The following is a 125,391-nucleotide window of genomic DNA, read 5'->3' as shown; positions in this document are numbered from 1 at the left end:
CAATACTCACTGAGACAGGTATTCATGAGGGGCAGCTGGGTGGCTCAGTCCATTAAGCATCTGACTCTTGAACTTGGCTCAGGTCATGATCCCAGGGTCATTGGATCAAGCCCTGCATCGGGCTCCCTGCTGAGCATGGAGCCCGATTAAGATTCTCTCTCTCTCTCTCTCTCTCTCTCTCTCTCTCTCTGCCCCTCTCCCCCACCCCACGTGCTCCCACCCTCGCTCTCTCTCTCTAAAATAAAAACAAAACAAAACAAAAAAACAGGCACTCATGCATTATTTGTGAGGTTATAAATTAATACTAATTTTAGGAAAGCAAACTGAAAATCATCTCAAAAATATTCATAGTCCTTAAATGAGTAATCCTACTTCTAAAGAAATAATCAGAGATAGGTTCACAGATATATGCATATGCAAAGATGTTTACTGCAATGTTATTTATAACAGTGAGAATTAGCAATAATCAAAATGTCCAACTTTAGGTAAATAAGAGAATAAGTTATGATTTATAATTCATGAACTTGATAGAATATTATGCAGCCATTATAATGTTGCTTCCAAAGCATATTTAAAGACTTGGAGGGGCACCTGGGTGGCCTAGTCATTTAAGCGTCTGACTTCAGCTCAGGTCAAGATCTATCAGTTCATGAGTTTGAGCCACGCGTGGGCTCTGTGCTGACAGCTCGGAGCCTGAAGCCTACTTCGGATTCTGTGCATTCCTCTCTCTCTGCCCCTCTCCCACTCATGCTCTGTCTGTCTCTCTCTCAAAAACAACTAAACATTTAAAAAAAAAAAAAGATTTGGAAATTTTTCATTATTTAACATTATTTCATTATTCATTATAACATTATTTCATTATTTCATAATTAGTTAAATAAAAACTCAGGACTCAAGTTTATATTTGTAGTTGTTAAACATTACAAATGGAAATCAACAAAAAAATTAGCATACAGAGTGTGATCCCACTTTATAAAATTCTTTCATTTCCTTCTTTCCTTTCTTCTACCCTCCCTACCTTCCTTCCACCCAAACTTTCTCCTTCCTTCTCTCCTTCTTCCCTCCTGCAATATATATGCCTAGAAGGATATCTGGAATGATGTTGCCTAATATTATTCCTGCATATCTGGGGTACTTGAATATATGTGATCCCCCCTCCCATTTTGGCAGTATTTTGCTGTATAGTGTGGATTCTTTACAAAGCATTTCGTATTTTTATAAGACAATAAAATCACTTTACAAAAAAATTAATCATACCTACTTCTGTAGGGTTCTCATGAGCATTGACTAAGATAACCAGGCAAGCACGCGGCACAGTGTGGGAAGCAGCTTTCTGAGACCGCCCCAAGATTCCTGCCTTGTGCTGGACATGCCCTGTACACGCAGCTCCTACCTAGAAGGTCCCCTTCCCTTCGGTAACTTTCTACTCATCCTTCAAAACCTACTCCAATGTGAAACAGGTCCTGACACCTATGCCCCATTAATCAGACTCCTTCTCCAGACACACAGACTCTGAGCAGGGACAGCTCAGACAGCAGAAAAGGTTAGAGTGCCTTCAAAAAGCAGCAGTGTCCAGGAGTGACTGCTCAGAAGTTTGGGGCACCTAAACCACCTGGGACAGCCCCGCTCCTGCTTTACCGACCCTTGTCTTCAAGCACCCCTCATTCCACTATCTCGCTGGTATCCTTCCAACAACTGTTTTTATGCAAATTAGTAAATTGAGCTTCTGCAGTCTACAACTCAAGCCGCCAACTGTTGCCGTTTTCCCGGCACCGAGTTCAAAGCTACTAAATGTTTCTGGAATGAATCTATCTCAGTCACACACAGAGTTGTTACAAGAGGCTATCCCTGCCCCAGGCCAACTTTCTAAAGGATGGGAAACGGGACTGACACCTGTGCAGCCTCTTTCTGAGCCATCTTGGGCTGGAGGGCAGGGCGAGCACAGACAGTTCTTGCTCGCTAAGGAGCTATGCCTACCTTAAGGAGAGGAAACGGATTCAGCGCGTCTAAGCGATGTGCTCAAACCACTGGGGCAAAGCAGAGAGCCAGGTCTTCTAAAACACGCCCAGTTTGGTCTTGAGTGCTCCTGGAGGATGCTGGGCCGGAGAGCATCCTGCGTCCACACTCACTCAGCACATAGATGGCTTTTCACACGTGCTCACTGGCTCCCGAATCCTCCAAGTAGCCTCAGGAGAGCGGAATTTTCAACAGCTTCCTGGTGCAGATGGAGAGACGGAGACTCAGAGAGGGGAGGTGCCCCAAGTTCATCCAGTTGTGACATGGGAGGCCCTGGACGCGACGCCAAGTCCGCCAAACTCAGAACCGTCCCTCAGTCCGCGAGGCCACCGCGATGACGTAAACCCTGGGAGACCCTTTCGGGGTCACCTGGGACCAATTCCCCCAGAGCGGACCACCGGTAAGTGAGGAGTTGGCAGGTGCACGGGCGTGCGGGGGAGCTTCGTAGGCGACTGAAGAAGGGAACGAGGTGTGCCCGGTGGAGCCGAGCTGTGCGCGACACAACCCAAGGTGGGCCTGGCCCGACCCAGCAGACTGCCGCGTTACTAGCCACGGCGAAGGTGAGAAATTAAGTGATTCCACTGGCTCGGAGGCTAAGCACGTGTGAGCCGAGCGAAGCCTCGAGCAGGGCCGAAAGGGGCCGAATGGGGGCCGAGCGGAGCCGAGAGAGGCCGAGTGGAGCCGACTGGTGCCCGGAGCGAGTCGGGTGGAGCCGAGTGGTGCCAGGAGGAGGCGAGCGTCAGCGCAGAGAGTCACGTGGAGCCGAGCGGGTGACAGGAACGAAGCCGAGTGGGTCGCGGCTAGCGGAGACAATGGGAGCGTGCAGAGGTGAGGCTGCCCCGGAAATCCTGTAGCACGTCGTCTCTGGACCCCTCCTTTCCAGGACCAATGGGAAAGCCGTGCGCTCCGGTTTCCCGAGCCTGAGAAGTAGCTTCAGAGAGACTCTCTTCTTTGGTGGCCTCAGTTTCCCCCCTTGTACAATTAGGGTAATGGAGGGAGGCAGAAGACGCAGCCTTTCTTAAGCCCTCCCCCTCAGGGGATGATGCGGAGTTTTTATATTTTCTAGGGGGATTGAATGTTCCCTCTCTCGTTGGGGTTCGTCCTGGGGAATGTCACTTGAAAGACCGTTTTTCTGGAACCATAATTAAGCCTCATTTTCCGGTCGTGCGGTAGATGCCATAACCTGGAGGTCCAGAGGGTACATGTGTGACACCGCTGACACACGGTTAAGCCTTGCCTGGTCCCAAAGTCCAACATATTTACATGAAACAGGAGCTCTCTGGGGCCTGAGCAGTGAAGGAGTCACAGATGGGGAGAGGGTCTTTGCTCTTAGCAGGGCAACCTCGCTCAGCCTCCTTGTTTTCACCTGTAAGGTTAGGAGACTGATGGCCTGCTGGTCAGGCTTGTGAGATGCCTTATTCTCACAAAGGTGCTTGGGGGCATGGATGGGGTAGAGGATCTGCACTTTGACAGTATTATCATGGCGTCTTTCTATTGTGAAATGTGCCCCTTTCATTTTTTAAGAAGAACTCTTAAGGTTCTAGGCAGTGTGGATAGAGATGTGAGCAAGCCAGCCGATAATCCCTGCTCGTGTTCCGGTAGAAGGCAGCTATTCCTATGATCTGGCCCAAGAATTCCAATAGTAAGCATAGGCTTGGACATGCTGACCCCATAAGCACCTGATGCCTTCTTGAAGCCCATGCCTATATGCCTGCACCTGAAGTGTTCTAAAACACACATCTGATCACCTCACTGAGGTGCTAACAGCCCTTCAGTGCCTGCGAAACACAGGCTTCCTTCAGGAGCTGGCCCCAGCCTGTTTCTCCATTGGCATGTCCCTTCCGTCCCTAAATTTTCAGGAACACCTGGCTACTCACCCCTCCCAGAGTCTATCAACTCCCTCATTCCTCTGCTGTATGTTTTTTTTTTTTCTTTTTCTTGTTTAGAAATGCTGATCTCGATACTGACACAAGATGGCGCCGAAACTATATTCAAAGCTTTCTCCAGTAGCCCCTGAGTACTGGCTACCTGTAAACTGGCTTGGTTGTTGGAACTTTTAGAAAGACCGTAGACAACTTGTTTTATAAACTTAGGTTAGGTGTTTCTAGTACACCTCTCGATGAATTTTATGTATCTCATTAATGTTCCAGATAGAAACAAGGACGCTTACCTACCCAGTGTTTTGGTACCGTCATCTATCTTTGGACAACAAGCACCATAGTGGACTCAGAAGCTAGTTCAAGGTCCGAATTCACTCATAGCTTCTTCGTACAGCCTTTGGTGCCTGGATGCTTCAGGGACCTTGGCCAAGGTTGGGAACATGCCCTTCCCTTCGTCAGGCTGTTTTTTCATAAACCAGGAAAAAGAATTCCATCAGAAGGATTTTTTTCCCCGCAAAGTCCCATTTATCTTCCACCCAAGTAATATTAGGTAAAAATCAGATAGTGTTACTTGCCTTGGTTTCTTGGTGAAATATCTAACATTTCAGATGTGTGAAATTGTAGGCCCCTCCCCATCGTAGGAGGGGCCACAAAATGGATTTTTGCTTGATGTCATGAAGCAGTCACGACCTGGTCTCTGCTGCCAGATAGTGAGGGGATAGTCCATCCTTTTATAGATGAGTTTCCACCAAAGACAGTCTAATAGAATGAAAGGAAATATTAGAATTATTAAAAGAGCTATTATTTTGCCTTGTTCAGATTTCTATTTCTGGTCATGTTGCACATTGTGTATAATGAACTTTAGTTGTATTCGTCAAGCCTGTGTTTTGCACAGGGAAAATGGCCAACAGTCTCACTAATTTGTCCCAAGATCTTTTTTTTTAATTTTTTTAAATTTTTATTTATTTTTTTTTTTTGAGAGAGAGAGAGAGAGAGAGGAAGCCTGCAAGTGGGGGAGGGGCAGAGAGAGAGAGAGGGAGAGACAGAATTGGAAGCAGGCTCCAGGCTCTGAGCTGTCAGCACAGAGCCTGACGAGGGGCTCAAACCCACAAACTGTAAGATCATGACCTGAGCCAAACTCGGACGCTCAACCACCTGAGCCACCCAGGCACCCCATTTCCCAAGATCTTTTGACCTGAGTAGACTCCCTGGAATTGAGTAGTGCCTCTTTGGAGAGTTTTGTCCTTCTCCACCTCTCAGCCTCATTTCTTCATCTGTGAAATCGTGCTCATAATCCCTATTCCACGAAGTTGTGAGAATTCATTCAGTGAGATCCGACAAGTGACCAGGCTTTGAAAGCTGTGGTGTTGGGGGCAGGATAATGAAGGCTGCTGTCAGACTCCACAGCATATTTGGGAAGTGAGAAAAAGCCATCCCTTTCTCCGGGTAGACTCAAACCAGTGCCAGGGTGCATTGCTTGGTGGATTGAGTTGATTGGATTTCAGCCCCATTTGCCCTTGTGGCCAGACACCCAAGGATGCAATCTACACAGTGGTGGTGGCAGCCCTGTGGATCAAGTCCAAATTCACACAGGGGTGCCTGCCCAGAGTGCCTCTCCCATGCACACACCCTGAGTTTATAACAGAGTGAGGCCATCGGTGTCTTGATAGTAAAGGATCATTTCACGTCTTATGCTTTGCACATGTGGGTCCTGCCGCCTTGCATGCTCCTTCCCTTACTCTTGCTGTCTCATTGAGCTTGTGCTCAGCCATGAAGACCCACCTTAGGCGCGTCTTCTTTAGGTGCTCCTGATTTGATCACTTCTACTTTTGTGGCCTTTCTCCTTGATCTGAGCACACATTCTGTCCTCGCCCTGATGCAATTATCCTTTCTGTTCTGCCTCCCTGCTGGCTTTGGACACTGATGAAGAGACAGACCCAGAGAGTCGGCTCCCTTGTGTCCCAGACAGGTCCCATCTTCAGCATGTGAGCTTGTAATACAGCACAGTTCTTTGCACAGAGTGGCCACTCTGATGGGAAAGCTGCCCAGGGCCAGGGAACATGACTCATTTACCTCCTCCTGTCCAGTTTGTGACAGTCCAGGGCCCAAGGGATTGGTGCTGGTGTCCGTTGACTGATTTGTTGACTGTATCTCATCCTTTCCTGCCCTAGCCCTGAGCCAAGGCATGGAGCCCAGGGCACCATGGAGCTGAGTAAGGGAAAGGCAGTTCGGGAATAGAGTTTTCCAGGAGCAAGAGGAGGGGAATTCAGGGATTGTCTTTTTAAATTTTTATTTTTTTTTAATTTTTAGAGAGAGACAGAACATGCAAGTGGGGGGGAGGGGCTAAGAGACGGGGGAGGGGAGAGAAAGAGAGAGAGAGAGAGGAAGAGAGAATCCTAAGCAGGCTCTACACTCAGCATAGAGCCCAACACGGGGCTCAATCCCACAACCCTGGGGTCATGACCTGAGCCAAAATCAAGAGCGAGATGCTCAACCAACTGAGCCACTCAGGTGCCCCCAGGGATTGTCTTTTAAATTTGTTATCAACACCTAAAATGTATACATTCATTATCCTTGTGAAAATAAAAACATTGTAGATTAGGCTGAGGTTCACCTTGTCTGATGCACCCAGTTCAAGCGCCGTCCCAGAGGTAGCTACTGGTCCACGTGGATCAGTCTCTACGTGTGCTTTTTATACGTGTCCGTCCATTAGGGTACATGCCGGCGGCAGTGCCCAGAAAGCTCCCAAATGTCAGTTGCTTAACATAAAAAAGTTTATTCCTCACACTGCATGGTGTGATGTGCTCGGGAGGCAACTCTGGGCAGCAACCCCGGAAGGTGGTTTGGGGTCTGGGCTGGAACAGCTTGTCGCTCTGCCAACTCCTCGACCCCTGCTTCCGGCCTGCGAGAGGAAGACTGAGGGGGACATTTGAAGCTGGGGGCAGCATATGCTACCTGTTTCCTTCTTCCAGCAGCATGAACCCAGTCATGTGGTCTGAAGTAAGTTCAGGGAGACTGGGAAGTGAGGATTTGTGAGCACCTGGCACATCTTGCCACAATAGACATGGGTATCAGTAGAATGTATATTGTGTCATGGCATGTGACTAGATGATAGACTAAAAGCGCTTGGATTTGGGGTAGACGGTAAAACCTTGGATTGCGAGTAACTTGTTCTGGGAGTGTTCTGTAAGACGAGCAAGCATTTCTAATAAATTTTATTTTTTTATCTTTATTTATTTTTATTTTTTAAATGTTTTTATTTATTTTGGAGACAGAGAGAGACAGAGCATGAGCAGGGGAGGGGCAGAGAGAGAGGGAGACACAGAATCCAAAGTAGGCTCCAGGCTCTGAGCTGTCAGTACAGAGCCCGACACGGGGCTCAAACTCACAGACTGTGAGATCATGACCTGAGCCGAAGTCGGACGCTCAACCGACTGAGCCACCCAGGCACCCCAAATTTTTAAATTGATAAACGAGCAATGTCTTGTAATGTGAGTAGTACGTGATGCTGAATGTCATGTGATCACAACCGAGCCAGTGGTTCTTCTCTCTCTCTCTCTCTCTCTCTCTCTCTCTCTCTCCCTCTCCCTGCAGGATTGTGGGTGATCATCTCCCATGCTCAGATGCTCAGTCTCACACCATGATGTTTGGTAGAAATCGTGATTTTTCAGAACATTGGAAGGTGCCCACAACTGGCACTCCTGTATTTTTGGTCACTTCAAAGCACCTATGGACAGTCCTTTGCTTTTCCATACAAGAGTAAGCTTAGGAATGCTTTGCTTCATTCTAGGTCAGGCTGCCTGCAGACATAGACCCTTTCCTCTGCTGCCTTGTTGCCAGTTACATTAAATACAGCATCTGACAGGAGTTTATTAATACTGTGCTGTAGTCAACATTCATGCAAGCGTATACAATGGCCCCCATGCAGAAAAAAAGATTCCATTGAGTCAATAGATTGCAGTGACTCCATTAGTGATAATGAAAGTTGTCCTACACAATAACCCTCCTCTCTCTTGTCTCCCTCACACCACTCATGAAGTTTTTCAAAGGTAAGTGCAGGTTAATTTATTTTTCTTTATATTTTATAGTTTCTTTATTATTTTGTATTATATTACAGTATTATCATCATTTAAAAAATTTTAAGTTTATTTTGAGAGAGAGCAAGCATGAGTAGGGGAAGGGCAGAGAGAGAGGGAGAGAGAGAGAATCCCAAGCAGGCTCCGTACCGTCAGCGCAGTGCTCACCACAGGGCTCGATCTCACAAACCACAAGATCATGACCTGAGCCGAAACAAAGAGTTGGATGCTCAACCAACTCAGCCACCTAGGCGCCCCTGTAGTCATTTTTATATGAATATTTTTGGGTTGTGGGACAAGTCATCTGAGTTTCCATTATTTCTTATAGGGAAATTCACTTTGATATACAAGTGCTTTGGATTACAAGCCCGTTTCAGAACAAATTATGCTCGCAAACCAATGTTTTACCGTATATTATTTTGGCTCTAAAGAAGGCAGGGTTTGCTGATGGATAGGTATGACAGATACAGGAGAAAATCATCTAAAGATGATTCCTGAGCTTTTGGCTTAGATAACTGTAGAGAGCAAGATTGTGGAGAGCAAGCAGGTCCCTTGCTGATAATTGTAGAGAGCAAGCAGGTCCCTGAGTCAAGCAATGACACAAGCAGCCAAGCGTACCGCAGCTACCAGATATCCCTGAGACCAGCGCCAGCTGATGACACCCCAGAACTGAGAGCAGGCAGAAGCAGCGGAGGTCTGCAGGGGCCCAACGCTGATGAAATCCCTTTAAAGGGGGAGGATTTTGGCAGCAAGCTGTCGGACTCCTCAGACACTGACCCCTGCCTGACCACTTCAGAAAGGTAGCTGATGCCGAAGGCTCCGCCTGACTGATCTCCAAACAGAACTGGGATCCCTCGCTGCTTGAACATAATAAGCAGTAAGTGCCGAGAGCTGACCCGGACCGGACTGAGGCCTCATCTTGGCTGTGAGCCCACACACTGACTTCGCGTTTGGTTCCTTAGCTTCCTACCCCCCGTGTGTTAGCTCGTTTGTTGTGTGACTTGTCTAGTGTTCTCCTTTGTGTGCCATGTAAGGAGCCAAGTGAAGCACGTGGTGCAATGTCACTGGGTTGGGAATCCTGAACCTGCTTTAGAATTATGTTAACCCTGCTTGATGACTGACTTAAACTGGCCTCGTGGAAAGACACGACTTGTGTGTCTTCTGAGCGTACGCCTTCATAGCATGCTCGTGACAACAACACAGAAGGCTCATGTCACCTGCTCCTGGACAAAGAGGAAAAGAGACTTGGGGCAGGAAAAACAGAGACAGTTTTTTTCCCCAGGGCAGGAGGACTTCCATGTTTGCATTGTTAGCGTGAGATACTCTTAGATATCCATGGGGAGAGCCCTCCAGGTAGGAAGAAGACAGGAGGTCATGGGAGTTGGATAATATTTAATGCCATGAGACTGCAGGTGCAGACAGAAGCATAGAGACCTCACCCTGAGTCCTGGGCACACCGACTTTAGAGAGATAGGGAAGTGCGTGAAGGAGACAGAAAGGGCATTCAGTCTGGCAGATGGCAAACCAGGTAAATGTAATGACAGGGATTTCAGAGAAGAGGTGATTTCAAGAAGGATGACACCACCTTGTGCTCAAAATGAGACACTGTTCACTGAGGCAGTGAACAGAGACACCAAGGGGGACGATGAGATTTGGGAGAATGGGAGTGAAGGAATTAGAGGCAACAATCAGGGGTGTCTGGGTGGCTCAGGTGGTTAAGCGTCCCACTTTGTCTCAGGTCATGATGTCATGGCTCATGGGTTTGAGCCCTGTGTCAGGTTCTGTGCTGACAGCTCAAGCCTGGAGCTTCTTTTGGATTCTGTGTCTCCCTCCCTCTCCTTTTGCCCCTCCCAGCCTCAAACATTAATAAACATTATTTAAAAAGTTTAGAGGCAGGGGCGCCTGGGTGGCTCAGTTGGTTAAGCGTCCGACTTTAGCTCAGGTCGCGATCTCGCGGTCCGTGAGTTCGAGCCCCGCGTCGGGCTCTGGGCTGATGGCTCAGAGCCTGGAGCCTGCTTCCGATTCTGTGTCTCCCTCTCTCTCTGCCCCTCCCCCATTCGTGCTCTGTCTCTCTCTGTCTCAAAAATAAATAAACGTTAAAAAAAATTTTTTTTAAGTTTAGAGGCAGCAACTATAGGTAGTATTTCTCTAAGGAAAACAGGATAAAAGGATACCTGCCCAGGATGTTAACATTGCTAATATTGGGGCCGTGGGATTCGGCTGAATTTGTAAAGTCCATAATATTTTTTTCTCATTGTGGCCACTGAAATACTGGCTATTTGACCACATCGGTCAGCTGGTAATTGGTTGGAGAGAGATTTTCTTAAAAGCATGGAGCTAATATGTCTCAGAGTTGACTGAGCGGCACTGTATGTGTTGGGGCATTGGCTTCAACACTGCAAGTCACTTTATAATCCTGTCTTAGTCTTTGCTTCCTGCTTGCACAAAGCATCATGACCGGCCACAGGCGAGAGAACTCGGCCTCATCATGCCTTTCCTGGCATACCTGTAGCCCTGAGTGTGAACAATACCCTGTATGTGCTCGTGATTTTTAGATTCCCCTGGAATTCGGAGCCCCCCATTGACCCTTGTTCTCCAGATTTTCTCCAGATTTTACTTTTTAGAAGGTTTTGGTTAGCTTGATTTTTACCTCCTCCTGTTATCACCACCTCACGTAGCTGAACTGCTGCTGATTGTTTTTGACCCAGGGCCCTGTTACAAAGGCTTCTCACTGTGGGTAATCCTGAGGAAGATAAAATAAAGAGAAAGCTTTCAAGTGGGGTTATCTCAGGAACTTCCAGACAGATGAAATAAAGATAATTCTCTTGGAATGGGGCTTTGAATGTGTTCCATCCGGTTCTTTCCCCTCCATTGGCTGCTGGGCTGTGGATTTTCACCATGACTGCTGGCTCTTGACTTTCAAAAATACCCACAGACAAGGAGAAGAGGGTCTGAATAGAGCAATTTAAATGCCCCAGAGTGTGCTGTGCTTAACCCACATCCAGCCGCCTTTCTTGAATAAATGCTCTCTTATTACAAGCTTTTGGTTAATTTCAAGAGCCTGAAAGGGTTGATTTGGACTATTTTTTGCTGATGTCCTCGTTGCTTTTATGAAGCAGGGATTGGAGGTACTTAACTCTGCCATTCTCCCTGACATCTCTCTAAGCTCCTTAGTTTCTAGGAGCTCTCCAGTTTTCTGCTAACTTCTTGTGTGTGCTTTATGGGTTTGCTGCATCATAGAAGATCATATCTGAAATAATTCAAATGTTCTCTTCCCCGCTTTGTCCATTTTTGTACCAATTGGCTTAGGATGGGTACTTTTTCAGACAGGGAAGAGACTGTTTGCACTTGAGAGTTTTAGTACTGGAAAAGTAGATCTGAAACCAGAGTATCAAACAGACAACAGGGCTCTTCTGACCAAGCATATGCCGAGGTAGATTACAAGAGTATTCACAAAGAAGAGTTATTTGTACCATTTATGGAAAAGGAGATTTCAAGCCAGTTGTATTCATTTTCAAGAAAGCACTGGACTGCGCAGGAAGGACATGAATATGGTCAAAGTGGAAACCCAATTGCATCTGAGCTCAGAGCTTATTCCTCTAAGAAAAATATCCCATGATTGTTTGAGGGCATTTCAAACGTAGTTTAGGCGAAGATGAGAGAAACTGCTGGCATGAGTGAATTCTTACGGACACAGCGAATGTGGGAAATTATTCTGTGCTATTGCACAAGCCATGCAGGAGTAAAACTTCTAAAATGTAATCAGTATGGGAAAACCTTCAGTCATAACAAACCTCATAAGATCTCAAGGGATTAATAAAGTGGAGAGATTCCCGTAAGTATGATAAAAGTAGGAAGGCCTTCACTAGGGAAAAGAGCAAACAAGTCATACTATAAAGAATCCCTCTGATTTTAATGAAAGTGAGAAGCTATAGATCCAGTAGTTAAAACTCCTTAGCCACCGAAGTTCTGCAGAGATGATAATCCTTATAAAAGCAATGAATGTGGTAAAGCATTCTTCAAGAAGTCACACTCTATTCCACATCAGAAGAAAACCCCTGGTAGATTTCTAGAGTTGCTCTAACAAGACCACAAACAGAGTGACTTAAATAGTTGAAAATATATATTTTCAATATCTATATAAGTCTGGCTTCTGTTGATTGTGTTTATCCCTTCCAATTGGTCACATTTTCCTGTTTGTATATTGAGTCCTTTTGAATTATATTTAGACACTGTGAGTATTATGCTGTGTTCTCAGGCCTGGTATATGCCTTTTGAGATGTTGTTTTGCTGAAGAAGGCAATCAACCTGGTTTGGGTCCATCAACCTATATGTCTAGTTCAGATTCTGTGTACTAGATCACATTGCTCTGTTATTCTGTATGTGTGCCATACGTGGTCAGGGGTTTGGCTGGGACACTGCCGGGCCTACACGGAACTAGGACCCCTTTTCTGGTTCTCTCCTCTGGAGTTCCCTCCCACACTCTCTGGTCCTCGAAGGTCCTTTTTCTGTATCCATGGGCCAGATGGATGTGGTTTCTGTTACTACTGCCGGGCCAATTCAGGAGAAAAAAAATGCATGGGAGCCAAGAAATGGGAAACTTGCTCCCCTGCATAAAATCTGGTTCATTTTTAGAGTATTTTGGATCTTTGTTCATGTTTTAAGTCTTATATTTATGTCTTTAATATTTTCATACTTATATTACATATGTGGTTATTACAATATCTGGACTGTTGGTTATCACAGTATCTGGACACTTAATTTCACCAGAAATTAGGTTTCTGAATGTTCTGAAAATTTAGATTTTTCACTCATATATAGCTTATCTTATTCTTGGGACTATTTTATGAATGACTTATTATTTGCTTCCTTCTTGTTCTTGAGAAGTAACTAGAGAATGTATAGATTCCGAATCACTCACATTCGTAGAATTTGAAGTCCAAACTCATACGAAGGAAAACTTTCATTACATCATATCCATATGAAAATTATAAAAATAATGTGGAAGAAATTTAAATTGAAATTTGATGGAAGAGTTCCAATTCTGCTATTGAAACCTGCTGTTTTTGCTAACGACAGCTAAATCTTTGGGGGAACCGTAAGAGGCAACTGTCCGAGGCCTCTGAAAAGTCAACAAAAGCAGGCCAATTGTGGCGCGAGCCAAAACCAGAAGATGCATCCTACATGAGGATGAGTTTCCCATTTCTTTTCTCTCGTGAATAGTAGAAACCATGTTGTTCTGGCCAGAAGAAACAGAGGAAGGGGACTTCTGAGGGTCAGAAGGAAACTGACACAGGCTACGATATGGATGAACCTTGAGGACGTTATGCCCAGTGAAACGAGCCTATCACAAAAGGACGAATCCTGAACGATTCCACTTACATGAGGTCCCTAGAGTGAAATTCAGAGATGGAAAATAGGATGGTGGCCACCAGGGGCTGGGGGAGGAGCAACGGCAAGTTGTGTTCCATGGGGACAGAGTTCAACTATGCAAGATGAGAAAAGTTCTAGAGGTGGACAGTGGTGATGGCTGCATAGCAGTGTGCGTGGGCTTAGTGCCTCCTAAACACGGTTAAGATGTTAAATTTTATGTTTTATGTATTTTATCCCACTTTTGAAGAGGTAAAAAATTGCTTTGCCTTTATGTCTGTTTCACCTGATATTAGAATAACCGCCCGGGACTTCCTCTCCTTACTCTTTACATGGTATGTCTCTCACTTCCTGTTTTAAAGTATTCCTATTTTGGAATACATATAATATGGACTTGTTTGTCTTTTTTCTTTTCTGAATATAATTTATTGTCACGGACTTCTTTTTCTTAAATCACTCTCCATCTTTGCCTTTGGATTGTTTATGTTAGTAACATTTCATGTAATTATGGATACAGTCGGATTGAGAGCTGTCATTTTCTTATGTATTGTCTGTTTGTCTCTCCTGTTTTTTACTCTTCTCTTCTCCTGCTGTCTTTTGAATCAGTTTAATAATATCACTATTCTAACTTATCACACGGCATTTTGGCAATATGTCTTCGAACATTTTTATTTCTTGCTGCCCTGAGAATTATAATATACGTATCTGACTTTTTAGAATCTACTTAGAATTAATAAAGTACCACTTTATGTAAATTCTCAGAACTGGGACGCCGTGTGGGTTCATTATGACCCCACTTCTGTCTTATGTGGTACACATACGCGGAGTGAAACAGCCACTAACCTGTGTTATAAATTTTGCTTTAAACAGCGCTTGTATATTTTAATGAAAATCTAGGAAGAAATAAGAGGTCGTATTTTCTACTTACCCTGCTATTTACCATTTCTGGGCTTTACTTTAATTTCTGAAGTACTCACTTTCCCTCTGGATCATTTCCCTTCAGGATGAACTACGTTAGCCTTTCTCATTGAGCAGATTGGCCGGCACATACTTCTTTGAGTTTTACTTCAATTGAGAATTAATTCATTTTACTCTTATTCCTGAAGGAAAATTTTTTCTGGATATAGAACAGGTTTGGGAGGGGTTTTTTTTGGGGGGGGTTGGCACCACTTAAAGATATTTTTCCACTGTTTTTTGACATTTGTTATTTCTGATGAGAAATCCATGGTCATCCAAATCATTGTTTCCCAATATGGAATGTATCTTTCATCTCTTACTGTTTTCAAGAGACGTTCTTACTGGGGCGTCTGATAGGCTCAGTCACTAGCGCATGTTCCGTTGACCTGTATGTCTGTTTTTGTGCCAGTACCATACTGTCTTGATGATTAGAGCTTTGTAATATAGCTTGAAGTCCAGGATTGTGATGCCTCCTGTTTCGGTTTTCTTTTTCAGGATTGCTTTGGGTATTTGGTGTCTTTTCTGGTTCCATACACATTTTAGGGTTGTTTGTTCTAGCTCTGTGAAGAGTGCTGGTGTTATTTTGTTAGGGATTGCATTGAACACGTAGATTGCCTTGGGTAGTATTGACATGTTAACAGTATTCTTCCAATCCATGAGCATGGAATATTTTTCCTTTGTTTGTGTGTGTCTTCTTCAATTTCTTTCATAAGTTTTCCATAGTTTTCAATGTATAGATATTTCACCTCTTTGGTTCGGTTTATTCCTAGGTATTTTATGGGGTTTGGTGCGATTGTAAATGGGATCGATTCCTTGATTTCTCTTTCTGTTGCTTCATTATTAGTGTATGGAAATGCAACCAATTTCTGTGCATTGATTTTATAGCCTGTGACTCTGCTGAATTTATGGATCAGTTCTAGCAGTTTTTTGGTGCAATCTTTTGGGTTTTCCATATAGAGAATCATGTTGTCTGTGAAGAGTGAAAGTTTGACTTCCTCCTTGCCAGTTTGGATGACTTTTATTCCTTTGTATTGTCTGATGGCTGAGGCTAAGACTTCTAATACTGTGTTGAGTAACAGTGGTGAGAGTGGACATCCCTGTTCTGTTCCTGACATTGGGGGGAAAGCTCTCAGGTTTTCCCCATTGAGGATGATATTAAAGTTGGGTCTTTCGCATATGGCTTTTACGATCTGGAGGCATGATCCTTCTATCCCTACTTTATTGAGGGTTTTTATCAATACAGGGCACTGTATTTTGTCAAATGCTTTCTCTGCATCTATGGAAAGGATTGTGTGGTTCTTATTCTTTCTTTTATTAATGTGATGTATCACATTGATTGATTTGCAGATATTGAACCGGTCCTGCATCCCAGATATAAATCCCACTTGATCGTGGTGAATAATTCTTTTAATGTATTGTTGGATCTGGTTGGCTAGTACCTTATTGAGAATTTTTGCATCCATGTTCATTACGGAAATTGGTCTGTAGTTCTCCTCTTTAGTGGGGTCTTTGTCTGGTTTTGGAATCAAGACAATGCTGGCCTCATAGAATGAGTTTGGAAGTTTTCCTTCTGTTTCTATTTTTTGGAACAGCTTCAGAAGAATAGGTGTTAACTCTTCGTTAAATGTCTGATAGAATTCCCCTGGAAAGCCATCCGTCCCTGGACTCTTGTTTGTTGGGAGATTTTTAATAACTGAATCAATTTCTTTTCTCATTATGAGTCTATTCAGATTTTCTATTTCTTCCTGTTTCAGTTTTGGTAGTTTATATGGTTCTAGGAATCTGTCCATTTCTTCCAGATTGCCCAATTTATTGGCTTATAATTGTTCATAATATTCTCTTATTATTGTTTGTATTTCTGCAGTGGTGGTTGTAATCTCTCCTCTTTCATTCTTGATTTTATTTATTTGGGTCCTTTCCTTTTTCTTTTTGATCAGACTTGCTAGGGGTTTATCCATTTCGTTAATTCTTTCCAAGAACCAGCTCTTAGATTCATTGATCTGTTTTACTGGGTTTTGGGGGGTTTTTTGGGGGGGGATTCTATATTGTTTATTTCTGCTCTAATTTTTATTATTTCTCTTCTTCTGCTGGCTTTGGGGTTTCTTTGCTGCTCTGTTTCTAGTTCCTTTAGGTGTGAGGTTAGATCCTGTATTTGGTATTTTTCTTGCTTCTTGAGAGATTCCTGGATTACAATGTGTTTTCCTCTTAGGACTGCCTTTGCTGCATCCCAAATGGTTTGGACTGTCATGTTTTCGTTTTCATTTACTTCCATATATTTTAAAATTTCCTGGTTGACCCATTAATTCTTCAGTAGGATGTTAATTTCCATGTATTTGCAGGCTTTCCAAATTTTTTCTTGTGGTTGATTTCAAGTTTCATGGGGTTGTGATCTGAAAATATACATGGTATGATCTCAGTCCTTTTATATTTGTTGAAGGCTGTTTTGTGACCCAGTATGTGATCTGTTTTGAATAATATTCCATGTGCATTTGAGAAGAACGTGTATTCTGCTTTTGGATGAAAAGACCTGAATATACCTGTTAAGTCCATCTGATCCAATGTGTCATTCAGAGCCATTATTTCCTTACTGATTTTCTGACGAGATGATCTATCCATTGTTGTAAGTGGAGCGTTAAAGTCTCCTACAATTACAGTATTGTTATGTATAGATTTACTTATGTTTGTGATTAATTGATTCATATATTTGTGTTCCTTCATGTTAGGAGCATAAACATTTACAATTGTTATCTCTTCTTGATGGATAGACACTTTAATTATGATATAATGCCCTTTTTCATCTCTTGTTACAGTCTTTGTTTTAAAATCTAGTTTGTCTGATATAAGTATGGCTATTCCAGCTTTCTTTTGACTTCCAGTAGCATGATAGATGGCTCTCTATCCCTTCACTTTCAATCTGCAGGTGTCCTCAGGTCTAAAATTAGTCTTTTGTAGGCAACATATAGATTGCTTTTGATTGGGGCATTTAGTCCATTCACGTTCAGAGTGATTATTGAAAGATACAGATTTAGTGTCATTGTGTTATCTGTAGGTTTCATGCTTGTGGTGATGTCTCTGGTCCTTTGTAGTCTTTGCTGCTTTCCACTCCCAGAATCCCCCTTGGGATCTCCCACAGGGCTCGTTCAGTAGTCATGCATTCCTTTAGGTTTTTTTTTGTCTGGGAAACTTTTAATCTGTCCTTCTATTTTGAATGACAGCCTTGCTGAATAAAAGGATTCTTGGCTGCATATTTTTCCTATTCAGCGCATTGAATATTTCCTGCCACTCTCTTCTGGCCTGCCAAGTTTCAGTGGACAGGTCTGCTACTACCCTTATGTGTTTAACTTTGTAGGTTATGGCCTGTTTGTCCCTAACTGCTTTCAGAATTCTCTCTTTATCTTTGTATTTCAACCTCCAACTCTTGATTTTGGCATCATCGTGAGCTACTTGTCAGGCACAGTGCTGAGTGTGGAGCCTGCTTGGGATTCTTTCTCTCCCTCTTTCTCTGCCCCTCCCCCACTCATGTACACTCTCTCTCTCAAAAATAAATAAATAGACTTTTAAAAAAGAAAATATAGAATTTTATAAATAGGTAACATTATAAAAGTGATCAAGTAGCAAGTTTCAATCATATGCATTAGGGTGAAGGACTCCCATTATTTTCAGTGTTGTTAAGGGGACTACAGTCCTACAAATAGAAATGATTAAGGAAGGAAAGGCAGGAGTGTGTAGTTGCCATGAACTTGCACTAATATTCAAGAAACCATGGTTGAGGTGGTCATTGCTTTAAAACCACTGGATCCTTGGGGCGCCTGGGTGGCTCAGTTGGTTAAGCATCCGACTTCAGCTCAGGTCATGATCTCGCGGTCCATGAGTTCAAGCCCTGCGTCGGGCTCTGGGCTGATGGCCCAGAGCCTGGAGCCTGCTTCCGATTCTGTGTCTCCCTCTCTCTCTGCCCCTCCCCCATTCATGCTCTGTCTCTCTCTGTCTCAAAAAAAAAAATAAATAAACGTTAAAAAAATAAATAAATAAATAAAACCACTGGATCCTGGGGGCACCTGGGTGACTCGGTTAAATGGCCAACTCTTGATCTCCGCTTAGGTCATGATCACAATCGTGAGATCAAGCCCCAACTCGGAGCTCTATGTGCAGCATGGAGCCTGCTCGAGATTCTCTCTCTCCCTCTCCCTCTGCTCCTCCTCCACTCATGTGTGTGCTCTCTCGCTCTCTCTCAAAAAAAAAAAAAAAAAGAAAAGAAGAAGAAGAATCATGAGAAGAGCAATTATTTCTCCAAATTAAAGAAACATTAAAATCCCAGAGGCACTACATCACAAATACAGAGTTGTCAGGCCTCAGGAACTCAAATGGTCCTACATGAGAATTGGTTTCCCTGATCAACCAAACAGTGGTGAAATAAGAGCAGTATGTCTTTTTTGCTAAACTGATTTCACTTTTATTTATCACCAAAATCTTTGTATTTCAGTAACAAGAAAGGAGATCAGTTCACGTTTACCTCTTCATAATAAATGCATAAGATAAAGTTTGAAAAAATAACTTAAAACCCAAACATAGCGATCAGAGTCATAAATTTTCTTCCTAATGAAATGTGTTCTGGCATATCCATAAATGGAAGGGGTAGAGGAATTTGTTAAATGAATATGAACTAATTTGTAGAGAAAAGATAAATGGACCCAAATAGTCTTTCTCCTCACAAATTTTTGGGAGATAGTGTTCTTAAACAAGCAGAAGAGACATCTATCATCATCACTTTGTTTTCTTTATTTTTAATTAGTTGCAACCTTACTTCCAGTGTCCTGTGATTTGAAATTTCCTAACTGTTAGGGCACAAGCTTAAGTGCTGATGCCATTAATTTGAAATCTGTGAAATTAAAACTGGGGCAAGAAAGGTTTCGTGAGAAAATACTGGTGGATATCGTATAGTACTATGAGGCTAAACTTGCTTTGTAAAACAATTTTTTTGAACAAAGAACCTTATTTCCCAATAAAGAATCTGAGTTTTCTTAATTACACAAATTATAGAAGACACTTATTAAATAATAGTTCTAGTTGACTCATGGAGAGACGTCAACTGAGTAATTAAGAACCAGACCTGATGCCCAACCTCCTCCTGTAGGTTGAAACCCAGGCGGTGCCCAGATGCCTGCTTACCACTCTTCTCTCGTGGACCCTGACACCAAACTCATTGGAAACATGGTACTGTTGCCTATCAGAAGTCAGTTCAAAGGACCTGCCCCTGGAGAGACAAAAGATACAGATACTGTAGATGAAACCATTTATTACTTCAAGGCCAATGTCTTCTTCCAAAACTATGAGATTAAGAATGAAGCTGATAGAACCTTGATATATATAACTGTCTGCATTTCTGAGTGTCTAAAGAAACTCCAAAAGTGCAATTCCAAAATCCAAAGTGAGAAAGAAATATATAGGCTGGGATTCACTAATTTTCCCACTCCTGGAGAGCCAGGTTTTCCACTTAATGCAATTTATGCCAAACCTGCAAACAAACAGGATGATGAGGTGATGAGGGCCTGTTTCGGCAGCTGAAACAAGAGACTTGACTGAGACTTTGTGAGAAAGTATTGGACCCTCGGCACGTGGTGGATTTGCTTGTGAAGAGACAGTTCATGAACGAGAGTCTTTCAGGACCTGGACAATAAAAGGAGCCTGGGCAGACACTTTTCCACAGCCATGGGCAGCATTTTACAGCAAGATGAATACATTTCTTTGCCTTTATTTGATAAACTTTTTTACAGAAGAGAGTGTGTCTTCGCTTGAAGAGCTCTTTATCAAGAATTTGGGTGGGGGAGGGAAGAATGGATTGTCGAAGGGTAATTGGAAATTTTCTGCAGTATTGAATTGGTGCTTAATAAGAACAAGTAATAATAAAGAAATTTCTGACATTCCAAAAAAATAAATAAATAAAAGACCAGACCTGAAATGTGCCCTTTCAAGATGCGTGTGAATATGAATTAGTAAGGTTTTAGTTTAAAGTGAGTCGATAATATAATAATATGTACCTTCTGAATTGATATAGGAAATAAATGAAAGCCATTTTATTCCGAGAAATGAATGGTCGCAGTGCACAGCAGAGAAAATAGTCCTCTGAGCTGTGGGAGATGGTTAGAGCTGGATGGCTCATCAGAGGCTACCAGAAGCTTCCCTATTACACCCAATTTGCCCGCTTCCACCACCTGCCTAGGACCCTACCCGGGCACTGATTCTAAGTCTGGGGAAGTTTTTCACACTTATCTGGGTGGACACATAGGGTGACCTGTGCACACCGGAAGAATCTGCACAGTTTAAATATTTTTGTAATATTTTTTTACTGTTTATTTATTTTAGAGACAGAGAGACAGAGCACAAGCGGGGTCAGGGCAGAGAGAGAGGGAGACAGAATCTGAAACAAGCTCCAGCCTCTGAGCTGTCAGCGCAGAGCCCAATGTGGGGCTCGAACTCACAATCCGTGAGATCATGACTTGAGCCAAAGTTGGACACTCAACTGACTGAGCCACCCAGGCGCCCCAAGAGTCTGCACAGTTTAAAGGCAAGGATGTCATTAGCTCATCTTTCTACAGGCCTGTCATCTCAGTGTCTATAGAAAGGTGACAGGGACAGGATGGGGGAGGGCAGAACCATGGGGTCCCCAGTGGAAACATTTTCCCTGTCTCTTAACTCTACTTGATTCTCTCCTGGGAAGGGCTGAGCTCAAAACTTTCCCAATCACTTCCCTTGCCACATCTGCGTGGAGAGATCAGAAGGGAACACAATCATGGTAGAACTTACTAAGTTTTCTCATTTCAATCTTACAATCAAGTTAGTACAGTCTCACGTCAGACTTTGTAATACCACTACTTTGGTAAGAGATTCCTTGCACCTCCCGTGAGTTCAGAGTGGCTGTGAGCATCCTGTCTCTACAGTGTGATGGACACCCTCGTCCCTAGGTCTATTCTCAGATGAAACTCATGGTTTCTAGGTAGCATTGCTCACGCATCCCATGATTTCCATGCTTCATACAAGTCCTCAACTTAAATGAGGTATAAAAATATCCCTCATGGCAACAGGTGAAGGCAGCAAAACCCATTTGGAGCCGATTTGTTTTCATCTTCCAGGAATCCCTGCAGTGGCCCCACATTGGGTTATAAACATGCATCCCCTGCATATTGGTGACCCCAGATTTTTGGGGAGATGGAACAGGTGCCTGCAAAGAGCTGGGAACCTTCTGCATTCTGTGACTGAGGTACTGAGAAATCCAGGTTCTGATCCGTCTGAGACCACCGGTGAGAAACACATCATGATGGAACAGTGTGGTGCTGACCAGAGGGTTTTCTGGCAGTAAAGCCATTGCAGACTTCCATAAGGACATCCCTGTAAAAGCAGAATCCTTCCACGATATGATCTTGAGTGATTCTCACATTTTTTCCCCAATTAAATTCATTAGAAAGGGAATCAGAAAGAAGACAAAAGTTTCTGTACATTCAAAGAAGTTTAAAGAGAGGAAAATAAGATGCTCTGGGCTGGGGGCGGGGGGGGGGGGGATACATTCCTACCCAGACTAAATGTAGACCATTGCTATTTAGTAAATCAAGGTTTCATTTAAAAAGTGCCCTAAACGTTAACAGGTCTTTCATGGATGTGGACTAATCCAGACCATGTAGGATCCATCCTCAGGTCTGCATTTGCTGCCCTGATCAGAAATATGGAAACTTGGGGCGCCTAGGTGGCTGTCAGTTGAATGGCCAACTCTTGATGTCAGTTCAGATCATGATCCCAGGTTCGTGGGATTGAGCCCCACAGCAGGCTATGCACTGAGTGTAGAGCCTGCTTAAGATTTTTTTCCCTCTCTCTCTCTCCCTCTACCCCTCTCCCCATCTCATGCACTCTCTCGCTCGCTCTCTCTCTCAAAAAAAAATTTGTTAATGAAATAGGGAAGTGTTCTCTGTGACTGCTAAGCAGACATTCCAAGCAAGAGTGGAAAGCTGTGGTGGGGTGGTGATCACAGATGCCAACGGCCGAGGTCTCTCCTCCAGTAGTGTCAGGTGAGCATCAGCTAGCAAATACATCTGCCAACTAAGTTTGGCTTTTTTGTGGACATGCTTTCAATTTTCTCGGATAAATCCGCACGTAGAATTGCTGAGTAAAAGGGTGTTCGTTTGACTCAGCAAGAAACTGCAAAAACTTTCCAAGTGTCACTCATTGCACCATTTTGTGTTCTTCCCAGAAATATGTGAGACTTCTAGTTGATTAATATCCTTGCCACATTTTTGTTGTTTGGTTCTTAACTTTAAATATCCCAGCGAATGTGTAGTGGAATATCACTGGAGTACTTCCTGCAGTCTCTAAAGACGAAGTGAGCAATTCTTCCCGTGTTTATTTTGTGTTGTCTAGTGTTTATTGTCCAGACATCTTGCTTTGTGAAATGTCTGCTTATGTCTTTTGCCAATGTTAATGGTTTGTTTATCTTTTTGTTATCGAGTTGTAGTTGTTAAAGAATCTGGATACAAGTATTTGGCTGATAAATATTGTTCACTTATTTTCTTTCAGTATATGGCTTTCCTGTTAATATTTGAAATTTTGACTTATGATAAATAAGAGTAGTCTTTGCAAAGTCTAGTTATCATTTTTTCTGTTATGGTAATTGCTTTCTGTGTCCTGAGAAATCTTTGCCTACACAACATTGCAAATATGGTCTGATGTTTTCTCCAAAAGACTTTTTAGTTCAGCTGATTTAGTTTTGAAGACTGTGACTATCCTGAGTTAATTTTCATCTGTAGTGTAAGGTTCTGGTCAACGTTCATTTTTCTTTTTTTCAAAAAAAAATTTTGTTTAATGTTTATTTACTTTTGAGAGAGAGAGAGAGTGAGAGAACACAAGTGGGGGAGGAGCAGAGAGAGAGGGAGACACAGAATCCGAAGCAGGCTCCAGGCTCTGAGCTGTCAGCCCAGAGCCCAATGTGGGGCTCAAACCCACGAACCGTGAGATCATGACTTGAGCCGAAGTCGGACGCTTAACCGACTGAGCCACCCAGGTGCCCCTCCATGTAGATTTTAGATGAAGCTTATTAATGTATGTGGAAAAGACTGCTAAGATTATGATTGCATCGAATCTCTAAACTAATTTGAGAACAAATATTTAGGCAACTTTGTGTCTTCTGATATATGACTATCGTGTATCTCACCATTTATTTTGGTCTTTTAAAATATCTCTAAACAAGTTTTATAGATTTCAGTGTATAGATTTTCCAGGTTTCGTTAAAATAATTCCTAAGTATGTCATCTTTCTTTAATGGCACTTTCAAAGGTTATGATTTTTTATATGTATTGCTGGATTCTGTGTTCTAAATTATTTTTATGACTTTTGCCTATAGTCATGAGGAATTTTGTTTCTGTTTGTTTGTTTGTTTGTTTGGAATGTTCTTGGTTTTGTATCAAGGTAATGCTTGCCTTAAATAAAACAAGTTGAGAATGTGCCCTACTCTTCTATTTTCTGGAAGATATTTTATTACATTTGCATTATTTCTTCCTTAAATAGTTGGTATGGTTAACCACTAACTGCATCTTAGAGGAATTTTCCTTCGTGGGAATGTTTTCATTGTTAATTCAATTCCTTTGATAGCCATGGGCTAGTCAACTTATACATTTCTTCTCGAGTGACCTGTGGTAATTTGTGTCTTTAAAAACATTTGTCCATTTGTTTTAAAGTTGTCAAATCTGTCACAATAAAATTTTTCCAGCTAGTCTCTAAATTAGTTTTTTAAAACAAGTTTATTGGGGGCACCTGGCTGGCTCAGTCAGAAGAGCACACAACTCTTGATCTCAGGGTCTTGAGTTCAAGCCCCATGTTAGGTGCAGAGATTACTAAAAAAAAATAAAGAACATTTTAAAGGAAGTTTATTGATTTTCATAGTGGCTGAATCAATTTACATCCCCACTAAGAGTGTACAAAGGTTCCCTTTTCTACACATCCTGACAACATTTACTTCTCATCTTCTTGATGATAGCCATTCTAACAGGTGCGAGGGGATATTTTATTGTGGTTTTGATTGGCATTTCTCTGATGATGAGTGATGTTGAGTGTCCCAGGGGAAGGAATCTCATTTAGCACCTAGTTTAAGGCTGACTGGGAGCCAGACTCTCAGACAGCAGCTTTTAAAGTATGCAAATATACATAATCCTGTGAAGTCAACTATATACAGTCCTGTGTTATCTTCTTGTTGAGTATTAAGGATTCTTGTATGTTTCGGTTCCAAGTCCCTTTTTATGTTATTTGAAAATGGTGTGGCTTATTTTTCATTCACTTAACAGTATCATTCAGAGATCATAAGTGTTTAAGTTTGGTAAAGTCTAACTTAATTTTTTTTTTCTTTTATGGATTACACTTTTGGTGTTGAATCTGAAACCTCATCACCAAACCCAAGGTCATCACATTTTCCCCTGTGTTGTATTCCCAAAGCTCTGTATTTTTTACTTATATATTTAGGTCTGTGATCCATTTTCAGTTAACTTTTGTGAAGGTGTAAGGTCTGTGTCTAAATTAATTGTTGGCATATGAATGTCCACTTGTTCCTGTATCAAATTTTGAAAACACTGTTCTTTCTTCATTGGATTGCCTTGTTCCTTTGTCAAAAAAATCAGTCGGCTGTATTTTTGTTGGTCTCGTTCTGGGCTCCCAATTCTTTCCCATGAAACTATTTGTCAATTCTTTCACCATGCCATCATGATTATTTAGATTTATAGTAAGACTTGAAATTGGATAGTGTCAGCCTTAGTTCCTCTACAGTATTTTTATGTTTATTCTGGATCTTTTAAAAATTTCCATATAGGCTTTAGAATCAATTTGTCAATATCCACTAAGTACGTAGCTGGGATTTTGACTGGGTTTATTTTGAGTGGAAACATCAAGTTGGGAACAATTGGCATCTTGGCGATATTGAGTCTTCGTATCCATCCACCTGGACTCTTCATTTATTGAGATCTTCTCTGATTTATTTTTATCAGTGTATTGTAGAATTTCTCAAATAGATCCTGTACATATATTTTCTAGATTTATACTTAAGTATTTCTTTCTTGTGTGCCAAGGTAATGTGGCTTTAATTTCAAATTTCATTGTTCATTGGTGATATATAGGGAAGCCATTGACTTTTGTCTGTTAACCCTGTATTCTGCAATCATGCTTGAATCGGTTGTTAGTTATGGGAGGTTTTTTTGTTGATTCTGTGGCACGTTCTACTCAAACAATTCTGTCATCTGCAAAGACAATTTAGTTTCTTCCTTCCCAATCTGTATACCTTTTATTGCCTTTCCATGTATTTGTTATTTCGTGTTATTGCATTAGTTAGGATTTCTAGCATGATGCTGAATAGAAGTTGTGAAAGGAACATCTTACCTTATTCCTGATTGTACAGGGAAGACATCTAATTTCTCACCATTACTATGATGGTAACTGTATGTGTTTTGTAGCTGCTGTTTATCAGAAGGAAGAAGTATCCCTCTATTGCTACTTTGTTGAGAGCTTTTATCATGAATGGGTGTTGGAATTTGTCAAATGCTTTTCCTGCATCCATTGATACAATTACATGTTGTTTTCCTCTGGCCTGGTGATATGATGGTTTGTGTTTATTGATTTTCTTTTCTTTTAAAAATTTTTTTTAAATTCAAGTTAGTTAACATATAGTGTATTAATGGTTTCAGGAGTAGAATTTAGTGACTCATCACTTACGTATGACACCCAGCGCTCATCCCAACAAGTGCCATCCTTAGTGCCTGTCACCCATTTAGCCCATCCCCCCTGTTTCTTTATTTTCAAATGTGAACCAACTTTGCACACCTGGAATGAATCCCATTTGGTCATGGTGTATAAATCGTTTTACACATTGTTGGATTTGATTTGCTCATCTTTTCTTGAAGATTTTCGCATCTATATTTATAAGACGTATTGTTCTGTAGCTTCCTTTCTTATAATATCTTTATCTGGCTTTGGTATTAGGGTAATTCTGTCTCATAGAATGAGTTAGAAACTCTTCCCTCTGCTTTTATTTTCTGGAAGATATTGTGAAGAATTGGTATATACTGGTATAATTTCTTCCTTAAGTGTTTGGTAAAATTCACCAGTGAAATGATCCAGACCTGTCGCTTTCTTCTTTGTGGAGCATTTTAGTTATTGATTCAATTTGTTTAATAGATGGGGACCCATTCAGATTATGTTTCTCTTCGTGTGGGTTTTGGTGGTTCCTGTCTTTGAAGGAATTAGTCCATTTCATTTCGGTTATCAAATTTACAAGTTTAGAGTTGTTCATAATATTCTTTTATATACCTAGATCAGTAGCGATGACTTCTCTTTCATTTATGGTAAGAGATTTATCAATTTTATCGATCATTTCAAAGAACCAGATTTTGGTTACATTGATTTTCTGTATTGATTTTTCTATTTCAATTTCATTTGATTTATGCTCTAACTTATTATTCCTGTACTTCTGCTTGCTTTGAGTTTAATTGGCTCATTATTTTCAAATTCCTTAAGATGGAACCTTAGGTTATTGGTTTTTACATCTTTCTTCTTTTCCAATATATGCCTTCAGTGTTTTGAATTCCCCTGTTGGCACTTACTTCACTGCATACCACAAATTTTGATGAGTTGTATTTTCATTTTTATTTAGTCCTATTTAACTTTTTGAGATTTCTATTTTGAACCATGTGTTATTTACAAGTAGTTGTTTAATCTCCAAATAATTGGGAGTTTCCCACTATCTTTCTGCTATTGGCTTCTAGTTTAATTACATCAGAGCTCTGGAGCATGTATTGTATGACATCTCTTGTTAAAATTGATTAAGATGTGTTTAATGGGCCAGAATGTGGTCTGTCTTTGTGAATGTTCCATGTGAACTTGAGAGAATGTATACTCTGCCCTTGTTGAATAAAGTAGTCTATAGACATCAATTATGTGTAGTTGATTGTTGATGTTGCTGAGTTTAACTGTGTCCTTTCTTATTTTCTGCTTGCTGGATTTGCCCATTTCTGATTGAAGGGCATCAAAGTCTCCAGTTATAATAATGGATTCATCTGTTTCTCTTCTCAGTTCTACCAATTATGGATCATATACATTGATGCCCTGTTGTTAGCCACACATACATTAAGGATCATTATGTCTTCTTGGAGTATTTTATAAAAATCAGTCAAGTCAAGGTGACTAATGTGTCATTCAAAACTTTGCTTTTCTTACTATTTTTTTTGGTCTTAAATAATTCTATGAATAACTGGAAAGTTAAAAAATCTGTAATTGTGGATTTGTCAACATCTTCCTTTTGTGTTGTCATTATTTCTTTATGTATTTTAGAGTTCTGTTAATAGTTGTACACATAGTATTACTGTGTCCTCTTGAATTGTTTTAACCCTTTTATCATTATGAAATACCCCATTTTATCTGCAAACGGAATAACATCTCAGACATAACATGCTTGCTATTTGTAAGGTGTCTCTTTCCCATGTAGCAGCCAGTTGTTTTTGTTTTTTTTTTTTTTTTTTAGTTTTTTTAATGTTTATTTTTGAGAGGGGGAGAGAGAGAGAGAGAGAGAGAGAGCGAGGGAGCAGCAGAGAGGGAGACATAGAATCCGAAACAAGCTCCAGGCTCTGAGGTGTCAGCACAGAGCCCGACCCGAGAATCCATCACCAGAGCGGTGAGATCGTGACCTGAGCCAAACCACCACTGTGAGTTTTGATGCAGTTTCAAAAACAATGTACACGGAAAAGGCTATAAGAATACTCCTCCATTTCCCATGACATATCTATATAACAAATTTTCTCCTTATACTTTAGCCATGGTACTATTCTGTAAAAAATTGCAGAGAGTAATATACAAAGGAATCCAGCTCTTTTCTCTTAAGTCAGACATTAAGGAGATTGGTAAATATGTAAAATAAGGCCATCTTCTCAGTAGATTTGTTTCTGTTTAGAAAAATATATCTATTAAAATACCTTCTAATTAACATAATATTTTCTAAAATCTTTTATTGTTTAGTGAATTAATGTAAAATATTTTTAGAATCACTCAGTTTAATTTCTAAAAAATTAAGTTTTTAACATAACCTATGCGAACAAAAGCTCTTTGGTATCATTAGTAAGTTATAAGTGTGGAAAGAGTTCTTATGACCAAAAAGTTCAGAAACTACCACTCTAGGGATTATAATATGTATCCTTAACCTATCCCATATTCTAAGTTAATATTTAATGTAAGTGTATGTGTATATGTATATATATAAAAATGTAAAACTTTTGCATTACACTTCCTTTTATCCCATTTATGTCCTTTGTCCTATATTTTAGTTGTACAAATGTTATAAATCCCACAATGTATTACTGTATTATTATTTTTAGTTACTTAAGAAATTAAGAAAGGAGAAAAAACATAATTTTTGTTTTTTTCACATATCTACCATTTTTTATTATTCATTTCTTCCTGTAGATCCATATTTCAATCACTTATTCTGTGAATAATCTTTTATTATATATTTTATTTATTTCTACTGGTGATTAATGCTCTCAGTTTTACTATAGCTGGAAAAATATCACTAATGTTATCATCATTAACCATTATTTTCAGTGGGTATAGAAATCTGTAGAAAAAATTTCTTTAGCTTTTCAGATATTGGTTATTGTCTTCGGGTTGCATTATTTCTGATAGTAAATTGTCTTTCATTCTTACAATTTTTTTGTCTATTGTAATGTGTCTACTTTCTGGCCGCTTTTAAGATTTTTTATTTGTTTTTAAGCAGTTTCACTGTAATGTGCTGAGGTCTCATTTTCATTTCTTTTTATTTGTTTGTTTGCTTGTTTGTTAATTTTTTTTTAACATTTATTCATTTTTGAGAGACAGAGCACGAGTGGGTGAGGGACAGAGAGATGGGGAGACAGAGGATCCAAAGCAGGCACCATGCTGTCAGCGCAGAGCCTGAAGCAGGGCTCAAACCCACGGACTGTGAGATCATGACTTGAGCTAAAGACAGACACTTAACCGACTGAGCTACCCAGGCACCCCTGAGGTCTCATTTTCTTTGTGTTTTTCTTAGAGTTTGTTCAGATTCTTGGTCTACATGTTTTATCAAGTTTGGGAAAACTTTGGCCATTGTTTTCTTCTAATATTTTCCCCCTCTTATTCTGAGACTTTAATGACACATATTTTAGAATACTTCTTTCCCTACTTATGCTTGTTTCATTTTTTAAAACTTTTTTCCCCTCTTTGCATGAATTTGGATGTCTGTTAATTTGTTTTGAAGTTCCTTGAAGCTTTTTTTCTGCAGTATCCAATCCTCTATCAGACTTGTGCATCTGAAATTTTAGATTGTAGGTATCATATATTTTAGTTCTTGTATTTCTATTTAGTTCCTTTCAGGTTTCCATTTCTCTCTAGTAACAATTTGTCTTTTCATCCATTATATCTGTTTTAACCCTTAAAATATTGATAATATTTATTTTAAAGTATATCTCCTAATTCCAATACCAAAACATCCATGGGTCTGCTTCTAGTGATTATATTTTCTTTCAATTATAAGTCACAAGGTCCCATTTAGTCACGAGTCGTACAATTTTTTATATAATTTTGTGTAAACTGCATTTGATACTGAAGCATTATATTATCTTGTTTATTTCAGAGAAAGCACAAGATTTTTCCTACTTCCATTAGTTAGAATGAAGGTTGGATTATTCAGATTCCTCAGACAGTTTAATTGAGATGGGCTATGCTTCAGCTTTAATTACGTTCAGTATACCTGTGATTACCTCAGTTCTAAGCCTCCAACTCTGCCTCTATTTTTCTCTTTTGTATTTTCTTTTTAAAAATTAATTTATTAAATTGACTCATAGCTTGAAAACTGAAACTATGGTTTTGGAAATCATGAAGTACATGACCACTAATACTCAGAAGCTACATGCGCCATCTCAGAACTGACCTAGGCGTGAGGATGCCCATCACACCCTGCAGGAAGAGGACACTCAGAGCCACTGTGAACTCCTAGCAGGTGGCAGGAATCCCTCACCCCAGTGAGTGGCATTACAAGGAATGAAATGGGATCGTACTAATTTGATCTTAGGATCAAAATGAAAGAACTGGTATTATCTACTATGATTGTGACTCTTCCGATCTTTCCACACAGATATGGCAAGGAACTTTATAGAAAAGTTTTGAGCACAGATCTTCCCAGATCATTATTTTCCAGGAGAGAATAAAGTATGATTAAGAGACAGGTAAAATGTTCTACTAGGGACTCCACGGTTCTGTCCTCCCCAGCCAGATCTTTTCACCTTTATACAGACACTAAAATTATGGGCCTACAGAGAGATGAAGTAAGGATATTCTTTCCTTTTGACCATGCAGGTTCTTCTCACATACAAAGATCATCCCACATGTCCATCCGGATAAGTGCCTCTTTATTCCACAGACTTGGAATCAGTACATGGGCAGGATCCCAGGCAGGCTGGGGAAAGAGGCAAATCGGGTCTCTCCAGTAAGATTTTTGGTAGCCTCTAATTAGCCATCCAGCTCTAATCATCTCCCACAGCTTAGAAGATTATGTTCTGTATACTAGAATAGGGACATGTTATTGTAAGTATATTTAGTCCTTTAATTTAGTGACTCCTAAAAACAGTCAACCTTTCCATTTGAAATACTGAATTAATTTCAGTTATGCATATATTTTTCTGAATAGAGTTACTTTTATTTCTTGCCATTTCAGTTCTCAAGGAAGATATTACATTTTGTCATTTTATTTTATTTTATTCATTTTTAATTGAGAGAGAGAGCGTATGTGCACACAAGTGAACAAGGGCAGAGAGAGAGAGAAGCAGGGCTCACCCAAAGCAGGGCTGGAGCTCATGAACTGCGAGATCATGACCTGAGCCGAAGTCAGACACTCAACTGACTGAGCCACCCAGGTGCCCCATTTTCTCATTTTAGAGCAGAACATTAGTAATGCGTATTTGTATTCCTCATAAAGGGATACATTTTAACTCTGAGTTTTCATTAAAAATACAGTTTTGCTTCTCTCATCTTCATAAATCAATCAACTGTTCTTTAATAAGTGCCCTCTAATTTGGATTATTAAAAAATAATGTAAGTCTTCAGAAGAAAATGAGGTTCTTTGTTTAAAACATCATTTTATCAAGAGAGTTTGACCTTGGGGCGCCTGGGTGGCGCAGTCGGTTAAGCGTCCGACTTCAGCCAGGTCACGATCTCGCGGTCTGTGAGTTCGAGCCCCGCGTCGGGCTCTGGGCTGATGGCTCGGAGCCTGGAGCCTGCTTCCGATTCTGTGTCTCCCTCTCTCTCTGCCCCTCCCTGGTTCATGCTCTGTCTCTCTCTGTCCCAAAAATAAATAAACGTTGAAAAAAAAAATTTTTAAAAAAAGAGAGTTTGACCTTACATTCCTACAAAATATTTACCAGTATTTTCTCATGAAGATCTTTCTTGTCCCAGTTTCAATTTCACAAATTTCAAATTAATGTTGACAGTACTTAACCATGTGCTCTAGCAGTTAGGAGACTTCACATCAGAGGACAGTGAAAATGAGGCTGCAATTAGACAAAAAATAAAGAAAACACAGTGATGATGATAGAAACATCCCCTGCCTATCTGCAGAAGACCTAAGCATATAATCTTACAATATTTGGTGAGGAGAAAGACTGTTTTGTCTATTTATCTCTTCTCCGTGTATTGTTCATTTTGAAAATACCCCCTTACTTTTCGTTGAGCATGTGCCAGAACCCATTTCATTAAGAGGAAAATTTGGAACAGAATATTTTCATCTGCCCTGATCTCTATGCTTGGGTTTTAGATTCTTTCTCCAAACTATATCTTATCATGAGTTTATTATGAGATAAATGAGAACTAGTCCCCTTTTTTATTACTAAAATCCAAAAGAAGATGATGTTAAATTAAAGGGAAAACTGTTCAGCAAGAAAGACTACTCTTATGTCATTAATGAGCGGATCGTGGAAACCAATTCTCAAGTAGGACTGTTTGGGTTTCCCAGTAATGACTGCTTCGTATTCGTGATAAAGCACCTCTGGGGTTTTCCTGTTTCTTTACTTTGGAATAATAATTACTCTTCTCTTGATTTTTCTCAAAATAGATGTAAAAATATTGATACTATAAATACCCATGTGTAAGAGACCACCCTGAGCTGAACCTCACAATCCTTGAAATTTACGAAAGCAGTGAGTAATTCTCACCCATGTTTTTTTTGGAAATTGCTGCTATTCATGTATTCAAATGTTCCTCGGGTTTCCTGTTTTCATTCCCTTACAGTTAGTGTATTTCACCAACGCTCTGTACACTGACATCCGGGTGGTGGTGGTTTTGCCTTCCCTGACTGTGCCAGCTGTTGCCCACAGTTCCCTCCCTGGTCCCTGTGCCGCAGAGTAGAGCATTGTGTCCAGTAAATCCACATGGGTAGTATATTGTTAGTCTAGCGTCCCAGATCGTTTTTGTTCATTTTCATTTCAATTTCTGGAAGAGGATTATAATGATGACAATGAAGGTGAAATTGACCCAGATGATGATATGCTCTTTGCTGTATGTAAGTGCTGAAGATAAATCATATTATTTAGACATTATCTCCGTCCTAAGAAATGTCTGCGTTTTTATGCTCATGTTGTACAGTGAAAGCAGATGTGCTCTCCCGTTCTTCCTTCCCCCCTGTAATCTGTCCCACTCACAAGGTCATACTGCCCAAATTTGCACTGGGGTCTGGCGAAGAGTTTCCTCCTTCACCACATTCTCCACTTCTCTGACCACCGACTCCAGTGCAGTGAGCTTAGCATTCTTCACTACTTTGCAGCCGATTGGAAGACACTGTGTCACATGATTATTCGTGATTCAGGTAATTGCAGAATGACACAGTGTCTAAAGTGACTGCTTCCCTGATCAAGTTTTTAAAGGGTTGTGTTCCCTTTCTCCTGAAGAAACCTCAGCCTTCATGATCAGTTCTAATGGCTCTTGGTGGTAATTTTCCCATATGAATGTTCATTTTTCGCCTTGACATTTCTTACTCCCACTGTATTTTGTTTTGTTTTGTTTTGCCTCCTTCTCTCTTTTGTTTTGATTTGCTCACTGAGCCCTTCTTTTCCTCTTTCACAGTGTGGCTCTTAGAGTATGATCTGTTTCATATTTTTCTTTCATATTATTTTTCCTGTGATTTATGTCATTTTGATCAGAACCTCAAGTCACCTTGAGGACATCTGTTTTTCTCCAATTTGTAAAATGAGATTTTTGTCCTTGATACGTTAGGCAAGGCAGGCACTATCTGGGCATCACCCACTCCTAAGAGCCTTATTTGAGGAGGGTCTCCTAGATCAGCCTGCTGATCGCTCAATTGATATTCTGCTCCCTGCTCACCTAAACAGTGATGTGGGAGTCAGGTGGTGAGCGTGATCAAGGGTAGTTGTAAGAGGACACACAAAGAGAATTTCTTTTTAGCTTGTTTTTATGAAATGTTCATATTCTCCAGAATATTTTCTAATAAAGCACAGAAGTAAGTATATACTTTTCTTTATAATTATAATCGACATACAAATAAAGAACATAGATATTTGGAGTGTGTGTTTCACTAGTACAGTTGTGTATGACCCAAGAAGTTTGGATACACTTGGATGATTAGAATTTTATTTCTTGTTTTCTGGCACTTCGTGTGAGCTAATGTAAGTGGGCGTTTGTGAATGCATTCAATTGTATCACTTTTCCTGATCAATACTCTGGAGAAAAGAGATCCACTTTTTTTCTCCTGTGAAAAAGAATATTAGGTCACCTGGGTGGCTCAGTCAGTTAAGTGTCTGACTTTGGCTCGGGTCATGATCTCATGGTTTGTGAGTTCAAGCCCCACTTTGGGCTCTGTGCCGACAACTCAGAGCCTGGAGTGAGCTTCAGATTCTGTGTGTGTCTCTCTCTGTGCCCCTCTCCCACTTATGCTTTGTGTCTCTCTCTCAAAAATAAACATTAAAAAATTTAAAAAAAAAGAAACAATATTTACCAGTGGGTTTTTAAAAAAATTAAAAAAAAAAAAGAAACAATATTTACCAGTGGTTTTAGGTAATGACCCACATATACCATGATATCCTAAATGTTGAGGTAAATTCATGGCATATGCACGCACACTCCTGCCTTTCCTTAAACATTTATTGATTTTTCTTGTTTTTTTTTTATTTAAATTGCAGTTAGTTAAATACAATGTAATATTAGTTTCAGATATAGAGTTTAGTGATTCATGACATACAACACCCAGTGCTCATCACAACTGCCCTCCTTAATCCCCATCACCCATTTAACCAATCCCTCCACCCACCTCCCTTCCAGCAACCCTCAGTGTGTTCTCTACAGTTAAGAGTCTGTTTTATGGTCTGCCTCTCTTTTTTCCCCCTACGTTCATGTGTTTCCTTTCTTAAATTCCACATGGGAATGAAATCATATGGTATTTGTCTTTCTCTGACAGAATTTCACTTAGCATAATACTCTCTAGCTCCAACAATGTTGTTGCAATTGGCAAGATTTCATTCTTTCTGATGGCTGAGTAATATTCCATTGTATAATTATGTCACATCTTCTTTACCCATTCATCAGTCAATGGACATTTGGGCTCTTTCCATAATTTGGCTATTGTTGCCCCCTAAATAATGCTGAAAAAGTAATATAGTCCTATATCCTCAATTTATAGACCATTAGGACATGCTCCTTGGCCAGCTTTACAAATTGTAAGGCTCAATTTTTAAAAACCGAATTAAAGCAAAGCCTGTGTTTCACAGAAATACATAAGAAAAGACAAGTTTAGAACGTTTTAGTTTATTTCTTTTTTTTTTTAAGTTTTATTTCTTTATTTTGAGAGAGAAAGAGAGAGAGAGAGAGAGAGAACAAGCAGGGGAGGGGAGGGGCAAAGAGAGAGGATCCAAAGCAGGCTCCACCCTGTCTGCAACGTGGGGCCTGAACTCACGAACTGTGAGATCGTGACCTGAGCCGAAATCAACAGGTAGACACTTAACCAACTGAGCCACCCAGGTGCCCCTTATTTCATTCTCTTAAATATATATTTTAAACGCTATATATTTATTTAGTGTTACTATTTAAAACATGATCAGTGTATTTGTTATATACTTTAAAAAATTTGTTTTTACATACTTCCATGAAATAGATGTACAGGAAATATGTGTATGTCACTCATAAGTACATGAAAAACAGAGGAGACCATTTAGGGTCATGTGCTTAATGATAGTGTGTGACCAATAAAACTCAGAGACAGCTGCACAAATAGATTAATATTTTTGTTTTTTCTTCTTGACATATAATAGAAGCAAACTTTAATTTGCTGAATTTATGAACAGAGAAAATTGTATCACTTTACTAGTTCAATATTTAGGGAAAAGGTTAAGTTTTTCTATTTCTTACTATGGAATTCTGTAGTTTTCCAAAGGTTTTAGACCATATACCCACCCAGGCTCTGAAGTTTTACATCCCATGTTCATGACTCATAACCATTTTAGTTATGCCTTAGTAACTTATATAGGACAACTACCCTGAGTAGCTGTGAAAAAAATTTAGCCTTACACTCTTGATTTTCAGATAACAAATCCGAGAGTATGTGTCTGGACCTATTTTACAATATTATGTATCTCACATTATATTTAGCCTTATAAAGAGCTGAATTAAAGAAAATGTCTGCATTGCACAATAAAAATCTCCACGTGTAGGTAATCACCAAATTACCTAGTATAAGTTTTATAATTGGGCTCCTTAACTCTGGAGAAATGTCTTTGCTTACTTGAGGAAGTTTTCAAGTGAAAACTTGAGCGCCTACATCCCATCAGGATGGGAGTGGAGAACCAACCTCTATGTAAATCTTTAGAAAGGAATTAACACACAATCTATTTATTTTTGTTTTCAAGTGTTACCACTCTGATTCCACATGCTTAATGAAAGGAGAGAGAAGAAATTGGAAATGTGGCCCTGCCAATAATTGATACCTGGACTCCGCTCACTTGGACAAGGTTTTCTTGGCATTCATTTCTACAATACAGAAGATGTATAGTTGTTTTGGTGGATTCAGAGAAAAGACTATATATTCCATCAGTGTCCTATGAATAGAGATTATTGAGAGTTATTATTTTGGTACTCATTTCCTTTTGCTCTTTTAAGCAAGGAGAGAGCTAAAAAAAAAAAGTATTAAAATAACTCAATACTCTCAAGTCAAATGTATAAAGGACGGCATAATAAAAATAATAGCTGACATCTATAGAGATCATTATGTTCCAGATGCTCTCCCATTTTTGATGCATTTACCCACATAATACCTCTAGGAAGTACTAATGTGATTATATGTGTCTTACAGATGAGATAATGAGCTCAGATGTGCTCTGACTTTGGCTCAGGTCATGATCTCACAGTTCATGAGTTCGAGCCCTGTGTCGGCCTCTGTGCTGACAGCTCAGAGCCGGGAGCCTGCTTCACAGTCTCTCTCTCTCTCTCTCTCTCTCTCTCTCTCTCTCATCTCTCTCAAAAATAAACATTAAAAAAAATTTTTTTAAAGAAGATTCTCTCTCTCCCTTGCTAATGTCTGCATGTACCCTCTCTCTTAATAATAATAATAATGATAATAATAATTAATATTTTATCTTCCAAAGAAGTTTTCACTTCTCCTTCCTCCCAAATTTCAAATGATGATCTCATTGAGAACTTTCTTCCTCAAATATTTGCCAAGCAGAATTTTAATCCAGTCATTGAATTATCACAGATTTCAAATTTGGATTGTATATGTAAATTAAGTCAAGCATATTCTCCAGTAATTGATTTCGAAGGAGAAGAAAATGATAATGGAGGCTCTTCCCTTCCTGAGTCCCAAATATCTAACAATGTAATCTTGGGAAACATGGGAGGAGACTCGAAGACTCGAGACTCGAGACTCGAAGAAGGCTCCTACTCTTGAGAAGAAAAGCGACTCTCAGGGCATGAGTGAATACAGTGTAAGACACAGCTTAGGTAAAGAATATCAGAACGTCCTGTGTCATTCAAATTGCAGCCAAGTAACTGAGAAGACTCCCAGTTGTTCTTAAACTTCATGTTGGAGTATCCTCTCCCTCACTGGTGATGTGTGTGCCAGCTGTGGTTCTGAAGAGTGTGATGGGTTGAATTCGACTGGTCCTGTTACCGATGCCTGGGATATAGATTTTAAATACTTGGTTTTCCTAGAAATTGACTGCTTTATTCACCTGTTATGAGACCCTTCTGCTATCTGCTGAGATACAAAAGAATTGGCAGGTTGTATGAAAGTCCCACTTCGTTCTTTGCTACAAAGACACCTCCAGACTTGATGTTTCGGCTTCCAGCTAAACTTAGCACTGCGCAGCTCCTCCTGTTTTCCCATCTCCTCATTCTGCAGCACCATTTTCTGTCTTGCTACTTCTTCACAGAACACATAGCAATGCCTTGGGGCAGTAAATTCCAGTAGCAAGGAAGACTATTCGCTCCACCTTTCATCAGGGTCAGCTTCCTTTATTCATCCCAAAGGTGTCTCTTGCTCTTTTTTCATATAAAGATCTATTCCATAGAGTTGGACAGTCAAAGAAGAGCATCACACTTCCTAAAGACCTAAGTGTTCCTCTTCTAGGCACACGGCATTTGTATATTCCACAGACGGGATATCCGGCCTCCCTTCACTGTGCCGGTTGTTTCTCTGTATTTCTCTCAATGGTTTTGGCATTGACTTCATGAGCATTATGTCAAGGGCATGGACTCCCAGTGCCTCTGGCTTCCATTAGAAATGCATATCGATAGGGGCGCCTGGTCAGTCGGTTGAGCGTCCGAATTTGGCTCAGGTCATGATCTCACAGTTTGTGAGTTCGAGACCTGCATCAGGCTCTCTGCGGTCAGCATGGAGCCCAGTTCGGATCCTCTGTCCCCCTCTTTCTCTGCCGCTCACCCGCTTATGCTCTCTCTCTCAAAAATTAATAAACATTAAAAAAAGTGTATATTGATAAAATTATATGGCTATGGTAGATCTTTAGAATCATTTATTCTACCATTCTTACTATTCACATGGAGATTCTGAGGGGAAATATGACTACATGTATAACATACATATTATATATAATGTACATATACACACATACATACATTATATGTACATATATAAACTCTCTCAAGCCAAAGTTAGGTAGTGATAAATAATAAATCAATAGTTAACAGTTCTATAGTGCTTCATGTATGTCACACATTTTCTAAATGCTTTTCATTTGGGGGCACCTGGGTGACTCAGTCGGTTAAGCATCCAACTTCAGCTCAGGTCGTGATCTCACAGCTCATGAGTTCGATCCCTGCGTCCAGCTCTGTGCTAACAGCTCAGAGCCTGGAGCCTGCTTTGGATTCTGTGTCTTCCTTTCTCTCTGCCCCTCCCCTGCTCATGCTCTCTCTCTCTCTCTGTCTCTCTCAAAAGTATAAATAAACTTTTAAAAAAATTTTTTTTAAGATTTTAAATGCTTTTTATATATTGACTTATACATTCCTCCAACAGTGCTATGATGAAAGAACTAGTATTATCCCCCTTTTAACTTGTGATGTTAACTGAGACAAAAGAAGTTAAGTGAGCAGATAATGTTCACCCAGCTAGTCAGGGGTGGAATCTGGGTTTAAACAAAGGCCATGTGGATCTAGGGTACAACCGACTAAATCCTTTATGATTCTCCATTTCTATAAATAAACAGGGAGACTGGTCCTGTTGGGATTGCTTACTCGGAAGATTCTTACTTTCTCTTGTCCAAAATTTACATCAATAAGCTTTAGTGAACAATTTATATAAGCATCAGTGTTCCAGATGCTGTGGATCCAAAGAGAGCATCTCTGCCCTTGGGGAATTTGCAGGAGAGAGAGGAAAGTAAACGAAAGGTCCCCATTAAATAGGGTAATAATGTGTGCCGTAAAGGAGAGGCTAGGTACTGGGGGCTCACAGAGAAGGGTGTGATGTTAGTGCCACCGTGAGGCGAAAGGGAGGTACACGGAAATGATTGCATGGGAGGAATCTGTTTGAGGTGACACTCCGATGCTGATTAAGAGCAAGTCATATTTATGTAGAATTATTTGGGTTAAAATGATGATTCTACAGATTGAAAATGTGTGATGTGATGAGTCAGAGAATGTCAATGAAAGCACTACTGTTGCAAAATCTCTTGTTTTTCTTTCCAGAAATAATATTATTTGCTTTAACATTCACATGACGATGAACAAACGTTGTAGTTATGTTGCCATAAAAAAAGTGCCTTTTATCCTCAAGCTGGCACAGGGGTCTCAGGAAACACCTTACTTCTTTTCCTCCACATTTGAGTTTTCCTTGTGGGACCCAAGCCCAAGTTCACTGACCTGACCATTACCTACTTAGCTATAATATATATAATGGTACTCCTCACCATAGGGTTCTTTGTGTCTACAGACATTTTGGGGACACGGGATATCCAGAGTGACTTCAAATGTAAAGTGATTGTCTTCCTTTACAAGGTGCTGAGGGGACTCCCCATTTGGGCCACCTGCCTTTTGAGTGTGCTTCAGTCCATCACCAACATCCCCAGCAGCTCCTGCTTCGCTAAATTCACACTTAAATCTCCAAATCCCATCCTGTGTTTCTTTCTCTTCTTAGGGATCCTGAACAATGTAGCAACCTGTTCCTCCATGCTGTAGACATGCCCAGTGAGACCCAGGCTAGTCTTCTGTTCCTCACTGTGCGCTGGTCCTTTTGGCCCATGAGCCGCCTCCACAGGGGATGTTTTTCATGCTGATGGCATTCAGAGAGACCTTCTTCATGGGTCTTATGGTCCCATCAAGTCGATACATGATCATTCTCTTATTCAGACATAAGCAGCAGTCACAATGTCTTCACAGCAAGGGTTTCTCTCCAAGAAGCTCTCCAGAAAAAAAGGGCTACTCAGATGATTCTGCTGCTAGTGAGTTGTTTTGTGATCATATACTGTGTGGACTTCATCATTTCATTTTCCATGGTCATGACATGGACAAATGACCCAATCTTGGTGTGTATCCAGATGCTCGCGGCCAATGGCTATGGCACAGTCCTTCGGTGTTAATCATTCTGCTGAAACAAACAAAGATTATGCATACCATATGGGGGAGGAAGGGTCAGTGTTTAACAAAACAGCAATAGAAATATCTTAAGAAAAAATGTTTCCACTCTCATTAGAACAAGCTTATATTTCACAGAATTTTCTCGCTGAAAAAAATGATTAAATATGGAATTATAAATTTTCTGTCATAGCATGGAAATCCTAATATATGTAAATATATGGCTATAAAGCACATGGTAGATAATTTTGGCACTTTTTTGAGAATTATGTTGTCTTCATGAAAATTCTTTTTAGGAAAGATTGTTTCTTTTTCTTTTTAGGAAAATTCCCTCCACTCTTGGTAGTCTTAATTTCTTGTATTAATATTCTATATTTTCACTAAAATGTACCTACATTCCTTTTCTACATTCTTTTTTTTTTTTTTTTAATTTTTTTTTCAATGTTTATTTATTTTTGGGACAGAGAGAGACAGAGCATGAACGGGGGAAGGGCAGAGAGAGAGGGAGACACAGAATCAGAAACAGGCTCCAGGCTCTGAGCCATCAGCCCAGAGCCCGACGCGGGGCTCGAACTCACGGACCGCGAGATCGTGACCTGGCTGAAGTCCGACGCTCAACCGACTGCGCCACCCAGGCGCCCCTCCTTTTCTACATTCTATTGTGTCTTAATATGCTATTGCTGTATGTGTCATATTAAGCCTCAATCCATGTATGTGATTATCCTATCTGGGAAATTCTATGTCTTTATTGCTTCAAATACTTGTCCTTTTCCCTACTCGTGATTTGTGAAGTTCCAATTCAGTGTGTGTTAAGCCTTATTGTTTTATTTCCTATATCCCCTAAGGTTTTTCATATTTTCCATCTCCACATTCTATGAACTACACCCTGAACAATCTCTTCAGTCCAATATTCTAGCCCACTAATTCTCTCTTCAGCTGTGTTTAAACTGCTGTTTCACACATCCATTGACAGTGTATTATATTTAGTTTATTTATTTTTTGTTCCTAAGAGTTTTGTTTTTTTAATCTGCCTTATAGTAGTTTATAATTACATATTTTGTTCATATTTTATTAATTTTTGTATGTCCTTAAGCATTTAAAGAATGTTTGACTCTACCTAATAAACAATATCTGATATCCACACAAATACAATTCTACTTTAGTTCTTGAGGGCTATTCTTAGCATTTAAAAATTTTAAGTTTAGTTTCATATTTGGCAACTTTTTAATCTTTTTTTTTAACATTTATTCATTTTTGAGAGTGAGACAGCAAAGCATGAGTAGGGGAGGGGCAGAGAGAGAGGGAGACACAGAATCCGAAGCAGGCTACAGGCTCCGAGCTGTCAGCACAGAGCCCAACGCGGGGCTCGAACTCACGGACCGTGAGATCACAACCTGAGCCAAAGTCGGACACTTAACCGACTGAGCCACCCAGGCGCCCTCATATTTGGCAACTTTTAATTCAGAGGGAAACTGAATATCCTAGTTGAGATGTACTTATCCAGAGGGCATTTAAATTTTCGTCCTCCAATATATGCAGAAGTCTGGGGAATTTTCAGATTCATCGATTGTTTAGATTTTTCTGGACTCTACACATCGGGATGAACTTGAACCCCAAGCCAATGTGAATGCAAGATTCTGTTCCCAAAAAGAAGCCAACAAAGTGGCAGAGTAATATCATTGTTAAATTCCTTTATCGGATTCTCCTAACTCAAATATTTGCTGAAGACATCAATCCTTCTGAAGACAGGCTTTATGTAGGAGTCCTTCTTCCTCCTTTCTACTTTGTATGGATTAATGATACTGTCTCTTGTCTCTGCCTAACTGTTGAAATGAGAACCTCATTTCCAGGTTCAGTAGATGACACAAGAGGAATCCCACCTTCTCAGTTTCAGATCCCTCTTCATTTTAGCCCCCTGAGGATTTCCCATACTATTTTGTAAACTGTTCTGCATTTTTAAAAAGGTTCCTTTATACATGGCTTATAAAATATTAGTAGTGGAAAGTTCTTCTGTATTTCTAATCTGTTAAATTACCAGAAAAACCACTACTTGTATATGAAAGAAAAACTTTTTTAACTATATAATACTTTGTTAGACCATAGTATCTCATGAGAAATACCAATTTTGTGATGTCCTTACAAATGTTCCCAAATAAATTCCAAGGGATCTCTGTTTCCATTTTTACCTCTTAATTTGGGAATCAGTATGTTAAAGAATAATTATCATATTAAATAGAATTAACCCTATTAAAACCACCTCTCAGCTTATAAAAAAAAAAAATGGGAGTCTATTTATATATTTGAAGCCCCTGTGTATCTTTTTCTAAATGCATGCAACCAAAAAACAAAAACCAAAAAACCAAAAAGCGTCTCCCAAATGGATTGCTATCTTATCATTATTTCCTTGCTTTTCATTTTAAACTTATTGCCATATACGTATATATGAATATATCAAGATATTTAGTTCCCTTCACAGCATATATATGTAGATAATTCTTGATGAAGTCCCAATAGTTATTTTTGCTTCATTTTCACTTACTGATTTTTTTTAAAAACTGTCTCTTTCCCATGTAGATATTTAAGATTTTTTTTCTTTATCCTTGATTTACCAGTAGCTTCTCTACGTGTGTGCAAAACCTACCTGAGGACAAAGTCTTTCTGCTTTTCTGGGCAATTCTTAGTAACTGTCTCTGGTTATTTCTCTCAATTATTTTTATTCTCATTTAGATCTATGTTAGACTTATTTTGGAATTGTGCAATTTATTTTCAATATTTAATAGTTGTTCTTAAAAAATCTCTGTATATAACTGTGCTCTATTCTGGTAAAGAAGCTTTCCAAGCCCCGTAATTTGTGGGATTTTGCAAAGGTTCCATTATGTGGCCATGATTGAGTAAATCACCGGCTACTGGTGATGAAACTAGTTTAAACTTGATCTCAGCTTTTGAAGAATTTTTCCTTTCGATGATCTTTTATATTTCTAAGTTTTCCATTTTTTTTTATATCTGCATGTATTTATTGTTTTTTTTTTTTTAAGTTTTAATTTAAATTCCTTTTAGTTAACACACAGTGTAATATCAGTTTCAGGTGTATAATATAGTGATTCAACAATTTTATACATTACTCCGTGCTCATCATGATAAGTGTATTCATAACCCCTTCCCCTGTTTCACCCCGCCTCCACCCACCTCCCTTCTGGTAACTATCAGTGTGTTCTCCATAGTTAAGAGTAATATGCTCATTCTATAGTTAACTTTAAAAAAAAAAATTTTTTTTTAACATTTATTTTTGAGAGACAGATAGCACATGAGGAGAGGAAGGGCAGAGAGAGGGAGACACAGAATCCGAAGCAGGCTCCAGGCTCTGAGGTGTCAGCACAGAGCCCTACGAGGGCCTGGAAGTCACCAACCGTGAGATCATGACCCGAGCTGAAGTCAGGTCCATGATCAACAGACTGAGCCACCCAGGTGCCCCTATGTTTAACTTTTTGAGGAAACTCCAAGGTTCCCATGTTTCCATATGCCTACTTCTTTTTCTTTTTAAATCATAGCCATCCTAATGGGTGTGAGGTGATACCTCATAGTGGTTTTGATTTGCATTTCCTTAATGACCAGTGCTGTTAACACCTTTCATGTTGGCCATTTGCATATCTTCTTTAGAGAAATCTCTATAGGGCCATTTATGTGGGACAGCAATCCTTTGGCTATGACTTGAGGTAACGAGACGTGCTTAAACATTCTTGCTTAGCATATGCTTTTTCATTTTTTATTATGCGATATTTCAAACATATGAAATTAGAGTGATTCAATTAATAGCCTATAGAAACTCCTAGAAATGGAAGCCCTGACAATGTTTGTTTTTTCTAAGGTTAAGTGCCTGGTTGGAGTTTTCATTGCCTAGGGAGCCACTTTAAAGATGGCGATCTCAAATAAACACATTGCCAGCCACACCACACCGTAAAGAGCCAGGTTGTCCTCCCTTCTGTCCCAGGCTCCTTAGTTTTAGGGATCCTAGTTGGTTTCTATAACTGACCACTTTGGCCATTTGCTTTTTTTCTTCCCGAGCTTTAAATTCCAACTTTTGTGTTTTAAATTCACCAGTAAAACGTGAGCCCATGAAACCCTAGGCCCTGCCCTCCTCAACCCCAATAAAAGCATAACCCCAGGCCTGCTCACTCACTGTCTGTCTTCTCCTCCAGCTTCCCCTCAACTTCGCTATGTGGTACATGTAATTTCCAGGTGCTGTAACAAAACTTTTATTTATTTATTTTTTTTTTTCAAAGTTTCCTGATGGTTACTGCCATAGGGCATCTTGCAACCATAGTAAGACCCACAAGGGCTGGTCCAGCCACAACACTGGTTATTGACAAGCTGTGCCCAGCACCAAACAACCCTACTCTGTCTTAATGCCCAATTTTGATGAACTGTGTGCTCTTTATTTACCCCCTTTGGTTGATTAGAGGAAAAGGTCTATCTATTTATATCACACTAACATTCTGGGCCTACAGCAGATCTTGAAAGTTATGTGTAAAATTATCTAATGCATGTGACTTTTCTTTGGTTCGTCCAGGTGAATGAGAAGCCTTTTACTTATGTAAGAGCTACTTTCTAGTAGTTTGGGCTACTAAAATGTTATTATTCTGTTAAAGTCAATACCATCACAGAACTTACTGAGAACAAAAACAGTAGGGGCAGAACAATGTTCTGCTCGAAGGCTGGCTAATACACTGCACAGGCCTGCATCACAAAGTTAACAAAGCACAGACAGAAAACACTGTGTGTGTAGGTAGCTGGCACAAATCACTGTGATCATAAGTTGCGCCTTCTATCTTGCTTGCTCTGATGGAAGCCACGTGCCATGTTATGAGCTGACCTAAGCAGAGGCCCATGTGACCGGGAACTGAGGGAGGACTCTGGCCAACAGGCAGTGAGGAACTGAGGCCCTCAGCCCAACAACCCACAAAGAACTGAATTCCGCCCAAAACCACCTGAGTGATCCTGGAAGGCCTGTCAAGCCCTGAGATGGTCACAGCCCTGGCTGACCCCTCGATCACAGCCTCGTCAGACTCTGAGCCCCAGACCCCAGGTAAGCTGTGCCCAGACCCCTGACCAACAGAAACTGTGAGTTACTAAATGTGTTTCAAGCTGCTGAGTTTTAAGGTAACCTTTTCCATGGCAATAGATGAGTAATACACCTGGGCCAATCAAGGCATTACTACATCACGGCCTGAAATTTGTCCTACAGTTGTCTTGGACGAGTTACTTAACCTGTGAGGGCTGCAGCTCCCTACCTTCAACAAGAGAACAACCTTCCCTACCTCACAAGTTAACTGCAGTGTCTGTGTGAAGGATCTGCTCACTGATAAACAACCGGCTTGCTATGAATTCAACACCGAAAATTTTAATGGACTCAAACTGGCTTACCAGTATCTTCAAGGAGGAATTTCAGTGAACTTTTCATATTTATATTTCCTTATAGCAAAAACATTTTTAGTTAGTAAAAACAAAGGACACATTCAACACCAGGTAAAAGTCTTATTTTCCTTTTAAGTGACTAAATACACGCCGTTTCTTCTCTTGGCTGCTACTTTGGTAACAATTAGGTCCCCACCTCTCAAGAACATTGCATTGAACAGGCTGACACAGAGCCAGCATGAACAGAGGCCCCAAACCAGGGCTTGTGGAAGAACAACAACAGCAAAACCAGCCTTTCTCTTCACTTAGAAAGGGACTGTGAATCAGAGTGTCCACAGTTCCAATTTCTAAACACGGAAAACCTGGAGCTCAAAGTGAAAATGGAAACCAAAATGCATCAGAAATGAACTATAGTACCTCCTCACATACTCAAGATCAAGACGGTTCATGAGAAATACGTATCTGATCATCTGGCCTTGTACTGGGAATGGCCCCACTCCAGCATTTTTAAAGGAAGATGGTTTGTTTCTATTTCATTTCCCACAGGGGTATAAAATCTACAAGAGCATATAATCAATCAGAATAAATCAGCTCACTCACAAGATACTCCCAGATAATGATTTCTAGTTGCTGAGCATAGTCAGCACATTATTTCAAAGAGGCAAAATTCAGGATAATCTGAGAATTTGAAAGTGACAGCTACATTTGCCGATAGGTTTATGGGAGACACACATACATTTTTTCCAGTGTATATGTCAAAGGACCAAGACCCCCGATCATCAAAATAAGTTATTTTGTACATTATAGTGCACAGAACAACAGAGGGAAAGACACGTTCTCGGAGAATGACCAAAAGGCATCTTACAAAAGGTTCATATCACTCTGAAGAAGAAGGACTGGAGCCCAGTGCCTTATGGCCTTCATTAGCTTGACCCCTCCTCTTCTTTGGTTGCAGTGGCCTCAGTGGAAGCTGTCTCTTCTAAACGTTCTGCTGGCTTCTTCTTCTCCTCCTCCTCCTCCTCCTCGTCCTCCTGAGGATAGAGGTCGGGGTATTTCTGCATGCATTCCTGCATGGCCCGGAACTGGTCTACACAGTCTGACCCCTTGACATCCTCTGTGCTATAGTGGAAGCAGGAAAAGGCCGACTTGAACTGTTCCCCACAGGGGCCACTGGCCATTCCCCCAAGGCACGGGCAGTTCCAGTTAATGTCTCCATTTGGCAGGATCAATCCTACAACGGGAAGATGGGCAAGGAAAATGTGAGACAGGCTCTCTACGGTTTCTGAAAAAGCAAAACCAAGTGCAGTCTTTGAAAGCTACTCAGGAGGTGCTGGACACTGTCCAGCTAGGAACTGTCGCCTCGTAGGCCCTTATCTTTGGATTTGGATTGGGTTCAAATGCAGCATTCCTTGGCTCAGCTGGAGAGAGGCCACCATGGCAGCTTTGTCCATGCACGACACTGATCTATATTCTAGGCCGCCTCCCAGTGCGATGCCTGTGGCTGTGCCCCGAGAGCTACAAACTGGAAACTGTTTAATCCAAAGAAGCAGCCATCGTTGGGTTGCTTAGCGAGAAGCTTTTTCAAAGCCCCGACACCTTAAGAAGCTGAGGTATTGATCTCTTTCTTTCGATCTCTGCTCCCCTCCCATTCAAATGGGTAAGATTAGTCCCCTCCCCCAAAACAGGCACTTAGCTCCCTCCGGCCCCTCTGGCTCTGCCACTGCCCACAGAAGCTCAGCTCAGTGTGAGGCCCGGTGAGAGGAGGCTGATCCTTCTGCACAGGCAGGAAGATGTCCAAGACATGGTGTACAAGGGAAAAAGCTAGTGGCATACCAGATGGTGTGGTTCCGGTCTTGTAACAGGGAAAAACCTCCAGGAATGTTAACCATACTAACCAAACTGCTCAGCTGCACGCGTGTGTCAGAGAGGGGTGCAACTACAGACTGATTTTCAGTTGCTCGCTTACCATTTGTAAGTGCTACTGGAGTAGCACTTTTCATTTCCTTTAAGAGCTTCTCCTCTGCATTCACAACTTGGCTATTTGGTTTACGAGGCCTAGTTTTTAGCCTATCGTGGCTCTTGAGATGCCTTCCTCGCTAACTCAATCATTTCTATTTCTGATGTGACATGAGAGACCGCACAACTAGAGGCCACTGTCGGATTATTAACCGGCCTGTTTTCAATACTGTCATGTCCGGGAATGGGGAGACCCAAGGAGAGAGAGAGACAGAGATGAGGAAGAGCCAGTTGGTGGAACAGTCAGAACACACACAACATTTCTCGATAAAATCCCCTTTCTTACATGGACATGGTTCATGGCACCCCAGAAAAATTACAATAGTAACATCAAAGATCAGTGATCACAGAATCACCCTAACAAATACAATAATGAAGAAGTTTGAACTGTTGCAAAAATTACCGAAATGTGACACAGAGACACGAAGTGAGCAAACGCTGTTGAAGAAATGGCGCCAAAAGACTTGCTTCTTGAAGCAGGGTCACCACAAACCTTCAATTTGTGAAAAATGCAGCATCTGCAAAGCGCGATAAAATGAGGGGGCCCATATGCAAACGCTCCCTCCGAAGGCTCAAAACTAGGAAACCTGCACAATCAGTTTCCAAGCGAGACGTTATGATAAGAACATTTTTAAAAAAGAGCCCAGCTCTGCAGGAGTCTTCGTTTGATTCTTTCTCAGGGGAAGGCATGCTAGACTGAGGTAGCTCCTCACAGAGGGCACTGAGGGTGCCAATCTGCATTTCAAGGACAACATGTAGAAACACACAGACGTCAACATGTTAAATCAAGCCCAGATGCAGCAGGTTCCAAACATGCAACCAAAGGCCAGCCAGTAACTTCCCTGGCCAGTCCCTACCTCCTCCTCCCGTTTCCCCTCCAGACCAGGGGATCTTTAAGACCCTCCTCCAGTCTTCCTGAGTCTATGAAAATGACTTCTGCCATCTTGGTCATGACACTCTTAGCCATTCCAAGTGCTGTCTCAGTCATGGAACTGGGTGCCTCGATACAGGCAGCTGGCATAAACTGGGGGCCTGCCTACTCTGCTGAGTCATTTTGCAATTGAGAGCTCAGAACCTGGGTCCCAGGGCTCGCTGCTGAATGTGCTTCTTGGTACAATCATTCACTGGAAGGGGCTGCAAAGGCAAATGCCTTCACGGTCCACGCAGATCTATCATAAATGACAGAAGTGGGTAGGAGAGAAAACAAGAGGAGCGATGAGGCCTGGCAGGAACTGGAGGGGACGCACAGTCTCAGCACAGACACATTCAGTGTTGAAAAACACCACGAGGCAAAACAAGGCCTGATTTGTCCTGTAGGCCCTGCAGAATGTGCTTAACTAATATGCACCTAAAGAGAGGCAGAGTATTGGAACTGACACGTGGCTTATTTTTCTTTGTAAGGGTGCTGGTTTAAGATTACTCCCATGGCTGCCATTCTCGGAATGCGAACACCGGAGAACATCTGTACCTCCCAGCGTCCCTGGCAGGGTGCTAGACACCTCAGCTCTACTCTGCTCTAACCCCCAGAGGCAGTAAGGGTAACATGTCAGGTGTCCCACCTAAGAGCACACACTTTAGCTAGCATCTGAGAAATTCCCATCAGGAGCTCATACTCCACAGGCTGCTGCTGCAAGCTCTTTTCAACCGTATTTCTCACCAGCCAGCACTGGAAGCTTTGTTAGTTCGCATCACAGGTGTCAGAAATGGCTTTAGACTGGCAAGCTGAGGACCGTTGACGATACGGACTGTTTATAAATCCCGCACACCCACACGTCAGCCTTACGCACGCTGCGGAAGTTCCAGTGAGCCCAGCAGTCTAAAGCCTTTGGAGTGGCACCCTCGGCCCATATGACCAAGTGACCATTCACTAAACTGTGTGCAGCAGTTCTGACTAGGCGAGCTGGTCCTGCTGCCGGAAAGCTGTCCCTCTATCTCGAGTGAGCATCTCGTGGAAGGTGCTTCCTGGAGCACGTACAAGGAGAGAGCAGAGCTTCACCACCTCACAGAACGAGGTGTTAGGACTCTCACACGCCTGCTTGCTTATAGTCTGCAGATGTGGCAGCGTTCAGGCTGCAGCTGGACCGAGCAGGAGGATCCGTCGCCGTAACCTGCCCGCAGCACTGGAATCCATTTCCGCCCCGCACCCCCTGCCTAAAACTTCGTCATCCGGAAACATCCAGCCAGCTTTAGTCGGTGTAAAACCTCAAAAGAAAAAGAGGCAGAAGACTTCAGTTCAGCAGAAACTCAGGCTCTGGCCTAACAGCCAGGGAAGAGCAGCAGCACGAGAGCTGCACGGCACTCAGCACAGCCTCTCGCACCTCCAAGGGAGGTGGGCTCACAGTCCCTGGAGACGGTCCTTGGCTGAGAGGGGCCCGTGAACACCCAGCCTTGGCCAGGACAAAATGGGAAAGGAATTTTGAACATTTCCTCCAGGAAGGATCTGTGTGTCATACCCACCGTGCTCCTCATATGGGTCGTTGGGGTCATCAGCCACCAGCTCTGCATTGCTTGGGGTTTCATGGTCTTCTTTGGTCACAAATATGATTCGATCCTTCCCTAGCGTTTGGAGAACAGAGGAAGAAAGGTTTCACTCAAGAGCAGCCAAACAGCCCCAAACCCAAAGAAGCCACACAAACCAAGTTTTAAGACTTCCCATGCAAAACCCGAAAGGGAAGAGTGTCCATCAAAATGCCCTCCCTGGGCTGCATCACTGAGTCTGTGTGACAATCTAGCAGCCACTTCTACTGAGTGCCTACAACTGAAACAAAAAGTCCACCAAGGTCACGAGTGAGGAAGAAGATGCCATATGCACCCTCTAGGCAGGAGATGAAATGCCCGATGCAACCAAATGCATGCTGCTTTTAGTCCCCAGATTTGCTGATAATTCAGTGGTGCAACAACTCCTTTCTTCTTCCCATCAAGAAAGGAGCAGTCCCTTCTCAGAACTCCCATGGTGCTCTGACTGTCCCCATTATGTCCCACCAACCTAGGAAGGCCTCATCAGCCTGCCAGGTCTCCCCTCCTCCCCAGGCCCGGTGGGGAGCCACAAGCTGTCATCCTCCAGACAACTCTAGTGGAATGAAGGTGATTCACTAGGGCGACCCCACCTAATCTCACTAGGGCTCGAATGCCTGTGGGTAGGGAAGGGGTGGAAGGGACAGGGAAGGACTTGCTTCTAGCCCCCTAGGGGTTTACCTACAGTGTTCAGAACGCAGACAAAGTTTAAGGGGACTGAGAACTTTAACAAGAGAAGAGGGCAGTGATGTGGGTGCCCGGCCAGCAGCCCACTGGCTGATATAGCCACTTAAGTGTGTCCGAGAAGATTCCCTATGGGAAAATATCCTGGTCACCTACCGTTGAGTGCCCACAGTCAAGACTCTCTCTAGCCTCCTGGCTCCTAATCATGGCCAGGAAAGAAGGGCTCATGATGGTAGGGAACACTGTGGCAGTTCCCCACAGCCCACGACGCCTGGGGCAACTTCCCAACAAGTGGAATGACTAGGGGGAGGAGAGACCATTCCCGAAGTGCTGATGTTAGCAACTTCTGTGACAATCTGCAGTGTGTTATTTTTTTTAGAACAATCACCCAACCTAAACATAACAGGCTGAGCGGGAGGGTCAGTCCTGAGGCCCTGCAAGGACCAGCATCAGGAAGCCAGCACTTCTTGTGAACACTGCCTTGGTCAGGCCATAGCCCCTGGCCCTACGTGCCTGGCTTGCCAGAGGGTCCTGAACTTTCAGACTGATGGGAGCCAAATGCATGCTCTGTGAGGAGCTTCTCCTCAAGGGAGGCTGCGTAAGCACAGAAAAGGGAATCGGCACTGATTGAACCAGGATGGGCGTGACCCGTGGCTTTTCATACAACAGAAAACCAGGCCCAGAACGGTTATTCAGAATCACCCAGCTGGAATGGCAAGGCAGTCCCCTCAGCTACCCGACTCCCTCCAGCCCTCCCCTATACCTTACAGCTGTCAACACTACCTGGCCTTCCTAAAAATCCCTAGCCATCAGCCAACCACACAGCAGGTGTCCACCCGATAGTCCTGGTGTGGGTGGGAGCACCCTGTCTTCAGCACTCCACACACTGCATGCTCATCAGTTTCCCCTGCAGTCCCTGGAGGGCAGACTGGGGCTAGCTGCTCTCTGGGTCCTGTGTGTCAGCTCCCTGCCGCCATCCCATCACCGCCCTGGGGCAGGAGCCCCATTGTACAGTGGGAGCCTAAGGCTCTGGGAAGTGATGTGCCTGAGCTCACACGGGCCTGGAATTTGCACCCGGCTCTGGGCGGCTCTAAACACCACGCGGTGGAGATCCTTTGCACAGACCCGCACTGCCCCCCACCCCAAACACACACGGGAATGAAAACGACAGCCCAACTGGGTACTTAGCATGACTCGGACGCTGTCCTGAGAGCTTTGTGTGCTATGGGCAGGAATAAATGTTTTGTACGATAAATACCGATGCAACTCCTGCCCCTAAAAAATGTTTGCTGAGTGAATAAACAGGAACTTTCCTCTAAGCTACCGGGTACCCACCTGCTGAAGGGCAAGGACAAGTTCAATGGTACTTTGAACTTGGTACTGAGTACCCATTCTGATCCATGAAATATGGGATAATGGGACTTCATCTGGAAGGGGATAGGAGGTGCCTGGCATTTAAGGAGACTTCAGGTCCTTCCCAATGGGCCCTTGGACAGGGCCTTAGTCAGTGGCCTGGAGAAAGTGAGCTACTATGGGGGCAGAGGCTGGGTCTGCAGAAATGTGGCTCTCTGAGAGCTGCTGGCATTTTCTCTGATTATTTCAGTTGTTTTCTCTTTACAACATTTAGGAAAGTTTAGTCATGGGCTTGCTAAGAGAAAGCAAGGAAAAAGGTTTAGGCCCACACTGAGCTCGAGTATTTAAGGAAGAGGCTTGGGGAAAAGTACTGGGGCTAAAACCAGAGCAACACCTCCAGAGAGGACAGCTTAGGAGGCAGAGGGAAGGCACCCTTCCCGTGCTTCCACAGGGTCTCCCACATGGGATAACGGACAGTAAGGACAGCACACACGGGGACTGGACCTCCAGCCCACCCGAGGTCTCTGCTCTCCCTGTGGTTCTGTTCTCCTGGGACCAGTTCTTTCATGCTTGTCAAACTGTAGCTCTCCCTACACGGGCTGAACTGCAGTCCCATCCCTGACAATGAAATCCCAGGTTGGAGTCCTCAATTCCTCTATCAGGCCAAGGCCACACAGCTGGGAAGTGTACAAGATGAAGTCAAGGCCTCTCTGACTGCTATTCTCACCAGAGCACAACAGAGCCTCTCTGGGTCCTGGACTGAGGTTTGGTCCCCTCATCGGCATCTTAGTTCTGTAATTACACAAGCAAAATTAGCTTAATCTGGACCATCTTTCAGATTCCAAGTGCCTTGAGACAAAAGTCCTGGATCTTGCTGCTCCTTGCCTCTTCCACTAGTCTTTTTACTTAGCGGATGTTTAGTTACACATTTTAAATTAGGCTGAAGCTTAACGATACCTTTAGTTGAATTTGGTGGCTGAAGCTAAGTCTTAGAGGCTTCATGGACAGAAATGAAGTGCGGGGGAAATTGTCCTGCTGAGCTGTGTCTGGCAGAGAATGTAAGGATTCTGAGCCTCCCTGAGTGGCACTTTTCCTACCCTGGATGGGTGTCTTGGTCCGTTCAGGCTGCTCTAACAAAATACCACCACCGACATAAATATTAGAAAGTTATTGCTCACAGTTCTGGAGGCTGCAAGTCTAAGATCAAGGCACCAGTATGATAACCTTCTGGTGAGAGGCCCTTAGCAGCTGCCTTCTTGCTGTGTCCTCACATGGTGGAAGGCGCTAGAGATCTCTCTGGAGCCTCTTTTATAAGGGCGTTAATCCCATAAGTGAAAGTTCCACCCTCATTTCTTAAGCACCTCCCAAAGGCCCCATCTACTAATATTATCGCCTTTGGAGGTTAGGATTTCAATGTATGAAACTGGGAGGGGAGGGGACACATTCATACCATAAAACTGAGGAGACACTGTCCCCTGGGCGATCGGACTGTGGTTTCTGGGCAGGGACGTATCTTTGTATCCCCAATCCTGGTATCCAGATGATGCTCCTTTTGTTGCATGGACAAATAACAGTAAGGGCTAGAAACCATGTGTACAAAGAACAGAAGCACAGATCTGAGCCTGAGATAGAAACCCAGCTTCAGAAGATCTGGCCCAGTGGCATCGATATCACAGAGTTTAGCACTGCAGTTCAAATCTGGGCTTAAGCACATAACAGCTGTGATCTCAAGCACATTCTTAGGGCCTCAGGAAACAGGTCCCCCAGAAGCTCAGCCTATCTTCCTCCCGTGGTCAGGGCAAGAATCACAAGACTTTACTTAAGCAAAAGGGGTGAAATGAGTTTCTGCTCTCACCTTAAATCCCACTCAAAAGACAGTAATTTTTTAAATAGCGGCAAATGACAAGGATAAAATGGCCAAGAAAAGAGACCATCACAGGCCAGAGAGATCAGTACAGTTCTGGAAGTGGGAAAGCTGAGAGAGAAGTGCTCTCTGACATAACAGAAAGCTGAACCCAAAGTCACAAGAAGAGAAGTCAGCTCGAAGAAAATCTATCCCCACCCCAGGACCCTGGTAGGGGCCAGGAATTGGGGGTCCTAGGGCCCACTCTGGAAAACAGGACTTAAGGGTGAGGTTGAGAACAGAAAGCCTAACGGAGCAGCTGGATACCAAGACACCCCCAATTCGGTAGTTTTACTCTCTGCACAGCCATTCTTGACTCTTTTCTCTTAACCTCCATCATCAAATCTGGTTGACTAGGGGCGCCTGGGTGGCTCAGTTGGTTGGGTGTCCCACTTCGGCTCAGGTCATGATCTCGTGGTTTGTGAGTTCAAGCCCCGTGTCGGGTTCTGTGCTGACAGCTGAGAGCCTGGACCCTGCTTCAGATTCTGTGTCTCTCCCTCTGTCTGCCCCACTCACACACACACACACTCTCTCTCAAAGTAATAAATAAAACATTAAAAAAATAAAAAAATCTGGTTGGCTCTACCTTCAAATACATCCAAAAAGATCTGCATCTGTCGCTGCCAAGACCCCATCTCCCACCACTGGCTCCCTCCACTCCCACCTCCTTGCCTTTACTGGACATGCTGGGTGCACACCTACGTCTGGCCTGTGCACAGGCTGCTCTCACTTCCGGGAGCACTCTCCAGATACCCTCACAGCCACCCTCTCCCTGTCTTTATACCTCCTGATACCACCTTCCCTGATCACTCCTCATCTCCCTTACTCTGCCTTCTTTTTCTCCAAAGTGCTTTTCCTCACCTACCATATTATATTTGTTTACCACCTGTCTCCCCTGCTGAAATATCAGCTCTTCTGGGGCAAGGATTTGTCTATCCCTTTCACCGCAGTATCCCCAGAGCCTAGAACAGTATCCAGCATGTGGTGGGTAATCAATATTTGCGGAACAAGTGAATGGAGAAACCAAACTCGGAAGACCCCAGCCCCAGCAGAGGACAGGAAGACAGAATGGTTATTACCATTAAGCAGATTACAAAAACAAAACCAAAAAACCCGGGATGGGTGTTCTCATTTCCCCCAGAATGGGCACACACAAACACAGGATCTGTACACAGCAGAATCTTCAGCAGATCCATTCCAGAAAGAGCGGCCATCTTTTCCACCAAACCACAGAGTAGATTACGTCACCTGTGCTCACCACCATGTGCCGAGGCTGGCACACTGCAGGTGCCTAATACATGCTTGTTTGAGGAACAGGAGAGGGCAGATGGCAATAGAAAAGGAGGCAACTAAAGAAAGGAACAGTGTGGCACCGATACAGAAAAGGGTGGGTGGTCTGAGGCTGGGGAGCAAGGCTGAGTCCAGGCTCTGGAACACCTTGAATGCCAAAACTGGGTGGTGGGTGGACCCCCCGAGGTAAATTTGCACAGGCAAGTGACTCACTCAGAGCACAGAACGAGGAGCCAGCCATGGGAAGAGCTGGAGACAGATGTACCAGGCAGAGGAACAACCAAGAGGCCAGTGTGGCTCAGCAGTAACCAGGTAGTTAGAAATCAGTCTGGAGCCTGATCGGGCAGGGGCTTTCAATTCTCATCCCCAAACTGAGAGAGATCTTTGACCCAAGAAAAGATAAGGATCCATGCTTTGGTGACAGATGGAAACAGCCTTTCCTTCCCAAAGAACCTGCGACTCCTAGATATCCTCATGGGCAAGAAGTCTTACTCATCTGCACAGCCTCATTCTACCTAAACAGCTCAAAATTATTCACTAAACGAAGTAAATTAGAAACCCAGAGAAAGAAAATTAAAAACAAGAGGCCTACTGTCGAACAAAGTGGTGAGGGCTGAGGACTTTTGTTCATGGCACAGTTATAAATCAATAAAAATAGTACTCAGTAGACACATCAGTGAGGATTATAGCTCTATGACCCAGGAAAGGAGGAGGTCTAGAAGCAGAATGAGGTACTGGGGAAAAGGCTTGACGTTTAATTTTTTTTTTTTTTACATTTATTTATTTTTGAGAAACAGAGTGTGACAAAGCGTGAGTGGGGGAGGGCCAGAGAGAGGAGGAGACACAGAATCCAAAGCAGGCTCCAGGCTCTGAGCAAGCGGTCAGCACAGAGCCTAATGAGGGGCTCGAACCCACAAACTGTGAGATCATGACCTGAGCCGAAGTCAGACGCTCAACCGACTGAGCCACCCAGGTGCCCCAAGGCTTGACATTTTAGATTGAAATGTTCTCCTAACTGGATGCGTGACCCTGGGTAGGTCATCTCCTTCTCTGGTCTTCAGATCCCTGAATTAAACTGAGGGAACCAGACTATTCACCAAAGGACTTCTGGGTGAGTTCTAACTCTCTCTGTGGCTTTACCTTCTCGTGTGTCCACCATCCCTGTCGCCAGGCACAGAGAAGATGCCCATGAGTATCTGCTGAATGAATGAATGAATGAATGAAGAGCAACTTGTCATTTTAGAAGACTGGAAGCTGGGGCCTGCAGAGGTCAGGTGACAGCTCAGGGACAAAAAGCCATTAGTGGCAGTGTGTGAGGAGGCCCTGGGACTCCAGCCGAAAGACCCCTGGGTTCTTCAGTAGAGATAAGAACAGATGGAGCAAAGAGGAGCTAGGTGGAGAGACGGGCACTTTCTTGAAGAGGTGGGGTGGAGGGGTGGAGGGGTGGAGGTTCCCAGCAGAGAGCTCCCTAGAATCCGGTGGCCACCAAACTGGATAGTGCAGTTCTGTGACCAGACTGCTGAAGCTCAAACCCCAGCTCCAGGACTTAAGTCACCTCTGTGTATTAAGGTCTACTCTTGGGTAAAACGCGGATAATACAGCCTCGCCTAGAATTATAAAAACCGCTGCGAGATCAACGAGAAAAGCCATATAAAGCCCCTTGAACAGTGCCTGGTACATAGTAGGGGCTCGATAAATGTCCCCGTTGGTGGCACTTTTACCACTCCAGCACAGCCCTAACCCGAGTGGCAACTTTTCTTTCGGGACAGTTAAAAGGCGGGTACAAATGGAAAGGCGTGGTGTGCGGTTAAGAGCGACGGTAACAATAAATCCCCAATTACGAGGCAGAGGAAGCGTGCTCAGCACTTCCCGCGCCCCCTCAGCCTGGTTTCTGAAATCCGCCACGTGCTGGTTCTTCTGAGGTCAGGGTTCAAGTCTCACCGTGACCTTGGACCAGCCTCCTTCCTCCCAGTCTCGGTTTTCTCATCTGCAAAACGGACGTGGCGACCCCAGCGCCCAGCCCTCCCAAGGGTCCCGAGGAGGGTATCCCGGGCCGCCCCTCGCGTCGCCCGCCCCTGCAGTGGGGTCGCGGGGCGCCGGGGCCTGTGGGGCTGCGGGGGTGGCAACACAGCGTGTCCCCTGCAGGCCCTCGTAGGCCCGTCTCCATGGCAGCCCGCTCTCCCTACCTTCCTGCCGGCAGTAGGCCATGGCTGCAGCCCCGGCACTCAGACCTCGCGGCGATAGCGGCAGCGGCCAGGCGGCGGCAGGCTCCCGCTGTGACCTCTCCTCGGGCTGGGCGGGAGGCTCCGAGGCCCACGCGGACCCGCCCCCTCCAGGCCTGCCCGCCGCGCGCCTGCCTGCGCGCCCTCCCAGCCCCAAACCCTGTTCCCCTTCAGCCGGGAACTACATTTCCCAGGAAGCCGCGCGCGGCTCGGCGACGCTTCAGGAGATAGGAACTACATATCCCAGAATGGCTTGCAGTGCGCAGGCGCATCAATGAGGTACAGTGCGTGTTGCAACTCAGTGGCTAAAGCACCTGATCCCAGACTACATTTACCAGGAAGGCTTGCGGCGCGCAGGAGCAGAAAAGTTGTGGCTTACGGGGCACGTCCTCCCAGATTCTGGGGTTCACGCGGGTTTTCGCAGCTGTCCGGTAGGCGGTAGGCCGCTGAGTTCTGTACTCAGGCCATCAACCCCTTCCGCAGCTGAGCAGAACGAGGGTGAGCGGCGAGCCGGGTCTCACCATGGCCGCGAACGTGAGTGTCTCCTGGTCTGCCGGACCCCACCCAGACTTCCCCATCTCCCGGGGCCTCTTACCCGAAGGGGCCGTCTAGGTCCATCTTGCCTGCCTGGCCCTCCTCCGTGCGGCCGGTCCATCTCCCTCTGCATGCCCTTGTCTCGGCCTTTCGGCAGCTAACCCGTCTGTTCATCTCTCTTAGTCTGCCCGGACCTCGACGGCGGGCTGTGCGTTTGCGGGGAGAGAGACTCGGGAGCCGTTGCTCCCAGCACTGGGATCGCCTTGTGCGCGGCGCCTGCCCGCAGGCCCTCCTTTCATTCCCAGTGCCCACCTGGGCCCTTGGGCTTCCCGTTTACACACGGGTTTTGGGAGCTGGACGGGACCTCCGAGGGAGCCGGTCCGCGGGAAGGGTGGGGAAGCCTACACGGCTCAGGTGGGGCTGTCCATCAGCGGACAGACGGGGCTGTGCGGGCGGGCCGTGAGCTCCGCGCCCTAGGGAAGCGTGTAAACCGAGGCTAGAGATGCTGCAAAGGGATGCGGGCGAAACTGAGAGTAGAGGAGTTAGGATGACTGTGGGAGGGAGCATTTCCCCACTGCCGGGCCCCTTGGTCTCCTAGGGTGTGTTTGGTTAGAGAGGTCCTGGCTGAAGGTGGTTCCCTTCAAAAGGCTGCTGGCCCTTTCTCCCTGCAGCCAGCCTGTCTCTCGGGAACCTTTCGATTGAAGCCCAACATTCATTCAACAAACCGAGCAGTGGGAGGAGCAGCGCCTCCCGACGGAGCGCTGGGTGTGGGAGAAGCCTGGTGACTCACCACTCTCCTCCTCTGTGAAAGTGCTTCTGGAGCCAGCCCTGGTGCCCTGCCAGCCCCAGACGCTCCCTCCCTCCCGCTTTGCTGGAGCGTCCTAGCCACTCTCCCCTGACCTGTTACACCCTCTTGCCAGACCCCTGGGTCCTCTCTGTGCCCCACGCCCCTGAAGAGGCAGGGTTTGTTTCACCCACAGCCCTAGTGTACTCCGCCTCAGTTGGAGTTGTCTGGGAGATCTGGAAACCCTGAATGCTGCACCTAGAAACGCCTCAGGGGTAGTCTGAGACCCAGGGTCTGCCAGGGGAGCCGGCAGTCAGGAAACCAGAGGTAGATTCTGTCCACCCCCACACCGCCACCGCCACCATATTTTACAGATGGAGAATTTCCCCAGCAGGACAAGGCACTTGCCCAGGGCCTGACAGCCAGCTTGGCCAGATACTTCGTGAGAAGATGCTGTCCAAAGACAGCAGGCTTGGGAGTCAGGCAGACCTGGGGGCAAATCCAGTTTCTTCCTCTCAGAAGCGGTGTGGCCTTAATCGCTCTGGCTTTGTGTCTCTTCGTGGGATCTGTTCCTGTGAAGTTTAAGGGAGTCAGTCTGTGGTTAGCACGGTGCCCGGCACATGCCTAATGCATGAGAAAAATCTATCTTCACAGTCTGGCTCGGGTGGCCCTGGTGGGCAGAAACTATCTTGGGTACAGTGGCACCTGACCTGGTCCAAGGAATGTGGATGAGTTTGGGCATCTTCTGCTGCTAAACCTTTGTTGAGTCATCCAGTAGCTGGGTGCACATTTACAGGAGCTACCAGGCCCAGTGAGGAAGAAAGATCTGATGATGGTGGGGTGGAGCGGGGAGGTGCCACAGCTTCTTAATCAGTATAACAACAAAACTGCCCTGGGACAGAGGCACTGGTAACCATCTCCTTTTTATAAGTGACTAAACAGGATCAGAGAGGTAGAGCGACTGATGCAACAAGTAGTTTTTAGGGCCCACGTGTCAACCACTGTGCCATCACTCACTGCTCTTTGCTTCTGAGCCTGGAGTGCTCATGGAGGATACACGTATGTGTTCAACACATATCAAGGAGCCAGCATCAAGGTAAGGGGCTCAAAGGTGGCCTTGAAGGGGAGGAAGAGAGGCACCCGAGCGTGCCCCGCAGGCTAGGAAGATGGCAGAGTGGGTAGCGAAGTGTGGCTGCAGGAAATCGCCATCATCCTCCACTCCAGACCCTCCATGTTTACCGGGATTTTGGTTTGGAATGTGGGCTGGGTGTGGCATGTCCCTACCCACCCTACCCCTCCTGTGGGTTGAGGTATATCCTCCTGTGCCTCTCTTTCTTCCCTCCAAGGCCTTCCATGAGCTCTTCTCCTTGGTGTTGGCTCGTAGAGGTATGCTGAGGGGAGGCCCAGAAGGAAGTCATGCCTTCTGGCTTCCAGGTTTAGGGCTGCACTGCGAATAGCAGGACTGGCTCCCTTCCCTGACTCTCTCTGCAGCAGGTTCCCAGTGTTCAGCTCTTCTTACAGGCCAGGAAGTGAGGAATGCAGCTTGGAGCAAAGTGGTAGGAGAGTGGCCTCTGGTCTGTCCATATATGAAGCCCAGTTCTGCCCCTTAGAGGCTGAGTGATCTGGGCTTAACTGCTGAGCCTCGATTTTCTCATCTGTGAAATGGGATAGCGATAGCTTTCCCATGCCTGGCCTGTAATAGACTGGCATTTGGCCGTTGTCATCATTATGATGGATGATGGTCACCTGCCTGCCTGCATCGAACAGCTCCACTCATGTTCCCCAGTGGTGTGGAAACTTAAGACCGTTTCTGAATGCAATGGACATCTGGTTTCTGGGAGGCATGGGCTGGGGGCGTTCGGGAACAATCAGAGAATGTGGCCTCAGCCTTGTTTAAGCAGAAACTGACCCGAGTCTCTCTTCTGGCCCCCTGTGCCAGGGGCCTGGCCCACTCTGATCACTCATCTCAGAACCACTTTACGCCTTTGTGACTTTGGTCAGCGTACCCCAGCCGTGGGTACCTGTGCATTCCTTCCTGTGCCCTGGTCGTTGAGCTGTCTGATAATTCAGTCCTTTGGTCTCAGCAGTGCTATGGATTGGATTATTATCCCCATTTTACAGATGAGCGAATGGAGAACATAAAGGGGTCAATTGCTCACCCAAGGCCCCATCACCGGTACAGGGCAGGGTCTAGATTCAAACCCAGTTCTTCTGGTTCCAGTGTTCTGCTCTTAACGATGCTAGTCAGCAGGGGACACTTCAAACCATGCTTCTCTTCTTGGCTGGACAAAACCTGACCCACTGACTCTGGAGTTTGAAGCCTACCATGAACCCTCCTGAATGTGTCTAGCCATCCTCATCTCCCCTCCAGCCCATGCCTCCCCAAACCCAGCCAGAGCAGATGGGCAGTTGTGCTCCCAGGACCACCTCCTGCTTCCTCACCATCGCTCAATGGCTCCCCCTGCTGGGGATGCCCTTACCCCAGGATCTGCCTCTCTGAATCCAATCGAATGCCCCCTCTTCTGGGGAGCCTGCCGTGATCTCCCAGCTGGAAGGGGTCGCTCCTTTGGTGCTGGATCTGCTCCTCACCAGACACTCAGCATGGCCTAGTACTGTTTGTGCCTGTAACTCGATGGCCCTGCAGCCCGTCTTCCCCTTCCCTCGCCGCTATGAGCCCCAGCGTGGCCCTCGGGAAGCTGAGCCACCGTTTGTTGAATTGAATTCATAATATATCTCTGATAACCTCTTTGGAAAACCGTTTGGCAAGTTTCTTAAAAGCATACATCTTTTCTATGATCAGCAAGTTCACTCCTTTGTGGGTATTCATTACCCACTTTCCCCAAGGAAAAGGAAAGCACCATATCTGCATACAGATTTCTGTGTGAATGTTCATAGAGGCATTGTTCATTACAGCTGAAAACTGGAAACAACCAACACATCCACCCACTGGCGACTGAGTCAACAAATGTGGTATATTCTTAAGTGGAATACTTAAGAATTCCACGTAAAGGAATGAGCTACTGATACACACACCACAATGTAGTTGAACCTCAAAAGCTTTATGCCAAGGCAGAATCCGGACAGAAAAGAAATTTGTGCTGTATGATGGTCCCATTTACGTCAGGCTCTATAAGAGGCAAGACTAATCTATAATGATACAAATTCAAATACTTGTTACCACTAGAGGGTGGGGAGAGGGGAGTATTGGCAGGAAAGAGGCACAAGGTAACTTTCTGAGATGATAGAAACATTCTTATCTTGATCTGGATGTTGGTCAAATGGGGTATGCCCATCAAACTATACCTTTAATACCTGTGCATTTTTACTGTATATAATTTTGGTGAAAACTGAATATAAACAAATAGCAGAATTCAACTTATTTTTAAAAAACTAATTTCCATTTTGATTTTTTTAAATATTTTTTTTTCCCTCAGTATTCCAGTACAAGTAACAGGAGAGAACATGTCAAAACTACAAGCAACCCCCAGCCAGGCTTCTTGGAGCGGCTCAGCGAGACCTCGGGTGGGATGTTTGTGGGGCTCATGACCTTCCTGCTCTCCTTCTACTTAATTTTCACCAATGAGGTAAAATGTTTGGGATTCCCCTGTGCAGTATTAGAGAGCAAAGGCTATGAGTCCAGAGGCTGGATGTGGTGACAAGGGCCTAGATTTTACCACAGGCGGGGCCGGGGGTGGGGGTGGCAGTGCTAAATTAGTCAGAATGTTTTCTCTTAGGACTCATGTCACAACTGTCGTAAGTAGGAAGACAAGTGCATTGGTGCACAGGCCTGAAATCCTGGGGTAGCCTCAGCTTCAGGCATGGTTGGATCCAGGTGTTCATGTTGGGTCACCAGGAATCTCCATTTTTCCACTCTTGCCTGTTTTTCTCTTTATGGATTCTTCTTTGGCGGACTTTTCCTTTGTGGTGGTAAAGATGGCCAACAACTGCAGGGTCACATCCAACCAGCTTAGCAGCCCCGTCTCTTCCAAGACCGACTTAGCAAAAGTTGCAGGGAGATGTTTCAGTGTCCTGGCTCATCTCAGTCCTCTCTCTGGACTAATCCCTGAGGACGATGAACCCGTGTTCCGATTGGCTAAGCCTGGGTCCCATGATTTGGACAGCACTACAGACAGGCCCATCTAAACCACATAGACTGGGAGGTGAGGGAGAGGGAGAAGGCAGAGAGAGATGGCATAAGGGCACACAGCAGACAGAAGCACCAGCACAGGGCAGCAATGAGACTGGTGAGAGGGTGGCAGGAAGAGAACTGCCTGGGAAAGCAGGAGTCTTGGGTTCCAGTTCACCTGTGCCACTTGCCAGGCCTTGGTTTTCCAGCTGTGAAATGGGGAGATAAGCCCCATGCTTCCCGAGGCCCCATCCTGACATGATACACTGTGGTAAGCACGACTGTGCTGAGCCGCATCTGAGGTGAAATCCCCACTCACCTTTGCTCCCAGGGCCGCGCACTGAAGACAGCCACCTCCCTGGCCGAGGGGCTCTCCCTTGTGGTGACCCCTGACAGCATCCACAGTGTGGCCCCAGAGAATGAGGGAAGGCTGGTGCACATCATCGGGGCCCTGCGCACGTCCAAGGTAGGTGAAGCTTTCTGACCCGCCGGAGGCTCGGGGCGCATCACTGGTTGTTGTCTGGTTGGGGCTTTTAAGCACGTGGGCTTTGGAGAGGGACACGCAGGTGTGATTCCCGGCTGCCCCACTCAGCAGCTGTGCGGACCTGTCAGTCCTGAGTCTCAGCATCTTTCTCTGCAAAATGCAGACAATTACTGTAACAAACTGGGGGGCCGGCTTCAAGGATTTGGTGGGATCAGATGGCCAACCCCTTGGCCCGGTGCTTGGCACGTGGCAGGAGCTTCATGAAAAGGTGCTTTAGTGGTTACGATAACACGTGTGTCTAGCACAAGGCCCAAAGGTACTCTGGTGATCAGACCTCCCTCTCCTGTTTGAACCCTGAATACCCTGTGGTTGGCGCCAGGGCATTGGTCGTGCAGCCCGAGCCGGTGCTGTGAGGCTCCCGGCCCCAGGCGCTGGACATTGTGGACTCGGGACAGGCAGCGTCACCCGGTCCTCCCGCCCGAAGCAGCTGTGGTACTGCCTCCGGGCCCTGTCCTCCCTGCCTGTTTTTCGTCCAGTCCGGCTTCCTCTGGCATCCTGGGCTGGTGTGAGCCTTGTCCTGAGTTTTGTGTTGCTTGTGTGTTTGATTTGTTTGATTCTTTTTGAAGCTCTTGTCGGATCCAAACTATGGTGTCAACCTTCCGGCTGTGAAGCTGCGGCGACACGTGGAGATGTACCAGTGGGTGGAAACGGAGGAGTCCCGGTGAGCTGGCAGGGAGTGAAAACTCCAGGATAAGAGGTGCAGACGTCAGATGTCAGGATCAGATGCAGGTGGCTCTTTATTTGGACACTTCTGGAATTTAAAGTATGGTATCTTCCTCTCAGAGGGGGCGCCTGGGTGGCTCAGTCAGTTAAACGTCCGACTTCGGCTCAGGTCACGATCTTGCGGTTTGTGGGTTCGAGCCCCGCGTCGGGCTCTGTGCTGACAGCTGGGAGCCTGGAGCCTGCTTCAGATTCCGTGTCTCCCCCTCTCTCTCTGCCCCTCCCCAGCTCATGCTGTGTCCCTCTTGCTCTCAAAAATAAATAAACATTAAAACAATTTTTTTTAAATCTTCCTATCAGAAGTGTTGAATCATCCCCAAGTTATCAGCCAATGATCTTCTGTTTGGAGGTGGCAGAAAACCTAATGCGAGTGGGAGGATGGGTTAGCTCCCGTGTCTAGGGAGTTACGCAGGGCTTCCCAGGCTTGAGGCATGACTGGATCCAGGCACAAACAGTGCTTTCCTGCATGTGGGCTCCGTGTTCTCTCCCATGACGGGGCAGAGGTGGCACTGGGTTACATCCTGTCCCTTCTAACAGAAGTCTGAGGGCATCTGTCATTAGGCTGGAGTCACTTGGAGCCGAGCAATGTGGACTGTGAGTGAGGGTGGGGAGGTGGTTAGGGGAGCCAGGGCAGCTGCAAGGGGCCCTCCGTGGGGCTGGCCTGGGGCAGAGGGTGCAGCGAGGTGTCTGAGCCCAGAGGGCAGGGCTGCAGCCAAGTGGAGCCACATTTCAGCCTAGGAGGATAAAGCTCTTTTCTCCAGGGTGGGCCTTTGAGGGAAGGAGCTGGCTGTCTGCCCAGGAGTAAGCACCTGTCTCTGGCTGGTACAGTCAAGGCCGGCTCCATTAGGAGATTTTGACCTTGTGGGCCCAAGTTGTGTCCAGCTGGAGAAGCTTAGACATGGGACTGCCCTGGGGGTGACAGGCTAACTCTGGAGTGCCCTGTGCTTTCCCCACAGGGAGTACACCGAGGACGGGCAGGTGAAGACAGAGACAAGGTACTCCTACAGTGAGTACCGGGCCCCCACCATCCCTGCACACATGTGGTCTCTGCCCCTGGCCGAGGCTGACGGCAGTGGGGAAGGTGTGGAACCAGATGTCGGGATCGCTGGGTGTCAGTCCTCAGAGTCTGGCTCTGTCATGTGTCCATTGAGGCTCCAGGAGCTGTCCCTCCAGCCCTGGAGTGGCCAAGGGCTTGGATAAAAGGACACAGAGCCTCAGACATGTGGCCACTCTTACCATGGTTCCTGAGTTCCCTCTCCCTGTGACAGACACCGAGTGGAGGTCAGAAATCGTCAACAGCAGAAACTTCGACCGAGAGATTGGCCACAAAAACCCCAGGTGAGAGATGGCCCTGAGCATAGCCTTGCCGGCCACTGGCGGGTCCCCAGCCTCAGCTTCCTCAGCAGAGTGATGGGGTTGAGTTGCTTCTGCCTCATGAGTTGATGAAAGTCTGGGACACGGTTCTGAGGCCAGTTCCTGTGCTGGGCACCGGGAACGCAGAGGGAAATCCTGATTCCTGACCCCCACAGGTCCAACAGGTCACGAATGTAAGGCCTGGACTGAGTGCTGAGAGGCACTTGCACATACAGTATCCGGGAAGCATTTGTTAACAGCCATGGGGATGGGAGGGCAATCAGGAAGGGCTTTCAGGAGGCAGTGGCATTTGATCTGGGCCTTTGTAGGATTTGGGCAGAAGGCAGTTAGCTCAGAGACACGGGGGTGGTGAGATGGGCTTGGCGCTGGAGCGTGGCTGGAGCCGCGGGCAGGCCTGTGCCCGGAAGGGTCTTGAATATGCACAGTTGAGCTTGGGAGCTACCTGGGGCTGGAAAGGCTGAGAAGGGTCAGGGACGATGTAGAGAACCACAGAGGGTCCATGTGATGACTGGTGGCTGGGGTGGGCCAGGCTGGTAGGGGTCTAGATGTGAAGCTCTGGGGGACAGGAGACAGGAGGAGGGTGCTCCACCAGGCAAGGGGACAGGAGCGTCCGGGGGATAGATCAGGTGGTAAAGACAAGACGTCCGCAGTGCCTGGGCTAGTCGGGACTTGCAGGGGCCCCGGGGTGGAAAACCTGCCCAGCGCAACCCAAAGAGACGGCACAGCCCCCAGCCAGTGCCCCGCTCCGCCGACAGCTCCTTCTCTTCACAGTGCAATGGCAGTGGAGTCGTTCACGGCTACAGCCCCCTTTGTCCAAATTGGCAGATTCTTCCTCTCAGCGGGTAAGTTTCTGGCCCCTTCAGATGAGCCAACAGCACCCAGAGGCCTCGTGCTTCTACTTGGCCACCTCCCCGGAGCTGGGGTCCCCACTGCCCTGGATGTGGGATCAGCCTGCACTTTCCTGGCATCGTACTTTGGGCTGGGGGCCAGAGGGAAGGCAGACCCCCAGGAGGTGGGGGACTTGTGCAGAGCGGCCCCACCTGAGCCAGGTTCCTTTGAAACACAGTCTCTTCCAGAGAATAAGTACCAGGCACCCCTGGTGCCTGATCTGACCAGACAGAGCTGAGAGCCCTTCCTCAAGCAGCCCCAGAGCCAGCCGCAGAGATAAGGCTGCCCCCAAGGCCTCCGTCTGGGAGCCCCAGCCGGCATCCTGCCCTATGTGAGGGAGAGGGTGGTTCACTGTAGGCCCCCCAGGTGACACCAAGGAGAGGCTTTCCAGGGACAAGGAGGCACCACCAGCCACCTGGGTCTGTCCCTGGGCCTGCCCCAATAGAGTGGGAGAGAAGACACATAGGCCCCAAATAGCCAGGGAGAGGGAGGATGGGCCGTGCCCTGGGGCCTGGCTTGTCTGCCATCTGCCCTGTTGCCCAGTCAGTGTCTGCTGTGCCTCTAGTGCAATGCATACAGCAGACGAGCCAGGCTTGGACAGGTGGGGGGATCTGAGGCAGAACAGGTGCAGGGCTCGGGCTGTTTCCAGAGCTGCAGCCACTCCCACCGGCTGGAAGGGGGACGGGGAGGCTGTCCTGGAGGAGATGGAGACTGAAAGGGGCCTGCGGTACGGAAGGAGGGATTGGGGAGGGTGCTCCCGTAAGGCGGTCAGGCTGAAGGGTGTACCGCTCGGGGGCGTTGTTTGCACAGCATCGTTTGTGATTCCCGCACGCTCCTCAGGCCTCATCGACAAAGTCGACAACTTCAAGCCACTGAGCCTGTCCAAGCTGGAGGACCCGCACGTGGACATCATTCGCCGGGGAGACTATTTCTACCACAGCGAAAACCCCAAGTATCCGGAGGTACACAGGGGCTTGGGCTGTTCACACAGCAGAGGTGGGGGCCCTTACAGTGCCAGCCCCCGGACAACACACAGGAGCCGCATTCCTGCTTGGGACTCTGATTCGGTTCAGTTGCATCCACTTGGCCAAATGAGATTGGAGGGGAGAAGCCTTGAGATGGGAGCCCCTGGGCCGAGGTGTGGAGGTGGGAAAAGAGCTTCGGCTCTGGGTGCTGGGGACACAGGCCCAGGCTGACTGCTCCCGGTCTCAGTCAGCCCACGTCTCTCCCACCCCCAGGTCGGAGACCTGCGCGTGTCCTTTTCCTACGCGGGGCTGAGTGGCGATGACCCCGACCTGGGCCCGGCTCACGTGGTAAGTGGCTTCCCCAGGGCAGACCCAAGCAGGGGGTCCTGGCCTTCCAGGGCACAGGCACCACGTACAATGCCGTGAACACTTTGGACCCTTCCTGCAGGAAGTGTGTGCATGTGCTCACACCCGCACACAGACGGCTGTGCCTTGGAGCAGTTTCAGAGCTCTGTGTGCTCCACAGCCATCCGGGGACATCCATGGGCCCCAGGCTAAGAACTGCTGTTGTAGGGGGACCTCCTAATCATGCCTGCCCAAGTTCTTCCAATCACATGCAGCTTTTTCCCCCACCCCCGCCTCCTAGTCCCCAGCCCCCAGTTTTTGCTCTGTAAATATTTGGTCTCCGGTTCCTGACCCTGTCACATGCAGTCCCACCCCTGGCCCCAGCCCCTGCCCCACACTGACACATGCTTCTTTTTGCCAGGGTCTTCCGGGAGCTTGAAATGAAGCAGCTCCACTGACCTCTGGGGGGCAGGTGTGCCCCAGGCCGATAGGTGGAGAGAGGGGCTCCGGGCTGGCACGGGTCTCCTCACTGTCTCCCCCAGTTGGCGCTCAGTGCGGAGGGGTGCTGGGACCCGGCCCGCCAGTCCCCTCAGCTCTAACACTGAGTTCTCCCATCAGGTCACTGTGATTGCCCGGCAGCGGGGTGACCAGCTACTCCCATACTCCACCAAGTCTGGGGACACCTTGCTTCTCCTGCACCATGGGGACTTCTCGGCAGAGGTGAGTTGCTGCTGCCTGTCTGTGGGATGGAGGGGCAGGCATCTCCCTCCTTCCCTCTCCCCTCCCGTGGTTATTTAATAAGCTCCCACACTGGAGGGCGTAGCCAGTGCAATGAGGCAAGAAAAAGAATTGGAAGGAGCAGGAATCTCCCCATATGGGCAGCGGACTGTGTGTAGGATCGTACTTTGGGCATAGGCCCAAAGGATGCCGACCGAGGATAGAACAGGGGGCACAGCAGACCCCTCCTCCTCAGGCTTCCCACCTCCTGGGGGGAGGGACCCATCAGAAGAAAGAGCGAGTGAGGACACCGTGTGCTGAGAGCTGCGTAGGGGAGGCAGATGCTCTGAAAAACGGACAGGATGATAGAGCTGCAGAGTCCCCATCTGTACAATGGGGAGGGTCATGTCTTACCTAAGTCCCTAACTTTTGATTAGTTCGATTGCATGCCTTAAAAGTTAGCCCCTCTTTTCCAGGCAGAAACCCTTCTCTTCAACAGAAAAATTGTTTTTATATTGTTGATGAACACAGTGTATCACTGGTGGGAAATTCTGTATGTGCCTGGAGCAGGATTGCAGGACTTTTCAGTCCATAAAGCTTTGAGAAGGAAAGGCAGTGGGTAGGGGTCCAGGCATAGCTGTGGCCCATTTGACTGTTATCGTCCTTCTCACTTCGGCCCCTGGCCCCAGGTGATGATGGGCCTCACCTTGTCCTCTGTCCAGCCAGGACCAGGGTGTGGGCAGGCTGCCACCCAGGAGCCCGGTGACCAGCCTCAGGGTGGGGCTGCCACCTCCCAGTTGGGCGGGCGTGAGTCACCCTTTCCATGGCAGCTCTCAGGGAGTCTCTAAAATTAGGAGGCCCTGCCCAGGCTTCTCTCTCTCCTGCAGCCCCAGCCTGATCCCGCGCTTCAGTCTCCTGCAGGTGGAGGCCCAGGTCTCAGAGCCATTGCCCCCAGAGAGGAGTGGGTGGGGCTCATGGCCTGCTAACTCCCAGGAAGGCAGGCTCAGGCAGTGCTGACCACCCCGGGCCTCCAGCACAGGGCCTGGGGTCTCCGCGAAGCAGGGAGAGAAGGCCCGTAGCCAACGAGGTGGCCAGGGCCCTGAGGAGAAACCCAGACCCCGCGAGTCGGGATGCCCAGATTCCAGCCCTGGGGGCAGGAGGGCTCAGTGTGGACAAGTGTGGACACGAGCTGGCCCTAACTCAAGCCCTGCTCTGTCTTCCACTGGCTACAGGACTTTGAACCAGTTGTTTATCCTCTTGGATGATAACAATGATGATCCTTATCTTATTTGGTTATTGTAAAGATTATTCATTTATTCAGAGCCTTGGTTTCCTTATCTGTAAAATGGAGATAAGTGTGTCTACTTTGTGAAGTTTTTTTGAGGTTTAAGTAAGGCAGTACTTGTAAAGCACCGAGGACAGCAACTGATAAATGGTAAGCACTGAATGTTAGCTGTCCTTATCGTTATTGTCATAGACAATGGGGGTGCTCTCTATAGAAATGACATTAAGGCTGGCACTGGCAGAATGTGTTGGAGCTGGCTGGGCATGCTCCAGGCAGAGCAAGCACATGTGCAAAGGCCCTGGGACAGAAGGACACTTGACCTGGACCCCTGACAGGCACCAGGGTCTCGGCAGGTTGCCATGGGGAGGAGGTGGCGGAGGGGAGGAGGCTATTGCAGCGGTCCTGGTGAGGGTGACTGTGGTGAGAGGTCTGGGGAAATGTGGACACAGCATTGACAGGACTTGCTGACAGGCCGGATGGGAGGTGGTCCTTGTGGGGAGCAGCAAGCCGAGTCTGACAGCCCGGTTTGGGCTTGTGCAGGCGGTGGGCAGTGGTAGCATTTGCTGAGGTGGAGACAGGAGGAACAGGTCGGGGGCTGGGGGGAGGCTGCAGTGTGGGTGTCGGATGGCATGTGAACAGCAGGAGGCCCCGGGCTGCAGCTAGAAACCACGGGGCGGGGGTGGGCAGGGTGGTGTTCTGGCACGGAGGCGCCGAGAAAATGGTTGGGACCCGCGGGGAGGGCGCGCTGTGAAACTCCAGCGTGCAGAGGGCAGGCAGAGGGAGGGGGGCAGCTGTGGAGACTGCGAAGCAGCGGGGAAACGGAGCGAGGTGCCCAGAACCACGTGAGGAGCGGCCAAGGTGAAGTGTCACACAGGATGCACTATTGGGGATGGTGGTAAATGACCCCAGAAAGGAACCACTGGAGGAAGGAGGTTGGGGTTCATTCCGGATGAGGTGGTGGGCTAAGGACTCCTACCTTCCACAGAGGTCTCCTGCCCCATCCTGTGCTGTGCGAGATGGGCAGACACCTAGGCCCGGGCAGGAGACGTGCCCTTACCTCCTTTGGTCTTCTCAGAAATGGCCAAATGGCTCCTGGGTTGGGATGGATCCTCTGGCACCTGCCCTGCCAGCTAGGGAGGCTGGTGGCCCCTCAGAGACATGAGACGTGACGCCCCTTCCCCCGCCTTGCCCTGCAGGAGGTGTTTCGTAGAGAACAAAAGAGCAACTCCCTGAAGACATGGGGCCTGCGGGCCGCCGGCTGGATGGCCATGTTTATGGGTCTCAACCTCATGACGCGGATCCTGTATACACTGGGTAGGTGTGCAGGGACAGGCGGGGGCATCTTGCTCACCCTCATGCAGCCCACATGCCTCCCTTGCACTTCTCACACCATCTCTAACCCTTTCTGGCCTGCTGCAGTGCTCTTTGGGGCAGAGGCCGGGCATTTGGCCCATGTCTGGGTCCCAGTGCACAGCCCTGGGATGAATGGGCGGAGGAAGACAGAGACGATGGACAGGTGCTTTCGGGGGCGGGGGCGGGGTGGGGTGCCAACTCCTGGGAGGGAGTGTGTGGGAGGGTTCGGTGTGGCTCCTGTGATCTGAGGGTCTGGCCCATCTGTCCCCAGCTGACCCGCTCATTCCTTCAGCCCTTCATTCCACAAGTGAGCAGCCCCGACGAGGAGAGCGGCCAGGCTTTGCAGTGAGCCAGCTCTGTCATGTCAGAGCTCTGGGTACTCGGGCCATTCCCCTTCCTGCCTCAGCGTCAGTCACCTCACACCTAATGTGCAGTTTTGTGAAATGTTTGGCAAATAGGAAACACCCCAAAACTTTTATGCTTCCTCACCCTAAGACCTGGGCTAGATTCGGGGCAGCCAGCAAGTTGGAGTGCGAGGCAGAGTGCTGGGCCGCTCACTCGGCACCCGTGAGCCCAGCAGTTGCCAAGTGACCCAACCTGGCACAGGACTGAGGCCCCGGTTGACTGAGTAAGCACTAGCCCCACACTGTTGATCTGGGCCGACGGGGCGTCTCAGGGGACTTGTGTCCAAGCCTTTACCCCAGTGTGTCTGTGTCCAGTCCGATAATTCCGTCCAGGCCTCGCCAGGCCCCAACAGAACCCTCTCCCCCATTTACCCTTCCCAGTTGTGGGGGGGGGAGGTCTGGCTGCAGTATATCCCAGGCTAGGAGGGAAAAGGACACTTCCTCCCCTCCAAGCCTTTCTCCGGACAGCTGAGTTGTGCTCAAACCAGCCAGACGCATCTTGCGCGCCATTTGGGAGAGATTAGAATTTGATCAAAATCCTCCACCTTTCCTTTGCATTGAACGCGACCTTGGGTTAGGCCATTTCCCCTCTCGGAGCCTCAGTCCCCCCACTGCCAGATGAGGAGGTGGGAATCTGTCTCAGAGGGCCCTTTGATTCTCTGACTGCCCGCGATCCTCCTCTTTGCTCTTCATCTGGGATGCTGACGCTCCAGACCGAGGACAGACGTCAGAGCGGGGACCGATCGGGGAAGCGACGAGCCAGCATTCGTTCACTCCGGCATTCAGTCAGTAAGCACTTACTAAGTGCCTGCTGTGTGCAGGATACTGCTCTAGGCCCTGGAGACTATGCCATGGGCAGCACAGACAAGGTTCCTGGCTCTGGCACTTTCTAGCTGTAAGACATTAGGCAAGTTGAACTCCCTGGGCCTTGGTGCCCTTGTGGATAGAATGAGGGTAAAACAGTACAGCCTCCCAGGGCAGGCACGAGGGTTTGAGGAGACGGTCCACATAGTGCCTGACACGTGGTCGATGCACAGAAACACGAACCCTGCTTACTGTGAGGGCCAAGGCGGGGTATGTGTGGCAACAGACCAAGCTGAGCCAGGGTCCTCTGTTCACAGCGCCAGACCACTGGGGCTTCCTGGAACTGAGTGAAGTTTCCCCCTGTGGACTGCCATCAGCTATAGAATGCTTACCTGGAGGGGCAGACAGGCCAAGGACAGGGTAATTCCAGATAGATTAGCCGGACCCTAGACTTTACCATATAGGGCCAGTGGCCCATGAGATCCTTGAGGTGGGAGCCAGCTTAAGCTGATTTATTTCCCTCAGCGCAGAGCTGTGCGCACAGGTAATGACCCGAATGGCCGAGAAGCCCACCTGGGCACCCACAGAAGGTCTCACCCACAGTTTTCATCGAGGCGTGAAGCAGGCGTAACTTCCCACCATTACAGGCAAATGTCTTCCCAGACCGATGGCACCAAGGCACTCCCACCTGCCTGCTCCCCTGGGGCGGCGCATGGTGCATGGTGTGCCTTCCTCCTCTGGGTCCTCCAGCTCTCACGGGAGCCTGTTCGCGCCACCGTGTCCCCTCCCTCCCTCCTCCTCACCTGGCGACACGGGCCCCTCCCGGTCCGCAGACACGGGAACGATCCGCTGACCTCGTGCGACGCAGAGCACCGTGGCCCCGGAAGCCTCACCACCTTTCTCTTCCCCACAGTGGACTGGTTCCCCGTCTTCCGAGACCTGGTCAACATTGGCCTAAAAGCCTTCGCCTTCTGCGTGGCCACCTCGCTCACCTTGCTGACCGTGGCTGCCGGCTGGCTCTTCTACCGGCCCCTGTGGGCCCTCTTCCTCGGCTGCCTGGCCCTGGTGCCCATCATCATTGCTCGGACCCGGGTGCCGGCCAAAAAGCTGGAGTGAGGCAGGCCCTGGCCCCCGCCCGACACCCGCGTGCTCCTCAGGATCCAGCTCACCCCCTGCCCCCGTGACCCCACTCCTCACCCCAGCACGAGCCCGCATCGGTTTTGGATTCTGCGCCCGCTCTGCTCCTCAAGGGGCCACGCCTCGCGGTGCGCGTGGACGTCAGGTTTGGTGCCCACCACCAGCTCGCGTCTTCCCACCCTCTTTCTCGCCAGCAGGCAGCTCTGGTGAGCGGAGGCGGCAGCTCCCGGCTGGCCGTGTGACAGGCGACAGGCATCCATTCTGCTTGCTTCCCTCCCTTCCCTCGGGACCGTGTGGCTGCTTCACGCGTCTCGCTTGGCTGATGTCTGCCAACAGTGAACTGGTGACACTCCACACGGACCTGCTGCCTTAACACTCACCGGCCCCTCACCCTCACCCTTGGAGACAAGTGCCAGGGCTCTGCCCAGCCACCCCTGCCCCGTGATCCCGCGTGGCCACCGTCACCAGCGGCCTCTGAGCGTGCTGCGGTGCCGGACAGACCGGGCACGGGCCCCCACACGGGGCACCACAAACCCAGTTCGGGCACGGCACCTGACTTGGTACTTAGAAAAGCCACCGAGGTCACGGTGAAGAAGCGTGGGATATTTGTTGGGCTTTATTTACACGTAGTTGATAGTTTGGCAGAAACTTCTTAGTGTGTAGGATTTCCAAAGCTCTCATTTGTTATGTTTCTCTTTGCTACACTTCATGTGTATTTTCCTACTCTAAGAGGGTGTTGTTTCAAATAAGATTTAAAAACACAAAACACTGCTTGAATGATGAGCACTTCAGACTGTTAGAGAAAAACTCCTCTTAATCTGTCAGTTGAAGTTAATTCAGGGCACAGAGAGGTGTAACTGGGGGCGTGACTTACTCCTTAAAAAAGAGTCACCTCCGTCAGAACTCTGGTCACTGGGAGGCTCCAAGGTGCTTTTGAAGCCAGCGTTGGCGAAGGGATCCCACTCTGGGAGGAGAGGGGAATTTGGAGAAGGTGGAGAGAGGCATTTCCGTTTATCCTCTGGCATCAGAAACTACCGATTTACTTGAAGATGGTATTTTGAGTTTTCAGTCAACCGTTCAAGGAAAAGGCTGGACGCTTTCTCATCCTGAGTGGGCTCCCTCGTGCCCCCATCACCCCAAACCAGAAATCTGAGACCTGACGCTTGTGCAGCACCCGGGCCTCATGCCTTTCACCGTGGGAGGCGTTCACACTAGCAGCTGGCCCCCGGGTAACTCCTGTTGTGCCCACGTCCACAGCTTCTCTAAGTAAAATGTACCCACACTTCATTGCACTCCTGCTGTTTCCCAGGTACTCTCACGCCCTCTGAAGCATAAAGTGTGTTGTCACCTTGATGTCTCAAAAGGTCCTTCGTATATCCTTTATCTGTTTATTACTTGGAAACTGTTCTGCCTTGCTGGGAGCGGTCGCTTTAGCAAATTAGTTGGTAGTTGAGTGAGTGATGGGAGACCTAACAATCTCTCATCGGCCTGGGAGATCTGTGGTGTAACTTCAGGTTCTTCGTGCAGAGAACAGCTGGCCCCAAAGAGGACTTAGCTGGATTTAAGAATCGAAACAGTATTCACCACTGCTTATCACGTGAGCAGTTGTCATCGAGTGTCTCCTCGTGAAGGATGCTTTTGGAAAACAATACAACTAGATGGTGGCTGAATACAAACTCTGTGGGATTTGGTTTGTGTAATTTTTTCTACTACAGATTTTAAATTACTGCGAATTTCAGTAGTGTTCTTAAAGAGCAAAATAATGTTAAGAAATGTTTGAAGTCTTTGGGAAATCATGAAATTTGTATCGTATTTGTATTTTTGATAAAAATTCAAAATAAATTTCAAAAGAGCTTTTATAGGACCTTGCTGTTACTTTTTTTTTTGAAATTTCTATCTTAAACAGTTCAGCTGTAGAACTGATGAAGGACTGTGAGTTTTTAGAACTCCGTTCTAAGTAGCTTTTAGTGGTTAAAATGGGTTTCAATTTTTCTGAAAAGGGCAACTCGTCATTTTTAACACATGCTTTGTTTTGGATTGATTCAAAGTAAATGACTCAGACTTCACGCAGCTTCAGAATGCATCAGAAGAGGTGGATGGAGCCACGGCGTGGCACAGTGCAGCAGGCACCCTGGACGTTAGGTTGGCACAGACCCGGGTTCCAGCCCCAAGTGTGCCACTGCCTGGCCGTGGCTGTGTGACGCTGGGCAAGTCCGCGATCTGAGTCTCAGCTTCCTCATCTATAAAATGGTCCCGATGCCCTTCTCCCTTACCGTGGAAAGGACTACATGAGATAAAGCCCACGAAATGCCTGACGTGTGGCATGTTAGTTTTTCACTTTTTGCCTGTTTTTTTTTTTTTTTTAATGTTATTTATTTTGAGAGTGCACGCGCAGATGGGCAGAGAGAGAGGAGGGGAGAACCCCAAGCAGGGGTTGCAGCTCCGTGCAGAGCCTGACGCGGGGCTCGACCTCCTGACTGTTAGATCGTGACTCGAGCTGACATCACAAGTAGGATGCTTAACCGACTGAGCCCCCCTGGGTGCCCCACTGCCTCCTGTTCTGGATCCACGGACAGCTGCTGACTGTGCATGCTGGGGCCAGCAGTGTGTGTCCTTTTTGTTACAAGATGTGAAGCAGCTGAGTTACTTCCCAAAACCTACTCTCCTCATCCGCGGGACCACTGCCATTCAACTCCCACAAAACAAGTCGCTTACCTCTAGGAGAGCGTGCGGGAAGTGTGAGGCTCTGTGGTTTCCACGGCAACTCCAGTTTGTTTCTCAACACCAACCCTCCAGCCAGGCTCTTGCCGCATGAGTCACACCCCAAGTGTTTTGTTTGTTTCCCTTGGATAGAACTGGCTGGAAGTTTGCTCCTATCAAAGGTTAAGTAACATCTCTCCTGGCTTAAGAGTGGAAAGAAAAAGGTCAGTTTGTGTAATGATGAGTTAGTTCCCAGTCAACCTGAGAACAAAACCCGACCTTTAGTATCAACATGTGGAAAAACCGCTCTGCCATGCAGGTGTTCTTAGCTGACGTGAAATCTGGAAGAAAACGCAGAACTCGGTCTTTTTAGATAAATGCTTTATTTTTTCCTCAAAATGTTACAAAAGTTACTTCTCTTGAATATCTACAATGCATAGAGCTTTTATAAATTTATCCCGTAATGAATAAAATCTAGTTTAACACTGATCCACATTCACTAACATTTAACTCTCAGTGTTTTCCTTTTCTTTCCTGATTTCAGCTCTTTGTTCCAGTCGTCTGCCACCCTGAACTGTTACTTTGAAAACTATATCCCGACAATCCCATAATCTGAGATGAGGGCGTTTGCTTCTGCTCTCTCCCACACCACGGAGGGGCAGCATTAGGCAGTGGTAGTAACCCTGAAGGAAAGTGAGTGGCCCGCAGAGAGAGGGCCCCAGGTCTGCAAGAGAGGGAAAAGCACGCACGAGGGTCTGACAGATGAAGGATCCACCTGGAAGAAAGGACCGGTGCCTTCCTAAATTGCCCAGTGGTTTCTGTAAAAGAACTGACTCGCGTTTCCAAAGATGCGCTGAGCAACGTCTAGGTGGGCGAGTCTCCAGGGAAGTGCTCCGGAGCTCAAAGCATAGGGCGGGGGAGCAGAAAGCGTGGGAAGCCCTACCCGGGGTGAATCTGACGAGGACCGGGGCCAGACCAGACCACCTGAGCTTGACCGTCTATCCCCTGCCCCCATCTGCTTCTGTGCCTTCTCAGAGGAGACAGCACCGCCCCTGGGGCCCGGGCAGCTCCCAGGGCAGGTGTGGGGCCTGTGGAGCACAGGGTACGACAGGTGGCCACCCCCATCACAGCTTCTCAAATGGGAACAGGTGGGAGGCTGCCGCTTTCTTTTCCCTTTTGGTCTTCTTAGGGCACTGTGGCTTCTGCTCCTCTTCAGCCTCTCGGTTTTGGGGCCAGGAGGCAGCCAGGATCCTGGACGCTTCTGCCTGAGAGCTGGTCCCCTCCTCTTCATCAGAAGAGAGCCCACCTCCCGCATGTGCCTGGGCAGCGACTGCCTCGCTCTGGAGAGGGAGGGACAGTGGAGGGGAAGGGCAGGCCCAGGTCAGCGGTCGGGTGGCAGGGAGCCCCGTCAGGGGCAGTAGAGCCCCCAGCAGCAGCCTACGCAGGGCCAGTGGCTCTGGGATGACAAAGGCACCACATGGGGCTGGGGAAGAGCCTTCCTCAGACTGCGGACTCCTCCATGCAAGTACTGGAGAACTCGGTGCTCGGTGCTGGGAATCGCAAAGATGTTCATGCAGGAAACTGCTCTCCAGGAGCGTATGGCCGAATCTAGATCACCGGACTGGTGCTTTGCACTCGCTACTCTACGTCACTTGGGAAAAAGCGCATTAATGTCTTCAACTGCAAAGGACCAACTCTCAGTGCCAAATGCTCCGAGGCGGCACCCCCTGACTGCCGGGCCGGGGAGCTGGGCAGGGAGGGCTGGACGGGGTCAACATAAAGCCTGGTGAAAGGTCACCGAAGGGATGTGAGGGAGAAGCGTGACAACAAAATATTTTTTGAAGGCAAATTGGCAGCATGTGGGGTTGGAGACGGGGAAGAAAATAGGTGTGGTTACAGCTGTTCCCAGAGCACATTTCTGTGTCTGACCCAGACTGAACACACCACATAACTGTGGGGAGGGGCCTCCCTGGGGAGGCCCTTGAAGGCTGCGTGTCAACTTTGCACCTGCGCCCAGAGGCCGGCCCAGCCGGGGCAGGTGCTCAGGGATGTGAATTAAATGAGCAACCCCGGGGCCTGGAGGATGGTCACAGGCACAGGGCACACTGCAAGGCGAAGGGTGACATGTCAAACACAGAAATGCAGGGTGCCTGTCCCTTCCTGGATGGGTTTAGCATGAGATCAGACCCAGAGTGGGCACTGGCTCGTGCAGAAACAGAATAGGTGGCGTCGGGGTAGGACTGGGGTCTCGAAGAACCGGCTGAGGCTCATTTTAGGGACACCTTTCCCAACAAAATAAGGACACGGGGCCTCAGAGACACAGGACCATGGTGTCAAAATATAAGCCATCTCTGGGCAGAATCTGGGCCCATGGTTCAGAGTCCCACTTGGGCTTGTCTTCTTTCCAAAGGAGCCACACTGACCTTGTCCCCGTAGCGAATCTTCAGCCTCTCCCTGATGAGCAGTCCTTTGACCAGCAGCTTCCAGTTCCCGAGGGCCCGCTTCTCCCTTTTCTGCAGGCAGAATAAAACGGAGGGCACAAAACGTTAAGTACTGCCATTTTCAGGAAAAATGTCAAGATGGAACCTGTGAACATGTAAAGATCTGAAATAAGATTTTGAGCTTAAGTGAGTTTCTCAGTTGTGCAAGTCTGTTTCAAAACCGATGTGACTGGGGCGCCTGGGTGGCTCAGTTAAGCATCCAACTTCAGCTCAGGTCATGATCTCATGGTGCGTGAGTTCAAGCCCCACATCGGGCTCTGTGCTGCCAGTGCAGAACCAGCTTCGGATCCTCTGTCTCCCCCTCTGACCCTCCCCGACACACACACGCGCTCTTAAAAATAAACATTAAAAAAAAAAAATCAGTGTGATTTATAAAATGAGGCACATAAAAGGCAGCAAAACAGAAGCCTCTTGTGAACTGTTAGCGACCCTAACATCCTCAAGGAGGAGGCCATGCAGACCTGGACCACGGGCGATTCCTTTCAACAGAGGCAGGTGTGGCCAGCAGGTGCAGGGTCCCCAGAGCTGGGATCCAGGCAGACTGTGGACAAGGATGGTAGATTGTGAGGTGTAGACAGGACCCTGTTCACCGGGGCTGGCTCCCTAGGGTGCCTTCCACAAAGTGTAAGAGCTGGAAAGAGCTTTCAAGTACACATAGTCTCCTTTCATTCACGGTGCAAGTGAGGCCCCTGCCCCACCTGGGGGCTTGCGTCCCCCTGCGATTCTGCTTTCGCACCTCAGGCCCCCCACCCAGGCCCACCTTGGCCAGGCTGCTCACCTCCTTCTCCTTCTTTTCGATGAGTGCCTGCTCATTTTCCCAGGCAGCCAGGAGCACGTCTTTGTATTCCTCACAGACAATGTAGCCATCAGTTCTGTGGGGATGCAACGCGGATCGTCTTACGAGCCTGCCGCCTGCTCTGGCCTCTCCTCCTCCCCCCTCGTGGAGGCCAGCAGGTGGCTCCTAGGCACTCAGAGCCCTGAAGGATTCCCTGCATCAGCCGCCCACAATCCCAGCCGCAGCACCGTCCGTGCAAAGGAAGGCCTGTGGACCCGTTAACACCCCATCTTCTTCCCCAGGCCTGCCTGAGACACCTGGGAAGAGGGCTCCCACCCCCACCCCATGGGAGGACAGAGGCCACCAAGCAGGAAGCATGCTGTCACCACCCCCAGGAAACTGTTTTCATCCAGCGTCATCGGCATGCTGGTTTCAGTAGTTTTGCTGCCTCTGGTTGGAAGCCAGAGTAGAAGTGTGAAAGTAAAAGGTAAAGTGCTAAGGCTGACTTTGCAAATCCAGAGTAAAACCTGGAAAATGGCCTCTACCCTCACACGGACTTCCTGCCCCTTCTCCAGGACGCCCTGCCCCTCCTGGCCTCCATGGAAGGCCCCGCACGCACATGGGATGGGAGTAGCCTTTATGGAAGTCGAAGCCAGTGATGGCCTGGACACAGTCAATGTCCAGCTTGCGGGCTATGCGGTGCAGGTTGGGCAGGTTCAGCTGGACACAGCCGACAGGCATCATGCTGGGCAGGAAGAGGTATACGTTCCCAAATTCATTCCGGGGGACCTGCAGAGGTGGGGGGACACCAGGTCGAGCCAGCTGCAGAATGGAGTGGCCTGGGTCCTGACCCCACTGAGCACCGCCCTTACCTTGCCGTCCACAGCCACAGGGGGCTGGTACTCCTCCGTCTGCCACCTGCCAAACAGACCCAGGTCATTTTGGTCCTGCAGCTGGGGCTCGGCGAGGCGGGCTTTCCGGGCCCGGTTGGAATAGCCCTTCACCATCTACGCCAGAGGGAACAGCCAGTTTAGGACACAGACATGCACTTCCTAAGCACTGACTGTATACGGGCCACTGTGCTGAGTGCTTTACAGCCGCAGCCTCATTTAACCGCCCCAACGAACCCGAGACGGGTGTGTTTTTTTACCCCCTTTACAGGTCCTAGTACCACCAGGACCCCTCAGGCCGCTACCACTAGCCAACGCCTGCAGAGGGCTCCCCGTCCCGGCACTGGGCCCAGTGCTTCTGTGTTAGCTTATTCAGCTCTGCCAACAAAGCCAGCAGGTAGGCTCTGTCACTGCGTTTTACAGAGGAGCAGCCCAGGAGGTATAGAGCGTCCACCTGCAGCGGCGGCTCCCGAGGGCCAGACCCGGCCTTTCCCGGCCATGCCATGCTCTGCGCTTTCACCACTCACAGGGTAACTGGACTCGGAAATGAAGTCACTAAGGCCCCACGGCCAGGTGAGTGACAGTGCCAGGATTCACACCCGGAAATTGCCTATGTCACGCACCGTGCAAGGCGCGGAGTTTGGGACCCCCGGCACACTCCCCAAGGAGGTCTAGTGGCCAAATTTTTCACTCGGGAGGACTGGCTACAAGGCTGCATAACTTCTACAAGGAGGAGTGCTATGGGCGCAGTGTAAGGGGCTAAGGACTGGCGCCTGGGCACATGAGCTGCTCCAGGGAAGGGTTTTCTGTAAAGGGTCACCTGCAGCCTCTGTTTTCCAACCCTTCAAAAACATGAAACTTCTTGCATGCTTTGAATGATCCATACCTGGCAAATTCCTCATTCAAGTAAGCCATATTTGAATGCTTTTCCCTTCCTCCAATCTTTCTCAAGCCAGAGAAGTCAGACTTGGGTCCCTCTCCTGGGTGCGCACTCAGCAGCCCTTAGTGCCCACGCCTCTGCCCTCCGCCCACCCCCCAGTGGTTACCTTGTAGGGCACTTCTCCCAGCCTCACCACTCTCGCTTGTTTCAGCCACGTGTCCCGGGAGTGCAGGGTATGCACGCAATCCCTGCAGGAACCAACAGGGGGAGACACAGGACAAACTCAGTTCACACGCACCGAAGAAACGCTGTGTGCACAGAGGCAAGGCCTCACACAGCCTCTCAGAAGGATGCTCTCAGCCCTCAGTTCTCTCCTAAGGCCCTGCTCCTGAGGGAACTGGGGGACCTGCGTTAGGCAAACAGCTAACCTGGACTTCCTATCTCCTGGGGGGATGCATCCACTTACAAGTCCTGACCTGATGGAGTTATCTGTCTGTGTTAGGCTTCATGCCAAGGCTTCCCCCCTTCTCCCACAGTGAGAGTCCCTTTGCAGCTTGTAGAGGACAAGATACCTGAACGAGTGCGTGGTTGCCGAAGGCCTGGTCTGCTGCTAAACACAGAGATGGGGGCAGGGACGAGTGTCCAAAGAAGGGGCAGTGAACCCCAAGGAAGACTACACGGAAACTATACTAAGCTAATGAATTACCACGGATGTAAGATCCATGCACATGAGAGAGTCATTAATTCCCAGCAGCCTGATTAGAGAAGGGCTCTGGTTTCACTCTCCTTCCAGGGCTAAGAGCTATAGCCGAGCCTTGCAAGGCGACTTTCCAACAGGTTTCAACTGCCGTCCTCACCGCGCCTTCTTTGATAGGGCACGGCTGTCTCTTCCTCAGCTGGCAGCCCTGAGCTCTGCCCAGAGCGTGGTTCCAGTGAGCAAGGGCACTGAGTGCCCTTCCAGTGCAGAAATCAGGCCCTTCACCGACCGCCCCGTCTGAGGCTGACCTTCGGCACAGGACGGGGCACAAGGGGCGCACTGCCTCCTCTGTGCCACTGCCTAACGGAGTGACCCCGGACAAGCCACTTTCCCTTCCTGATCCTCAGCGTCCTCCTCTGTCGATCAGGGGTAATGAGCTCTGTCCTCTCTGCTTTGCCAGGTTGCTGGAGGACCAGACATGTTCCAGGCCCACAGCGCGGGGGCAGCGCTCCTCTGTCCACAGCATCCCTGTCTGACCTGGGAGCGCTACTCACACTCCTGCCGAAGGCAGCCCATCTCCGATTGCCCAAAGGAGTAATTATGTTGTGGTCACGGTCTTAGGCGGGGCAGGCGGGCACTATCTGGACATTCCCAAGGAGCACAGCGGGGAAGTGGACACAGCCCTGTCAGAATAAATCTCGGCTCCTATTTCACACCCAGGAGGGCAGCTATGACTACAAAAACCAGAACACAAGTGTCGGCAAGAGTGTGGAAATATTGGGATCTTGTCCTCTGCTGGGGAGACTGTAAAACAATGCAGGCTTTGTGGAAAACAGCGTGTCGGTTCTTCACTAAGTGAAACACCCAAGTCCCACATGATCCCGCAACACCACTTCTGGGCATACACCCCAAGGAGCCGGAAGCAGCGTCTCAAAGAGACAGCTGCACAACCCCTGTCCACAGCGGCACGGTTCACAAAAGCCAGGAAGGAAAGCAACAAGTGTCCACCCCCCGGACGTCAGGCACACAAGGACAAATACTGCATGGTCCCACTCATGCGAGGTCCTGAAAGGAGGCAAATGCACAGAGACAGAAAGTAGGCGGGTGGGTGCCAGCGGCTGTGGGAAGGGGGGCGGGGAGTTAGTGTTCAACGGGGACAGAGTCTCAGTTTGGGAAGATGAAAAAGTTTTGGAGATGCAGGGGGGGGATGGTTGTACATTTAAATGTACATTATACGTACATATATGTACATTACATACATTACGTGTGCATTATATGTCAATGTACTTAACAGCACCGGACTGTATGCTCTCAAAGGGTTAAATGGCACACTTTGCTTGGTGTCTTTTACTACCAGAAAAACCGTCCACCTCTAATGCTCTCTTCCTATGGTGGACATGGTGGTTCCTGCGGATCATGCTGGCACTTTCTTCCTACCACACCTCCTCTCCCGCAACCGCATCAGGAAGCCTGTGCCTTTACTGCCTCAGTTAGGGCGGCCGGGCCCCGGGGGCCTCTCGTCATTGTAGCTGAGGTCCTGAGCAGGCTGGAAGACGAAGTCCCACCACAGACCCTGAACAGGGGCTGTGGCCGTCTCCCTGCAGGGCTGACTCCTGCGCACAGGACTCACTCCACCCACCCATGTGATTTCCCGGTTTCTTGGTTTTCTCTTTCCTCTACTCTACCTTTGGTCTTGCATTACCACGTTCTAAAAAAGTCACTTCTGTTAGTTACTATTTCTCTCATCTGCTATTTCTTAAAAGTGCTGCTTCTACATTTCTCTGTTCCACACATTAAATTGACATTAAAGTGATTTGTTTTCATTTTGTGTATATCTTACATTCATTTTTCTCTTATTCCCTTCCCCCATTCTCTGGCAATTTTTTTTTTTTTTTTTTTTTTTTTTTGGTGTGGAGTAAATATACTTAAAATGCATCATCTTCACCGTGATTAAGTGTGCAGTTCAGTGGCATCAACTGCATTCACACTGTCGAGTAACCGTCCCCACCATCCATCTCCAGAACGTTTTCATCTTCCCAGAGAGAAGCTGTGTCCCCATTAAAATATCCACTCACTTTGTCATGATCAAATCTTTTCTTCCTTCTATTTTATGGGTATGTTTTTTTATTCTTATACAGACCTTATTGTACTTTTTATTTCTCCCCATAACCTTTCTTCACCTGCTGGTCTTTTAACCCTTGTTGTTCTCATCTTTAAGCTACAATCCCTCTACCCACGTCCCACGTGGGACGGCGTGCACACACACCACAAAGCTCATCTCTTCTGACTAAAGGGCCGACATTAGCAGCCCCCTGCCCCAGAAGGCCGCTAGTCCCGGGCCATCGGGAAGACAAAGCCACCGGGCCGCCTCACACACCTGGAGTAGACAGCTTCTCCTCGACAATACCCCAGAATGGCGGCTGTCTCGGGGTAGATGGCCTCGTATTTCAGGAGATGCCTCTTCAGGGCGTACAGAGGGTGGTTCTTATACGTGCCAATGACCGTTGGCAAAGGCTGGCCCAGGTGCTTTGCCTGAAACTGCAAAGGCCAGAGAGACAACACTGAGCATGTCTGGAAGAGGAGGGGAGGTCTGAGGTGGGCGATCCTTAGACCCCCTTGTTCGGAAACAGTGGAGCAGAGGTTTAACAAGCACCAGTAACAGTAACGTCCCCAGATAGATTTTAGATAAATCAAAAGCTGCAGAAGCATGTAATTCTGTGGCTCGTGGCAGCTCAGAAGGGTCACCTAACCTATTCACTCTCGGCGCTCAGACCCCTGGCAGCCCTCGCAGAGCAACGCCTACTCTGTTCCTCGGGGAAGACACACGGGCTTTCTTCAGGCGGCCTCACGCGGAAGTGACACCACTAGCCTGCAGTGCACGTGTACTTGACCCTGCTCTCCCGGGACACTCAAAGGGGCCATTCATGCTGTGTGACTCGGCTTAGTCCACTATAACTAGTACTTGTTCTCCTAGCCCTTCTTCAAGGCTCTGGATTTCTCAGTGGGCGATTCCCCTGCTGTAGTTCACATCCTATTTCCCAAAGGCCCTGCGCCTTCCCTGGCATCTTTCTAAACGGCCCTTGTAGACTGGCAAGGACTGGCAAGGCGGAGTGGTCGGGAGCAGGAGCGCGGTCAGCCTCCACCGCAAACACATTAGTCAGGACGCCACCTGCACAATTCCCACCTCCCTATCACTTCTGAGTAAAATGAGCCCGAACGCCGCCGGACTGAACTCTCAGCAGAGTGAGCTGCACGGCTACGGGGAGTGGCACATAAACCCACGCTTCACCAGTCCTGACAAGGTGGGACTAATTCGTTGGCAAATCTGGGCAAAGGCTGAGCTCTACCCAACATAACTCATGCGTAAGGGGCTCGGGTCAATGGGGAGTCCTAGGACACACACACTGTACTATGTCTTAGCAGTCTGCTTCCCAGAGTGCCTTCCGGAGTCCCTCCCTTCCCAGGAGAGGAGTGTTCTAGATCCGAGGAGGGACATTTGTGTGTGTGTGCTCCTTTGAGCGTGCATGGGGGTGCACAGGCGGGGACACAGAGGACCATCACATTCATGAGTTTTTCTTCACGGAGTGCAATTTATAGGACTTGCATAAATTATTTTCAAGCTCCAAATTTACAACTAGGCAATAACTAAACACACACAGTATATGCCTTCAAACCCAGATAGACACGGGTTCAAATACGAAGGCAGTTTATCTCTCAGGTCCCACATTTTTAACTGGTAAAATTAGGGCAATAATCATCCCAGCCCTATAGTACTGTTGTGATAATTATAGGAGCTCACACTCAAAGATAACCCCACATGGGGCTGGGCACACATAAGGTGCACCAAGATGGGCCTCGAACCTGTGGCAGCTGAGGCCTTCCCTCTGAGTCCCCCTCCTCCTCCCTCCCTGCCAGTCTTCCCTCAGTCCTCCTCCTCCTCCCTCTCTGCCCGCCTTCCCTCTGAGTCCCCTCCTCCTCCCTCCCCGCCAGCCTTACCTCTGAGTCCTCCTTCTTCTCCCTCTCCACCAACGGGCTCTGATACGGTCTCAAGGTTTCAGCCCACCACTTGGCATCAACTCGGCACTTGCGGGTTGTGGTCATCCAGGCTGGGTCGTACCTCTGGGTGACATCCCGGACCCAGCCGTCACCGTCAATGCCCACCACGTAGGTCATGGGCTTGGTGGCGTACTTGTAACAGGCCACGGCCTGGCCCACCACACCGTGCACACAGTCCACACACACCCACTTTTCCTCCTGCTCACAGAACACCTCTAGCCACTGGTCTCTGCCGGCCGCTGTCCCTCTCTGTGCCCCCTCACCATCACTGGAGATTTTCTTGCCTCGCTTGCTCTTACTGCTCGAAGAGCTCGTGGACGCTGCTGGAAAGCCAGAGCGCCTAGGGTGCCTTCCACGGTGGGTCCTGGAGTCACTCTTAGACCCTGCCTTTGTCCTCTGGGGGCCCGGGGCCCTCCTCTGCCTGGGAAGGCCAGGCTCAGAATCCTCATCGGATGAATGACGGCCTTCCCCACTGGACGGCTCGAAGTCAGAGCCACTGCTGCCCCTCTCACTCCCACTCTCCTCTTTGTACGACACCCTGGAGGCCACCTGCCGCTCCCGGCCCTGCCGACGTCTCCGGGGGCCCTCCTCCTGCCCCCCCGCTTTGCGCTCCTCTTCCTCACTGGAGGAGGGCCCACGCCGTTTCTTCCCAACCGCGGCTGGCTTGCTCCTCTTCCCTCTGGTGCTCGGACTGCCAGTGCCCGCAGAAGGAGTGCTCTCTTGTCCGGTCCCCTTGCCGCTCTTGGGTTTAGCTTGGTTTTCCGGAACTGGGCTGGAAGTTTCCAAGGAGCCTCCGGGACCCTCTGTAGATCTCTCCTTGGAAGCTTTCTTTCCCTTAAACAGAAGAGGAATTTTTGTTTTACCCTTTTTTTTTTTTTTTTTTTGCTAATGATAGGAGATCCTATAATCTACCAGGCCCAAGTCACCGGCTACAGAACCCATGTACACAGGATGTCTCCAGCTCAGACAGTGACAGGCTGGCTCGACTTTAGGACTGTAAGACGGCATTCACCGAAATCCAAGGCACCTTAGGCCACAGTGTGACTCTTTCCACTCTGGAGTGTGGCCCGGGGAAAAGAACACCGGAAACAGACAAACCTGGGCTCCAATCCCAGCTCTGTTTCCCCTTTCTTCTATGGTGCCAGTAAAGTATGCAGACGTTTATTCACTTGCTTTCAAATATTTTTTACACATAGGCTTATTATACGTAAACACCTATAAACGTCTCTGTATGTACCCATAAACATATCATTAGGTAGGTATGAACCTCTGAATCTCAGTGTCCTTGGCAATAATACCCACCTTGCACACAATGTACCTTTTTTTTTTTTTTTTGGCACATAACGTATCTTGCAAACAAAATAACTGACAGACTTAATAAAGTTGTTGCATTAAGAATACAGAATTTCAGGGCCGCCTGGGCGGCTCAGTCGGTTGAGCGGCCGACTTTGGCTCAGGTCATGATCTCATGGTTTGCGAGTTCGAACCCTGCATCTGTGCTGTCAGCACAGAGCCCACTACGGATCCTCTGTCCCCCTCCTTCTCTGCCCCTCTCCCACTCATTGTCCCTCTCTCAAAATAAATAAATAAATAGATAAGTAAACTTAAAAACAAAAAAAATCCACCTCTGACACTACGTTTCAGACCGTGATAACAGTGCAGTGAGTACAGCGCCGAGCCTCCTCCTTAGATGATGGCGGAATGCAGAGTCCTTCACCCGCTATCACTCCACACTGACAAGGAGGAGGGGGAGGAGGATGGGGCCTTTCTACTGCACCTCACGGCAGAAACTAACCCACCAAGGAGCCAAGATCTCTCTCAGGTCCCTCTCTACACCTCAAGCTCCATCAAGCTCAGGCTGCCAGAGGCCCACTGGTGTCCAGTCTTCCCAACACAGGGGACGTGCAAGGCAGGCTCCAAGAGGCCCACGCCCTGTGAATACCAACCCTTGAAAAAAGTCCAATGACCAATTTTTTTGTGAAGTGCGAGAATTTCTCCCTCCTTATTAACACAACTACCCTCTGGGAGAACCCCACCTTTGCTGTAGGTAACTTCAGAGGAACCGGCTGCAGAGACAATACCAGTCGGGTGGGGAGCTGCAGGGCCCGGAGAATCAGTAAAAATATCTACAATGAAAAACAATGACACATTTATTCTAAGGAAAAAAAAATGAGGATTTAACTAATTCCATGTTGTTTCTTGTGGGTAGATTTTTATAACGGGGAAAAGTCAGAAACAACCAAGCAAGAGAGTCTGGAAACCTCCACACTATTAAAAATAATCCTGGAGAGGGGCACCTGGGTGGCTCAGTCAGTTAGGTGTCCGACTTTGGCTCAGGTCATGATCTCATGGTTTGTGAGTTCAAGCCCTGTGTTGGGCTCTGTGCTGACAACTAGGAGCCTGGAGCTTGCTTTGGATTCTGTGTCTCCCTGTCTCTCTGCCCCTTCTCCCACTTTGCTCTGTCTCTGTCTCTCTCTCTCTCTGAAAAATAATGTAAAATAATCATAATAATAATAATAATAATAATAATAATAATAATAATAATGCTGGAGAGATATATCTCCATAGAAAAATGGTTTGCTTTTTATGTATAATGTTAATTTTTGTAAAAAAAAAAAAAAAAGTATAGAAATATAAACATATAAGCGTGTTTAGAAAAGGACCCATTTTGGGGATATGGGTGTTTACAGGTGATTTTTTTTCCAGTTTATCTATCTTCTGATTGTTCTGTATTCAACATATGCCGTGCATGTGATTAAAAGAAAATAATTAAATGACATCACTCTAAGAAGAAAAAACAGAAAACATCATTATCACCAGATCCCCAAAGTCTACTCCATTTTCTGTTTTTCCCACAAGGAGTCTTTCAACTGGAGGCTGCGACTCTAAAAATCTGTTACCCTGTAAGGATGGGAGCCTGGTTGGGGGAATAAACCTCCAAAACAGCGACAGTGACAAAGTATCTGAGCAAGATCTTCCCACACGGACCTCAGGACCCGCTTCTCCTGAATTACTGTAACGCCCAGCTGAGAAAGCCAGAAATAGGAGGGTGAGTTTTCCGTGAAAAGCCATGTTGTGACAAAAAAAAAAAAAATTACTTTTGCACGTTTCTTCTGAAGTTAAAAGCAGAGGGGGTGAGAAAACATCAAAGAAATCCAAATTGAGGGACCCTCTACAAAATTCCTAAGCAGTACTCTTCAAAAGTATCAAGATAGCAAGGACAAGAGAAGACTGAGAAACTGTCAGAATAGAGGAGACAAGGAGTCCTGGTGGATAAATGGAATTAGAATTAACCCATACATCCTCGGGCAATTGATTTTTGATGAGGGTGCCAAGACCATGCAATCCCCACTGAAAATCTTGTCTCTTCGGCCAACAGTGAAGATAACACAACAGATAGCTGGGAGAATGGTCTCCTCAACCAAGGGTGCTGGGACGACTGTGTCTCCACATGCAAAAGAATGAAGGTGAACGCTCACCTCACATCATATATAAACAGTAACTCAAAATGGATGAAAGACCTATATGTAAGAGGTCTACAAGTATAAAACTCCTAGCAGAAAATAGAGGAAGAAATCTACGTGAGCTTGGATTTGGCAATGGATTTTTAGATATGACACCAAAAGTATAAGGAACAAAGGAAAAACAGAAAAACTGAACTTTGACAAAATGAAAACTTTTGCACATCAACAGACTTTATCAAGAAAGGGAAAAGACAACCTACAGAATAGGAGAGAATATTTGCATATGTGACAGGTGCCTAGTGTCTAGAGTACATACAGAACTCTCACGATTGAACAAAAAAAAGACAGAGAACCCAACAAAAAACAGGCATCGGATTTACTTGGGTATTTCTCTGAAGGAGGTATACAAATGGCCAATAACCACATGGAGACGCTAACCATCATGAGTCACCAGGAAAACGTAAGTCAAAACCACAACGAGATACCACTTCACACCCCTTCGGATGACTACAATAAAAAAAATTTTTTTTAAAGGAAAACAACAAGCGTTGGCGAAGATGTGGAGAAAGTGGAGTCCTTGCACCCTGCTGGTGGGAATGTGCAATGGTGCAGCCGCTGTGGAAAAGTCTGACGATTCCTCAGAAAGTTAAACGCGGAATGACCCAGCAACTCCACTCCTCAGAAGAAGTGAAAACAAGAGCTCGAGTAAGTACACGTACGCACACGTTTACGGCAGTGCTCCTTACAACAGCCAAGAGATGGAAACAACCAAAATGCCCACCAACTGATGAATAAACAACATGTGGTCTATCCAGTCACAGAAGGTCACAGGTTGTATTGCTTCCACATGAAACATCCAGAACACGTAAATCTGTGGAGACGGAAGGCAGACCGGTGGCTGCCAGGTGCTTGAGGGAGAGGGAGGAGGGAGCAGAATGCCGGGTAACTATTTAATGGGTACACGGTATCATTTTGGGGTGGGAAAATACTTTGCAAATACACACAGGAACAAAGACAGGGAGGACAGAACTCAAATATTAATGCTTGTCCCTGGGAGGTGGCATTTTGGCATGATTCCTGGCCGTGTCAGATATGAGACTTTTTCAAGCCAGATCAGAAGACGGGTAAAGATGCCTGTCATTTGGGCTCTTAAGATCCAAGAAGTCTGGTCTCTTGTCCTGAACAAAGAGAAAAGCTGGAGCTCAGATACAAGCATATGTGATTAACAGGAATCTTTCAGGGGTAAAACTGCATTTCTACCTCTGTTTTTCAGACACAACATCTTGGTGGACAGAACTCTCCTCGCCGCACAGCAGCCGGCCAGTGTCGCTGCTCAAACTGGAAGGGAGGAAAACACTTCCTGAAGAATTTCGGCAGCCAATGTTTGAAAAACCATTTCCCTGGGATGTCTGGACATAATTTCTGGATATTTAATGGAAACAAGTCGAGGGCGCCTGACCAAAACTGAAGTGCTCCGTACTCCAGGACGGCAAGCAATAGTCACTGGTCCCGATCCGGACTCCAGGGCTTCCCAACGGAATGACCCTGAGAAAGTTTTTTGGCCTCTCTGAGCTTCAGAACCTATTTTTTATCTTACAAGGACTGAGTAAGAACATGGAAAACACTGGAACGGTATCTGGCACATGACTGCCATGGTCATTTGCTAACGGTCCTAAAGAACAGTGCTGCCAGGAAGACCACTTACGTGGACCAACTCTTCATCATCCCGCGCAGAGTAAATAGCAAATCTCCTTTCCAATGTGGTCTGTAGGCCATCTTGCTCGTTGGTTGAAAGGTCTGCATTAACTGTAAATGTTCCAATGAACCTGGAGAGAAACCAGGCATTCCCTGTGTCACAGGTCATGGCAAAGAGGAATGCTCGCTATTCTTTCATAGCCAAGAAAATCAGAAGGGACGGTCTCGTAAGGGAACATGAGCCTCGGCTGCCTATGCCCTGCTTTTCCCAGTCTGAGCGGCTTGACCCCTGCTCACCACTGAGGGCCCCGTCACACTTCACATCCCTGGTTGCCTTCCCAGACCCCCAGCTGCTCTGTACACCCACAGGCCCTAGCACATCCCCTCCTGAGCACTCCTACCAGCACACTACCCTGATGAACTGAGTGCACCGGTCTTCCCGGCCAGCCTGGGAGCTCTTCGAGGGCAGAGATCATGCCTGACGCTTCTCTGTCTTCAGTGCTGTGCCCAAGGCCTGGCATATAGGATCCTTTCGGGGAAGGTGTGTGGACCTGACCTGCCCCCAGACTCTGAGAGACATAAGTCCTACACTGGGGCTCTGCAGGACGGGCTGGAGGGCCGTACCATTTCACCAGGTTCGACAGGTAGCAGGCATCCACGTTCTGAGGTGGCACTTTGGTAAAGCGAGCTGGGATGATGGACAGGCCGATGGCAAGCAGATCTGGCTGGCTGCAGATGTTACTGCGATAGAAACCATTTGCCAGCAGGCACAACAGGTGAACCTGGGAAAAAGGGGAAGATGGTAGGCTGAAAACCGGAGGGGTTTCTGCTGCCAGACTGAGTGACATTTTGTGGGCAGGAGTTCTTTGTTGTTATTTCTACACACGAGAAAGAAAAATTCCATGTCAGCCATTTCCCAAGACTTTGTCACCCTGTCCCCTCCCAACTTATTCCCTCAGAGAAATAATCAAATCTCAAAACTGCAAAATAAAAACTTTTTTTTTTTCTTTTAGAGGCATTGTCTTTTAGATATATGCTGTAGGATTTACGGATGACGTTCTACAAGGTCTGGGGTTTGCTCCAAAAAGATTGGGAGGAAAAGTGAGTTGGGGGAAAGAAGGTCGAGGCAGCACAAGCGCCAGCAACTGTCCAAGCTGGGGGTCGGCACGGGTTCACCACGCTGCTAGCCCCCCAGCCCTGGAAGAACCCAGCCCCTCCCACTGCAGACCCCACGTGTGCCCTTCACCTGAGTTCCAACTGCTCCCCAACCTAATGAGACGATCACAGGACTGCTCCACATCGCCCCACAGCTTTACATCATTTTCCCTGCAAAACCGTCTTCAAACCCACTTATGACCACCCCGTTTGAGTCAGTGGCTCACCCTTCTCCCCTCACTGAAGCTTACGATCTGGGAGCTGTATTAACTCTTCTCCTGCTTTCACCTCTACCAAAAGGTACAAGCAGCACAGCTATCTCATATACTCCTCAAGGCTTTGGGGCGGGGTGGGGGGGGGGGTCATCTCTTCACTGTCCTTGCTCTGCATTCACCTCACCTCCATATTTCTGCGGCTGCTGCAGACACACGGGTCTCTTCCACCTCTGCCGTCTCTACCTCCTCTGGCTGCCGCTGCCGACCCGAGGGACATCAAAGTGCCCTTCCCTCGCTCTCCACGGGCCTCCGATGCACGCACCCCCCAAGATGCAGACACACTGGTCGTCCCGCCACGTGCTCTCAGCTCGGCCTGGGCAGTCCCCCCAGCCTCTGTCCTCTGCCCTTTCTCTTCAATAAAGCCTTCCTCTGCCGCTCAACCCACGCCGATCCCTTTCCTTATTCCCAGGCTTCACTGAGACCAAAGTTCTGGCACCACACCACCTTGCCTTGACAGAGAGGACATTGTCCTTTCACCCCTGCCCTTACCTTGTGTGTGTCCTCACGGACTTCTTTACTGAAACGGTTCATCATCCTCCGAAGATATGTCTCAAACTCCATTTTTATCCTTTCACTGCCATGCATATGGAAAAATCCGAGGATGAAGTGGGAGACGGGCGACGCCTGACCCCAGCCCCCAGTCACTTCCTTTCCCTTGTGATGTCTCATGAATGGCGCCCCTTGTTTTCCCACACGAGGTTGTGCAGGCGAATCTGCAAGCTGGCTACCTTCTGCAGATTTTCTGGTCCTTCTCGACTAAATGCCTCGACTTTCTCTACCCGACACGCCGCACGGACGTGCTTTGAAGTGCACATTCTCCAAGCAGTCCTCTCTGCCTGTCTGACCTCCCAATTAGATTCCCCCCCTTAGCATGGGTACTTCTGTGCTAGACCAACAACTCATTTGTTGGTGCTGCTCTGCTGTAAGAGGTCTCTCATGCCGGTGTCCCCTGCATCCATAAGCCAACTTAACACTTCTTGAATGACTTCTATCATCTCCTTTCTTCGTGCCTGATGATGTGCCCGTCACACAGTGGGAGTCATTGGCCATTAACTACCAGGTGTGGTGTTACACATTCCCAAGCCACCAGGGGCTACAGTGGTCCCAGGGACCTAGGGATGGAATGGGGGCTCCCTACCACAGTGGGGCACTGCCTCAAATCGTGCAGTGTGATGTGGTGCGACAAGATGAGGGTCAAGTTGGATGGAGAGGGATTTAGATCTTGGCTCATCCACTTCCTGAGTGACTCCTAAAACTTTACTGAATTTCTCGGAGTGTCCAGGTCCTCACTCACAAACTACCTTAAAGTTTAAGTTAACAGACAACCCGCAGAGCCCTTGGATACAACAGATGTTCAATACCTAAGAGTTTCCTCTTTCTCCACGCCCTGCCCCAGCCAGAGAACAAACCAAGATTCTTGTTCAAGTCCTAAAGGTGACCCCAGGGCTCTCCCACCTAAGGCTCCTGACCACTTTGGTACTCAGCCCTGGTCTCCTACGTGTTTCTCAAAAGCTCTCGTCACATAGCAGCTGTTGCTGATTATATGCGACAGGAATCTAGAAGCAAATGCCTAATCTTACCTTCTTTCTCTGGCTTTTGCCTGCTGGGGTGTTTCAATTTCTATCTCCACTGGCTTCACAGGCAGGACAGATTTAGAGAAGGCTGCATTTTCTCCTGCATCACTCGGCACAGGCTCACTAAGTTCTATCAACAAAAATATTCAAAAATCAGTGATAATAATTATTATAACAGCGATCACGCGATCAAAATTGAGTTCTGCTGAGATTGAGGGAGTAAGGAACAGAACAGGACAGATGCGAGGCAGGAGTCCCCTACTCCTATCATGTTTCTGAGTACCTCAAAAATGCCACACACTGTGCTGTTTTACTTTATTGCTCATTGAACTTGATTGAACAGCAACCCAGAGACACAGGAAACTAGGGCACAGAAACACTGAGTTGAATTAAATACAAATCTCTGGTACCAAGGAGCTGATGCTCCAGTATGTGTTTTAGTAGAGACTTAGCCTTTATCCAAGGGGAAAAAAAGCGCCAAACAAGAACAATTTTCTATTCTCTGTTTTACTACAGTAACACATATCACAATTTGCTCTGTATAGAGGAATGGCTGAGGGGTCTCACAGCCCCAGTCGCAAACTTGTAATGACAAGGAATGCATCTTTTTTTCTCTTTATCCCCTGCATCACTTGTAAACGCTAGCTGACATAAACTGAATTCAATGAACTGGATCTAACTGTGAATGTCATCAGCAAAGGCCCTTTTAAAGTGGCTGTGGGTCCAGACGCACTTGACACCCCGTTGGTAATGAACACACCTAATGTCAAGACCTGGTTTGTATATACGGGTCCCTACTGAAAAGAGCCAGGACTTCCTGCAGAAACAAAAGCTGATTATAGGTCTGGAGCAAGAAAAGTATAGGGTGGGCCTGGCACATCTTCTCATGCCAGAAAACAAAAATGTTCTCAAAAATGAGTAAGGCCAGAGCAACAGGACACAGCAGGATAACTGGCTTAAAGGGGCTCCCACGAGCCAAATCTGGGACAGCTGAAGATCAAAAAGTATAACGATAATAACTGATAACATATTTCAATTTTTAAAATATCTGAGTCCACAGCGATACTCAAAATAAATTCTTAAAAGAGAAAGTTCTTCTTTACAGATCAAAGTCACCTGATCAATGAATATGAAATGACAGATTCAGAATATTCCATTTTGCAATGCTCAGTGTAATAATCTCTGACTTGGTAAAGATCAAAACATACTAAAACCATTAAGTAGGGGCACCTGGGGGGCTCAATGGGTTAAGTGTCTGACTTCAGCTCAGGTCACAATCTCACTGTTTGAGTTTGAGCCCCGCATCAGGCTCTCTGTTGACAATGCAGAGTCTGCTTCAGATCCTCTGTCTCCCTCTCTCTCCGCCCCTTCCTCACACACAGGTGTGTGCTCTCTCTCAAAAAGAAACATTAAAAAGAAATTCTTTAGTACCACCCGAGATGGCTAATTAAAGAGGAAAAAAATGTACCTTTATATTGTTGCAACCTGGCAGGACCACCTTACACGATCGAACTTTGCATCACTAGTAGGACAACCTGATATTAGGTGCCTCTTAACGGATGCAGTATTAAGAGCTGAACCTAAATTCAGGTAAACCTTACATGTATAAGAAACCAAGAGACACTGAAACCCGTTACCACCACCCTGAGATGTGTGACTGTCTGTCAGACAAAACTAGACTATGAGACATCCCACAAAAGAAGAGGCCACGACTCTTCAAAAACAGCAGTGTTCCACAAGTAAAAAAACAGGGCTGAGCAGCACATATTGTTCTAGACTAAAGGAGACTAAAGCGGTATAACCAAATACAAGGCTCACACCTTAGATCCTGGATTAGCAACAAACAAAAACATACCTAGGAAGGATATTTTTGTAACAAATGGGGACTTTTCATTTTCTTAGGTGTGAAAATATTTTATCATGTAGGAGAATGTCTTATTCTTGAAATGCATGAAGTATTTACAAGTAAAGTGCCAGGGTGTCTGCAACTTATTTTCTTTTTAAATGTTTATTTTTCCGAGACAGAGAGAGCAGTGCATACATACAAGCAGGAGAGGGGCAGAGAGAGGGGGAGAGAATCCCAAGCAGGCTCCCCACTGTCAGCTCAGAGCCAGATATGGGGCTTAACCCGGTGAACTGTGAGATCATATCCTGAGACTGAGCCACCCCGGCGCCCTTGCAACTTACTTTCAAATGGTTCTACGATGTATATATGCAGAGAGAAAGACACATTCAATATGGCAAATGTTACAGTTAGGAATCTAGGTGGGGTCTATGTACTACATTAAAAAAATTTTTTTGTTGGTTTTCAAAAATCATTTTCCAAATCAAGAGCTGAGATAGAGTCAAGCTACACAGAAGGAATCAGGGATGATAATATTAGCTGCCACTTACTGTGAATATATGAGGCTTTAGGCCCATTACATTTGCAAACCTTTCCTCCACCAACACAGTTCTGGATCCCAGCCTGTGCACAGCTCACAGGGAGCATTCAATGCTTACTGAATGTCATCAGTGAAAAAACTCAGCTCTGACAGGTGGATTTGCTCACTCCACTATAAGTGACAAAGCTGGACTCTGAACCCAGGACTCAAAGCCTGTGTGCTTTCTACGAGATGACGTTGCCTCTCTCTTTCACAATCTACTCCTGACAGCCACCAGAGGAAGACCATACCTTTTCAGTAACCTGGTCATGAATTTTTCCTTGCATCAAAAGCAAGTCCCTACTGCAACCTTATTAGATCTTAGTTTCGAAACGGAACAACGGGTAACTAAGTGACATGCCTCTAAGCCGATTCAACCAGAAAAACACAATCACACAGCTCTGATGTTTTTACCTTCCACCTCTTCCCAATCATCGTCACTTTCTTCCTCCTCGTCTCCTTCACAGCTGCCTTTGTCCACAGCAGCCTCTCTCTTTGGATGGTGTGCCTTCTTGGGGGCACTTGCAAAGTCCCTGTGTAAAGATCACAGGAGGGAAGGTGAAGAAGATTCCCATACCCTAGAAAGACTCCTTCTATTTGCTGAGAACCTGTCGCAATTATGTTAAAGATGACGTGTGAGCTCTGAGCCTCATACCCTCCATCGGCGTGGGTCCCAAGTGCTCCTCAAGATGTGCTCTGATCATCAGTCTGACGCTGGATGTGCTGTCAGAAAGAACGCAATGACCCTACAACCTAGAGCTGTGTGAGGGAAAACGCAGCTGAGCCTGCAGGGGGTACAGGGAACGTCAGAAGGAACTACAGTAATAATGGGAGTTCCAGAAGTAAAAGCTGTGGTGTCTGGGTGTCTACACGTGCAGGTGGGCACCACAACGGAGAAGAGGGGATTCCATTTGCTGGTCCTACCAGGAGCCAACTCAGATGATTGTTTCCCCCCACTTTAAGAATTATGATGTAAGGAGACAGAAGCTGGTGGAATTCTAACTTCAGGGTATGCAGGGATGTGACTGTATGCAGGTCTGTCATACACAACAACAAAAGCTTGGCAGCTAGCTGGTTCAGTAGATAAGGACACGGGGAAGTGGCCACAGCTGACTAACTGGCCCAAGATGAAATGGTTGTTAATATGTAACCTACTCTTTACAACTTCATATACATTCTAAAATGTGTTTAGAGCTCTGAGTTACTTTTCAGCTTTTGTAATGTTTGACAGTGGTGACAACATCATCTCGGATTTCAGCACAGACATTTAAAATAACTGATCCTCAGTCTTCAGCTCTAAAACTCCACATTTTGCCTTTTTAGCCTGCTTCTCTCTCTCAATGCCACAGAAACAAAAACATTTCTCCTGAGTGAATGTAATGGAAATGTCCGTGTGCTATGGGTTTGACTGCAGTGGACTCTCAACAGAAAGGGAAAGGAGGTCCCAGAGCTTCAACTGACTGTATCCTGGTCTATCTGTATGTGGATTTCTCTGGAGAAAGAATCCAACTAGTGCGGACGGGCAGCCAGGAAACAGTAAGCTCAGAGACAGATTCAGGGAAAGCCTAAGGGAAAGGGAGATGAACTGAGTGCAAAATTGACCTGCTTCCTCATGCTCTTGTCTACTGTTGCCCTCTCCTGGGCGACTGTTCTCTGCCAGGACTGGAGGTTGCTGGAAAAGCCAACACTAAGACTGAAGATTTGTTTTTGGAGGGACTACTGCCTCTGGTTTTCCTCTTCCTCTCTTCCCCACAACTTTCCTGGGAGGTGGAAGATCACTGGGCTTGTAATCCCTGTCCACCACATATTACTAAGAATGTGCATTCACTGCAAAAATCTTGCTCAGTTTCTGCCAAACAAAAGGTCCTTTCCTAGATGCCACAGGGCACACGAAAACGAACCAGGAGTGGTTCCAGGCCTCAGAGAGCTTCCAGGGGAGCAGGTGCAGTAGGTGACATGGGCACAAATAAGCACAACACGAGGCAGACAAGCTACACTCGTAAGAGACGCTGCAAGAAACCAGAGGAAAGGAGGGAAGAATCAATGAAACTGTCAAGCAAATGGATTCTGATCCACATCTTCTAGGTGGAAGAAAACATTCCAGGTACAGGGAAGAATGAGCACAACTCAGGTGGCAAAGCAGGAGGGACAAGAAGTCCAGCTGGGTGGGAGGAGAGTGTGCTCGAGGACAGTACAAGAGAGAGCTGGAATGGCAGGCCAGTATTTTCGGAATGGAGTACCTTTATGCAGGAGAAAGAGCACTGGACCGCGAGTCAGAAGACCTGGGTCTCACCTGGTTTTTGCCACCATCTAGCTGCGTAACCACAAATAAATCACTTTCTGCACACTGTCACTGTTATCTGAAAAGTTTGAGAGGTAAACTATATACCCTTGAAAAATTGAAAATCCGCACAGAACTTTTAACTCCCCACAACTACTACTAACTACTACTAGGCTTCTGTTGACTGGGAGTCTTACCGATAGATAACACACACGGTGTTTAACACATATTTTGCATGTTACATGTCTTGTATGCTGTATTCTTACCATAAGGTCAGCTGGAGAAAAGAAAATGTTATTTGAAATATCACAAGGAAGAAAAACTACATTTACAGAGCTTACTGTATTTATCATAAAACACACACACACACACACACACACACACACACAAAACCCACGTATAAGTGGACCCCTGCAGTTCAAGCCTGGCTGTTCAACGGCCAACTGTAACCGCTAAGAAGAATCTTACTAGTGGTCTGAGCTCTAGCTGGAAGAGTTTAAAGATCCCATCTTTTGCACGGATCCTAGTGACGAGCAAAAAAGGGGAGGTTTTATTACTCACACCTCCCTGATGGCAGCAATCAAGACCTGGCAGGAAGCTTCTCAGCCATCTCACCTGAAGTCCTCCCCATCGCTGAGAGCTTCATCCTTCACTTCGGCATTTTCAGATTTAACAGTCACCTTGGCCGCCTTCCTTTTGGCTGGACTGTGTGCGGGGCCCCCGGGATCACTGCAACCTCTCTTCCTCGTTTCTCGTGAGACTTTGGAGAGAAGGCTCCTCTTTAGAGGTTTCTCATCTTGCAAGACATCTAGACGACCACATGGAACATGAGGTAAGGGACACAGGAAAGGCAGAGGCAGTGTGTTTTCACAGGCACGTGATGAAAAGCCCCTTTCTGTCACCTCTCTCCAGGCCACATCTCCGTCACCGGGTCACCGTCCCATCTGTTCAGCAACCAGCCTGCAGCCTTCTGTCTCTACTCCAACTTACACCTGCACTCACAGTAAAAACTCACTCCTCTTACCAGCATTTTATTCTACTCCTCCTGGGACGACAGACACTGCCACATGACTCAAAAACCTAGCTTTCAAATCTCAAACTGCAGCTAGTATCCAGGAAGGAAAGTACATCAACCTGCTATGAGCACCTTGTTTATTTACTACCTGCCAAGACTAGTTATTTATTTTAGGGATAACTCACTTCTAAGTGAAATGTTTGGAGTTCATAAGCATGTCCAAGTTTTACCACAACCCTACTGCTACTAATCCATGTTCCCGCCACCTTTCACAACCAAACCCTGCTCAAAACATAGTTATGAAACCTTTCCAATCTAACCCAAAAGCACTCATGTACCAACCATCTCAGCAAACTTAGGGTTGGAATAACAGTAGTAGTTCAGAAATACCTTTGTTTCCTTAAAATGATCATTGTTGGTTTTTGTTAAAGGGAAATTTAAAAAAGGCACAAGCCGCTGGCTTTCGTTAAATTAGGGTATCTAGAAGCACAGTCTGTTTCTTAACAGGTATCAGTAAATCAACTTTTAATAAATAGTAACACGGCAGGGGAAGATAGCTTCTATTTTGCAAACATGTGCATAAAAATAATCAATCCTGAATCTGAAATAAAGAATCCTCCTTTGCCTTTGCATGACTCTGCTTCAATTAATTTTGGAAAACAAAAATACTTTAGCCTTTATTGAGGTGCAGCAATATTAACCTAGAATCAGATTGATTCGTTCCATTTATGGTTTGTCTTACTGACTCTATGGATACATACTTATATTCCCCAAGAATATACTTTTGCATGGGGGAAAAACCCTATGATGGTCATAATTTTCATAAATTTCTCATTATAGTGGAACATATGTTCTAATGCTAGATAAAATCACTGATCAGTTTGTTTAGAATGTTTTATAAAAGGACTCTATGCATTCTTGTGTTTTGAACATTTTAATGGAAACAAACAATTTCAAAAATATTTAGAATCTGGAGACATTTCTTATTCCACGGCCAAAAGCTGCTTGAGGGTTTATGACTTCACAGTTTGAGTAGGGTGTCAGAATTCCTGGATCTTTAACGCTTCTTAGCCCTCTGTGAATGGATGTAAAACAAACAGATGTGAAACTCTTTCATTTTTACTAATCTAAAAATGCACGCGAGAGGATACTTCAAAAGCACGGTTTCCTCCTCACCAAACTTTTTTGGTTGCTTAAAAAACACAATTGTGTTTCTGTGCTTTGAAGAGAGAGCTAGAGGAGTTAAAAGGGGGGCAAGAAAGGAAACAAAGAAACTGTGAATCAAAAAGATGCCCATAGTATCATCATTCATACAGTAATCCCCCCTTACCCACGGTTTTAGTTTCCCACTCAACCCACTGCTCAACTGCAGTGAGGAACAACCGAACCTCCTGACAAACTCCTAAAGGTCAACAGTGGCCTAAGGCTACGTCACAATGCCTGTTATTTACCTCATCAGTTAGGCATTTTATCATCTCACATAAGAATTAGAAGGCTGGGGCACCTAGGTGGCTCAGTAGGTTAAGCAAGCATCTAACTTTGGCTCAAGTCAAGATCTCATGGTTTGTGAGATCAAGCCCCACGTCAGGCTCTGGAGCCTGCTTTGGGTTCGGATTCTGTGTCTCCCTCTCTCTGCCCTCCCCTGCTCGCACTCTCCCTCTCTCTATCAAAAATAAACAAACATTAACTTTTATTACAATATATTGTTTGAACTTCTATTATTAGTGTTGCCAATCTCTTACTGTGCCTAGTTTTATCAATTAAACTTTATCATAGGTATGGAGTCTAGGAAAAAAACAGCATATACAGGGTTCAGTACTGTGTTTCAGGCATCCACTGTTGTGGGGGAGGGGGGACTTTGAAACATATCCCTGCAGATGCGGGGCGGGGGGGGGGTGGCTACTGTAATACCCCCAAATTTTAAAAATCTGAATGCCCAACCATGACATAATAATTATGTACAGTCACACAATGTAAGGTAATTCAGTCACCTTTTAAGACAAAGGAAAATGACATCTAATAAGATGTTAAGCATGCAAATATGTTTTTACTGTGTGGTTTCCACTACTTAGAAAAACAAACTTGAACAAAATATACCACTATTCAGTGGTGCTTCTTTCTGGATGGTAGAAACATAGCTTATTTATTTTCTTTATTCTTTATGGTTTTTTGGGTCCCAGAGAATCCAGAGAGCTACTTTCTAGCACTCTCCAAGATCTAGAGTTACCTAACCAGCCTCTTTGAGGCCAATGTGGTTATTTCAGAAAGGCAGGAATTACCACGTGGTCTACTTGACCTTCCAGTGAGATTTAATAATACCTGCTTAAAACTGCCGGCGGCATCCCATAGTGCTTAGAATAAAATACAAACTTAGTTTGGTCTCCAAACTAAGAGTCCTGTCCACCTCTCCCACCTCAATTTCTACCACTCGCCCCCCACTCACTGTGTCCAGCCAACCGGCCAAGCTCATTTCATTTCCTCCTAAGTTGTTAAAACTTACAGCTTCCTCTGCCTTCCCTCAGAACTTCCTATGAATGGCTCCTTCAGGACATTCAGTAATTCGTTCAAACTATCAATCACCTCCTCAAAGAAGCCTTCCTTGACTACCAGTTCTGACTTAGCTGCTTCTTCCTCACCCCCATGGCAGTTCTATTGCCTGTTCTACTTCTTTTCGTAACTCTTATCGCTGCATGAATTTATTTAAGTTGTTATTGTCTGCCCCCCCCCACCTCCCCCACAGATTGTAAGCATCACGAGAACAGGGATCGTGACTGTCCTGTTCACTGCTATTAATTCCAGGACTGAGAACAGTGCCTGGACATAGCAGGTGCTCAGTAAATTATTTATTGAAGGAATTAATGATTTACAGTGACGAAAGCATTAACATAGGGAAGAAACATAAAGAAATTAGACATGCCCTAATAGAAACCAGGAAATAATGTGGAAGACTGTTTTCTTTGTCCCTAAACGTTGAAAGCAGCCAAGTGTCACCTTCTTTGGCATGCAATGAGGTGCTCAGAAACTATACTGTAAAGTCATCATATCAGTGTGAACTGTAGCCCAATCCACAACGAGGCTGTTCTTCGACCCAACCACAGCAAAGATTGTAACTCTTCCTTGAAGAGAACTTACTGCCAAGCTCCTCTAGCTAGCAGGGTCTGACTCATGCGTGGGTGCTTCCTCACCTACACCTAGGCCGAACCGATAGAAGGTAGCCCATCTGATTACCTGACGTGGACCGTGGCAGATGCTTCTAGCTCGCTCGCAAACACAACTACCCTGAAAGGTAGTATTGTTTCAGAGATGAGGTTCAGAGAGGTAAACTATTTGTCTAAAATAATTTGCACCAGTGCATATAACTACTAAGTTGCACCAACCTGGAGTCCAGATCAAGTATTAAGCTGGAAGAAATGGTACCCAGGCAGGTGGCATTTCCATCAGGTTAAAACTTCGAACTCCTGAAGTGCCACATATTCAGAATACATTCCCTCTGACTGCAATAACAACCCCTTTTCACAGCCATATGCTGAAATGTTACCCATCCTTAAAGTCACAGATCAAATGTTATCTCCTTCAGAGAGCATTTCCCAATCTCTCCAAACTTGATTGTTCCTTCAAAAGCCACAAAGCCTGCTACCTTCTTCCAAAATATCATTGTCTTGAATACTTTGTGTAAAGGGCAATTTACCTTTGTGTAAAGGTAAATTACCTGAATGAGTAAATCAATAAAATGGAACTCACAGCATTAACTGTGGGGTAAATTACCTTCTAAGTTTGGAAATGACTTCCATTTGCCTGTTTACTAATGAATGTTGAACTTATATAATCATAGTATTGAACCTAGTGTCATAGGAGTCCTTGTTGGTTACCTAAACTTCTATTCAGATTATTTTAGGAATGCCAGAAATCCCTTCTACAGCATGCACTATGCAATTATTGAAAACATTTATTGAGCACTTGGCATATGCAGGGAAGAGGGAGAGGACAATACAGGACACAGCAAAAACTAAAACACATTTGCATAAACTTAAATGGTAGTAAGACGGGCTACCCTAAAAGGAAGCAAATAAATTAACAAGATCATTACATTATGCAACAGAGGCTGTGAGGGCCTGTGAAGGAGTACCTGGTAAGGATCACCTTAGATCAGACACTCAAAGCAGTGTAAGTTCAGATGTGAAGGAACAGAAGAAATCAGCCACCCTAGAGCCATGGGAGAACATTGCAGGCAGAAGGAATATCAAAGGCAAAGGCTCAAGGTGAGAAATAACATGGCATATTTGAGGAACAGACAGGAAGCCAATAAGGAGGGTATCTGGCAAAGAGTCCTAAAAGACAACAGAAGTAGCAGCAGCCAAATCATGTAAGGTCTTGCAGGCCATGGTAAGGAATTTGGATTTTAGGCCAAGAGCAATGGGAAGCCACAGGTTTGAGGTAGGAACATGACACGATCTGATTTTTTTTTTTTTTTTTTTTTAATCATTTGGGCTGCCAGGTGGAAAACCATTGCAGAGAAGTGGGGAAGTAGGGAGACCAGTAAAGCAACTGTGGTCCTTCAAATGAAAAGTGATGGTGGCTTAGGCAGGGGCTGTAACCACGGAAATAAAGAGAAGTGGAGGGATCTGAGATACAGCTCTGAGGTTGGATTGGTAGAACCTGCTGACGGATTAGATGTGTATGTGTAATGAAAAGGAGAGGCTTGCTTTAACAAGTGGGTGAAGGGATCATTTATTGAATGGGAAAAGGTGGGGAAGAAACAGGCTTAAAGGGGAAAAGCAAGAGTTTTGCTTTGCCCTTGACGAATATAAGAAACCTATTCGACATCCAGGTGGAGAAGTCAGGTTGGATCCGAATCTGGAACTCTGGAGTGAGATTTAACTGAAGATATTATTCTGGGAGTCCGCACATTACAGCACTCTGGTCCATCCGTCTTCTGGGGGCCACAAAACAACTGTAATGCCTTTTGCCCTATTCAGCCCTTTGCATCTGCAGGAGGCTGGACAGCATCCTGTGGGCAACAGGGAGCAGGAAAGAGGCAACGCCGGAGAGCCAATGGTCAGGTTGAGCCCCAGGGGAACCCCCAGGGCGCATCAGTCCTCCCGAGGACTAAAGCACAGCGACGTCGGTGAGGACCCAAGCAGTGGCACAACCGCCCGCCTCCCCGGGCCGCCGTTAACGCCGGCTCCGCTCAAGGCAAACAAGGTATTCTCCGCCCCCTCACCTCCAGAAGTCAGCCCCACCCCCACCCCCGCACCTTGTTTCCTGCCCTCCTTGAGCATGAGCATCTACCCCTAAGTCCGGCTCGGTCTCGCTCTCACCCGCCTCCTTCTCCTCACGCCGGGCCGTGCTCTTGCCCTTGGCCTTCCGGCCGCACGGTTCACGTCCCTGCGGCTCCCTACCAGCCGCACGCTTCCGAACCATGTTGCCCAGGCAAGACTCCCGGAGATTGACGCACTAAGCCGCGGGAATGGGAGCGCAAGCTCCGCCTCCAGCGGGGCGAGGCATCGCCAGCCCTTTCCTTATAGGCCAAGTCTACGCCGATGAAGCTCCGCCCCAGCCTCAGCCTCAAACGACCAATACAAACTGTACAAAGCAAGACGGCGCAGAGCGAATTTCTCTCTACTTCCGGCTCATTGTATTTTCGCGTTTCCGGAAAGAGTGGCGGGGGGAGGGGGGCGCGCGAGCGGCTCGCGTACTCTCGCGAGAGGCAGGAAAGAGCGCAGGGTTTGAAGCATGGCGGACGACGTGGACCAGGTGAGTGTATTTTGAGGGGCTCACTCCTGAGCGGCTTTTCCACTGCTAGCCGTCACCCTGTTCGGCTTTGCGTCCCAGGGCTACTTTCTCCAAGCTCACCGAAAGGTGGCCTTCATGCCGCCCTGTTTCTAGGTTATCACGGCTTTTAATCTTCCCTTTGGTAACCGCGCCCCCTCCGAATTTTGTCTCACGCCCTGAGATGGTTTCCCCTCGGAAGCCCGCCTGAAAACTAATTATTCTTCACACTCGTCACTTCCTTTCCCTTGTATCTCATCTTCATCAGTGGTATGGGAATGATTATCCCTGCCTGCCTCACGGAGATGTCGGGATTCTGATAGAAAAGGTGATAATAAAGCTAAATAGTTACTATTATGAGCGCAACGGTTGTTACTCGTTCAGCAAATGAGTAGTAAACATCAACTTGTATGGTTAGACTCCGTTCTAAGCACCAGGGACACCGGCATTGACAAACGTGAGCCCTGTCCCCACTTGGAGCTTATGTTCTCTGGAAGGGCAGATGAGTAAACAAACTTGCAATATGTAGGAACTGTGATGTGGCATGAAGAAAACAAGCAAGGACCTGGTATATAAAATAATATGATGGTCCTCCAGGCTTTCTCATCTTCTCTCCTTTTCCCGAAAATGCTCTTCCTAAGATATATTTGTGGATCAGGCCACAACCTAGCATTCTCCTGAAATTTCACCATCAACGAGGATTTATCTGGCCGCTTGCATAAAATAGCACTCTTTCCCAGTCTGCTTTATTTTTTTTCGTAGCATGTTATTTGTTCATATTAAGTAGACCCTTCGATGTTCAACGTCTGTCTTTCCCCACTCGAATGTGAGATCCTTAAGAGCAGGGTTTTGTTCACCATTCTGTCCTCCAGGTTCAGAACAGTGCTGGAAACCCTGAACAAATATTTATTGAACGAATGAATTGGTTAATCAGGGAGGCTTCTTTGAAAAGGCAAATTTAAAGCTACAGGATGAAAAGTATGGACAGTGGGTATTGTAGACTATAGCCAAAGGAGCAGTAGGGCTCTGTGGTGTGTCTGTTCTTGTAGTATTACTATATATTTATTCATACCCCTCTCCCCACTAGAATGAACTCCTTGAGGGCAGAGACTGACCACTCTACCGTAATGTAGTAGTTGGTTAGCTGGTCTTTGACAATCACCTGTTTAATTGGGATTGAGGACCAGTTGAGGTTAGGATTTTTTTTTTTTTTTCTAGATTCTAGCTTTTTTAAGACTGTAGAGCCTGTAACTTTCAGTTGCATTCTGCCACTGGCCTGATGTACTCACCAAAGAAACTCCTTGAATAATCTTACCAACTTTCCTGCCTACCCATCCCTTGCATTTGGATGACTCCCAAGTCATCCTAGCCCTGATCTCTCTGGGACCTATATTTCCAGCAGTTCTTCAATTGGAAATAACAAGAACCATTTTTAAGTACTTTCAGTTTGCCACTTACTATTGTGAATACACTTAATACGTTAACTTAATACATTAGTTCATCCAGTCCTTGCAAGTATCATGAAGGGAAGATTATGGCGTCCTCATTTTACAAACAAGGAAGCTGATGCTCAGAGGTGGAATGATTTTTTTTTTTTTTTTATCCGAATTCACAAGTTTCAGATTCAGGAGTTGAACACACACTGCCTGACTTCAAAGCTAGTGCTTTCAACCAGTATTCAATACTCCCTGCTAAATATATTCATCTTAGTGGCCAGTTGGCACCCTAAACTCAACCTGCCCCAGATTGAATCTCTCCTTGGCATTCTGATTAGTGTGTGGTAATCATTAAATGAATTTTTTTCAAATCACTAAATGAAATTTGAGGTATGGTTGAAGTCCCAGACAGTGACTTCCTGTACCCTGAAATTGGGTCAGGCACTTTGGATTTTGAGAGAACAAAGTACATGCTTATTTTGCTGTATAACTCCTTCCTGTGTATGTGTGTTTCAGCCTTCACTTACATAGCACTCACTGTGATCCAGGCACTGTTTTAAGCTTTCATAATATGCCCTTTGAGCCTCACAACAACAGTATTAGGTAGGCGCTATCATCATCCACATTTTACAGAGTCTGAGACTGAGGCATTGAGGTTTAAGTAACTTGCCCACCGTCATACAGGATAGCAATGACTTGAACACTGCACTCGCTAGTACTGTATTACTAAGCCTGTTTCTTTCATCAGCAACAAACCACCAACACCGTAGAGGAGCCCCTGGATCTCATCAGGCTCAGCCTGGATGAGCGAATTTATGTGAAAATGAGGAATGACAGAGAGCTTCGAGGCAGATTACATGTAAGTAAATTTATTAAATTACCTTGAAATCAGATTCTCTGTCATGCCTCCCTACCACTACCCCCTTGAAATATAAACACTGTCTGATGTAGAAGAGTATTTTGAATGTAGATAAGAAGGTGGAAGGTCACCCATATTTCTACAAGTCAAGTACAACTGCATTTAATTCCCCTCTTTAATATTTTTTCTAACAGAAATGATGTAATTTTAAAGAACATTTTCATTTCTTTCATTTTTTCTATTTATTTGTAAATAGCATTTATTCTCCATTCTTATTTAAACATTCTATCAGTTACTGATATGTACATAAGTTTGCGTTTTCTTGTGAGAAAAATTAAATAGCGCAGAAGTACATAGAGTAAAAGGTGAAATCCCATTTTTTTCTTTTGCTAGCCACTTAGAAATTGGGTCTGTGATCTTTTAGGTCTTTTCTATATATTTACACATAAATACATATACATGTGATCCCACGCATGTATTTGCACTATATACACCACCTGTAAATAAAACTGGGATCTTGCTATACATATTTTTGAGCAGCTTTCTTTTTCACTTAATCTTTCTTGGAAATTATTCATCATGAATGCATAAAAATCTCCATTCAGCTTTATTTTTTTTAGAGAGCGAATGAGCGTGAGCTGGGGAGAGGGGCAAAGGAAAAGAGAATCTTAAGCAGGCTCCATGCTCAGCACAGAGCCTGATCCCCCAACCCTGGGATCATGACCTGAGCTGAAATCAAGAGTTGAAGGCTCAACTGAGCCACCCAGACGCCCCTCCTTTATTCTTTTTAAGGACTGCATAGAATTCTGTGTATTGTAAAAGTGGTTTTTAGATTGTTTTCCATTTCTTGCTGCCGTAAATAAGTCTGCAGTATGTATTTTTATGCATATTTCTTTGTGTATATCTGTACATATTTCTATAGGATTGGTCCCTTGAAGTGGTCCTATTTATTCATAAAGAGAGTATACTGAAGGTTTTGTCTTTTCTTGACAACTTGTCACTCTCCTGTATATATTGTTTTTACTACCATCATTCTACCTTAAAGTGATTTAAAACGGCTCATATTTGTTGAGCATTAATTACATTCCAGGTGCTTTTATTATAAGTGTTTTGTGTGTAATATCTCATTTAACCTTTATAACAGCCCTATCAAGGTAGACGCTAATTAGCCTGGTTATGCAGTTGAAGAAGCTCAGGCCTAGAAAGGTGAAGTTACTTGCTTAAGTTAAAGGAAGGTCCAGGATATGACCCTAGGCAATCTGACTGCAGCCTCATTCTTAAGTACTTTGATTTCACCTTCCATAAGACCTAAAGGTAAAGAGTGTCCTGTACTTAGAAAGCAGGGACCTAGGAAGACAGTGATCTTGATATACAGCTGGCTTTATGAGAAGAGGAACCCCGGGAAATGGAAGAGTGGCAACTTTACCAAGAAAAAGAGAATTGCGCTTAAACATATGGGCCAGTGGCATGTGGAGACACACCCTGGGACAGATATGTCGCCTTAGCTCTTGGAGGCTTCTTTAGTTCCCTTCTAGACTTCATTGCCTCTATACTAAATGCCCCCAACATTTTGTTTGTTTTCTGGCCCTCATCTATAGATTTTTGCTCTTGTTGGTATGCTTTGCTAGAAGTGGCTGCTATGTGGCTGATGTGTTACTTTTATTTTGATGTGAGCTGGTAAACCATTTAACCCTTTGTAAGAAGTGAGCATGAGTGAGAGGCACCTGGGCAGCTCAGTCGGTTGAGCATCCAACTCTTGATTTCAGCTCAGGTCATGATCCCAGGGTGGTGGGATTGAGCCCCATGTCAGGCTCTACACTGAGCTTGGAGCCTCCTTAAGATTCTGTCTCTCTCTCTCTCTCTCCCTCCTTCCCTCTCCCTCCTTCTCCCTCCCTCCCCCCTTCCCTCCCTCCCTGCCTCAAATAAAAAATAAATTTTTTTTATTTAAAAAAAATTTTTTTTTTAATGTTTATTTTTGAGAGAGACAGAGACAGAATGCGAGTGGGTTAGGGGCAGAGAGAGAGAGGGAGACACAGAATCTGAAGCAGGCTCCAGGCTCTGAGCTGTCAGCACAGAGCCCAAATGCGGGGCTCGAACTCACAAGCTGTGAGATCATGACCTGAGCCAAAGTCAGACACTCAACAAACTGAGCAACCCAGATGCCCCAAAATAAAAGAAATGTTTAAAAAAGAAGTAAGCATAAGTGGGTTCTGAACAAGGCCCCTGGAGTTTCACCTTTTAGTAAAATACATGAGCTTTAGAGTTTGGATTAAGGCTATCCTATCAGGATGGCAACATTTATCGATTGAGCCTACAGGTGCCAAACACAGTTTATTTTGGCTAGGTTTTACGTGGGCCGGGTATTGCTCTACTGGTTTCACGCGGTGGTGTTCAGTTTAGCACAGGGAGGTCTTGTCTTGTACCTTTGGGAGACTGGAGTGCCATCTTCTTCACAAAGAATCGTATTTCTTTCACTGTATCTCTCTTGTCATGCTGTTACAGAGGGAATCGAAAGAAGTCTACTGAAAAGTGATGAATTTGCTTTTTCTCATAAATATTATAAATGATGTGACTGTCTTGGATGACCAATAGGGTAGACGCTTTAAAAAAATAATAATTTCAAATTATTTTGAGTAAATTCATTTTAGGCCATATAAACAGCTTTGTATTTTTATCAAGTCAGTTAACTTGTCACTGGAAATAATTTGTGAAGAAACAGCTTATTAGCACAGCAGAATTATTTTTTATTTGTGTATAAAAGTGTGTGATATAAGTATTGTGCGTAAGCTCTGTTCATTGTTCCTTTATTTGATGATTAAGTTTCTTGATCGCTCACCTTTCCACTGCAGGCTTATGATCAGCATTTAAATATGATATTGGGAGATGTGGAAGAGACTGTGACTACCATAGAAATTGATGAGGAAACCTATGAGGAGATATATAAAGTAAGTCATGGAATTGTGTTCTTCACTTTTAAAATGTCAAATGTTCTCAACATCCAACAGCGTAACACTTATTTATAAAAAGCCCGTCATGATTTGACACCTACTTGTGGACCCAGTAAAGTATAGCAATCAAAAGCAAGACTTTAGGGTCAGACGGACCTAATTTATAGTGCTGTTGTGGCCATGTCCCACCTGGGTTATGTTGGGCCAGTGAATTAACTTGGCAGATTTAAGTTCCTCATTGTTAGGCAAGAATACTAGCACTGACCTCATCCGGTTGCCAGGATTCACTGATACATGTCAGTTTAAGATGCTCATGTGTGTTAGTCTGTAAGAGTAATGCTGGACAGTGTTCCTTGTTTGATGTGAATTTAAGCTATCAATAATTAATAAAAACTAAAACGGAGAAATTTTAAAAACACTAACTCCGTAATAGTGAGCCTATTACATGTTGATTTAAGTAACATCAACTACAGGACAAAATACTTAGAAGTGTCTTTGTTTTACCTTTTTGCAGATTTCTTTAATGCTTGGCTTAATTGAAATCTAGATTTTCACATCTTTTTCTGCATGTAATCTGTTATGATATGTCATAGTTGAAAATCCTTCCTCACGGGTAGTTACAAAAGGGAGGAGTATTTTTTGTGGGTATTCGCGTTTGATGCTACATTAAAACTCAACAAGTGGTAGTTTCTTAAAGGTTAATTGCAGTGTGGAATCTGAGACCACATCATTGAACTTTTCATACTCTTACTATATGCAAATTCATTGGTCTGCCTTGTTCTTTTTTTTTTTTTGTTTTTTTAAATTATTTATTTTTGAGTGAGAGAGACAGTGCAAGTGGGGGAGGGTCAGAGAGAGAGGGAGACACAGAATCCAAAGCAGGCTCCAGGCTCTGAGCTGTCAGCACAGAGCCCGACATGGGGCTTAAACTCACAAACTGTGAGATCATGACCTGAGCCAAAGTTGGATGCTTAACCGACTGAGCCACCCAGGTGCCCCACTACCTTGTCCTTTTAATGGATCTTTTACATTGTGTGATTCTGTGACATCGAGCACTGGTCATTTGGAAACTATTAGTTCGTGGAGCTATGCAGATCTTCTGAATGTTGGCACATTTCATTGTTCAATGTGAAAAAAAAAAAAAAAAAAAGGAAATCACCTATGTCTTTTAAGTATTTGAAAGGCCAGTCTTTGACCCTTCTAGAGTATAGTGGTTTAAAATAATAGACTCAGATTGCAGGACTGGAATTAAATCTTGACTACCTTGCTTGCCAGCTATTTAATCGTATCAAACTACGCAATCTGTCTGTGACTAAGTCTCCTTGTCTGTAAAATGGGGATGGTAGTAGGACCCACTTTATATAGCTATTTAGGATTCACTGAGGTTACATGAAAAGCCTTCAGGTTAGTGACAGGCACATAGTAAGTGTTCATCTGTTAGCCTTTTATGGTTTTTGTATTTCTGCTTTATCCTGGCTTTCCTTCTGTCTTCAACGACTGCTGACTCCTTTGCAAATTTTCTTTCTCCTTCTGAACATGGGTTTTGAATTTTTTAACCTATGTGTCTCTTTTTCCCCTCAGAGGTGTGATGTCATTTAGTAACTAGGAGTCTGTAACCGTAATCAGTACAGCACCAAAGCTTGAGCTCTTCACAGATCTGGGGTCATATTTTTGCTGCTAGTGGTTAGTTTCATGACCTTGAGCAAGTTATAGAAACTTCCTAAGCCTTAGGGGACTTCTTTTGTAAGATGACAGTAACTGTGCCTGCCTCCCAGGATTATAACAGGAGGCACTGAACTTGGTATGTGTAAAGCCATGGCATGTGGTGACTGGTAGCTGTCATGATTGTGGATCAGTCTGTCTCTCCAGTTTGTTTCCTTTTCTGAGCTTCACTCTTTCATACGCAGTATTCTAATTGAAAATGTTTTCACATTGGATATTATCTTGAACTCAGTACATCTAAAAGTAAATTCCTTTGAAGGTGTTCTTCACCTTCAAAATGAGATCATTCTCAGTTCCCTATCCTCAGTGCATGATTTTCTGTTGTTTAGACCATAAATCTCAGAATTTTCTTGGACTTCTCTCTTTCAGTCACACTGATGAGTAACTAATTCAGTTGATTCTTCAAATTGATTCCAGTGTGTCATTACTGCATCTTGCTCTCTGTGACAACTGTTACTAATATTTTTGTTCTCTCTGTCAGATCCACTTGTGGTATAGATTCCTAGAACCTGAAAAGGAGGAATTAATTACTATTGCCCCTCCCACAGCCATTATAGCGGAACAGGGACAGAATTTTCACCAAAAACAAACAAACCAAAAAAACCTGCCTTCGGAAAAGGGAAGAATGGAAACATACAGCAGAATCCCCTGGGGAGGTGTGAATGTTCCCTGTCCTAGGATTTGAACTAATGGCTTTTAGGTCAAGTGTGTCCCATGTAATATTTGGGACATACTTAGACCAAAAAAAAAAATTCTCTTCTATTTATCTAGAATTCAAATGTAGTTGAGCACTCTATATTTTTATTTGCTAAATCTGGCGACCCTAAATGGGGGCTTCAGCTTTCACAGCCAAGTACTTGCTTATGCTGGAAGACTGAAAAATAGTCAAAAGCTTTTTTAGCCAGGCTGTTTCTTTGCCTGCAATTTCTTTAAAAGCTTAGGACGTTGTGTGCATCTGATCTGTTCATTTCCAATCAATTCTATGGGCCAGTAACCTCAACATTCTTGCCTACACATAGCCTATAGATGCCTTTATTTATTTTAGTTCCTTCCCACTGTTCTTCCCACCCTTAGGCCATTTGCTAAAGTAAATTTGGGTGGGAAAGCAGCACACTTAAACTAATTCTTGCCTCAGGGCTGAGTTTGTTTAACTGAGAAGGTTTGCTGGGCTTCAGTCCGCAAAGCTTTTGTGCCTGTTCATTGTCTATAGTTTGGGATCTAAAAACTGTTGGCTTTTCAAACCCTGTGAGTCCTATTTCTTGTGATCTCTGCTTGAAAACCAGCTAGTTCTTACCTGGGCTCATCTCTTACTGCCTTGCTGAATGTATCAGGTTAATAGCAACTATCAGGTTAATAGCAATTTGGCTTGTTCCAACCTCTTCCCCTAGAACCTGTAGGTTAGGGAGGCCCTTGGGCTACCTTCCAAGCCTTTGCAGGCAACATTTTTACCTAATGTTTTCTCCAGGCATAAGAGGATTTCAAATATTTGTATTCCATATCTGTTTCCTTACTGCCTAAGGCTCCACCTATAGGCTAGTGCCCCAAGGTATTTGTTCCACATATGTGAGCGCAGTAGTAGGACACAGGAGCAACATGTAACGGCTCAGTACAGCAGCAGAATTTTATTTCTCACCCACATAACAGTCCTGAGTGGAGTTTTAGTTCAGCATGATAGCTTTCTTCCAGGTACTTAAGCAAGGGCCCAGGCTTCCTCTGTCTTACGGCTCTGCCATCTCCAGAGTTCATTATCTGAGTCCGGCTAGTCATGGGAGGAAGACCATAGAGGGGCATTCGTGGGAGGCTTGTGGGTGAGTCAGTCACTTCTTTTCACTTCCCATTGGTCAAAACCAGTCTCAGGGCTGCACCAGGTTGTAAGGAAGTGTGAGTAATGTAGTCTAGCTCTGTGCTAGGAAGAGGAGGAACGTGGGTTTTGGTGAATGCTCTAATCTTTGCCCCAATTATTGACATCCTGGAAAAGTAAACAGTTAATAAAGTGGTTCTTTGTGCTACAAAGGTAAGTGAGTGATGAGGTTTTTAAATCAGTTGTGTTATGATGCGTCTGTGTGGGTTTTGTTGTTGTCAATTTCTCAAAAAATAAATAATACTACTACATATTTGTATAAATGTGTTGTGTTTTGTTTTGTTTTTTTCCTCTTCCAGTCAACAAAACGGAATATTCCGATGCTCTTTGTCCGGGGAGATGGTGTTGTTCTAGTTGCCCCTCCATTAAGAGTTGGCTGAAACAAAGAATTTATCGTGTTATGGAATATAGGAGACTTTGTATGATTGCCTCTTTAAATGTAGAAGACATTCAAAAGAGAAACCTGCGTTAATTTCGACATTAAGAAATGACCAAGGATTCTTGCACTCCTGAAATGAGTTGATTTGCAGATAACTCAAAAATTCTTAAGCTAAAGAGTATTTTTATTTTTTCCAACCCTTTCAATAAATGTGATCACCAAGATGCAGAACTCTTTTTCAGGAGTTGATTTGCTGTTGTTTTCTCAGACAATTTCTGGGTTTTTTTTTTCCTTTAAATTGAATTTGATGTTTCCTTTTTTAATTTTTTTTAATGCGAACTCTTTAAAGTAAACACACATCTTATGTTGACTTTACTTGTATACACTCATCTGTGCATCTCCTAGGTTTGAGGCACCAGGTGGGCCACTGAAAATTAGTTTTGCCAATATGCATACTTCCTTCAAATCCTCTGGGAAGGCAGTTCTTTAAACCAACAGTTGCAGGCCAGGGAGGTAGATAGAATAATGCATGTACAGGATGCCATAAGAGCACAAAAAAGAGTGCCCAAAGAACAGGGTGGGTGGGTGGGTGGTGTTCTTGGTGGTGGTGGGACTGTGACATTGTAGATGTTAACACTGCCATGAACATGAAGCATGATTTCTGTTACTTCTGCTTGGTCCGATTTATCTCTAAGGTCAGGCTTCAGAGGTTATATACCTGTGTGGTTCAGCCTCGTCATATCTACCAATGCCACACATATTTAATGACTCAAAGAACATATTTCCGCTCTTGGATCACGGGCCATTCGTGATGAGAGGTCTTCAGCAACATATCTCAGTAGCACAATAAAACACAGTGGCTAAAAAGCAAAGCTCTTTTTATTTCTAGCTTCAGTCAGTCAGCACTTAATGCTTGAAAGAGAGAGGAAAGTACATGTATGTGTGGCAGTTTCTCAGACTTTATTTAGACAGGACTTAGAACCTGACGTTCTCTACCAAGTAGGTTGTACCATTTTGAAATGTAGAAAGTCTGATGTGTGGATAGCTTGCCTGTGAATATGCTGAATGTGTGTGTTAGTCCATCATCAAGCACAATATGCTAACATATGCACAGTATTTTCAGCCATGTGCAAGAAAGATGTTTCTGGTAAACACTGTAAAAAGGTTTCGTTTTCATTATTTATTGTACCTGTCCCTGCAAGTTAATGGAGAAGAGGAAGACGAGTGTGAGCAAGCTGCCAGGTTTTATCTTATGTGAGGAGACAGGAGAGAACCTACCTTCGCTTTTGCTCACCCCACACTTTGTCCTTAGGCCTCAGTAGTCCCAGAGGGTAACCTGTTTACATCAACCCGTTCAATATTGGAAAAATAGGACCTGTGGTTCTGTGGTGGCGAATGGCAGATACTTTGGATCACCATTTCCAAGTAAAACTCTTGGCCTAGATGCTGCTGCTGGTGATACTGCACAGTAATGATTGCCATAAAGGGGCATCAGGCAGAAGCAGCTTGTATGTATATCCCTCTTCAATCCCTACAATAGCTCTTCAAACCGAAGCTCCAAGAGCTTGCATTGCTTGCCTGTGGCCCCACAGCTAGCACTAGACGGTGGGATGTGAATCTGCTGGACTCCTACGTGTGTGTGTGTGTGCGGAGACGGGCGTGCTGTGGAGACTCTGGCTCAGGGTAGTGCACTGCTCCTGATGTCTCCCACAGCCACGGGGTGACTGGAGCATCTGGCCCTCTTGCTCTGCCACACCCTCCAGTTCTTCCTGAGCTTGTGTTTTATTTTTAGTGGCTTCCAATATCCATGGTTAGTTCCTGGATACTACTTTATTCTTGGCCATCTTTCTCTTTTTTCTCCTAGAAGTGATAGAACTTTTTTTACACTAGAACTTTTGGTGTGAGGGCTGTTGTGTACACACGTAGGTTTCTAAAAACCGTGGCCCTTAAAATCTGACACAGTTAATTTCGTGTGCCCATAAAACTGATGTGACATACAAATGTCCACTTAGCTCCTAGCTGTTAAGATACAGGAAGAAGGGCAATAAAAGATCAGCTGCAGGGTAACCATTTACACGTTACCAGACGGAGGAGGAGGAAGCAGGGTGGGTTTTGTGAGCCCTTCTGTGGTTTAGGCTACCTGCCTGGAGGGTTGGAGCTGGGACTCAGTCTGCACCCGGGCAGCTCAGGCAGCATCCTGCCACAGCCCTCCACGTCAAGGCTTCCTCTACAGGGCTGCACAGGGCTGCCCTCTGAGGGCTTATGCAGTCAGAGGGCACCTTGGAGCCATGCCTTGGACTCCTAGGCTGCACAGCACTTGGAGCTCCAGCCAGCTGGACGGCCGTGGTCACTGGAGCTGGTGATGAGGCTTCTGCAATGTGGTGTCACATAGCTCAAGTCGAGCCTCTTGACCATCTCCTTTGGAAGCCTCTCAAGCAGATGCCATACCTAGATCCCTGTCTTGGTGGTTTCCTGAAAGAGATTGTTATGAATTATTGCCTCATACAAAGGAGGGTGGACTGACAAAATTTAGGATTACGCATTTCTCTTTCAGACAAAACGTGCTCAAACTGAAACCCAAGTAACTTGAGTATCTCAATTTAGACTAAAATCATCAGCTACAAATTTTCACACATCTCCAATAGTGACTTTTAAAGATCTACATAAACTCAAGGTATTATCTTTCTGTACACCAAGAGAGAAACTGGTTCCATACACCCTTTTATTATAAATAATACCTATTGCCCACAGTGTTCTTAGCCTGTAGCCAGAATGAGAGGAATGTTCCACTGTGAGCAATTGTCACCTGTAGAGCAATACTCCTCTGTATTGGACAGGGAAAGGAACTAAAAATTCCGGGATTCATCCTGGCAGGATCAAGAGGCTCAGTTGGTGTTTCTGTCACCCAGCTCCACTCAACTATGTGGGCAAGCCCTCCCCTGTAGCAGATCCAGGCTTAACAACCGACCTGCCAATGGCAGTGCTCTCCCTTGAGATTGGTTTGTGTTCTGGTCCCTGGCCAGTCATTAGGGCTATGAGAACATAAGGCTCTGATTGGCCAGGCCTGAGCCACATGTCCCTCCTGAAACTAAGCCAGATTTTCCCCACCTGAGCCATATGGTCTGAGCTTGGGGTTTGGGGTGGGGGGGGGGGTAGTCGTTCTCTAAAGGGAACCAGAGGAAGGGGTGAGTGGGAACTGCAGACAAAAGGTGCCTGACATAGAACTTGGAGCCTCCTGGTTGATAGAAAACTCCTTTGATTTACTTGATTATTGGTAAAACTTCTTGAAACACACCTTATAGTGGAGACTGTATGATTTGAAGCCATTACTCTGGAATCTAGTTGGAGGCTCTGGAGAATCCCGAGGAGGAGTCAGTGTGGGTGGAGCTTAAACTTGTTCCCTGAGGGGGCCTGATGGCAGCTGGAGTCTCCTCTGGGAGTTAGGTATGGGACCTGCCACACAGGAAGGGATGAGGCTGAGAGTGGGTATTGGGGTCTGTGGAGCTCAGAGGCAGACAGGTTACTTGCTTGAGGTGAGTGAAGAACACTGAGCCCCACCAGACAAGTTCCTGCTTATGAGCAGACATCGGGCACTCACCACCTCTGGCATGGGGCCTGGCCAAGAGTTTGTCCTCAGTAAATGCTGAGTGAGTAATTGAACCACAGGAAAACCAGTAACAGCACTGTTAGTGGAGGGGCAAGTAGTACTTTTTCCTCCAGCTTTATGAAAATGTAATTGAAAAAATTACAAGACACTTAAAGTGTGCACTGTGGTGATTTATGTATAAGTTGTGAAAGGATTCTCACCACCTAGATAAGTAATACATCCATGACCTCACATATTTATCTTTTTTTTTTTTTTTTTTGTAAGAACTTTTAAGTTCGACTCTCTGAGTCAAGTTTCAGTTATACAATGTCGTGTTATCAACTATAGCCACCGTGTTTTACATTAGATCCTCAGGCCTTACTCATCTTATACCTGAAAGTTTGTACTCTTACCAACCTCTCCCTGTTTCCCCCACCCCTGGCCCCTGCCAACCACCTTTCTATTATCTAAAGGTTTGACTTTTCTCTTTCTTTCTTTCTTTCTTTCTTTCTTTCTTTCTTTCTTTCTTTCTTCCTTCCTTCCTTCCTTCCTTCCTTCCTTCCTTCCTTCCTTCCTTCCTTCCTTCCTTTTTCTTTCTTTCTTTCTTTCTTTCTTTCTTTCTTTCTTTCTTTCTTTCTCCATTTCCTTTCCTTTTCTTTTCTTTTCTTTTCTTTTCTTTTCTTTTCTTTTCTTTTCTTTTCTTTTCTCCTTTCAGTTTCCACATATAAGTGGTAGCCATGGAGTGTTTGTCTTTGGTGTATTTCACTTAGCGTAACTCCCCCAAGGTCCATCCATGTTGCAAATGACAAGATTTCCTTCTTATGGCTGAACAATATCCATACACACATGCATACACACCCATGTATTTACAAACACACTTCTTTATCCAAATGATACTTCCAAGGTGAACTTCGCACATTGTTTTCCAGATACTTGCGGTGTCTTCCCTATAAATTGGACAATGCTTCCCACTTTTCTGCCCTTCTAGCCATCTTGTCTCCATTACCATTTACCTGAGAATAGCGATATGTACTAGCTGTAGATACCTAACGGAAAACTAGCACCAAGAAATGAGGAAGCCAAAGCCAAGTGTTTTAAATTCCTTTTAGATCCATTGCTCACTCTTAATACCCAGAGCATGTAGATTCTTCTTTTCTTGGCTGCTTCTAGAAGCTTGCTAGGTGTGGAAGCAACACACCCCACTGTAGTTCCTGATACTGATTACTCCAAAGGAATTTTTTTTTCTTGCCTCCCCTCCCACCCACCTACAGGACTGTGGGGATCTGGGCCCTGGGTGTTGACAGGACCTCCACAGTGTTGCCCTTGGTGAGTTGGAAAACTGACCATAAAGTCTGGAAGTGTGGAGTCATGAACCTGGCTTCAAATCCCAGCTGTGCCATGTACCAGCTGGGCAAATTACATCTGCCTTAAGGTCAGCAGTAAGGATTGGAAAGCATTTGTATAAACAGCCTAGAATAGTGTCTGGAATGTTACCGACACATCACGGGCACCAGTTGCACAAGTCACAGAAGTGGATGCAGTATTGGAGGCCAGTTCATCACTCATTCATCTTATTCCAAGTATCCCTGCTCTTTTTCTCCCTAAGTACTTTTCAGGAGATGTGAAATAATTTAATTCAATCAATTAAAAATTGTGATCAAACATCTGCTGAGTGCCAGGCCATGTAAATAGAGGACTGAACAAAACAAAGGGAATCCACAATGCTAAGTACTATAGACATGGAGGGTAAGGTGATGGGGCATGACAGCAGCAGGAGAGAAGGAGGAACACCAGAAGGGCTCAGGGAAAGTGTGTCCAAAGAAGTAATGTTTGAGCAGACATCTAAAGAGCTGGAGGGAGATGGTCCTGTTGGGAATTGGCAAAACAGCATTTGTCCAGGCAGTTGGAACCTGTGCAGAGGCTCTGAAGTAAGAGCAGTTTCACCCAGTCAAGGGTCAGCAAGGAGGCCAGTGGGCTAGAGGAGAGTGAGCCAAGGAGAGGAGGCCGGAGGGGCATCGGATCCTAGAGACTTCAGTGGTCCAGGTGTAAGTCAGCATCTTCATTGTACACGTGAGGAGGAAAAGGCCAAGCCAATCTAGTTCTAAAACCTAAATTGGAGCCACTTTGTGCTGCAGTCCCTGGAGTTATGCAAGGTGTAGTTTGCGTAGCTACACAGTCCCCTTACTTCTGATCACATGCTATTTCACTTCCTTTTTCTTTTACTTTTTTTCTTATTAAAAAAAAAGTGTTTATTGGGATGGTTCCCACTCATCTTGGTTCAGAGTGCTGCCTCTGTCTGAAGGAGCCACCTTATGCAAGTTTTGCCTTTCCTCCTGTGGGCTGGCAGAGGACAGTGGAGCAGCTGCTGTTTGTGCCTGGCTACAGAGGGTGCTGACTGTATAGCCTGGCGGGCACTCCACATCCATGGAGCGCAGGAACAGGAGCTGTGCATCGGGCGCTTCTTGTGCTTTTCTTCTCTCCTGCAGAGGGATGAAGGAGATCTTTGCATGAGGCAAGTTCTAGTGGGAGGTCATCCCTGCCGGAAATGTCATCCCCTTTGCAAAGGAAGGGCTCTTCCTTCTGAGTACCAGCTGCCATTTAGACCCAGCACGAGCTAGTATCCCATGTTCACCAAGGGCAAAAGAACTGCTCTCTTCCCCTCACTTGGGCTGGGTGGAAATGACACAGAGTTGGAAACCAAATGGTCAGGACTCAGCTTCCTCATCTCATGTTTGGTGAATTCTGGCAAGCCTCTCAGCCCTTTGGGGCTCAATTCCTCACCTGAAGGGAAATGCAGGGGTAAGTTTTACCCCTGCCAGGCTCGCGCTAGTAAAGCTGCTTCTAGCTCGGTGAGGGCACCTAAACTTATGTGTCTTCATTGTCAACACCAGGTGGCGCTGTGCTCTTTGCTTTTCAACTTGAAATTTTCCTTGGGTTTGCCATGTATATTAGTATTGGCCAGAAAAGTCTGTATCATTTATTTTCTTAAATCTAAACAGTTTGTGAAATTCCAGCCCAACAGTATCTGTTGCCGCCAGGAGCAAAGAAGAAAAGAAAACAACATGCTGTTTAGGCCCCAGGGAGCAAGTTGTAAGGTAAAATGCCCTTCTAATTGTGCCCACATCCTGTGGAGCTAAAAGGAGATTGTCGACAAGGCCACATTCCAGACTAGATGGCTTTTGTCAGCACTCTGTCCTTCGCGTGCAGTTGACTGGTGGCTGGAGAGCGCTTTGGTCAGGGTTTGAGGCCGGATGCCGCCACTCCATAGAGCAGATTCGCTTACCTGCTCAAAGCCTCTTTGCAATGTCCTTTCAGTTCAGACCTGTTGTGGTGGGGCAAGGCCTGGGGTAATTCTGTTACTCATGAAAAGAGCCTGAGTTTGGAGTTCTGGAAGACTCTTGGTGACAGTATCTGAGAGCCAACAATTGTGTGTGCTAGGTAAAGAGTACAGATTTGGAGTCAAGAAACTTTGTGTTCATATTCCAGTACCACTACTTACTAGTTGAATAACAGACTCGGCCTCTCTGATCCTATTTCCTCCTCCGTGAAATGGGATTGGTGGCACTGCCCACCTGCTGCAGAAGGGCTGAGGCTTCCAAGGCGTCCTCGCTCGGGGCCTGGCATGCAGTAGGAGTTCACGTATCATTGTTTCATTTCATTAAACCAGCGGCTCCACATAATGTGCTTCCTTTCTCCTAACTGCCTTTCGGACCTCTGTGGTTGGTCCACAGTGCAAAAAGTCCCCTTGTAAATACTTACCTGCCTTTATTACAAGGATCAAAGTCGTTCTTTGTGAGTCCATAGTTTCTGCCTTGCTGAGTCCATTACATTTAAAAACTAATCTCATTGATCTCTTCTCACATTGTTTTTCCTTTATGGCTTTTCCAGGCTGAGGATTGCTAGAAACTGGGTCAAATAAAAGCTAATCATGATAAGGGTTTGGAAATCGGGTGCGAAGGACTGGGGCGGGGGGCGGGGGGTGCTTCCCTTTAGCAGAGTCTAGAGCCTCCTCGTCCTTGGTTCTCAAGACTGTTTTTCACAGTTCAACTTTAGGGTATAAGAGAAAAGAGTGGAACCAGCTCCGTGAACAAGGTCACCCAACAACATCACGAGATGATGACATCACTGTCAGCTCCTGCCCAGGAAAAACCCAGGGCTCAAATAACCGAGGGAAAGGGCAGGTCATCTCCATGGCAGGCTGACAGGGCTAGTTGCAGGCCACGACCAAATATCAGGCCTGGAAGTGTTGCTAAAAATTACCCAGGGGCCACACTGGCCTCTGCTCGGTTTGCCCTGGGCAGACTTGTTGCCCTCACATGCTCGGGACAACAGAATATCACCAACAGGTTTTTTTCCATTTCCTAGAAGAAAGGTTACCAACTGCCAGAATCAAAATAGAATGTGAATCGTGTCACAGGAATCCTGTCCAATCCAAGCACACTCATATTGTGCAACGGCCTTGAGGGGATAGAGCAGATAAGCAAAATCTCCAAGTTATTATCACTTTGTTGGAATTGACATCTCAGAAGGCCTCTCGCCGTCCTCTCTCTGGAGGCTAGTTCTGTTTCTACGATGCTACGTGTCAAGTGAATCATGTTTTTAGTGCCCTAGAGGGACACTATTACTTAGGTCAACCTGATGCAAAACCCTCACGTCAAGAATCTTTGTGTTAAAATGAGTAGTTTTTCCCAACTTTGTTCATATCCCAAGTTCATGGTTTTATACATTGTTCTTTTATCTTTTTGTCATTCTTGGCTTAAACTCTTTAGTATTCTTAATGGTATTATATAGTTTTTCCAAATGGTAGTGAAATACCCACGGTACTTTCCTGAAGAACAAATAACAAGTTAACAAATTGAAGAATTCAGTGCTTTGCAGATTTGTCTTTCACATGTATGATGAATATTATCCTTTTAAAAAATTGTGATAAAAAACATTAATATAAAATTTACCATCTTCACTTTTAAGCAGTAGTGTTAGGTGTATTCACATTATTCTGCAACATATATTAGTTTTCTTAAAGCACTCTTAGATGTCTTTTCAGTAATTAGAGATGTCCCCTATCAGCCAAGTCCTTCTCCCATGACATAAAACTTTATTACTGTACCTAAACTTACCTTTCAAGGATTTCAAAGCCTTGAACAGTAATTCTAAACAAAATCCATGGACAGTACCTAAAATATGTGCGGGGGGGGGGGGGGGGGGTGGTGCGGCACTTAGAGAAACCTGTGAAGCCATTTCATACTTTGTCACAATCCAAACTCCTTTGGGTAGAATGGCCTGGCCAGAGATCTGGCCTCAAGACTGTTGGATGAGGGTCATAATTAAGGCATTCAGGTCACATCATCCTTCCTCAAAGACTCCAGCGGCTTCCCTTTCCACCATAGAAACCTCTACACGCCTGACCCATCTCATCCCCTTCTAATCCCATCCCTGCCTATCTCTCTGACCTCACCTCCTTCTGCCCAGCCACACTGGCCTGCCTCCTTGATGGCCCTCAGAAATGTCAAGGGGCACCTGGGTGGGTTAGTTGGTTAAGTGGCCGACTTTGGCTTAGATCATGATCCAGGTTTCATGAGTTCTACCCCTACATCAGGCTCTCTGCTGTCAGTGCAGAGTCTGCTTTGGATCCTCTATCTCCCTCTCTTTCTCTACCCCCTTCCCCGCATGCTCTCTCTCCCTCTAACTCTTAAAAATAAATAATAAACATTTTTTAAAATGTCAAGCTCGTTCCTTCTTAAAGGTTTTGTATTCCTTCCTCCAACAATCTTCTCGACTCGTGCTGAGCAGTAGACCACGTACAGAACTCATAACATTCTAAATGTCCAGGCCACATCCTATACCAATTAAATCATAATTTTGGGGGGCTTAAGGATCAGTACTTAAAAACAAAGAACAAAAACAAAACAACCTGGGAATTCCAATGTGTAGCCACCTTTGGGAACAAATGTCCTAAATTAGTGGTTCTCAAAGTGTCCCAGGTCAGCACTAGTAGCATCAGCTGGGAACTTGTTAGAAATGCAAATTCTCAATCCCCACTTCAGGAACGAGAAACCTGGAGAGTAGAGCCCAGGAATACTTATTTTAACAAGCCCTGCAGGTGATTCCAATGCATGCCTCAGTTTGAGAACCATTGCCCTACATTCTTGGAGCTCAAGATGTGGCTTATGGACCAGCTGTGTCAGCATCACCTGGAAGCTTGTTAGAAAAGCCGAATTTCTTTTTTTTTTTTTTTCAACGTTTATTTATTTTTTTTGGGACAGAGAGAGACAGAGCATGAATGGGGGAGGGGCAGAGAGAGAGGGAACACAGAATCGGAAACAGGCTCCAGGCTCTGAGCCATCAGCCCAGAGCCCGACGCGGGGCTCGAACTCACGGACCGCGAGATCGTGACCTGGCTGAAGTCGGACGCTTAAGCGACTGCGCCACCCAGGTGCCCCTAGAAAAGCCGAATTTCTGATACCATCCCAGCTCATAACCTGACCAACAGGATCAGAATCTGTACTTTTAATGTTATCCCCAATGACTCATAGGCATGTTAAAATTTGAGAAGCCTTCTAGCTCTATCCCCTGAGAGAGTCTAGAAGCAATAACATGGGTAGCAGCAGCCCATCTGGCACCTACATCTTGGATTCCAAATACCATTTAATATCGATGGGAACTGGGCTCACTGG

General features: G+C 46.0%; 4 protein-coding genes and 1 pseudogene across 10 annotated transcripts; 3 read left to right on the top strand and 2 right to left on the bottom strand.

Annotated features, from left to right (window-relative positions):
• The first annotated feature begins 19,375 nt into the window (after nucleotides 1-19,375).
• LOC123607604 lies at nucleotides 19,376-19,974 on the top strand (annotated as a pseudogene).
• Nucleotides 19,975-45,780: 25,806 nt separating this feature from the next.
• Nucleotides 45,781-57,988, bottom strand: CHCHD4 (coiled-coil-helix-coiled-coil-helix domain containing 4). Of its 2 annotated transcripts, none has more exons than XM_045493942.1 (3): nucleotides 57,761-57,988; nucleotides 50,288-50,386; nucleotides 45,781-47,045 (listed from the first exon to the last, which is right to left on the bottom strand). In XM_045493942.1, exons 1-3 carry the CDS (start codon nucleotides 57,780-57,782, stop codon nucleotides 46,738-46,740), a joined length of 429 nt encoding a protein of 142 aa, XP_045349898.1. In that variant the 5' UTR covers nucleotides 57,783-57,988; the 3' UTR covers nucleotides 45,781-46,737. The 2 variants fall into 2 exon arrangements, with proteins under 2 accessions (XP_045349898.1, XP_045349896.1); XM_045493940.1 differs by lacking the exon at nucleotides 57,761-57,988 and adding an exon at nucleotides 57,516-57,645.
• An 86-nt stretch (nucleotides 57,989-58,074) lies between these two features.
• On the top strand, nucleotides 58,075-75,640 carry TMEM43 (transmembrane protein 43). Of its 3 annotated transcripts, XM_045493938.1 has the most exons (13): nucleotides 58,140-58,330; nucleotides 59,002-60,210; nucleotides 62,549-62,698; nucleotides 63,572-63,706; nucleotides 64,351-64,445; nucleotides 65,461-65,510; nucleotides 65,773-65,842; nucleotides 66,650-66,720; nucleotides 67,607-67,728; nucleotides 68,005-68,079; nucleotides 68,695-68,796; nucleotides 71,275-71,392; nucleotides 73,553-75,640. In XM_045493938.1, exons 3-13 carry the CDS (start codon nucleotides 62,642-62,644, stop codon nucleotides 73,753-73,755), a joined length of 1,098 nt encoding a protein of 365 aa, XP_045349894.1. In that variant the 5' UTR covers nucleotides 58,140-58,330; nucleotides 59,002-60,210; nucleotides 62,549-62,641; the 3' UTR covers nucleotides 73,756-75,640. The 3 variants fall into 3 exon arrangements, with proteins under 3 accessions (XP_045349893.1, XP_045349894.1, XP_045349895.1); XM_045493937.1 differs by lacking the exon at nucleotides 59,002-60,210 and having other exon boundaries at nucleotides 58,075-58,330; XM_045493939.1 differs by lacking the exons at nucleotides 58,140-58,330; nucleotides 59,002-60,210 and adding an exon at nucleotides 62,028-62,250.
• Nucleotides 75,641-76,840: 1,200 nt separating this feature from the next.
• XPC (XPC complex subunit, DNA damage recognition and repair factor) lies at nucleotides 76,841-105,718 on the bottom strand. Of its 4 annotated transcripts, XM_045493933.1 has the most exons (16): nucleotides 105,476-105,718; nucleotides 99,758-99,950; nucleotides 97,276-97,394; nucleotides 94,445-94,568; nucleotides 93,354-93,438; nucleotides 92,059-92,216; nucleotides 91,445-91,565; nucleotides 88,312-88,401; nucleotides 86,216-87,109; nucleotides 84,597-84,757; nucleotides 81,689-81,770; nucleotides 80,625-80,759; nucleotides 80,372-80,541; nucleotides 79,756-79,849; nucleotides 78,900-78,989; nucleotides 76,841-77,816 (listed from the first exon to the last, which is right to left on the bottom strand). In XM_045493933.1, the coding sequence occupies exons 1-16, from the start codon at nucleotides 105,576-105,578 to the stop codon at nucleotides 77,601-77,603; spliced, it is 2,835 nt and encodes a 944-aa protein (XP_045349889.1). In that variant the 5' UTR covers nucleotides 105,579-105,718; the 3' UTR covers nucleotides 76,841-77,600. The 4 variants fall into 4 exon arrangements, with proteins under 4 accessions (XP_045349889.1, XP_045349891.1, XP_045349892.1 ...); XM_045493935.1 differs by lacking the exon at nucleotides 99,758-99,950 and having other exon boundaries at nucleotides 105,476-105,587; XM_045493936.1 differs by lacking the exons at nucleotides 99,758-99,950; nucleotides 105,476-105,718 and adding an exon at nucleotides 97,517-97,706.
• A 61-nt stretch (nucleotides 105,719-105,779) lies between these two features.
• LSM3 (LSM3 homolog, U6 small nuclear RNA and mRNA degradation associated) lies at nucleotides 105,780-115,362 on the top strand. Its single transcript, XM_045493943.1, has 4 exons — nucleotides 105,780-105,911; nucleotides 108,111-108,221; nucleotides 111,071-111,166; nucleotides 115,052-115,362. Exons 1-4 carry the CDS (start codon nucleotides 105,891-105,893, stop codon nucleotides 115,130-115,132), a joined length of 309 nt encoding a protein of 102 aa, XP_045349899.1. The 5' UTR covers nucleotides 105,780-105,890; the 3' UTR covers nucleotides 115,133-115,362.
• The last annotated feature ends 10,029 nt before the right edge of the window (nucleotides 115,363-125,391 follow it).

Source organism: Leopardus geoffroyi, chromosome A2 (genome assembly GCF_018350155.1).
Source record: "Leopardus geoffroyi isolate Oge1 chromosome A2, O.geoffroyi_Oge1_pat1.0, whole genome shotgun sequence".
Classification (NCBI taxonomy): Eukaryota; Metazoa; Chordata; class Mammalia; order Carnivora; family Felidae; genus Leopardus; species Leopardus geoffroyi.
This window is presented reverse-complemented; position numbering and strand designations above follow the sequence as displayed.

What these genes read in the sequence shown, in the direction of transcription:
- CHCHD4 (XM_045493940.1), bottom strand. Translation starts at nt 57,561, where the DNA reads ATGAGAAAACCGAGACTGGGAGGAAGGAGGCTGGTCCAAGGTCACG. An exon ending in GAGGCTGGTCCAAGGTCACG is followed by an intron (nt 50,387 to 57,515) that starts GTGAGACTTGAA and finishes TCCAAACGCTAG; the next exon opens with GGAAGGATCGAATCATATTT. An exon ending in CGACCCATATGAGGAGCACG is followed by an intron (nt 47,046 to 50,287) that starts GTGGGTATGACA and finishes TTCCCGTTGTAG; the next exon opens with GATTGATCCTGCCAAATGGA.
- TMEM43 (XM_045493937.1), top strand. An exon ending in AGAGACAAGGTACTCCTACA is followed by an intron (nt 65,511 to 65,772) that starts GTGAGTACCGGG and finishes TCCCTGTGACAG; the next exon opens with ACACCGAGTGGAGGTCAGAA. An exon ending in GCGGATCCTGTATACACTGG is followed by an intron (nt 71,393 to 73,552) that starts GTAGGTGTGCAG and finishes TCTTCCCCACAG; the next exon opens with TGGACTGGTTCCCCGTCTTC.
- XPC (XM_045493933.1), bottom strand. Translation starts at nt 105,578, where the DNA reads ATGGTTCGGAAGCGTGCGGCTGGTAGGGAGCCGCAGGGACGTGAACCG. An exon ending in GGAGAAGCTGTCTACTCCAG is followed by an intron (nt 81,771 to 84,596) that starts GTGTGTGAGGCG and finishes TGGTTCCTGCAG; the next exon opens with GGATTGCGTGCATACCCTGC. An exon ending in AAAGGCTACTCCCATCCCAT is followed by an intron (nt 79,850 to 80,371) that starts GTGCGTGCGGGG and finishes GCATCCCCACAG; the next exon opens with AACTGATGGCTACATTGTCT.
- LSM3 (XM_045493943.1), top strand. Translation starts at nt 105,891, where the DNA reads ATGGCGGACGACGTGGACCAG. An exon ending in TGGCGGACGACGTGGACCAG is followed by an intron (nt 105,912 to 108,110) that starts GTGAGTGTATTT and finishes TTCTTTCATCAG; the next exon opens with CAACAAACCACCAACACCGT. An exon ending in CCTATGAGGAGATATATAAA is followed by an intron (nt 111,167 to 115,051) that starts GTAAGTCATGGA and finishes TTCCTCTTCCAG; the next exon opens with TCAACAAAACGGAATATTCC.